The following is a 144,179-nucleotide window of genomic DNA, read 5'->3' on the forward strand; positions in this document are numbered from 1 at the left end:
TTGGGGATCAGACAAATACAACTAACACTGTAATAGAGCTGCAAAAATGTAAGTTGCATAATTTTCAATATGCACAATGTTTTGTAGTTAAGAAGAATGACTAGCCTTTAATTTCTGTACCTTGTACAACATATGTATTATCATATGAGACATTAAAGATTATCATTTTGTTCAGTTAGTTTCTTGTTTTTGTTTTAGGACATTGCTTGCTGAATCAGACTATGAATTCGTAAAGCTTCTGCTTATTATTTCTGTAAGCATGCAATTGTTGCATGATCATGGTTAAATGGTTATTGCTTAATTTTTGCTATTTACTTTATGATTATGATAACATTGAAGATACATTGTAAACTGTATATAAACCCTCCTGTGGGGTTCAAACTTAGGTTGGTGCAAGAACCAAGCTTTCACAGCTTTGCTACTGTATTGCAGTGACCTTATTTAAACTGTCAAATGAAATTTTGATGGTCAAAAAGGGTATAAAACCCAACAGTTATTATACCGTTAACAATTACGGATACCACCGTCAAAAGAACGGTAATGTACTGTTTGTATACTACGGTATACCGTTGGACTAACGGTAAATGTTTGGCAACCCAGCTGCCAGTCATTCTACCGTAAAAATAACGGGAATATTTTTACAGTGCAAACATGCTTTTTTAAGTGAAATGAGAAGTGGAAAAGTTTATTTTTGTGTTCAAAACACTTTTATTTTTCAGGATATCCAACACAAAATATGTTTCCAGGTTCCTACAAAATTTTCACCCACACCCTCCCCTACCCTTATATTAAATTGTCGGTCGCTTCCGGTTTCAGAGAACACGAAATGCAGGCTCAATGACGGGCGACCATGTCACTGACCGATTACATGCCCGTCTTTCTGAGAGGACGCATTGACCCTTCGTCCACTCAATCTCTCCTGCTGAAAGTATGCCAGTCGCCCCCGGCGGGTTGTCAATGGGGTCAGCGCCTCTGCGCGTTGTCCACGTGTGGAGTTCGGCTGTCTGTTCACCCGGTCTTCAGCTGCAAACAATCGGCCGTAACTTCTCGTAATCCCCGATAAGTTGAACCAACTCACGAAACGCGTGTGAGACAATTTGGCGGCGCGCAGAATTTGGGCAAACGTATTTGTGGCGAGGTTTACGCATGTTGTGCACGTGCAGGTCATGACGATGATATTGACAACGCTCCCGTGTTGCTCATAAGACTAAGGTCTGAACATAATCGAGTCTGGGCCAGATAGTCCAGTGATTTACATCATGAGCATCGATCCACGCAATTGGGATCGATGACAAGCATCAACCAAGTCAGCGAGCCTGACCACCCAATCCCGTTAGTCGCCTCTTAAAAGCATAGTCGCTTTTTACAGCCAGCATGGGCTGCTGAAGACTCTCTGAAAGTGGTTTGATAGAAGTTAATTACAAACAAATAAACATGTCAAAGGTAAGTAGAAGCATGGCCAAATCATACATTCCCAGGGTAGAGAATTGGCCAATAATGTCGTAAATTACATGGAGAAAGAATGTAAAATAAATCTCAAGCATTGTCAAAACCTAGCATTGCCACTGGTCAGTCTGCATCAAGGTAAAAGCGCTTCAGAGCAGAAGGTATCGCTCGTGACAAAGGAGTGAATCGCGAAATCGTCCAGTGATCAAATCCCAACTTGACGATAAGGACCAGTGCGGTTCGACAATTTATACACAATTCGTATGTAGTGCGAAAACAACTGCCAACTTTAGACAGTATCTGTGACATGATCAAAACTGATTTGATTTCTAGGGTTCTAGAGAAGCTTATAGTTATGTCTAAGCGATATCCAGCAAGTAATACTACGTTTACAGTATGCTGAAACCCCATAAACAATTAACATGGGATCAATTAAGGAGTGTGTCATTGTGTCAACTATCACCACGTCAAGGTCTCAACCTTCACAATCATTTGATGAATGGCATGACACGATTCATTATTGCTCCCTGGGGTAAATAAAAGTGTTCCATTTTTACAGCAAATAAAATCCCTTAATTGTCAGGTACCTCACATCAGCACGAATTATTATGTGCTATTGAACTCGCCACTAGAACTCCTTGTTAGCCGAGACAGGACACGCATATATCCATCGTTCTACTTGTCGCGGACCACCCGCTACCCCTTTCCTAACAATGGTACGCGCCAGTGGGTTGGCCTCATACATAGTCAGTCATGCGGGGTTAATCGTCAGGTCACAACTCAACTTATCAGCTTATTACCGGTTGTTATACTCACAAGTGACCATTATTGTCATGACATATATAACGGCGAATACTAATATATAAGAGCCATATATATTGTCGTGTTTGCGTAATAGTGATAGGTGAGAAGGGGTCACATACTATGTTCATGCTGCAGGCGACCCAGCTCGCCGTTCCTTTGCGCTTATATACCAGTAAATCAATCTTCTTTATCCAGAAAAAACAGAACGTGCTGATCATAAATTGACAACCATGGGGATGTGCATTTCGTAATAATAATAGTAGCACATGTCATGTAGTGCGTCCAGCCCTTAATTGACTTGTGAGACACTAAAATGTGTTTTTTGTTTAACGACGCACTCAGCAATATTCCAGCTTTATATGGCGGTCTGTAAATAATCGAGTCTTGACCAGACAATTCAGTGATTGACATCATGAGCATCGATCCACGCAATTGGGATACGATATCATGTATCAACCAAGTCGAGAGCCTGACTACCCGATCCCGTTAGTCGCCTCTTTCGACAAGCATGGGTTACTGAAGACCTATCCTAACCCGGATCACGGTTTACTAAAATGTATACACCTGTAGGATGCATTAAAATAGTAATTTAAAACAGTTTTAATGAGAAATACGTTATGACATTGTTTGCAGGTTTTAAAAAAATAAAAAAATAAAAGCTTCTGAAGGGTTGAAAATAAGGATTTTGAAGTTTAACATCAATATAATCAGTGGTGAAAAAAACAGGAACTCGTTATTGGTCATTAAAAAAAATAATATATATATATACCTCTATATTCTCTACTTACATATGGGGGGTATATATTTTAATTTACTGACGAACAACGAGTTCCTGTGAGAAAAAATCCCGAGGGCAAATAAAACTGCAGTGTGCGGCACGTGTTAACCATGCCTGTCTTCCCCTCGTGCGACGGAGTAGTTGTCACGTGCACGGGGGTAATGAGAAGCGTGCACGGTGGGACATTAACCATCCGTACCGCCGGTGCAGCACGCATGTCGGGTTTTTCACGGAAACTATAGGTCAAAAACGCTCGTGGTGCACGTGCGGTGTACAAACACCCGTGTTGTGAATGAAATCGCTGGGTGTCATGGCTGACTGTTCTACGAGCACTCGTACCGTTTGCCCATTTACAACTGACAGTCGTTTCTTTCCTGAACTTAATTTCTTGCTGATATTTTGCCCAAACCATTTTCAGGTATTATCTACAACTGTTGGAGCGTGTATTGATTGTTTGAGTATATGACACTGATTACTTTAGACACCAGTCAAATATTTTAGGCAAGGTTGCAAACATTCGATCTTCAGAGTTTTTGTTCCTTGTTTAACGCCGCACTCAGCAATGTTCCAGCTATTTGACGGCTGTTCGATCTTCTGGGAAGGAAGGTTATTAAATAACGAAGCCCCTGTTTTACTGAAAAAGTACATGTGCCGATATTGTAGGAAAAAAATAATATGTGTTTTCTTCTTGCAGACACGTGTCCTAAGATAACAGTTCGTTTTTTATGTACATAAAAAATAATGATTGAGCACCTGTTAATGTTTGAAAAGGTAATTGAGCTCCTAAACATTACAAAATTATGCTGGTCTCAACCCCCAAATTCCACCCCCTACCCCCGAAACTGTCATGGTTGCTCCCTCATCGTGAAGGCGTGTCACTTTTTAAACAAAATATTCATGGAGTCCCCCACCACAAAACTCACCCCGAAAGCATTTTGCAGGTGAATATATTTGCCCTGACATTCTTCTCATACCTGTTGACATGCAAGCACAATACCTGCGAGATAAACAACAATACGTGATTTTAATCCCTTCCTACCACAGGCCTTCCTTGTCGCCTCCTCTGTGGCCACCGCGCACATTCTTTCAACATACGTGCGTAAAGTGCGTCGTTCCTGGGCAGGGGCCGGTCTCACAAAGCGACAGTAGCACTACGTCTGTCTTAAGTTCCTGTCTCCCAGACCCATGAGATTAAATTTAAAAACGAATTCAACTCAAGTCTAGAATGATAAAGAAAATCTAGATTACCTCAGCTCCCTGGAACTTATCATTGTCTGGGTTCCTTTGAAATTTACGCTTTATATTAATAATAATGATATTTATAATTCGCCAATCCACACCCTAAAGCATGCTCAAAGGGCTGCATTATTACCCTGGTGAATGGATCAGTGTGTACTCGATTTTCATTGTTATCTCCCTTTGGATATTAAACAACCCAAGCTGCGGTCACATTACCATCTCATCCTACCGGGTACCCATTCACTGCTTGGTGAACATACGCACATTTCGAACAAGGTCACTTGCCTAAGGAGACACCACATGTGCTACATGTGCTTCAGTGTGTGGCAGGACCGAAGACGTAGAAACCCGTACGGTCATCCCTCCAAGTACTCCGCGACCAAAGTAGTCTAACTTCACCTGATTTGTGAGTGAGTTGGTTTGGTTTAACGCCGCTTTTAACAGTTTTCCAGTTATATCACGACGTGTCAGCTTAATGTGGGAGGAAAGCCCGAAGTGATGCAGGTCTCAGACGTTTACCACTTCGGTGAAACCCACGAGCACGGGTATGGTGCTGACAAACCTAGAAACATAATCGGGGCGAACCGGGATTCGAACCCACAATCAGAGGTTTCTGGCGAATCGCGGCGCCTTAGACGACTGCCCCCCCCCCCCCCCCTGATTTGTGACCTGTGCGCTGCACACAGGACCATGTGTCACAAACAAAGGTTTGTCTAGGCGTAAGTCCACGTTAATGTACATGGACCCTGCCTCACCCAACCCTGGTCCTGCGTCAGGTGTGTTTGAGGGAGTGAGTGGGGAGCGAGTTGGGCTTTACCTGCATTTCATCAATATTCCAGCAATATCATGAACGGGGGCACCAAACATGGGTTCACACATTCTCGGGTAGGGAAAAGAAACCGGGCCTATGGCGTGAGGAGCGAACGTTTTAACCACCCCTCCTCCCCGGGTGTGTGGGGTGGGGTGTGTGTTCGGTGGGGGGTGGGGGGTGGGGGGGGGATATTTCAAATATTCCTGATTACTGAAACCTTGTATTTGTAATGATAACGATGCTCAGAGCATTTCGGAAAACTCCATCGTCCAGCGTACTACACCCCCGTACTATTATGAATATCATATCACACTGGATAATCGACGCTGCCTGAAAACGTATGTTAGATATCGCGGACGTTGCATGCCTTACAGAAACACCACCCCGTTTGCGATCTATACTACTCATCTTACGAGAGGGATTTTTAATATGCATATCTGATTATCCCTATCAAACGTTGTGTAGTATACAACGCGTACTTATTAATACCAGGAAAACGGAACTAGGAACCAGTGCAAGGACAAGTGGATATTAATGATCTCAATGAGCTTCACTACCCGTGAACATCCGGGGAAGAAAAGGTCTTCAGCAACCCATGCGTGCCATAAAAGGCGACTATGGTTGTCGTAAGAGGCGACTAACGGGATCCCAATTGCGTGGATCGATGCTCATGATGTCAATCACTGGATTGTATGGTTATTTACAGACCGCCGTCATATAGCTGGAATATTGCTGAGTGCGGCGTTAAACAACAAACAAACAAACAAACAAACAGACAATGCGCTTCACATATAGTACCATTATTGTTCATCTTCCCGAGGCAAGAGAGTTCGCTGACTCTAAAAGTCCGGTTTCCATCCTTGCTATGCCGAACTAGGCTGGAACTATTGAGTTTTATTTTGGCTGGACTAACGAGTCTATGCATAGTTCAATCAATATCGTGTAGCGAGGTCGACATCCGGTTCGTCAACTGCCGCGCAGATTTCGGTTGATTGCAGGATTTGTAAAACGTGTACCGCTAACTTGGTCAATAGGAGGGTCATTGAAGGGTCATAACTCGTAAAAGACACTGCATGGTGGTGCTACGATCAAGACCAGAAATTCAAGCCTAGTTCGGCGGGGTGGAAACTGGACTTTTACAGTCAGTTAACTCCCTTGCCTTGGGAAGATGTTACTGTTACGCTACAGTAAGTTGACAATTTGCTTTGATGTGCTGAAAAAGTTTTTTTGTACTATTCTCGTTGCTAAATGGCTGCAGAAATTGCAATTGCAATAAATGTTAGCTCACGCATTCACACATGGAACACACCCTTGAATCCCGCATACCATCCAGTAAGTCTCATTGCTCACCCCTGAATCCCGCATACTGAGCATTGAGAAAAGCATTGAGAAAAATGTGCGTTTGAAAAAGTACAATGTGTAAAGGACACTTCTTACGAACACCATTACTTTTTATTAAAATGTTGAATCTGCGTACCAAATTCAATGATATTTGCGTCCCGCATACCAGACCGATGAATCCCGAATGCCCCCTAAATAGACCCGAAACCCGCGTACCAAGAGAGGGTTTGGCAGCCTCACATGTTGGATTCGAAATTCGAAAGGGCCTTTAGCGTGACGAGCGATAACCACAAGGCTAGCCCACCGCCCGTATATACGGGGTGGTTGGGTAGCCTAGTGGGTAAAGAGTTCGCTCGTCACGCCGAGGATCCGACATGGGTACAATGTGTGAAGCGCATTTCTTGTGTCCCCTGCCGTGATATTGCTGGAATATTGCTAAAAGCGGCATAAAGCCAAAATCCACTCACTCACTATACATATCAGGAGCTGTGGGGTAGCCAGGTGGTTAAAGCGTTCGTTCGTCACGCCGAAGACCCGGGTTCGATTCCTCACATGTGTACCAAGAGTGAAGCCCATTTCTGGTGTCGCGGTGATATTGCTGGAATATTGCTAAAAGCGGCGTCACACCAGACTCACTCACTCACTCACTCACAATACACATCGGCTTTGTCCCCAGTTTTCTAAGGACGCAGTTCTCCCACGGGGCCCGTGCCTTTCCCAGGCATTATAAACATATTACAATTTACAACTGAATACGATATTGCGGATCTCGATGGGGGGTCTTGCTCAGACCTTTAACCTGACCTACGCACGTGGTGACCTTGCCGTCCAGGCATATAAAAAGGGCGTTTAGTCCCCACTCAGTCGAGCGTCACGGGCGTGTACACTGTATGGAGTTTCACAAAGAGACATTCTCCGTGCAGTACAATTCGTTCACATCTAGCACGAATTGATTGATTTTTTAAAGGGGGTTAAATCAGGTAGGGACGTCTACAAAGATCTGTCAAACGAACAGGTGTTGAGTATAGTGAGAATGTAGGCCAAGCATGTCAGACATGGTAGCAGACACACGTGTGCACATAAATGCCAGAACAACTCCTTGAATGAGTCGTGATGTTTGGAATATATACACTAAGTAGTTCGTATCGATATTAGTAGCTGTTGAAGTTGTAGAGGTAGTAGTAGAAGTCGTGGTCGTAGTAGTAGTAGTAGTAGTAGTAGTAGTAGTAGTCGTAATAGTAGTAGTCGTGGTAGTCGTAGTCGTTTTAGTGGTCGTAGTAGTAGTAGTCGTTATAGCAGTGGTAGTCGTGGTCGTAGTAGTAGTAGTGGTATTAGTAGCAGTAGTTGTGGTAGTCGTAGTAGTCGTAGTACTAGTTGTAGTCGTCGTCGTAGTAGTAGTAGTTGCCTTGCTCCAAGATGTTTGAACACACATGCATGTGCTTGACACGAAATTATACTAGTCAGGATCCAAATTAGTTGCTGCGGTAGTTGAGTTAGAAATAGTCGAAATAGTAGAAATAGGCAGATGCAGCAGTAGTAGCAGTAGTAGTAGCAGTAGTAGTAGTAGTAGTAGTAGTAGTTGACCGGGTTAGAATAGGTCTTCAGCAACCCATGTTTCCCGTAACAGGCGACTGTGCTTGTAAGATCGTGTGGTCAGACTCGCTGACTTGGTTGATGCATGTTATCGTATCCCAATTGATCGATGCTCATGATGTCAGTCACTGGATTGTCTGGTCCAATCTCGATTATTTACAGACCGCTGTCATGTAGCTGGAATATTGCTGAATGCGGCGTTAAACAACAAACAAAGAAACAAACAAATCATGTTGCTCATGCTGTCACCCACATGTCTGTCTGATTTCGTCCAGCTGGTGGAACTTGAGTGGGCCCGTGCGGCGTAAAACTAATTATACTCACAGGGGCCGTCAACATATATCAGTTCAATTTCTTCCTACAGACAGAGCCGTTTGTAAAACACTTAACATGTGAGCACGTTCATCAGGTGAGGTTAAATGGGGTTCAACGTCGCGTTCAAGATTATTGCACTTATATAGCGACGTGCATGCACGTGTATGTGAGCTGCTTGCACGAGTCCGGCCTAATGTCGGTTTCACAGTGCTAGCCCACTGAGATGCCATGCAGCAGTTTAACACGGGTACCCCACTCAGACACACTGATGGACTCCCTGCCGACCAGTCCTTGTTTTAGCCCCTTAATGCTGAGAACCAGACAGGGTAACCAGTACCATCTTTTAACGTCTTTTGGTATGACATGGCAAGGGATCGAACCCCCGACCTTCCGCTCTCCGGGCAGACGCTCTATTTACTAAACAAAATTACTGTCGGAAATGCTAGAAAACTGCTTTTTGCCTGTTAAAATCGGATATACTTTTGCACAGACTGTTGTTATTGAAATATCGAATAACTACCGATCGCCCTACCTGTGGTTTGAAGTATTTCAGTCACAAGGAGTCCTGTCGACAAGTTTACAGGAGACAAATTCGAACGTCAACAGGAAGTCCAATGATGGCAGTCTGAAACGGACTATAGAAATATGCGCACGTGACTCCGTTACAATGATAATAATGTAGTCTTCATAAAACATCTACTCCACACACAAAAATCATTTTGAGAAAATTCTAGATGTGCATCTTCTAAAATGCGTTTTTTTGTTAACATTGCTCCGATGCATGGTACATTACACTTGCATAGCCATAACCAAGGTACACGACATGGAATCTGTACTTGGAAATGCATACAAGTTCTTCACACTTTAGAGAGATAGAGGGAAACCATTTATTAATTTTAGATAGGGTGAATTACTGAACCGCCCAAGCTATGGTGTTTTCAGTTCATACCATCAAGTCTACGGTATATGATAAGAAAAAACAAACCAGGTATAGGGGTGGTCTCAAAAACAAAACTGGGGCGTAAAAGGATATAAGACAGCTTTGATTCAGGGTGATTAGGCGTATAGTGTACAAGCTTTATGAGCAGAAGGTAACCCTGACTTGGAGTAGAATTTGGAAGGAATTAAAGATGCAATGAATGTTTCCCGGACTGCACTATTGGTCTCCAAGAGATGGGATTTAGATACACTGCGCGTGGCGATGACCGAGCACTTTTCAGGTGAAAATATTCCATCCTGTCTATGAGGTCACATTATCTCCGGACCATTCACAACTATCAGGGCGTCCAGATAATTTACCTTGATGAATCATTCCACTGACTACATGTGGCTATTGGCAGATGGACAAAAAGCACCCATGGTACCATCAGGTAAAGGTAATCGTGTCATTGTTTTGCACACTGCAACCCATGATATGGGACTTGTTGATGGATGTTTTCGAGGCGAAAAAGAAAACTGGTGATTTTCATAAGGAAATAGGAGGTGATGTGTTCAAAGACTGGTGGGGGGTGGGGGGGGGATATTTCAAATATTCCTGATTACTGAAACCTTGTATTTGTAATGATAACGATGCTCAGAGCATTTCGGAAAACTCCATCGTCCAGCGTACTACACCCCCGTACTATTATGAATATCATATCACACTGGATAATCGACGCTGCCTGAAAACGTATGTTAGATATCGCGGACGTTGCATGCCTTACAGAAACACCACCCCGTTTGCGATCTATACTACTCATCTTACGAGAGGGATTTTTAATATGCATATCTGATTATCCCTATCAAACGTTGTGTAGTATACAACGCGTACTTATTAATACCAGGAAAACGGAACTAGGAACCAGTGCAAGGACAAGTGGATATTAATGATCTCAATGAGCTTCACTACCCGTGAACATCCGGGGAAGAAAAGGTCTTCAGCAACCCATGCGTGCCATAAAAGGCGACTATGGTTGTCGTAAGAGGCGACTAACGGGATCCCAATTGCGTGGATCGATGCTCATGATGTCAATCACTGGATTGTATGGTTATTTACAGACCGCCGTCATATAGCTGGAATATTGCTGAGTGCGGCGTTAAACAACAAACAAACAAACAAACAAACAGACAATGCGCTTCACATATAGTACCATTATTGTTCATCTTCCCGAGGCAAGGGAGTTCGCTGACTCTAAAAGTCCGGTTTCCATCCTTGCTATGCCGAACTAGGCTGGAACTATTGAGTTTTATTTTGGCTGGACTAACGAGTCTATGCATAGTTCAATCAATATCGTGTAGCGAGGTCGACATCCGGTTCGTCAACTGCCGCGCAGATTTCGGTTGATTGCAGGATTTGTAAAACGTGTACCGCTAACTTGGTCAATAGGAGGGTCATTGAAGGGTCATAACTCGTAAAAGACACTGCATGGTGGTGCTACGATCAAGACCAGAAATTCAAGCCTAGTTCGGCGGGGTGGAAACTGGACTTTTACAGTCAGTTAACTCCCTTGCCTTGGGAAGATGTTACTGTTACGCTACAGTAAGTTGACAATTTGCTTTGATGTGCTGAAAAAGTTTTTTTGTACTATTCTCGTTGCTAAATGGCTGCAGAAATTGCAATTGCAATAAATGTTAGCTCACGCATTCACACATGGAACACACCCTTGAATCCCGCATACCATCCAGTAAGTCTCATTGCTCACCCCTGAATCCCGCATACTGAGCATTGAGAAAAGCATTGAGAAAAATGTGCGTTTGAAAAAGTACAATGTGTAAAGGACACTTCTTACGAACACCATTACTTTTTATTAAAATGTTGAATCTGCGTACCAAATTCAATGATATTTGCGTCCCGCATACCAGACCGATGAATCCCGAATGCCCCCTAAATAGACCCGAAACCCGCGTACCAAGAGAGGGTTTGGCAGCCTCACATGTTGGATTCGAAATTCGAAAGGGCCTTTAGCGTGACGAGCGATAACCACAAGGCTAGCCCACCGCCCGTATATACGGGGTGGTTGGGTAGCCTAGTGGGTAAAGAGTTCGCTCGTCACGCCGAGGATCCGACATGGGTACAATGTGTGAAGCGCATTTCTTGTGTCCCCTGCCGTGATATTGCTGGAATATTGCTAAAAGCGGCATAAAGCCAAAATCCACTCACTCACTATACATATCAGGAGCTGTGGGGTAGCCAGGTGGTTAAAGCGTTCGTTCGTCACGCCGAAGACCCGGGTTCGATTCCTCACATGTGTACCAAGAGTGAAGCCCATTTCTGGTGTCGCGGTGATATTGCTGGAATATTGCTAAAAGCGGCGTCACACCAGACTCACTCACTCACTCACTCACAATACACATCGGCTTTGTCCCCAGTTTTCTAAGGACGCAGTTCTCCCACGGGGCCCGTGCCTTTCCCAGGCATTATAAACATATTACAATTTACAACTGAATACGATATTGCGGATCTCGATGGGGGGTCTTGCTCAGACCTTTAACCTGACCTACGCACGTGGTGACCTTGCCGTCCAGGCATATAAAAAGGGCGTTTAGTCCCCACTCAGTCGAGCGTCACGGGCGTGTACACTGTATGGAGTTTCACAAAGAGACATTCTCCGTGCAGTACAATTCGTTCACATCTAGCACGAATTGATTGATTTTTTAAAGGGGGTTAAATCAGGTAGGGACGTCTACAAAGATCTGTCAAACGAACAGGTGTTGAGTATAGTGAGAATGTAGGCCAAGCATGTCAGACATGGTAGCAGACACACGTGTGCACATAAATGCCAGAACAACTCCTTGAATGAGTCGTGATGTTTGGAATATATACACTAAGTAGTTCGTATCGATATTAGTAGCTGTTGAAGTTGTAGAGGTAGTAGTAGAAGTCGTGGTCGTAGTAGTAGTAGTAGTAGTAGTAGTAGTAGTAGTCGTAATAGTAGTAGTCGTGGTAGTCGTAGTCGTTTTAGTGGTCGTAGTAGTAGTAGTCGTTATAGCAGTGGTAGTCGTGGTCGTAGTAGTAGTAGTGGTATTAGTAGCAGTAGTTGTGGTAGTCGTAGTAGTCGTAGTACTAGTTGTAGTCGTCGTCGTAGTAGTAGTAGTTGCCTTGCTCCAAGATGTTTGAACACACATGCATGTGCTTGACACGAAATTATACTAGTCAGGATCCAAATTAGTTGCTGCGGTAGTTGAGTTAGAAATAGTCGAAATAGTAGAAATAGGCAGATGCAGCAGTAGTAGCAGTAGTAGTAGCAGTAGTAGTAGTAGTAGTAGTAGTAGTTGACCGGGTTAGAATAGGTCTTCAGCAACCCATGTTTCCCGTAACAGGCGACTGTGCTTGTAAGATCGTGTGGTCAGACTCGCTGACTTGGTTGATGCATGTTATCGTATCCCAATTGATCGATGCTCATGATGTCAGTCACTGGATTGTCTGGTCCAATCTCGATTATTTACAGACCGCTGTCATGTAGCTGGAATATTGCTGAATGCGGCGTTAAACAACAAACAAAGAAACAAACAAATCATGTTGCTCATGCTGTCACCCACATGTCTGTCTGATTTCGTCCAGCTGGTGGAACTTGAGTGGGCCCGTGCGGCGTAAAACTAATTATACTCACAGGGGCCGTCAACATATATCAGTTCAATTTCTTCCTACAGACAGAGCCGTTTGTAAAACACTTAACATGTGAGCACGTTCATCAGGTGAGGTTAAATGGGGTTCAACGTCGCGTTCAAGATTATTGCACTTATATAGCGACGTGCATGCACGTGTATGTGAGCTGCTTGCACGAGTCCGGCCTAATGTCGGTTTCACAGTGCTAGCCCACTGAGATGCCATGCAGCAGTTTAACACGGGTACCCCACTCAGACACACTGATGGACTCCCTGCCGACCAGTCCTTGTTTTAGCCCCTTAATGCTGAGAACCAGACAGGGTAACCAGTACCATCTTTTAACGTCTTTTGGTATGACATGGCAAGGGATCGAACCCCCGACCTTCCGCTCTCCGGGCAGACGCTCTATTTACTAAACAAAATTACTGTCGGAAATGCTAGAAAACTGCTTTTTGCCTGTTAAAATCGGATATACTTTTGCACAGACTGTTGTTATTGAAATATCGAATAACTACCGATCGCCCTACCTGTGGTTTGAAGTATTTCAGTCACAAGGAGTCCTGTCGACAAGTTTACAGGAGACAAATTCGAACGTCAACAGGAAGTCCAATGATGGCAGTCTGAAACGGACTATAGAAATATGCGCACGTGACTCCGTTACAATGATAATAATGTAGTCTTCATAAAACATCTACTCCACACACAAAAATCATTTTGAGAAAATTCTAGATGTGCATCTTCTAAAATGCGTTTTTTTGTTAACATTGCTCCGATGCATGGTACATTACACTTGCATAGCCATAACCAAGGTACACGACATGGAATCTGTACTTGGAAATGCATACAAGTTCTTCACACTTTAGAGAGATAGAGGGAAACCATTTATTAATTTTAGATAGGGTGAATTACTGAACCGCCCAAGCTATGGTGTTTTCAGTTCATACCATCAAGTCTACGGTATATGATAAGAAAAAACAAACCAGGTATAGGGGTGGTCTCAAAAACAAAACTGGGGCGTAAAAGGATATAAGACAGCTTTGATTCAGGGTGATTAGGCGTATAGTGTACAAGCTTTATGAGCAGAAGGTAACCCTGACTTGGAGTAGAATTTGGAAGGAATTAAAGATGCAATGAATGTTTCCCGGACTGCACTATTGGTCTCCAAGAGATGGGATTTAGATACACTGCGCGTGGCGATGACCGAGCACTTTTCAGGTGAAAATATTCCATCCTGTCTATGAGGTCACATTATCTCCGGACCATTCACAACTATCAGGGCGTCCAGATAATTTACCTTGATGAATCATTCCACTGACTACATGTGGCTATTGGCAGATGGACAAAAAGCACCCATGGTACCATCAGGTAAAGGTAATCGTGTCATTGTTTTGCACACTGCAACCCATGATATGGGACTTGTTGATGGATGTTTTCGAGGCGAAAAAGAAAACTGGTGATTTTCATAAGGAAATAGGAGGTGATGTGTTCAAAGACTGGTGGGGGGTGGGGGGGGGATATTTCAAATATTCCTGATTACTGAAACCTTGTATTTGTAATGATAACGATGCTCAGAGCATTTCGGAAAACTCCATCGTCCAGCGTACTACACCCCCGTACTATTATGAATATCATATCACACTGGATAATCGACGCTGCCTGAAAACGTATGTTAGATATCGCGGACGTTGCATGCCTTACAGAAACACCACCCCGTTTGCGATCTATACTACTCATCTTACGAGAGGGATTTTTAATATGCATATCTGATTATCCCTATCAAACGTTGTGTAGTATACAACGCGTACTTATTAATACCAGGAAAACGGAACTAGGAACCAGTGCAAGGACAAGTGGATATTAATGATCTCAATGAGCTTCACTACCCGTGAACATCCGGGGAAGAAAAGGTCTTCAGCAACCCATGCGTGCCATAAAAGGCGACTATGGTTGTCGTAAGAGGCGACTAACGGGATCCCAATTGCGTGGATCGATGCTCATGATGTCAATCACTGGATTGTATGGTTATTTACAGACCGCCGTCATATAGCTGGAATATTGCTGAGTGCGGCGTTAAACAACAAACAAACAAACAAACAAACAGACAATGCGCTTCACATATAGTACCATTATTGTTCATCTTCCCGAGGCAAGGGAGTTCGCTGACTCTAAAAGTCCGGTTTCCATCCTTGCTATGCCGAACTAGGCTGGAACTATTGAGTTTTATTTTGGCTGGACTAACGAGTCTATGCATAGTTCAATCAATATCGTGTAGCGAGGTCGACATCCGGTTCGTCAACTGCCGCGCAGATTTCGGTTGATTGCAGGATTTGTAAAACGTGTACCGCTAACTTGGTCAATAGGAGGGTCATTGAAGGGTCATAACTCGTAAAAGACACTGCATGGTGGTGCTACGATCAAGACCAGAAATTCAAGCCTAGTTCGGCGGGGTGGAAACTGGACTTTTACAGTCAGTTAACTCCCTTGCCTTGGGAAGATGTTACTGTTACGCTACAGTAAGTTGACAATTTGCTTTGATGTGCTGAAAAAGTTTTTTTGTACTATTCTCGTTGCTAAATGGCTGCAGAAATTGCAATTGCAATAAATGTTAGCTCACGCATTCACACATGGAACACACCCTTGAATCCCGCATACCATCCAGTAAGTCTCATTGCTCACCCCTGAATCCCGCATACTGAGCATTGAGAAAAGCATTGAGAAAAATGTGCGTTTGAAAAAGTACAATGTGTAAAGGACACTTCTTACGAACACCATTACTTTTTATTAAAATGTTGAATCTGCGTACCAAATTCAATGATATTTGCGTCCCGCATACCAGACCGATGAATCCCGAATGCCCCCTAAATAGACCCGAAACCCGCGTACCAAGAGAGGGTTTGGCAGCCTCACATGTTGGATTCGAAATTCGAAAGGGCCTTTAGCGTGACGAGCGATAACCACAAGGCTAGCCCACCGCCCGTATATACGGGGTGGTTGGGTAGCCTAGTGGGTAAAGAGTTCGCTCGTCACGCCGAGGATCCGACATGGGTACAATGTGTGAAGCGCATTTCTTGTGTCCCCTGCCGTGATATTGCTGGAATATTGCTAAAAGCGGCATAAAGCCAAAATCCACTCACTCACTATACATATCAGGAGCTGTGGGGTAGCCAGGTGGTTAAAGCGTTCGTTCGTCACGCCGAAGACCCGGGTTCGATTCCTCACATGTGTACCAAGAGTGAAGCCCATTTCTGGTGTCGCGGTGATATTGCTGGAATATTGCTAAAAGCGGCGTCACACCAGACTCACTCACTCACTCACTCACAATACACATCGGCTTTGTCCCCAGTTTTCTAAGGACGCAGTTCTCCCACGGGGCCCGTGCCTTTCCCAGGCATTATAAACATATTACAATTTACAACTGAATACGATATTGCGGATCTCGATGGGGGGTCTTGCTCAGACCTTTAACCTGACCTACGCACGTGGTGACCTTGCCGTCCAGGCATATAAAAAGGGCGTTTAGTCCCCACTCAGTCGAGCGTCACGGGCGTGTACACTGTATGGAGTTTCACAAAGAGACATTCTCCGTGCAGTACAATTCGTTCACATCTAGCACGAATTGATTGATTTTTTAAAGGGGGTTAAATCAGGTAGGGACGTCTACAAAGATCTGTCAAACGAACAGGTGTTGAGTATAGTGAGAATGTAGGCCAAGCATGTCAGACATGGTAGCAGACACACGTGTGCACATAAATGCCAGAACAACTCCTTGAATGAGTCGTGATGTTTGGAATATATACACTAAGTAGTTCGTATCGATATTAGTAGCTGTTGAAGTTGTAGAGGTAGTAGTAGAAGTCGTGGTCGTAGTAGTAGTAGTAGTAGTAGTAGTAGTAGTAGTCGTAATAGTAGTAGTCGTGGTAGTCGTAGTCGTTTTAGTGGTCGTAGTAGTAGTAGTCGTTATAGCAGTGGTAGTCGTGGTCGTAGTAGTAGTAGTGGTATTAGTAGCAGTAGTTGTGGTAGTCGTAGTAGTCGTAGTACTAGTTGTAGTCGTCGTCGTAGTAGTAGTAGTTGCCTTGCTCCAAGATGTTTGAACACACATGCATGTGCTTGACACGAAATTATACTAGTCAGGATCCAAATTAGTTGCTGCGGTAGTTGAGTTAGAAATAGTCGAAATAGTAGAAATAGGCAGATGCAGCAGTAGTAGCAGTAGTAGTAGCAGTAGTAGTAGTAGTAGTAGTAGTAGTTGACCGGGTTAGAATAGGTCTTCAGCAACCCATGTTTCCCGTAACAGGCGACTGTGCTTGTAAGATCGTGTGGTCAGACTCGCTGACTTGGTTGATGCATGTTATCGTATCCCAATTGATCGATGCTCATGATGTCAGTCACTGGATTGTCTGGTCCAATCTCGATTATTTACAGACCGCTGTCATGTAGCTGGAATATTGCTGAATGCGGCGTTAAACAACAAACAAAGAAACAAACAAATCATGTTGCTCATGCTGTCACCCACATGTCTGTCTGATTTCGTCCAGCTGGTGGAACTTGAGTGGGCCCGTGCGGCGTAAAACTAATTATACTCACAGGGGCCGTCAACATATATCAGTTCAATTTCTTCCTACAGACAGAGCCGTTTGTAAAACACTTAACATGTGAGCACGTTCATCAGGTGAGGTTAAATGGGGTTCAACGTCGCGTTCAAGATTATTGCACTTATATAGCGACGTGCATGCACGTGTATGTGAGCTGCTTGCACGAGTCCGGCCTAATGTCGGTTTCACAGTGCTAGCCCACTGAGATGCCATGCAGCAGTTTAACACGGGTACCCCACTCAGACACACTGATGGACTCCCTGCCGACCAGTCCTTGTTTTAGCCCCTTAATGCTGAGAACCAGACAGGGTAACCAGTACCATCTTTTAACGTCTTTTGGTATGACATGGCAAGGGATCGAACCCCCGACCTTCCGCTCTCCGGGCAGACGCTCTATTTACTAAACAAAATTACTGTCGGAAATGCTAGAAAACTGCTTTTTGCCTGTTAAAATCGGATATACTTTTGCACAGACTGTTGTTATTGAAATATCGAATAACTACCGATCGCCCTACCTGTGGTTTGAAGTATTTCAGTCACAAGGAGTCCTGTCGACAAGTTTACAGGAGACAAATTCGAACGTCAACAGGAAGTCCAATGATGGCAGTCTGAAACGGACTATAGAAATATGCGCACGTGACTCCGTTACAATGATAATAATGTAGTCTTCATAAAACATCTACTCCACACACAAAAATCATTTTGAGAAAATTCTAGATGTGCATCTTCTAAAATGCGTTTTTTTGTTAACATTGCTCCGATGCATGGTACATTACACTTGCATAGCCATAACCAAGGTACACGACATGGAATCTGTACTTGGAAATGCATACAAGTTCTTCACACTTTAGAGAGATAGAGGGAAACCATTTATTAATTTTAGATAGGGTGAATTACTGAACCGCCCAAGCTATGGTGTTTTCAGTTCATACCATCAAGTCTACGGTATATGATAAGAAAAAACAAACCAGGTATAGGGGTGGTCTCAAAAACAAAACTGGGGCGTAAAAGGATATAAGACAGCTTTGATTCAGGGTGATTAGGCGTATAGTGTACAAGCTTTATGAGCAGAAGGTAACCCTGACTTGGAGTAGAATTTGGAAGGAATTAAAGATGCAATGAATGTTTCCCGGACTGCACTATTGGTCTCCAAGAGATGGGATTTAGATACACTGCGCGTGGCGATGACCGAGCACTTTTCAGGTGAAAATATTCCATCCTGTCTATGAGGTCACATTATCTCCGGACCATTCACAACTATCAGGGCGTCCAGATAATTTACCTTGATGAATCATTCCACTGACTACATGTGGCTATTGGCAGATGGACAAAAAGCACCCATGGTACCATCAGGTAAAGGTAATCGTGTCATTGTTTTGCACACTGCAACCCATGATATGGGACTTGTTGATGGATGTTTTCGAGGCGAAAAAGAAAACTGGTGATTTTCATAAGGAAATAGGAGGTGATGTGTTCAAAGACTGGTTGGAACTTCAGCTATTGCCCATTTTAAACAACGCCAGTGTGATTGTCATGGATAACGCCAGTTAATATAACGTCCGGGAATCAGACACTGTCGCCCAAACCATGAGTAGCCTGAAGGCGACCATACAGGAATATATGGCATTGTCGACTACAGACCATATGAAACGAAAGTTCAACTCATGGAGAAAGTTCAGCTGAATAAGAAACCAGTAAAGTACAAGACACATGTGCTGGCGGCACAACACGGTTACGTTGTCTTACGTACGGTAGTCAGACATTGTGAGCTCAACCCTGTTGTGTCTATCTTGCCTAAAGTACAGGGTTCGTGGCAAGACATAACACAACATTCAAAAGTACAGATTCATATATACTCAACAACAAAAGTTCCCGTGGCACCAATATTTTAGTGTATTTTTCAAACAGGTAAAGTTTGGTTTTCAGTATTGTAGTACATGTATGGAATCAAGTCACAAAAACGCAACTGCTACAGAAAAGCATGCATTCCATGCAAAAGTTGACTTTTATGCAAGCCCCATGCATTTCACTACCAAAGAATGGATATAAAAACATGAGGGTTAACGGGATTCCATATGCATTGTTCAGCATCGTTCTGACAACAACCACTCAAAAAAAACAACAAAATTACGCAATTATTCAACATTACGAAATGCCACGCCTGTCCAAAACTGAGCGTCTGCGAGCCATTGGTATGCTTGAAGCAGGGTGGGGTCAACGTGATGTTGCAAGACAATTAACGTCCACAGAAACACCATTTGGTGTTTATGGCAACGTTGGCAACAGACGAATGCAGTCAGAGACCATCCTCGGAGTGGCAGGCCACGCGTAACCAATAATCGACAAGACAACTGGATTCGAACAACACACCTACGAAATCGATTCCAGCCAGCAACAGTGACTGCAAGAAGCATCCCTGGCCTTCGACGAATATCTCAGATGTGCAGGGATTGTCGCCAAAAGACCCGCCAGACGTCCCATTTTGACAGGAAACCACCGTCAAGCACGTCTACAGTGGTGCAGACAGCGTCTACGCTGGACGGCCATGCAGTGGGGACAAGTTCTATTCACTGACGAGTCTCGTTTTTCACCTCAGCCACAGCGATGGACGAATTCGGGTGTCCCGACGTCGAGGTGATCGTTACGTCAATCATTGTGTCAAGGAAGAAGATCGGTTGGGGGTGGCAGCGTTATGGCATGGGGTGGGATTACAGTAAGACAGAGGACCCGTTTGATAGTGGTAGAGGGAAATCTCAATGGACAGCGCTACCGCGACGAGATCATCGGCCCTGTTGTTCTACCGTTTTAGCGTCGTCATGGCCCAGGCATTACCTTTCAACATGACAACGCCCAGCCTCACATTGCTCAACTTGTTCAGGATTCTCTTCAACAAAACAATGTGAATGTCATCCCCTGGCCGGCTCGCTCCCCTGATCTCTCACCAATCGAGCACATGTGGGATGAGATGGATCGGCGCCTTCGACGTCAACCACGTGTTCCACAGACACTCCAGGAACTTCGAAACATGCTCCAGCAGATATGGACAGATATCCCACAGGACTTTGTGCGACGCCTGGTCCATTCCATGAGACGAAGATGTGTTGCTTGCATCGCAACCAGAGGTGGACACACACGCTATTGATTTGTAAATTGACATTTTGGCATGTTCATGTTTTTTTTATAAAATCACGCATTTTCTGAAGTCAGTATGGTAAATTAAACCATTTGAACACTTACAGGAGTCTTTTATCTGTTGCAAACCGAAATTGTTTCAGATTTGGTAAAAAACGTAACCTTGCACTAAATCTTATTCAATGTCACAGGAACTTTTGTTATTCAGTATACGTCATCAGCGGAGATAAATGCTACCTCAAGAAACCATCTGTAGAACAACAAATACTTCTGGATTCCAAAACCGCAACCTTCTAATACTCATCCCGTTTCATAGCTCTTAACTAGTCCATCATGTTTCCAAGCAAATATAATGCAGTACATATCCTAAATTGCTACCTCATCAAAGCATGTCAATTAAGTACAATAACAGCAATATTTTGAGACCACCCCCAACTCGGTGACATTTGCACCTGGGAGAATGCACGGGACTGTGTGAGGTCATCACCTCGGGACAGGTGTTAGGTTATTACCTCAAGTTATAGGCCATTTCATACATGCATGACAACACGAATATATTCTAAGTTTATCATCATTTTACCCGTAAAAGTACATTTTAAGGGTAATCACAGTGTCAGTTGGGACAGGCTAGATGAGGGCGATTCGCGTTATTTTGATATATGCTCTCTTTATAAAATGAAGCTAGAAAAGAAGTTTTCTAGCATTTCCGACAGTACTTTTTTTTTTTAGAGTACTGAAGCAGCCTACCCCACTCAGACTCAGTATACCGACTTTGAACCGACCAGTCCTTGTTAAGTCCCTTATTGCCGAGCGCCCGGGAGGGCAACAACAAGTACAATCTTTTAACGTTTTTTGGTATGACGAGGCTGGGGATCGACCCCCGACCTTCCGCTCTGCGGGCAGACGCTCTATCCACTGGAAACTGAGTAGGTCTCTTTCAGTACAAGAGACTTCAGCTACTGAAGTGGGCAGCTGGGTAGCCTAGTGATTAAAGCATGTGTAGGTCACGGAAGCATCTCATTCACTGAACCCAAGGGGATTCCAGGTAAGAATCTAACAGGTCACCATCAACCTATATTTGCAAAAAGCGACTAACGGAACCAGGTGGTCAGACTTGCTGGCTTGGTTGATGCATGTCATCGTATCCCAGTTGGATCGATGCTCATGACGTCAATCACTGGATTGTCTGGTCCAGGATCGATATTTACAGATCGTCGTCATATACCTGGAATATTGCTGAGTGCGGCGTTAAGCAACAAACAAACAAAATGTTGTGAAACTCGACTGCTTTCATTAAACATGCAGAGTACAATGTTCAGCGTGACCCAACAAACGTACAACAGCAAAATGACAGCAGGCAGTGACATGCCAAGCCGCCTGTCTTCACACAGTAGGCGAGTCCTCGGTGGGAAAATATTTAAGATATCTAATCCTCACGGCGTTTTCACGTTTGAAGTACGGCATTAACCGGGCGTGTAGTGTCTTCAATGCGTGACACCTACTCATATGGGCTACAGGAATGTAATACGCAGCCAGTGAAATGGGTGTGGAATAAACTCGTTATACCACCTTGTTGATAATACGCATTATGAAATTGACATGCTATTGACCCGTATAACACAGGCCGTGATAACTGGTGTATTTTCTTTCTGCTTCGGTTAGCCTTTCTTTCATATACATCATTCTAAACTTCGTAAAGACGAAACTAGCAAAAGTTGAATGGTCAAACTGTGACACCCCTTGGACGGGGCACGGAGGCGCACGTGACCTAAGTTGATTGGTTGTTGACATCATGTGACTTTGCACGAGCGACGCCATATTGCCGAGCTATCAATTGGCAGACGACGGGACAGGTGGTTGGCAAACAAATCTCACGATCACAAGTTAGGCAAGATGAGTCTGAACGGCACGGATACCCACCTGAAACCTCGCCTGTGTCATCTCTTAAAATGGCCCGATTTTAATGGATACGGCTTCAATCTCCATGCGGAGAAAGGTAAAGCCGGACAATATATCGGGAAAGTTGACGACGGATCGCCAGCTCGGGCTGCAGGTTTGAAAGACGGTGACAGGATCGTGGAGGTGAATGGCGTAAATATCGGCAATGAGAATCACCAGCAGGTTGTTAGCCGAGTGAAGGCTGGAGGGGAAGAGACACGCCTGCTTGTGGTGGATAACGAAACAGATCAGCATTATAAAGATGAAAGAAAAGTCGTTCGGGGTGACCTCCCCGAAGTGGTTACCATCCACAGCCCGTCTCACGATACAGGTGAGTGAGCGTTAATGTGTCATCTGTAGTATCTACCTGCCAGGTAATCTAAGTAATTAGGCCCCCAGAAAACGCCCCAGAAAAGAAAGTTGTTCTGATTACGTATTACCTTCAAGATCTATATGGTATTGACTAGAGGGAGTTTGTTTATTTCGATTACGTTTGAACAGCCGCCAGGTATCGATAAGGGATCGCTGTGCGCCGCTGTGTACATTGTTCGTTGTGATATATGGACCAGGGCTAGCCCACTGAACGGGGCTGGCGCTTTGCATTACTTTATGGCTGTCAGATCGACAGAGATTTGACAGGAGCAGAACTTGTTCTAAAACTTGAACGCCAGCACTTTAGTAGATGTCAAAATAACTTTTGCAAATGCCCTATATTATTTGTATGATTTCAATCTACAGTCGTTTTTAGAAATGTTACGGTGAATGAAGGCATACACCCTATATCTGACTGACCGCATGGAATCTGTGCCCCTCCCCCTTTTAGAGACTAAAGGATTTGACCTGTTAGCCGAAGTTGGTGGGCGTTTAGAGCTAGAGTGACAATCGGGGAGCAATGCTGGAATGGTTGCTTTTCTTGTTGGGATACATGTGTGAACACACTCCTATTTCCAAGTACAATTAACTTGGAATTTGTTTATCCCCCAGGGACGAAACATGAAAGGGTTTAAAGTGAACCCACTACGACACCACATGGCCCTCAGTCAGGTTCCAGGTAGACCTGTGGGCTAAAACATTAGCTGTATAGAATATCCTTCATGTGTACTTATGTAAAAAAGGTGTGTTTTCTTGCAACTGAGAAATTAGCACAAGATTTGACGAAGATAGTACAAACGTTTTTATAGGTAATGGAATAGTTGCAGTGTAGTATTCACTTTGTGTGGACTAAGCTCTATAAACAGTACATATCATGTGATTATTCAACAGTGAACAATAAGTGATGGTGTGCATATGTATACATTGTAACTATCATTATGATGAATGTAGCATTTTCTTCTAAAATGCTTAGTTGATAAGCATGATTAACAACATTGCATAATGGGATGCAACACTGCATATTACAATGTTAGGCTATAGCCACTTCTTTTTCTAGACATGGTTGATATTGATAAAAAATAATTCAACATTGTTTCTTTTTATGAACACACTGCTACTCATTACAACACTGTCATAAAGTCTATTAGGTTACAGCTATGTTGATGTTAAAATACTTTCTCATTATCATTTCTTTCCTGTATTTTCCTGATTATTATAAGGAGGTTTTATAGCCTGAACTTACCTTGGACTGAAACAATATTGAATGTATCTCCAGCAGACTGTTGACAGTGAGTAGTAAGCCAGACTGGTGTGTAGTTAATGGTCAATCAGGTGTTAGATTACAACATGTTTGCACTTGCTGAGGGAACATCACACCTCAGCACCCAGATAAACTGCAGTCTTGTCTACATGATCGTATTATTAGCAGCAACAGATATTTATTTCATATCCTGATCCTGCACTTACCTTACTATTAACTAAGCAAACATTTTAATCAGGTCAATCCCCTTGATATAAGAGGATCACTGAGCTTGATGTAACATGCTTTGATTGCATCAAATGACTGATTATTCATAGCCGATTAACTTTGTTTTGTTAATTTCTTACTCCTTGCTGAAGTCAGTGTGGGTAATAGGGGTGTTTTTCATTCATGCATCCCTGTAACAAATACATCTTGGCAGCCAGGGAACTACAGAGTTAAGCGTGAGGTAACAGTGTAAAACTTCACGTTAAAGTACAGTTTTTTGTTTTGCAAGACAATATAAAGACAGTGTTCACACACATTGCTGGTAGATAAAGGCTAGTTTGTAAGATTTTCGTGCAAAAAGTTATAATATAATAGAGTGGTAATCATTTTGTGTTCTTATTAGAATAAGCCATGATGCATTGACCATGTGGTATAAAAATTAATTTTTACTTAAAATGAAAGGAGGGTTGATCTTAAAGTGTTTCTTGTGAGTAAGCAGATATGCAATACTTACCATACTTACTTGATGCAGTAATTCAATACTTACCATACTTACTTGATGCAGTAATTCAATACTTACCATATTTACTTGATGCAGTAATTCAATACTAACCATACTTACTTGATGCAGTAATTCAATACTTACCATATTTACTTGATGCATTTTGGCTGGGTTTCATTTCACTTTTTTTATGAAGAAACAAACTACTATCTTGGTGTCAAGTCGCAATCTTTCTATTGAAATATTTACTACGGCATAAATGTATCTTTAAAGCCCGAGTATGATTACATTGGTTCCTCATTGAAGGGATATGTGGGTCAGTCCTGGCATTCTGTGTGTAGGTCGTTGTGATTGTACATATTTAATTAATGAATATTCAGACACATGAATTAAGTTCCTTAGAGATTATATAGTGAAGTATGTTGTTACATATTACAAAATAAATCCACCCGATCATGTTTAAATTTACATTTGTTATTGGGCTTCCCAGGACTTCTAAACAAGAAGTAAGCATAATTTCTGACTTGCTCATGATAGATAAGATATTTATTGTGTAGTATTCCATCAGGAAATGGTGGCAATAGTCTACAAACTGCAAATATATGAACAGGAAGTACAAAACATGCAGGCACATTCTACATATACATGAGGTATGTTGTAACATGGTTATACCATGGCATGTTTGTTTGTTGTTTAATGCCGCACTCAGCAATATTCCAGCTATATGACGGCAGTCTGTAAATAATCAAGTATGGACCAGACATAACAGTGATTGCCATCATGAGCATCAATCCACGCAATTGGGATACGATGACATGCATCAACCAAGTCAGCGAGCATGACCACCCAATCCCGTTGGTCGCCTGTTATGACAAGCATAGTCACTTTTAACAGCAACCATGGGTTGCTGAAGACCTATTCTTCCCCGGATCTTCACTGGTTACTACAGCATGTCAGCATGGTGCGGGATGAAAGCCGAAATGATGCATGTCTTAGACGTTTACCACTTTACTGAAACCCACGAGCACAGGTATGGTGCTGAGAAACCTAGAAACATAATCGGGCGAACCAGGATACAAACCCACTATCATAGGTTTCTTGCATGCCCAAGGGATGCAACTCTGCACAGCAAATTGTGGTGCCTTAGACGACCGGGCCACCCATGCCCCCACCTCAACAGATGGTTTCTGCTTTCCCTGAATGTTCATTCATGTTTTTTTTATGAAGCAATGCAACAGTTGATAAAAAGCTTGCGTCAAAGTAATTATTTTTTCCAAAAGGGTAAAATAGCAAACACAGGACAGTGGCTGTAAGAATGTACATGGTATTGATGGATTTATTACAGGAGAGAATTACAAAAATATATTTTTGAACAAAGAATTTTAAAAACGTCTGCTCCATACTTTCAATACAAAATTGCTAAATAAATAATCAAGTTTCAACTGCTGGAGTGTTGACATGTAAATGTCGACAGGCTGTCGCATGCAATGTATGGCTCTTAGTATGGAGATTTGTACTGCTGTAAATCAACAATTATCAACACAAGTATATTGTATGTGCCAGAAACAGACACTACCAGATTTATTTTTTCACTGCACATGTTTTTGGACACTCTGTCAAATAAAAACATTAGCTTATCTCCTCCTAATGTCTCACTGTCCTTCTTGTCCAGGTCTTCAGTTTTTTAGCCTGTACGACATGGTAAAGTGAAACCTGGTCAAACGTATTAACTTGATGCGTCATATGAGATGATATCACTTGATGGGGCCTGATCCGCAAATGGCCACAGTCTTAACATGCTTAAGCCTATAGTAAACTAATGAGGTTAGGACAGTTGTAATTCTGTTTTAAACTATAGACTGGAGGTTGTGAAAGTCATTTATTTACTTCATGTATTGGGCACTAGTAGAATCCTTATGCATTAAGGTACTTTGTTCTCTTATTTTTACAATATCAATATAGCCAATACTCATTCGTTTACAGATTTAGATGGTAAGTATGTGTTCATTACAGAATTCAGAAATTACAGACCTGGGGGATAATCTAGTCTTCACTCAAAGTGGGTAATAAAAGCGATAAGCTCTCATTTTGTTGCAGCCGGTGAATAAAAGATAATATTATACTGCTTATGGGCACTGACATGCCTAACCCTGTGCTGAAAGCCACTGATATCACCAGATAAGCTGTATCTCACCAATATTTCCCCCACCATACTGTAAACTGTGATATAAAATGATTTATCCAGTGACACATTGGAGTTTATGACTACCTCACTAACCTGTTGTCTATCTCCCAAAGAGTATATAGCTTATCATGCTACCCAGTATACACAGATAACTGTTGCTGGGGACGCCTGCTGGCTGCAATCTTCAAGGCTACACTGTTCCAATTCCACAGGGTTATGGCTTAATTTTTAAGGCTAGCATTTCATATGGATAATACGAAAATATACTTGCTCGGACCTGTTGGAGGAAAGTGTACGAAGTGAAATTTTCCTTACCATGCTTATAAGCATGATTAAAGTAACTGTTCTAACCTTATCGTTGCTTATGGCTAGATGCCTCTTTAAAGGAGTGTGTATCATTTCTTGTGAATCATTTTCTCAACTTTAGTTTTGGTTGGTTGGCCCAGTACTCAGTGTCATTGGAGGTGCCAGATGATTAGTTAAATGTTTAACACATGCCGTCCACAATATTCCAGCTATGTGACAAGAACCTATAAATAATCCAGTCTGCACCAGACAGCCCAGTGGTTGATATCATGAACAGCATTTCATGCTATCATAGTTCAGTGACGTGCAATCAACCGACTCTGACCACTTGATCCACTGAATAGCCTCTTAGGACAACCATAGGTTGCTGGGAACCAATTCTAACCCCATGGGAATTGAAGCTCCAGAATCTTGGAATCATACCTGATAGTGCATCTACTCTAACATACCTCCATTAAACTAAATGTGTACTACTACTTAGGCAACTAGTGTTAAGTCCCACTCATATTATGACGTCATGGATTGTCAGGTTTTATGGAGTTCATACATCATTACATGTCATATGGTCCTGAGTGAAGAGGGGCGGTGGTGTAGCCTAGTTGTGTGGTGCTCATTCTTCGTGTCCCCTACCATCCAGGCTGTAATATTCCCAAAAGCTTCATAAACTCATTTTGAGCAGCATCATCTTGAAATCTAGGTGTCTAAGTTAATAGCCCAGGAAATGGATGTGGTGGTTAAAATCTGGCTTGTCTTGCCTTTCAGTTGAATCCATTCGTTGATACTAGAGCAGTGAAGGGCATGTGGTATTGGTCGTAAACAACTCGGTGGAATGTGATATAACAGTTATACCATCCCTCAGGACATCTAGTTTGTAATGCGTCATTCTGGTGAAAACAGACATTGTATTATGTTCTAAGATACTATGTGTTTGAAGTCTGATTTTTATTGCTCTCAGGTGATGAATAGGAGTAATTATCATGCTTATTCTAGGTTTGTCCCTTTTTAGGGTCAATTGCCCATGGTCTGAGCAGGAATGTGATATGAGGTATAATTCCCGAGTAGTTACCACCATAATAGTGCAGCTGTAACAGGAAGTTGCGATGTAATCATGAATACTTTTAAGTCTTTTTTTTACATATTCCATGGTAAGCACAGTATTTATTTCCTTTCAAGGGCATTGACTGCGATTGAACATGTTTGACAATAACAGAAAGAAACTGATAAGGAAAGGCAAAGTTGCATGGCAATTATCATGACTACAGCAGAACGGGGAAAGAGAGAAAAAAGGAGAGCCAGAGAGAAAGTTAAAAGATGAGAGCCAGGAAGCTCGAAACTAGTAACTGATACCAGAGATTACTCTTGGGTTTTAGCCCTACACTTCTTAAAAGAATATGAAGTCCAGAAATAGTGATATTGCTGGAATATTGCTAAAAGCGGCGTAAAACCATACTCACTCACTCTCACTCACTCACACTCACTCACTCACTCACTCACTGTTAACCCTGAAGCAGGTAGGGATTTTTGTTGGGTGATATAGCACGGAGAATTGTTTGATATAGGGACAGGAACATGTTCTATATGGATGCTCATACGTCTTAGAACAAAGTGTATTTTGGATACAAATGAGTCGTAATGTACTTGCTAGAGATGTTGAATTTCAGTCCTTTTTACATTTGACTATGAAATGTGTTGTGCTGTATTGATATTAATGTTTTAACTTTTGATATGTTCCCTATAGGACATAGCACATCAATGTTTTCATCAGTTAATTAATTAACATGCACTGTCACCGTGTCACGGTGGACAGTCCTTACTGTGTCCACCAATCAACATGCTTGAGCTTCTGACACAGCCAATACCTACCATCATGTGCTGTCATCATGTCAGCGGCAGGGCATCAATGGTGTGATCTGTGCCTTATCTGTTCGAAATGCTTGAGCCCCTGACAACCATCATCTCTAGGGGTAGCCTAGTGGTTAATGCATTCGCACGTCACACCAAAGACCCTGGTTCGATTCCCCATATGGGTACAATGTGTGAAGTCCATTTCTGTGGTCCCCTGCCGTGATATTGCTGGAATATTGCTAAAAGTGGCATAAAACACTACTCACTAACTCACTCAACTGCTATACTCACTGACTACCAAACTAATGCAATGTATCAGGTTAGATGAGATGTACTATTTGGTATGTGGTTTTGTGTACAGTATTGTGTCAAAAGTCAGATGAAGTTGAGCACTGTTGGTGGCAGAGAGTTGTTGACGTTGGTGACGTCAGCTTGACTCCTTAGAGTTTCTAGGGCTAAGGCCCTGTCCCACACTGAAGCTCATGAACACATGTGGTGTCTCCTTAGGCAAGAGCAGTGAGAGGGTACCCGGTAGGATTAGATAGAAAGGTTTGACCGTTTACCCTCTAAACAGCTTGGTTTGTATACTCCACAGGGAGCTGAGAATGAAATCGAGGGCACACTGACCCATTGACCGGGATAGTAATGGAGTGCCTTGAGCATCCCTTATGGTGTGGATTTGGCTCATTTATGATAAATATGCACAATATTATTACTATGAAGCAGGCATTGAGTCCCTTTACATCTGAGAGTGTGAGTAGGACTAGATTGGCATTGTTTTATCAAGTGTATGATCTGTGGGAGAGACCAACTGTTGGCATGACTTCAGTTGAAGGTGGCCATACTGTGAATGGAGACAAGCACATGGTGTGTGAACTTGGCCACGGAGGGGTGTGTGTGTTTGGGGTTCGTCACATGGTGGATGGAGACGAGTACATGTTGTGTGGACTCTGCCAATGAGTGGTGTATGTGTTTGGGTTTCTTGAACTCCTGATCTCGGAAGAAGAACCTGTTGTACCCTAGCTTCTGCTGTGTTTGGAATAGCTTTTAGGTAAACTTGTCAAGGCACATCGTTGTTGTTGTCCCACACCAGACAGGCTCGGTCAACACTTGTAATCTTCCACGCTCCTAAATCTATGGCTAGCTGTGTTTTGTGGATCTTGTATTTGCTTCCTAATATCTGGAGGTGGGACAAAGGTGATTCACATGGGATGTGGGTAATCTTCTTGGGCTGGTGATGATTGAAGAGGAGGGCTTCTTTCACAGCCGTAGTGGCTTGACGTTGTCCGGGTCTATTGTGTGTATACTTGACATGTGGTGTCACGACTTGACATTGTCCGGGTCTATTGTGTGTATACTTGACATGTGGTGTCATGGCTTGACATTGTCCGGGTCTATTGTGTGTATACTTGACATGTGGTGTCATGGCTTGACGTTGTCCGGGTCTATTGTGTGTATACTAGACATGTGGTGTCATGGCTTGACATTGTCCAGGTCTATTGTGTGTATACTTGACATGTGGTGTCATGACTTGACATTGTCCGGGTCTATTGTGTGTATACTTGACATGTGGTGTCATGGCTTGACGTTGTCCGGGTCTATTGTGTGTGTACTAAACATGTGGTGTCATGACTTGACATTGTCCGGGTCTATTGTGTGTATACTAAACATGTGGTGTCATGACTTGACGTTGTCTGGGTCTATTGTGTGTATACTTGACATTGTCCGGGTCCAAGTGGGTATACTTGACATGTGGTGTCATGGCTTGACGTTGTCCGGGTCTATTGTGTGTATACTTGACATGTGGTGTCATGGCTTGACATTGTCCGGGTCTATTGTGTGTATACTTGACATGTGGTGTCATGACTTGACGTTGTCCGGGTCTATTGTGTGTATACTAGACATGTGGTGTCATGGCTTGACATTGTCCCGGTCTATTGTGTGTATACTTGACATGTGGTGTCATGACTTGACATTGTCCGGGTCTATTGTGTGTGTACTAGACATGTGGTGTCATGACTTGACATTGTCCGGGTCTATTGTGTGTGTACTAAACATGTGGTGTCATGGCTTGACGTTGTCCGGGTCTATTGTGTGTATACTAAACATGTGGTGTCATGACTTGACATTGTCCGGGTCTATTGTGTGTGTACTAGACATGTGGTGTCATGGCTTGACGTTGTCCGGGTCTATTGTGTGTGTACTAAACATGTGGTGTCATGGCTTGACGTTGTCCAGGTCTATTGTGTGTATACTTGACATGTGGTGTCATGACTTGACATAGTCCGGGTCTATTGTGTGTGTACTAAACAGTGGTGTCATGACTTGACGTTGTCCGGGTCTATTGTGTGTATACTAAACATTTGGTGTCATGACTTGACATTGTCCGGGTCTATTGTGTGTGTACTAGACATGTGGTGTCATGGCTTGACGTTGTCCGGGTCTATTGTGTGTATTAGACATGTGGTGTCATGACTTGACGTTGTCCGGGTCTATTGTGTGTACTAGACATGTGGTGTCATGGCTTGACATTGTCCGGGTCTATTGTGTGTATACTTGACATGTGGTGTCATGACTTGACATTGTCCGGGTCTGTTGTGTGTATACTTGACATGTGGTGTCATGACTTGACATTGTCCGGGTCTATTGTGTGTACTAGACATGTGGTGTCATGACTTGACATTGTCCGGGTCTATGTGTATACTAGACATGGAGTGAGCTGGGGTCTGATAATCAGTACCTGGGACTTGCGCATCTGTTGAGGAATGGCTGGCCCAGCTGTCCTACGCACAACAATTAGCTCATCTCCGGAGTTCCAGCTTAGTCCCTTGATCCATTGAACCTGGTCTGTCAGCAGCATACCCCTGTCCTTGTGGGTCATTATGTGTATTTGTCCACGTTTTAGGCTTTTACTTTTGTAAAAATAGTCACACATCACTTCTTAGCTTAGTTTGTCATTAAAGTGTTTAACACCAAATCCTTCTTGGTGCTTGTTGTAGGAGGCAAGAGTGAACTGCGTGGGCCGGCTTGGCGACTTGGTTTATCATGTTTATTGCATGTCATCCTAGGCTAAGGGCGTAGACCATTACGCATAATATCAATCACTGTATTGTCTGGTCCAGACTTGATTATTTACTGACAGCCATCATGTAGCAGGAAGTCTGCTGACTACAGCATTACAAACAAAGGAGTAATTCTTGTACTATCATTTAAGTAATGTGACACTGGTACATTGTAACTTGATCTGCATGTTAATTCAATAGGATAGAGCATAAACAGCATAAGGAAGAGCTTTTAGCAAATCATCTAATTCTACCGGGTGTTACAAGTTTTTATCTTTGAATGATGCTGTTAATAATATATTATTTATACAATAAAAGCTTCTATGTCCTCCAGATAACACACTGTCTATATCACGTTATTCCAAATACCAGCATTATTAGATCATGAGTTACCTCCCTTGCCTCCCAGTCCCAGGGGATTTGAATCCCTGATTTGCTCCGATCGTGATACTTAGTTTGTCAGCACTGTACATGTGCTCAAGTGTTACACTTTTGTGATTGTGGCCTGCAGTGCATTAGCCCCCTCTGTCCATTACTATGTTAACATGTGGTGATATATTTAATACAATAGCAGAAGTACTTTGGTTATGTTTGAGAAATATGATATGAAAAAGAGTAAACATTGTGCCTAGTGAAGGATTTCCAAAGATTTCCACTATCTGTTATGTGTAGGTGTGTTTTTGCAATATTTGATAGGTATTGAGGTGTCTAAGGTTTAGTAATCTTCTTTCAGTAAGAGACAATAGGTGGTGATATTCTAATATCTGTCATTATCTCTGATTATAATTAGTCATAATATTACACTTATTAATTAAAGCTCATTGAGAAGAATTAATCACCAAGAGTTTGGCACTACTACTAACTTCACCGGAGGGTGGTTCTCAATACACATATTCTCCAGCTAGGAGGTGAGGTGAAATTAGGTTTAACGTCACGTCCAAGATTATTGCACTTATATAGCGACGTGTCCAGCTAGGAGATAATATGTTGCAAGAAGGGCCTCGGTGTGCATAGTTGATAAGATGTTGCACGAATGCCGTAGAGGTTTATTAATACATTGATATAAGTCCTCCGTGACTTGTGTATGCTTTACATAAGACAGACGCCCTGATAAATCCACAGAGAGGAGTCAGTCGTCTCCTTGTATGATAAGCTGCATTCCTTTACTGAAATACACACCTGCATAGGTACACCTGTTGAAACTTGATTTGCTGATCTGCACAGTGCAAGGTGTTCAGTGCTGTTAAAATGTTTTAGGCAATATATCTATATAGCCTAGTGGTTAAAGTGTTCGCTCGTCACACCGAAGACCGGAGTTCGATTCCCGACATGCGTACAAGGTGTGAAGACCATTTTCTGGTGTCCCCCGCCTTGATATTGCTGGAATATTGCTAAAAGCGGTGCAAAACCAAACTCACTCACTCACTACAGCAACCTCATGCGAATGGACACCGAAATTGGCATTTGAGGTTTATGGACGCTAGGGTCAGTTTGCTGTCCTACCAAGTTTGAATCAGGTCAAACATCAATTAACTTGTCTGCCATCTCAAGTTTTATGATGTGGGTCAAAGTTGCAACTTATGATTGATTACCCTAGGTACTTGGGGACAATGTCTCAGTTTCTCACCAGGCATACCAGTGAGGATCTGGGGTAGAATAGGTCTTCGGCAACCCATGCTTGCCGTAAGAGGCGACTATGCTTGTCGTAAGAGGCGACTAACGGGATCGGGTCGTCAGGCTCCCTGACTTGGTTGAAGAATTTCATTGGTCCCATTTGCGTGGGTCGATGCTCATGATATCAATCACTGGATTATCTGGTCCAGACTTGATTATTTACAAACTGCCGTCATATAGCTGGATTATTGCTGAGTGCGGCTGTCAACAAACAAAACATCTCACCAGGCACCCACCAACCAGACCATGCCATCAACAGGTGGAACTGTGTTTGGGTAGCCTAGCGGTCGCTTGACACGCTGAAGGACTGGGTTTGATTCCTCAAATGGGTACAGTGCCTGTGGCCTTTTGCTTGTCTCCTGCTGTGATAATGCTGGAGTCAATGTCAGGCCATTCTCACTCAGTCCTAGCATATATTGGATGTGACACTCTCTCACTCACGTTTTTTGCTGTCCTGGAAAGCCTTTGATTACAGTTCTCCGAGAGAAAAGTCGACTAGTGCTGATGTCTGTGCCAGCTGTTACAACTTTATCAAGACGATATTGACCAGAGATACACACAGATTGTCGGGACATTGTCTAGTTCTTGTTTGATTTACTACTGTGAAGTGGGTTACCCTGGCATCACATACACTCAGTCTTTTTGTTGTGAATGTCTTTTTGAAGACTGGTTCAAATTATAGTACACTGATTATGTTGACTTATTTGTTATCAAGAAAGTCCAAAGATTCTTTTCAAAAAGTTTGTTTAAGAATTGTCTTCGCTTATAGAGGTACAAGCCTGACGTATGCTGTGTCTGTACTTAAGTATATAGAGCGTCTGCCTGGAGAGCGGAAGGTCCGGGGTTCAATCCCTGGTGATGTCAAACCAAAAGACGTTGAAAGATGGTACTTGTTGTTACCCTGTCTGGCTCTCAGCATTAATGAGATATTTCAAGGACTGGTTGGCTCGGGAGTCTGTACAGTGTGTCTCAGTGGGCTTGCACTAGAAAATCCGCCTTTGTCTGGACTGATTAAAAAGACCACACACACATACATGCACATCTCGAGATAAATACAGGACATTAATCCCCATTTCACGTCTCCTAAACCTCAAATATTTGGAAGTTGTGTGTTATGCAAGGAACCTGCCTTTATGAGTCAGTCGGTGTTGAAAAGATTATATTATGTTTCTTATTTGCATGAGTAGTGACGCAAGTTGCTTCGTCTGCCTTCATAAATAGTTTACACAATGTTACCCAGGCAATATATCTATATAGCCTTGTGGTTAAAGCGTTCGCTCGTCACGCCGAAGACCCGGGTTCGATTCCCGACATGGGTACAATGTGTGAAGCCCATTTCTGGTGTCCCTCGCCGTGATATTGCTGGAATATTGCTAAAAGCGGCGTAAAACCATACTCACTCACTCTAATACACTGACGACCCATTTTGAAAACACATTGGGTCAAATTGATAAGCGTAAATCTCACTCATTCCTCTGAACACCTGTGAAGATCTTGGTTAGAAGAGGTCTTTAGCCACCCATGCTTGTAGTAAAAGACGTCAATGCTTATCGTAACGAGACAGGCTCGTTGGCTTGGTTGATAGATCGTATCCCAATTGTGTGGATCGATGCACTTATATCATTCACTGGATTGTCTGGTCCAGACTCGATTATTTACAGACTGCCGTCATATAGCTGGAATATTGCTGAGTGCGGTGTTAAACAACAAACCAACCAACCAATCCAATTGCGTTGATCGATGCACTTATAACATTCGCTGGATTGTCTGGTCCAGACTCAATTATTTACAGACCGCCGTCATACAGCTGGAGTGCGGTGTTAAACAAACAAGAAATCATTCCTCGGCCATTGACATTGTAAACCTCACTCATGATCCATCTGACAGCCGTGAAGTCGCATCACTTAAGGTATTGGATATCCCCGACGTTTGATGCATGAAAGGGCCCTCAAGCTATGCTCAGTGTCAACCAGCTCCAGTTCAGTGTCCTTTGGTCCCCTGGCACTTTGTATGTCCTTGTATGGTTGCCAGTTGTATGCACGCAGGGTGGCATCATGATGTGATGGTGATTTGGATGCGGAATATTCTTGTGTGCTTAAGTGTGTCTCTTCTCCCTGTGATGGTGATTTGGATGCGGAATATTCTTGTGTGCTTAAGTGTGTCTCTTCTCCCTGTGATGGTGATTTGGATGTGGAAGATTCTTGTGTGCTTCAGTGTGTCTCTTCTCCCTGTGATGGTGATTTGGATGTGGAAGATTCTTGTGTGCTTCAGTGTGTCTCTTCTCCCTGTGATGGGTGTTTTGCTCCAGTCATTCAGTGTTTTTCCCTTATCAGCTGCTGGCTGTAAATATGCTTACGGATGGGGCAAGTTCACTGTAGTTGCAATAGGATTTTTTGTCCCAGTGTCTTCCAGAGTTTGTCTGTTTTGCTTAATGTAAAGTCAGGACAAAGTTTAGTCTCTCATCAATGATCAAACAATTCACCTGTTCGTTTCATGTTCTGTTATCTTATAATCAATCCTGACCTAGTTGATATTGAGTTGCTCCGAGAGGCGGTCTTGCGTTATTTGTCCTGACAGTAAGCAGCCCAGCATAGTCTCTTATCCCACACTGCTTATACCTGTTGCAGACAGGTATGACTCACTGCTGGCTGCACAATAACTTACCTGTAATCTCCTCACATGACCAGGCTAGGTTGTCGCCTTGTACCTGTCACAGTAAGGAATGATGACCTCGTCACATCTCTGCCCTGCCCCCTCTGTCACACCACCTGGCTGGGATCCTCTTTTCTTTATGGTGCTCAACAGCATCCTGTAACATTCCAGTCCCACTGCCCCAAATTGTCCCACACTCACCCCTACACCCACCCCTACACCCACCCCTATCCTCACCCCTACAATCAAACTCACCTCTACCCTCAAACCACATCCTTAGTAACCCTTGTTCCAACCCTCACCCCTACCCGCACCCCAACAATCACCCTCACCTCTACCCTCACCCCAACAATCACCCTCACCTCTACCCTCAAACCACATCCTTAGTAACCCTTGTTCCAACCCTCATCTCTACCCTCACCCCAACAATCACCCTCACCTCTACCCTCAAACCACATCCTTAGTAACCCTTGTTCCAACCCTCACCTCTACCCTCACCCCAACAATCACCCTCACCTCTACCCTCACCCCAACAATCACCCTCACCTCTACCCTCAAACCACATCCTTAGTAACCCTTGTTCCAACCCTCACCTCTACCCTCACCCCAACAATCACCCTCACCTCTACCCTCACCCCAACAATCACCCTCACCTCTACCCTCAAACCACATCCTTAGTAACCCTTGTTCCAACCCTCACCTCTACCCTCACCCCAACAATCACCCTCACCTCTACCCTCACCCCAACATCACCCTCACCTCTACCCTCACCTCTACCCTCACCCCAACAATCACCCTCACCTCTACCCTCACCCCAACAATTACCCTCACCCCACCCCAACCCTCATCCTACCATCATCCCACCTACACCCTCATCCCAACTCACTCCTGATATTTGTACTTTCAAATATGCCTGCAAAACCAAGATTTACAATTGTCACCTTGACAACCCTGATTTCTGATAGGTCCTTCTTCCTCTTCCCGCACCCCTTTTCCCAACCTTAAACAACATTTAATGATACTCTCTCCTATCCCTCTCCCACCTACACCTTCTCCCAACCCTCTCGGTCTCTTTATCGCAAACCTGACACCACCCCTTATTATAGTGCCCCTTCACCTTGCCCTGCTCCCTGTTGTGTCTCGCCATATGATAAACTGCTTCACAATGCAAGAAGTCTGCTTTCCCATCATTCTTGGCGTTTGTTTTTTTTGTTAAAAAATTGCTTATAGAGGAGTGACAGCATTATCACCCTGTTGAGCCATAGGGTTGTGTTCTCATGTAGACATATAATATATACTCACCGCCAAAAGAATCGCGAACACCATAGACGTTGGTTAATATATGAAGAATTACTCATATTGATATAGAGATATTAGATTGATTTGATGCACAAATGAACGTACTGGTATGTTGTGTGAACCCACGCTCATAAACGCATCACATATGGCGTCATAGATTCACGAGTCGAGATGCACCTTTTGACTTGCGCAGGATTTGCGTGTTAAGTTTGGAAATCAGGTGCAGCATATTGTGCAGAATAAAGACACTCTGTGGTAACACTTGACTAATTGTTAGTTTTGTCATTAAGTGGTACACATTGGAATCATCTCTTCCTAACATACATACTTCTTTATATGTTTCTATGTTTCACATTTTTTTTTGCGGTGAGTATATATGCAAGAACACACTTGCTGTTACAGTTATCAGGGTCTGCCCTTTGCACGTGTCATTTTGTACTCATGGTTTATTTGCCAAATGGAAAGATTTGTGTTTTTTTCTAAGCGGAAAGTTATGTCACATTGTTATAAGTGAAGCTCATTCTTGAAGCCCATCCTCGACAAGGATGGAATGTGTCAGATTAACATTTTGACTCTGAAATGAAAATATATATACATTTTGTTACTTTGTCATTTAATAAGAGAAAGTGTTTCTCGGTGAGTCTGTATGACACTATTGACCACAAAAGTTGCAATAAAATCCGACTCCCTCATTCTCCTGAATTAAAAGAAAACACCTTTGAGACTAACACATTTAGAGGTTGGTAGGTTGACTGTTTTTGTCATCTCTTAGGATCGGTCATGACAGCAACCCTTTCTTGTTACGAGAGGTGACTAACGGGTTCGGGTGGTCAGACTCAGTGACTTGGTTGATTCATGTCATCATATCCCAACTGCGTGGATTGATGCTTGTGATGTCTGTCTCTGGATTGTCTGGTCCACACTCGATTATTTACAGACCAACATTATCAAGCAGGATTATTGCTGAGTGCAGTGTTAAACATTAAACAAACCTACAAAAACAAACATAATCCCTTGTCTATTTGTTAATGTCACTTAACATGATCATCTCGATAGGGAAAACATAGTATCACACAACATCAATTCAGTCATCAATTATTCAGTCAAGTTGAATTTTTGACAAGACAATTTATCTGCCAATCAAACATTTTGACAGCTAAGTTTCACTGGAGGCTATTATCTTGGGTCCTAACCTTACAGCACAATGAGCTAATTCCAATGCCTGGAGCCATGGAGATACTGAATATACATGTCATAGTGGCACACAGTTGTGCTCATTTCTTAACAGATCTTCTCGGAGGGAGCAGCTACTAGACCTACATACTGGCACTATGGGAATCACAGGTTGTTATGATGTTTTATTTATTGGCCATTGATGTTCTTGTAAAAGGGTATGGACTTCAGTGCTAAAGTTTTCTCCTTGAAGAATGCTTCTATACCAAGAAAATCTGTCCCTAATTATGTGCAGTGAATGATTTGTATATACTTTCTTGTACTTAGTTGTAGCCTGTTGTGGCTTCACTGCCTGACTGGTTTGTAGGAAGGTGAGGTTACGAGGGATGTGGTATGTGTCGTATACACCAAGGTAAAATATGTTATGTTTACACAATGGTTTCTGTAGATATTATCAGTACATATTTGTACCTTTTCAAAAAATATTTGAGAACATTGTATCATTGGTAGACATCTGTGTTAACATGTTGCATCAGGTAGTATGTATTACTGTGTATGTCATATGTAGTAATGATCAGACTTCCTGGTAGAGGGAGCAAATAGTATACATTTCCTCTATAATCAACCCAATTCTTGCAGTGGTATTCACTGTGATAACTATACTGACCATTTAGAAACGGGATGAACCACAGACATCCAAGTTAAATGTGGGTCAGACTCTGTAATGCTGTCATGGTTGGACCAGTGTTTTCTAGTTAACCCTGGTGTACATTTGGTGTACATGATACATTGAAACTTGTGTTGAATTTCCTCTTTCTTTTAATTTGTGGTTTTATGTTCCGTCTCATTGAAGATCGTTGTGTTCATAGAGTGTTTAGTTTCAATATAGAATTAGTTTGTCAACCACTTAAGTAGATACGACTCTGCCTTTTGGATTTTGTGGAAAGTGGTATAATTGTTTGCTCATCTATACAGTGCCCAAATCAAACATTTTGTATTTGATTTTCTGAGATTGCTTTCACAATGTTCTCAAAGTGTGTCCTGTAAACATGGAAATCTTTGTATTGTAGTTTTATAATCTTCCTTCTCTGTCACATGTAAGACATGACCCGTGAAGATGAAAATGGGTCTTCAGCAACCCATGCTAGCTGTAAAAGGCAACCATGCTTGTTGATAACAGGATCAGGTGGTCAGTTTCGCTGACTTGGTTGATGCATGCACGAATCAATGCTCATGCTGTCAATCACTGGATTGTCTGGTCCAGACTCGATTATTTACAGATTGTGGTCATATAGCTGGAATATTGCTGAGTGCTGCGTTAAACAACAAAAACATAAACAAAAGTGTGTCCTGTAAACATGATAAACAAGATAGATGATGGAGATCTTTGTATTGTAGTTTTATAATCTCCCTTTCATTCTCAGCGTTTTACCGTGACCTACAAGTCTAGGGTTCCATGGGGCCCCAAATAATTAATGTCAAGGGTTCTTACTGGAAATATGAGGGTCCTGTTAAGTAATGAAATGCTGTAGTTGTGTACTATTAGATTTGATAATTACTTAAATTCCAGGACCTTTAAATTTCTTTTCAACAATTTGGTACAATGAAGATTGTTGTACATCCCTCGGGATGTTTTTTTCCTTTCCATTCTAAACATTTGTGAGTGTTGGACGCATGTCCGTGTCACGTAAACCCTGAACACATTTCATTTCATTTTAATGAAACTTTAACTGGTTCAAACTGTGTCACTTCCTCGTGTAGGACAAAACTCCACGAGGGAGTGATAAGAGTTCATGTGAATATGCCAATGAGATTTTTCAGTTTGTGTGTGTTAATGTTAGAGAATAACCCTTCAGCTATGTTATACAAATGTTATAGCCTATTGTTGCCTTAGGCAGTATATATCTATAAAATGTAGGATTCCTGATTACATGATGCAACATCGGTAAAGCACATGTGACTTAAACAATGGATATCATTATCAATGGATGATAGATATCATGATAAATGGATGAAAGATATGATAAAAGGATGATAGATATCATGATAAATGATTGATATGATAAATGGATGAAAGATATGATAAAAGGATGATAGATATCATGATAAATGATTGATATGATAAATGGATGAAAGATATAATAAATGGATAATAGATATCATGATAAATGATTGATATGATAAATGGATGAAAGATATAATAAATGTATGATAGATATCATGATAAATGATTGATGTGATAAATGGATGAAAGATATGATAAAAGGATGATAGATATCATGATAAATGATTGATATGATAAATGGATGAAAGATATGATAAAAGGATGATAGATATCATGATAAATGATTGATATGATAAATGGATGAAAGATATAATAAATGGATAATAGATATCATGATAAATGATTGATATGATAAATGGATGAAAGATATAATAAATGTATGATAGATATCATGATAAATGATTGATATGATAAATGGATGAAAGATATGATAAAAGGATGATAGATATCATGATAAATGATTGATATGATAAATGGATGATAGATGTCATGATAAATGATTGATATGATAAATGGATGAAAGATATGATAAATGGATGATAGATGTCATGATAAATGATTGATATGATAAATGGATGAAAGATATAATAAATGGATGATAGATATCATGATAAATGATTGATGTGATAAATAGATATCATCTTCAGTTTCACCACTAAAAAAACCTTGACATCACAGTGAGATTTTGTCACGGAGCTTCGTCTGTTGTCCGTCTGTTGATCCATCTGTTAGCATTGAACTTAAACCCATCTTTTCCAAAACTCCTTAACATGCTCTAGATGTCCCTGGTGACACCAAAGTCAAAGAACAAAGACATTTGCACTTTGCTTTGCAATGATGCATAGATAGGATCTGCTTTGCAATAATGCATAGGTTGGATCTGCTTTGCAATGATGCATAGATAGGATCTGCTTTGCAATGATGCATAGATTAGATCTGCTTTGCAATGATGCATAGATTGGATCTGCTTTGCAATGATGCATAGATTGGATCTGCTTTGCAATGATGCATAGATAGGATCTGCTTTGCAATGATGCATAGATTGGATCTGCTTTGAAATGATAGGATCTGCTTAGCAAGCTGAAGCCACATAGTGATTGTAAAAAGTTAATTTGTCACCAATAATTATCCACAACAGTTCCGGGTAATATTTGTATATTGGCTCTATCAGAATAGGGGCACATGATGATAATAACTATGCAGCTCTATTGCATGGTAGAATGAAAGGCCATGCAGGTACGTAAGCCACTGAAGTATGGACTCCTTTATCAGGTTTCTGTTCATGCATTCAGTGGTTGTAACCTGGAAAGAGGCTGCCTCAATGTAATTCAAATTAATCATATTTTGCTCAAGCTTTCATGTCTATGATTTAAAATGCCCATGTACAATGTATGTATTATGATGCTGGAAGGCAGGCTGCTTGATCTGGCATGTCATCTGTTAAAGAAGTAAATTGTCAAGCGATTTATCATGCAAGTCTTGTACCGTATTCAAACCTGTAAGAGTTTTAAGTCCATTAGTTTTAGTTTTGTTATCTGAAGTCTAACTTAGTTCGTGAACTAGTTTGATTTTTATTGTAATGTCCTCCCGTGGGGATTTTGGTTTAAGAGGCGACCAAATGAATTTGGTGGTCAGGCTGTGGCTGTGACTTGATGGCGTGTCATCATACCTCGACGACATGGATCCTTGCTCACAATTTCGATCACTGGATTCTTTGGTCCAGACTTCATTATTTAAAGGTGGCCATCATAGAGCTGGAATAATACTGAGTGCAGCATTAAACAACAAACAAATTTATCATGGTGTCCACATGGTATAAGTATTAGTATAAGCATGGTGTTGCAAATACATGATACAGTACTGGAATAAAACAGCAATGTAGGAGTTGCCATGACCTTGGTTTGGCATGACCCATGAGGTAATGAGAAGCCCGCAATGATGACCCAAAGCCGGACTCGTAGTGCTGATAAACCTTTTCCAAGGGACACCAAATATATAATTTTACATGAACTGTACCCATTAATATAGTCAGTGGTGTGATAAGTCCTGTTATCTTAATAGTTATACTAAGTTTATTATAATGTTCATTACTCTTATTCCATCTCATATCTAAAAGATTTGAAGTTTGACTTTTCACTGCTGTGTTGTAGGGCTGGATTCTCGTATCAGGACCCTTACAATATAGTAATGACCTCCCAAAGGGTAAAACCAAGAAAAGCCAAGGACCCCCTTAAATCTTTAATACATAATTGTATCACATTGTTGCAGAGGATGGTAGCTTATTAGATTAAGTGCGGTATGTGATTTGAGTAATGGATATTTATGTACATGTACATTATCTTGCTATGTCAGGTGTGTCGTAGTCCTGCACCATGACAGTGGAATATATTCATTTTATGAGAAAAAAACCCTGAAAAAGGTATACAAGAGCAAGTCTAGCCAGCTCATTGTCACATAGACATTAAGTCCAATGACAGAATGTGGGTCTCGTTTGACATGACACAAGGAAGTCATTGCCAATTTATGGTTGTCGTTAAACCAGCCATATTAATTGCTTAGGTTCTTGTTAAAAATTAGAGGTGGGAAATGAGTTTGATATGTCCCTGTAAGATTCTTGTGAAACTTTTACAATGGGATTCAGTGGAGAGACTATTATCAATGTTGCCTTCCCAGTACCCCATGCGTGTATACCCTTGGTGATTCCAGGACAGACAAGGTTGCTGGTACCCTGTGCTTGTCTCCCTGTGGGATTCCAGGACAGACAAGGTTGCTGGTACCCTGTGCTTGTCTCCCTGTGGGATTCCAGGACAGACAAGGTTGCTGGTACCCTGTGCTTGTCTCCCTGTGGGATTCCAGGACAGACAAGGTTGCTGGTACCCTGTGCTTGTCTCCCTGTGGGATTCCAGGACAGACAAGGTCGCTGGTATCCAATGCTTGTCTCCCTGTGGGATTCCAGGACAGACAAGGTTGCTGGTACCCTGTGCTTGTCTCCCTGTGGGATTCCAGGACAGACAAGGTTGCTGGTACCCTGTGCTTGTCTCCCTGTGGGATTCCAGGACAGACAAGGTCGCTGGTATCCAATGCTTGTCTCCCTGTGGGATTCCAGGACAGACAAGGTTGCTGGTACCCTGTGCTTGTCTCCCTGTGGGATTCCAGGACAGACAAGGTTGCTGGTACCCTGTGCTTGTCTCCCTGTGGGATTCCAGGACAGACAAGGTTGCTGGTACCCTGTGCTTGTCTCCCTGTGGGATTCCAGGACAGACAAGGTCGCTGGTATCCCATCTTGTCTCCCTATGGGATTCCAGGACAGACAAGGTTGCTGGTACCCTGTGCTTGTCTCCCTGTGTGATTAAAGGACAGACAAGGTTGCTGGTACCCTGTGCTTGTCTCCCTGTGGGATTCCAGGACAGACAAGGTTGCTGGTACCCTGTGCTTGTCTCCCTGTGGGATTCCAGGACAGACAAGGTCGCTGGTATCCCATCTTGTCTCCCTGTGGGATTCCAGGACAGACAAGGTCGCTGGTATCCCATCTTGTCTCCCTGTGGGATTCCAGGACAGACAAGGTCGCTGGTATCCCATCTTGTCTCCCTGTGGGATTCCAGGACAGACAAGGTTGCTGGTATCCAATGCTTGTCTCCCTGTGGGATTCCAGGACAGACAAGGTTGCTGGTACCCTGTGCTTGTCTCCCTGTGGGATTCCAGGACAGACAAGGTTGCTGGTATCCCATGCTTGTCTCCCTGTGGGATTCCAGGACAGACAAGGTCTCTGGTATCCCATGCTTATGGAGCTTCCAGGGGCTGTGCCACTTAAGTCATTACTCCCAGATTATGCTGACATGGCTACCAACTACAATATTGGTTGAAGAGACTTTGATCCCCTACTCACTCACTCACTCATATATGAAGGAACATTCCCTGCCATAATATTCAGAGTGGGACCCATTAAATTCTAATTCAAACCCCCAGCATGTGGAGGCACAAGTCAGGTTTCATGTACATGGCCATTAGGATTCACCCCTCTGGGTAAGGGCAGATCTTTTTGTGTGGCAACACTGCAGCATAACAACTGATATTCATCGGAGTCGCAGGTGTGCATGGGAAATGTTGGTCTTTCTAAAGTTAGGCAAGCTGGTTGGGACTTATGCTGGATAACTGAATAGGGACTGTGGGCAGGATATTGGCTCGTAATGACCTAGTTGGATACAAGCTCTTATATCACTATATGTTTCACTTGAGTTGATTGGCAATTTAGATGCAGTGTGTTTCTTCGGCCAATATGTAGTCTCTCATACACACCCTGCTACCAAAATGTCCCACCTGCTGAAAATATCTCTGTCAAAAGATGAATAATATATCATAGTTTCCAAGTACCATTGTGGATTCCACAGATCATGATACAGATATTAAATTACTGTTTTTTAAATGGATACCCACACTTTCAATTTAGAAGAGTATCTGTGACTATGGTAATCAGGGCGAGGGGATGAAATAGTAATGCATGGTAATGCAGCACAAGCGATGAATGTAGTCTGTGAGTAGGCTTGGCCTAGTTTTGTTTGGATATGGAGGCACAAAAACAAATTAAAGGTTTTGGTAAGCAATTAAAATGCTGGGGAGGTATATATCTATTACAACATACATATGCTGGCAGACAAATGGGTGGGTGCCAAACTAACGAAGAAGAGTTAATCCTGTTTTGTTGTACATACATACCATATTGCTTAAATGCTTTAATGATTCATGCTGAAAATAGCAGTATTTGGGGGTGTTACAAATGTAACATCATTGTTTCTTTATGTTCAGAACCAGAGCAAGACCCCCCATCCTACACTGATGTCCATGATGAAGAGCCTGTCCTGGAAGCCGTTACAAGCACACAGGTTAGTCAAGTTCAGACGTCGATCACTACAAGTACAAGCAGCACCAGCGAGTTCCCTCCCCGGCTCTGCCATATCAAGAAACGGGCCGATTTCAACGGATACGGTTTTAATCTTCATGCGGAAAGAGACAAACCAGGACAGTATATCGGTAAAATCGACGAAGACTCTCCAGCTGAAAGAGCAGATCTTCGCGAGGGCGATAGGATAGTGGCTGTGAATGGAACAAACATTGAGAGCGAAACTCACCAGCGGGTGATTGAGCTGGTGAAGAGCGGAGGTGACGAGACGACGCTGCTGGTGTTGGACAAAGACGCCGATGAGTACTACAAGGGCAGGGGGATTACTGTCTCCACGGATTTGGATGAAGTGAGGAGGATCTCCAGCGTTACAGGTAATATAGACCTTCTCTGGAATCGGTTTGATTTGTTACCCAGGCCATATTTGTGCATGTTTAATTTTTTCACTGAAAGTACATAATATCCAAGACCAACAGCAGCAATTGCTGTGTTAAGTACAATGCTCCCCTGGCCCAACATCAGCAATAGCTGTGATACAGACAATACTCCCTGACCAATCATCGGCAATAGCTGTGTTACCTACAATACTCCCTGTCCCATCATCGGCAATAGCTGTGATATGTACAATACTCCCCTGACTTAACCTCGGCAATTGCTGTGATACGTACAATACTTTCTGACCAATCATCGGCAATAGCTGTGATACCTACAATACTCCCTGTCCCATCATCGGCAATAGCTGTGATATGTACAATAATCCCCTGACTTAACTTCGGCAATTGCTGTGATACGTACAATACTCCCCTAATGACAGCAATGGCTGTGATACGTACAATACTCCCCTGACCCAACCTCGGCAATTGCTGTGATACGTACAATACTCCCCTAATGACAGCAATGGCTGTGATACGTACAATACTCCTTGACCCAACCTTGGCAATTGCTGTGATAGGTACAATACTCCCCTAATGACAGCAATGGCTGTGATATGTATAATACTCCTTGACCCACACCGGCAATTGCTGTGATACGTACAATACTCCTTGACTCACACCGGCAATACCTGTGATACGTATAATACTCCTTGACCCACATCGGCAATTGCTGTGATATGTACAATACTCCTTGACCCACACCGGCAATTGCTGTGATACGTACAACGTTCTTGAACCTGATGACTGATTTTGTAACAGATTATTGTGTTTTGTAGAAATAAGGAAATTTAGGGAAGAACTTCCATGGGGTCATGACAAGGTTGTGATGTAGAAGGTGATTAAGTTAGAGGAAGGTGACAGTGCAGGAAGAGATTTTCTAGTGGCTTAAAGTATCCATGTTGTAATGAATGCTACATTCCTAAACGCATGCTCAAGCATATGCACAAAATGATACTAGGTGCATCCAGGTGTATTTGTATATCCTGTTAACAAGTTCTATGTTGCAATGCACCAGTGACTAGTTTATACTCAACACATAGGGTTTCCTTTGATACTGAAACTGGCAATCCCCTTTTGCGAAATTATGGACCATTACAATGAAACGTTCAGCTCTGTGTGCATTGTGACAGAGGCTCCACACTCCATGCTGCAATATAGACCAACCAGCTAGCATTGCTATGTGGGACGTGCCCTGAAAAGACTGTGTTCTTGTTACTCTTTCCAGGGGCTGTCATCCATTACACTTCTGACTTGAGTGCCACAGTGGGGAATGCCACCCTGCATATTTCAGGCTGTGATCTGATTTAGCCATGCTCTGATTCAGATCTGGTAAACCGATCATGTGTTTAGCCCTGTCACACTGTCATTAGCTGTGCTTGTTTTGATAGAAAATTCAATATCGACATACCTGTGGGAACTGCTCTCAGGGGCTATTGTTGTACATATTGAAGCAATTGTTACTGGCGGGTCGGGAATGATCCTATGTATCACAGCTATTATTACTGTTGGGCTGGGAGATATTTTACGTATCACAGCTATTGTTATTGTAGGGTCAGGTGATATTGTATATATCACAGCAGTGATATCTGTAGGATTAGAGAGTATTGGACGTATCTTGCCAATTGCATCTTTAGGGTCAGGAGATATTGTACATATTGCAGCTATTTCTTCGTATCACAACAATAGCATCTTTGGAGCAAGCGTAGCCTCAGGTTTCTCTTTCTTACTGTTCATAGCTTGATGTATTTGGGCAAGTGCTGCAAAAAATGTATCATTTGCTTACATCAAGCTCGGAGATAATCATGATGATGGCGAGATATTACGTATGGACCAAGATTCTGTGTTCCATAGTATGTATCCAAGATATAACGGTCAGCGCTGACTTGCAGGAGAGGCTGTTTCTGTTGCTGTGGAACCGCCTGTATTCTCCATTCCCCCTCCTCCCACCGAGGACCCTTCAGATGACGAAGAATTTAACGTTGATGATTTCAATGGTAACCTTTGATCCTTCGATCTCAAGCACAGCTGCTGTGTCTAATGCTTCTGCCTCTTGTGTCTCCGCGTGGGGCTACCATTACCGCGGCATTGGTCTGTCACCCAGTGTTTCTTGTCACATTTCACATTGGAAAATTGTACCTCAAATTGTCATTTCACCTAGAAGAAAAATGTCATGTTTGGGGACACTTGCAATATTTGTTAAGTGACCATGACAAAGACTTATTTAGAATCCAGAATTCAATAAGAATGCATGCAACCATTATATCTCAAAATGAGATCCCAGTTCCACAAACATGACAACGGTCCATTAAACTTAGGCCATATTTGAAACATTGTACCTTTTGTAGACGAGGACCACAATAGTTTATACCAAAAGTAAAACCCTTGCGCATTTCAAGAAAATGTTAAAGGAGACTGAAGTCTGTTTGGACACATAGCATTATCATGTAGATTTAAGCTAAATCTAGACCTGGTCCACAAATAGATTGTAGAGATATGACTTTGTAAGTAATATTGAAGTATTATGGCAGTCTGTGACTTTGCCTCTTGTCTGAAGCCTGAGTCTAATAAGTTTCTGATTTGTCTGATGAGCTCGTTTAATAATAGTCCACACATTAACACTGAAATCTGCTCAAAGGAAGGGGAGCCAGGTTCGGGATTGTAGAGTAAACTTGTTTTTGGCACAGACTGTAGTTATTGTAGTTGTAGCACTACAATTGCATCTGTAGAATTGTTTGTGGGATGTTATGAGGGAGACATTTACACTAACGATTTGTCACTGAAAAAATATAGTTTTGATAAAAACAAACAACTGCAATTAAATTGAAAAGGAGCCCCAGTGAGATGGGAGATTGAGATCTGAACCTGGGTAAATCTAGACTTGCTTTATTCAGGACTATAGCATTCAGTATGGGGTGGACAGGAGGGATAACAATGGGGTTGAGGGACTGTGACACTAGGTAGACACTCAGCTCCCTGTGATGTAAGTTCCGTGAGAAACACTGGGTGGCCTGACACAAGGTGCGGAGTGCTTTGCCTCCTCACAGACTCCTAGAGCTGTTCTGTTTCTCGTTGTGTAGATCATTCATGTCCTGTGTCTCGTGTGAGTTGGGTGTTGAACTGACCAGTAACAAACCCATAGTTCCTTTCCAGGTCTGTAGATGCTGTGTCCTAGCATTAGTCGCCACGTATTAATCCCATCTGTTTCAGATAGGACTGCAGAATCCTAAGAATGCTGCATACTAATGTTATATGCTGAACTAAAACATGTAAAAATACACTGAACAAAAATATTGGGGGGATATTTTTGTGAAGTAAAACTTGAGCACAAAATATCCCCTAAAATATTCATGATCTCAAAATATATTTTTTCAGTATATTGAACTATACAAAATGCAGTCAAAATAATAACTTTTTCAGCGAATTAATGTCTTTTATTTAGTTATAAGCTAAACTTTCTCAACAGAGATATTCGTAGTGGCTTGGAGCCAGTGACTGTCATGTCCTAACATGGATGCTTGGGGGCGTGTCTGTCTTCTTCACTTGTTGCTGTGACTTAACAATAGTGTGATAGTGAAACATTTTGATGTGTTGTGGACTCTTGTAGATTGTAGCTTAGAATAGTTTTCCACCTTAACAATGTGTAGATCATTATTCGAAGTAAGTCAGGTCAGTTTGATATTGGTGTAAGTTTACCGAGTTGTCTGAATTGAAAGCAATATTTGAAAAGTTCAGTTTGATAACTTATAACAATTGTAAGATGACCTGAAATGTCAATTTGTAAAGTTTTCAAAACATCTTGATCGTGTTGAGTAGTTAAAATAAAAACAGGTCTCTAAAACAAAATAATAACATGAAGTCAATTAAGTGTTAACAACTAAGCATACAGCATAGCTATGAAATGCATTGCACAAACTCTTCTCATAGACTAGAAATTTGTAGTGTGCTTTTTTTTAGAATTTGCACTCAGATTTTACATGATTTAAGCAATTACAAACACTTATTGACTTAAACATGCAAAATGAAATGAAATTTGTTGATATATCTTTATATTGTTTCTGTCAATATGTGTAAGTAATGGGTAGTCCTTTTGGTAAAAGGGCAAGGGAGTTAGCTTTGTGGTTAAGGTGTTAGCTCATCATGCCAAAACAGGTTTGTTTCCCACATGGGTACAGCGTGTGAAGCCTGTTCCTTGTGTACCTGCCATGATACCACTGACATTAAGAAGCATTGACATAAGCTATTTAGAAGTATTTCAATCAGGCCAAGTGTTCTAGAGGTTCTCAGGTTGGCAGTTGCATTTATTTATTTTATTTGACTTGGGAAACTAATTTACAATCTACCTAATTAAAGTGTCATGTCTTTAGATACATGATTTGTTTAATGCACGACCTACACCTGAACTGATATTGTTGTAGAACGCCTTGTATTTTCATAATGGTAATGCTCTTCAGCAAGCATTCAGTTGCAGGTGTGAACATAATAGAATCATGATGAACTAGTTGGCCACCATTAATTGGAACTAATTGGCCACTTGTATTGGTCGGGGCAGTCGGGTAGCCTAGTGGTTAAAGCGTTCGCTCGCCACTCCGAAGACCCGGGTTCGATTCCTGACATGGGTACAATGTGTGAAGCCCATTTCTGGTGTCCCCCGTCGTGATATTGGAATATTGCTAAAAGCAGCGTAAAACCATACTCACTCACTCACTCACTTGTATTGGTCACTTGTATTGGCCACTTGTATTGGTCACTTGTATTGGCCACTTGTATTGGTCAAGACGCCAGCACAGAGAGGAATGGTCAAGGCCTGTATGATCCTTGCCAATGCACCACTTGCATTCAAATTGTATTCTCAGCTCCCTGAGAAGTATACAACCTTGATGCCGAGCTCTGGAAGGGTTGAGTTAGGCATGTAGGGTGTATTGTGTTGAGTAGTAATATGACAATGTTGTGAGATGACCTGCCACAGGCTCTGATGTCTTGGGCCGGTGAAGTTGGGAGGTTAGACTTGAGAGATTGCCATGGTGGTTGTGATCATTGCTCCGCTGGTGTTTTCAGAGGCAGTGCAGGAACAGGTGGAGGCGACTCAGGCAGCTGAGGTGGAAGCCGAGCTCCCGCCACCCGGTAAATGAGGTTGATGACATCGTCATAAGAGGATGTCAGTGTTGTTGATGGTGCGGGGCATACAGTGTAGGAAGATGAAGCGAATAGCACATACCAATTTGTCATGCATGGCTTTCATGGTTTTGGTGTTAAGTAGGGTATATTTGTCTAATCTTGTCAGACAACATTTTTGTCTGATTCAGTGAACCAGGTGGTTATTTTCATCAATAGCGCCGTTATTGATAGTGCTCAAAAGAAGTTAAGGCACCACCCGATTCTTTCATATTACCATACTTAATGTGTAAGATTTTGAACTGAATGAAACCTGGATAATTTTAGAAAGTTTGTCATGACCTTGACATTCATCTCAAACATAACGAAACTGAAGAAGTTATTGAATGTCATTTGCACAGATTTGATATAGGTCATGTTAAGACATACGTATCTGTCTGTAAATTTGGGTTAGATCTCAGTTCAAACTTCAGACTGTGCCTTTAAATCCGCACAAAAAAGGTTATGTACGTCCCGTCTACTAATTATCTTCATGTGTGCTCATAAATCTGATTGACAATTGGCCATTTCCTCAGAGCCACGGAAGGGAGGAGTTACAATAGCATTTCCTGAGAGTTAATTGTCAATCAAGTGCTAAGAATATCCCATTGTGAATTATGTATTTAAAAAATAGATGTGCTTGTTGTTGGTATGTGTGCTTTAATCTTGTTAACTTGTTAAGCTGATACCAATTTCTCTTCCTACACTGTTTGTAGTTGTGTTTTAACTGTCTCTTCCTACTCAGAGTTTGCTACTAATGAACATCACTTGAACATCACTTGAACATCATACAGGCATCATTTATTCATGGAATGAGCATCATCTTCATTGTCTGATTTGTTTCTGCATCTCCTAACACTGTGCTCTCTTCGACTTGCCAATAACTGAACCTTGTATGGATTTCTTGTCTTTGTTGACTACTTTAACTGGTTAACTGTAGATCAGTTTAAGGGACCAGTCATTTATTATGGGATGTGTAAGTGTATTTCAGAGGTTTTTAATAACTAATAAATGAAGATAATAGCCCTCCCCTAATGCTTGCCTTATATAAGATGACCCTCCCCATGTCCTGGTATATTTTGTCTGACCCTCCCTGAAAAGACAAAATGCAAAGGCACTTTGTTTATAAAAAAAAATGTGTATTACTTTTTTTTACCCTCACCTGAACATGCTGAAGACTGTCATAGTTTTGGTGACCCTCCCCACATTCCCTCTGGCCCACATCCACCTACCCCATAATAATTGACTGGTTCCTAACTCACACTTTTCTCCATCGTTTTGATGAGGATAGTTTCCTAGTTGTCAAGAGTTATCGTTATGATAATTTTGGTAATATATGTTATATTTTGTCATTGATTAGTTTAATTCATTAATTCATTCTTACAAATATAAATGCGATATAATATTGTTTTCAATAATATGAAGAGTAGCGGTAGATTAATAGTTTATGATCATGAATTATGTCATGCTATTTTCCTGGCAGCATGTTCCATATATCTGCCATGCTTTATAGTACTTGTTTGACAACTAACCATCATTACATCTCCATTGACAACTGTGATTTGTGTTAGGTGCCAGTCAAGGCATCAATGGGTGGAAGGCTTAGTAACATCATCAGATAGGCAACACCAACAATGCATGCATCTTCCTTAGATTGGGAATGCCACACTAATATCATACTAAATGAGGTTTGTTCATCACATTACAACTAACATTTACTACTAAGTAAATCACTGACTTTCAGTGAATCAGCTCTTTGTTTTTCAAGGCCATGTGACCCATATTACATACATGTATATCATACAGTTATATCACATTGCACATGCATCATGGCATTTGATAACATTACATCTCCGTTCTAACATTATTTATGTGCATGATGTGTGCAAGAAATCTCTTAAGATATGTTCATTGATAGATGATGAAACTTAAATGATGAAGCTCTAGGATGTTTCCTTGGAAACCAGTTGCTTATATAGGTCACTATCTTATATTTGTGTGTGAAAGTTGGTGCTGCATTGTTTAAGCAAGAATTACACTGTTGGTGCTGCGTTGTTTAGGCAAGAATTGCACCGTTGGTGCTGCTTTGTTTAAGCAAGAATTACACCAATGTCAAGCCAGCTCCTGCTATTTACATATAAATACTGAATGTGTTGGTAAATGAAACTAGGGCTAAGGAAGAATTTTTGTATGAATTAAATATGCAGAGCAGCATTTGAGATATCCTTCTTGATGTGGGGTATAAGTGATAATGCATGTGCCTGTGTTATGAATATTTATGCACCGTGACGATAACATGTTATGTCATACTTTGCTACATGCTTCGTGAATGTACACTTCAACATGTTCAGGGTTCATCCTCTTCTCCATCATCTTCATTCTCATCAATTAATAACTGCTTCAGGTGGACTCCGCTTGTTCATAACAAAACTTAGTGTCTCCCAATTTCTTGGATGCCCCAACTGCTCTTTGTCCTGTAGAAAATGTGAATGGGCGAGGCCCAATATTTACGAGTGAAACCCATGTATATTGTGTGTCGTATACTCGGTGGAACAGGGTATGCTGAAAATAGCACAATTTCATGTTCCTTCTCTATCTGACAAGGAACAAGAAGATAGTAATCTTTAGAGGAGATAAAGTCATATTTTGATAATTAATCATCGAAGATTTTCAAAATGTAAAATAGTAAATATGAATAGATTTGTTATCTTCAATGTTAATGGTAAATTAGTGTTTAAATGTTCAAAATAAAACATTGAATTTTTTTGTAAAATATTTTGGTAAAAAATAAAGTTTTGCTATGATTTCAGTCTGATGTTAGATATGACATTTAATCGGTAGAAGGGTCATAGGGCAATAGATATCCACCATCTGTCGACCTTAGGTCGAGTCCTAGATGAGCACTGCACCTAGTTGTTAGGAGTTGGATAACACTTAGATGTAGAAGGAGGGTTCACAAGTGCTAGCTATCTCCGAGAAGCTTCGATAACTAAACATGTTCAAATAGTACTGATATGTTTCAAATTCAAGTTTATTTCCTCATGAGGACATTATTTGTTGAAACTGAAAGATAATTAAAAATTCATTTATGTATTATTTACATAGCTGTTGTTTCGAAGTCATGTTTACTCAAAAGATGGATGACTATTAAATGTATTTTTTGTAAGAAGGAAAAGATTCAGTTTAATTTGACACAACGTTTTGTATTAATAATGCTGTTGATTGTATTGATCTATCGTAAAGGTAAAGATGAGAAGAAAACGTTTGAAATTTCATGACCATGATTATTTTCTTAGAGGATATCCCTTCCCCACCAGAGGAGTTGGTCACAGCTGATATCGCTGAAAATGACCAGGTGGAAGTTGAACAACAATTCTCAGCTGAAGTGGCTGAGACCGTTGAAGCCGTTGCCGATACTGAAACCTCGGCGGCAGCAACCGAAGAAATTGAACAAACTTCAGAGGAAATTACTGAAACTCCAGCTGAGGTCGTGGAGTCATTGCAAGTCATTGACAGTGAATTAGAGAATGAAGTTGAGGTTGCACAGGCTGCCGAGGTTGAAGTTGAAGCAGCAACCGCCGTACATGCTGAAGTGACCGAGGAAATTACAGAAAACAATGTTACGGAAATAACCGAAAATGGTAAAGTCTGCTTTGGTTTCTACATTTATAAGCTTTGCAGCTTGAAGCATTCACCTGCTCAGCAAAGAACACCTGGTGTAAGGGTCGTTAGTGGACTACAGCCTGTCTAACTTGTGTTGTCCTTCGTGCAGTTTAATATGCATGATTGTACAGATGAGAGAATCTTGTGGAAATCTTACATTGTCTGTCTGTTTACTGTTTAACTAATAATGTGTCAACCATATTGGTAGATTCCAGATAATCGATGTCCCTTCCTTGTGAAGTCTAAATGTGTACCCTACAAAACCCCTTGTTCCTCTTAATACTGGTAAGGTTGATTGGTTGATGGTTTTATGTTGCATGCTCGTGGGGAATTGGAGGGTCGTTGATAAGATGGAGATACAATATGGTTTGTGGTCTAATGATTACTCAACAGTTTTATTGACTGTTGCCAGACATTCTTTCGATTCAGTGTTGATACTTGTACAATGGGAGATGTGATCAATTCATTCACTACAGTGTCTTTTGTAATGGTCCACTTGGTCAAACTTTGGCTTCAAACGATGTGTTGAATGTGCAGCTAGGTAAACCCTCTGGAAGTGGCCAATCGGGCTTGTGAATGGTACCAAGTCATGTACAAAGAATTTATTTTATGGTTCAGTTTGTGTAACACAAGGCTTGTTCCTGGTGAGGCTGTGGGCTTATTGATCTGGAGCAGTGCAATGACAAGCTTCATCCTGCCCATTCTGATCACAGTAGCAATGGTGCTTGTTTGGCACACTGATCACTGAGAACAGGTGCTTGTTTGGCACACTGATCACTGAGAGCAAGTGCTTGTTTGGCACACTGATCACTGAGAGCAGGTGCTTGTTTGGCACACTGATCACTGAGAACAGGTGCTTGTTTGGCACACTGATCACTGAGAGCAGGTGCTTGTTTGGCACACTGATCACTGAGAACAGGTGCTTGTTTGGCACACTGATCACTAAGAGCAGGTGCTTGTTTGGCACACTGATAACTGAGAACAGGTGCTTGTTTGGCACACTGATCACTGAGAGCAGGTGCTTGTTTGGCATACTGATCACTGGGAGCAGGTGCTTGTTTGGCATACTGATCACTGAGAGCAGGTGCTTGTTTGGCATACTGATCACTGAGAACAGGTGCTTGTTTGGCATACTGATCACTAAGAGCAGGTGCTTGTTTGGTACATATATTCCAGAGAGCAGGTGCTTGATATCTTTAAATGCATCTATGTGGGAACAGTATATTTATGCTGATTAGGTATTAAAATGTCATGCTTGTGTCAAAGTACATAGACCTTCATTGATTCTACAGGACTCCAAATTTTTCCAACCATGTCAGATATTTTTTTCATTTTTAAGTATTTTAGGCTATTTTGATATAAATGTATTGGACTTGGTGCCCATTTCCCATTCCCCGAATTCGACGGTGTGGGAGTCCTGTTCTTAGTGTTCCCACATATTGAATAGTGCGGGATGCTGGGTTGAACTGTACTCACTCATTCACTCGACTGCAATGTCAAATGTTTGGTGCTTCAGCTGAATGAGTGGAGCGAATGGAAGAGTATGGTCAATGTCTATAATGTGATGTACAAGGGTTGTTGCCATGAGTGTAAAGCTTTGCATGCTATGCATATTATAGCCAATATACCAAATCAGTTGACTTGATGTCAGTTGTAATATCTGTTCATGAAATATTACTGCGACATGTTGCTGGTCAACTATTGACTTATTATAGAAAGCCAACAATTTTGACATTAGTTGACCTCCCATAGTACGCTGACACACCATGATATGACTGGAGTACTGTTCAAAGCCGTGTTAAACCAAACTCACTATCAAAAGTCACATATTGTGTGAACACTTACAGTCCCCGAAATCCAAGTTTAGGATCAGTGTTAAAAAAGGTTTGAGATGCCTGGTACTTATAAGCTGACTTGCATGGGGACCAGAAGTCCAAGTGCATGTCATGGTGCCTCATTGTGGATCATGGCTGATTGCCTGTCATGGTGCCTCGATGGCGTGGATCATGGCTGACTGCCTGTCATGGTGCCTCATTGTGGATCATGGCTGATTGCCTGTCATGGTGCCTCGATGGCGTGGATCACGGCTGACTGCCTGTCATGGTGCCTCATTGTGGATCATGGCTGATTGCCTGTCATGGTGCCTCGATGGCGTGGATCAAGGCTGATTGCCTGTCATGGTGCCTCGATGGCGTGGATCACGGCTGATTGCCTGTCATTGTCCCTCGATGGCGTGGATCATGGCTGATTGCGTGTCATGGTGTCCCGATGGCGTGGATCACGGCTGATTGCCTATCATGGTCCCTCGATGGCGTGGATCACGGCTGATTGCCTGTCATGGTGCCTCGATGGTGTGGATCACGGCTGATGGCCTGTCATGGTGCCTCGATGGCGTGGATCATGGCTGATTGTCTGTCATGGTGCCTCAATGGCGTGGATCATGGCTGATTGCATCTCATGGTACCTCGATGGCATGGATCACGGCTGATTGCCTGTCATGGTCCCTCGATGGCGTGGATCATGGCTGATTGCATGTCATGGTGCCTTGATGGCGTGGATCATGGCTGACTGCCTGTCATGTTTCCTCGATGGCATGGATCAAGGCTGATTGCCTGTCATGGTCCCTCAATGGCGTGGATCATGGCTGATTGCCTGTCATGGTCCCTCGATGGCGTGGATCATGGCTGATTGCATGTCATGGTGCCTTGATGGCGTGGATCATGGCTGACTGCCTGTCATGTTTCCTCGATGGCATGGATCAAGGCTGATTGCCTGTCATGGTCCCTCAATGGCGTGGATCATGGCTGATTGCCAGTCATGGTCCCTCGATGACGTGGATCACGGCTGATTGCCTATCATGGTGCCTCTATGGCGTGGATCATGGCTGATTGTGTGTCATGGTGCCTCAATGGCGTGGATCACGGCTGATTGCCTGTCATGGTGCCTCGATGGCATGGATCACGGCTGATGGCCTGTCATGGTGCCTCGATGGCGTGGATCACGGCTGATTGTGTGTCATGGTGCCTCAATGGCGTGGATCATGGCTGATTGCATCTCATGGTGCCTTGATGGCGTGGATGACGGCTGATTGCCTGTCATGGTCCCTCGATCTCGTGGATCACGGCTGATTGCCTGTCATGGTGCCTCGATGGCGTGGATCATGGCTGATTGCCTGTCATGGTGCCTCGATAGCGTGGATCATGGTTGATTGTATGTCATGGTGCCTCAATGGCGTGGATCATGGCTGATTGTGTGTCATGGTGCCTCAATGGTGTGGATCATGGCTGATTGTGTGTCATGGTGCCTCAATGGCGTGGATCACGGCTGATTGCATCTCATGGTCCCTCGATGGTGTGGATCATGGCTGATTGCCTGTCATGGTCCCTCGATGGCGTGGATCATGGCTGATTGCCTGTCATGGTCCCTCGATGGCGTGGATCACGGCTGATTGTGTGTCATGGTGCCTCGATGGCGTGGATCACGGCTGATTAGCTGTCATAGTCCCTCCATGGCGTGGATCACGGCTGATTGGCTGTCATGGTGCCTCGATGGCGTGGATCATGGCAGATTGCCTGTCATGTTTCCTCGATGGCGTGGATCACGGCTGATTGTCTGTCATGGTGCCTCGATGGCGTGGATCACGGCTGATTGCCTGTCATGGTGCCTCAATGGCGTGGATCATGGCTGATTGCCTGTCATGGTGCCTTGATGATGGCTCATGCTTTTAGTCACAGGCTTGCCTCGCCCACTTTATTTGCAGGCTGACATGACAGGCGTAGATGGAAGCTTGTTGACTGGCATAAAACAACTTTCACTCACCACAATACAGGCTTGGAGCTGAAAGCTTGTTTACTCAGCTTAATTTTCATTTGTTGGAATTGACAAGCCTTTGCTCCTTTTGTTTGTTGGTAAGTTTCACTTCAAGCATGTCTGCCTGTGTCATATGCTGTATATAACAGACACACACTTGCATTTTCACGCTCATCATATTTATTGTTTTCTTCACATAATGATTGTATACTCCTCTAACATCTCATTTTAATAGTGGTTGTTGCTTTCAATACAATTGTTTCCTTAACACAATGCCATTGTCATATGAAGTTCGGGATTATTTTTTGCAGGTGTATTCATGCTAATGATCTACTGAATGGATTCATAAGAAAAGCATGATTACATATTGAATTAATGTGTTTGTTGAGACAAATGATCAAGTTTTGATATATGTCGCCAAATTAAATTTACCAGTCATTGTCACCAAAGCAGAAACCACGATTATGGGAGGACAGTGCGTTCCCAGCATGCATTTCACCCAGCACAAATCCTGCTTCATGTATTGTAGCATGGATTATTATGTAGAACTTTCTGCAAAGACACATTAGTGGTCATGAGATGTTGTTTTCTTGAAATGTTATTAAATATTTATTTTAGCTCTTTAAGTTTAATAATATGCTGCATGCTCTCCTGGCTTGTGTATATTGTGTACCTATATCGGTGCCCTGGCACCACTGTTCAGAAACACTTAGAGGATGTGTTTAGGATTTGTGTAACGGATGTGATATCAGTTGTGCTGAAATCTTCCAGTATCATCACAAGTTGAGGAAAAAGTTGAGGAACAAGTTGAAGAAAATACTGAGGTTGCCGTGGAAACAGCTGAAGATGGTAAAACACTTGTACTTAGCTCATCACTAATTAATAATGTTTGGCAAGACTCATGGACTAACAATTAACTGCACTGAATAAACCCTTTGGTCTTTGCAGTGTTGCAGAACTAATGTCTATATCTTTAGTTAGGGGCACTGAGGTAGCCTAGTGGTTAAAGTGGTTGCTTCTCACGAATGTGGTTCTGGTTTGATTCCTCACATGGATACAATGTGTGAAGCCCACTTCTGGTGTCCACTGCCGTGATTTGCCCGGAAGGTTGCTTCAAGTTAGAATCATACTCACTCACTCATTCTGTAGACTGAAGTCTTCTCTCGTTATGATACACTGGACAAAGGTAGAACCCTGCCACCATATTTTACTCACCCACTATATAGACTGAAGTCTTCTCTCGTTATGATACACTGGACAAAGGTAGAACCCTGTCACCATATTTTACTCACTCACTTACTCACTCTATAGACTAAAACCTTCTCGTTGTGATACATCTGACAAAGGTAGAACCTTGTCACCATATTTTACTCACTCACTCACTCTATAGACTAAAACCTTCTCGTTGTGATACATCTGACAAAGGTAGAACCTTGTCACCATATTTTACTCACTCACTCACTCTATAGACTAAAACCTTCTCGTTGTGATACATCTGACAAAGGTAGAACCTTACCACCATATCTTACTCACTCATTCATAACAGACTGAAGCTTTTCATCTCTTCCCAACGTCTTGCATATACTCTTGAGTCTTCAGACCATCCTTTTATTGTGCATGTTATATTTATACCTGTTTTATTGTACTTGGTAGTCTGCTAGTTGACTTGTAGAAAATGTATGACGACACCTTTGTTATGTTGGGAAGACATGTTACTAAGCAACCAATTGGGTGGGTACTGAATAGGACCCGGGTACACACAGGACTTCCCGGACCCGTGGTTAGTCACGTGATATATTGTTTAATGACAAAAAGTATCTAAAACTCTGTTTAAACTACAAGTCACTAATGTTCGCTTTTCTTCCTGACTACTATGCCCATTCCTTCTGACTTTTATATGTCTGAATAAAAAAACAACTTAGGCAACTTCAGTGTATACACCAGATCGTTTCATACCTGTATCTAAATACATTTTACCAGAGCTACGGTGAAACTTTTCCCAATTGGACAGTTTGTACCTACCTCTTCATACCTACACCGGGTACCCGGGTAGGGTCGGGTACAAGGGGGGTGGGTACCCGGATAGTAAATTTGGACTCGTCCCACCCCTTCAAAGTAGCGTAAAACCCAACTCCCTCACTCACTCACCCATTCCAATGTTTCCTCCCACAAAAGCTATTTAGCTACAAGACTAGCTCAGGTCCTACCCTGGCTCCCCGTCCGGTAATGAAATAAGTTGATATGTTAGATTAAAAAGGTGTGGTGTGAAATATTACACATTTAATTCGTTGACATATTCCATCATAGAGTATTGTATTGTGGCATGGCTTTAGGGGAGGTGGGGTTCAGGTGAATGAACATGTGATCACCCCTTGGCCCAGTATCAGGCAGTTCATCTCTGCAATTAGACTAGTATGGTGTGTAGGATTAGGGGCACAGGTATTTCCTCCATTCCTTGGCATAGCACAGTGGCTGCCATTTGTCAGCTGGGACCCAGGAATGCTCGAGCCCGACTGTGTAAAATGCTTGTCCAGGCCTGGAGGACATACATGCGTTTGTCATGAGACTATTAAGGCTGTGCAGAGAATCAGAACAATGATTGATATTTAGTTTATTCAAAAAATGTTAGACAAATATCTAGTCTCTGAAATGAGCATATTTTACAAAAAAAACAAAAAAAACAGTTAAATTATCTTAATATGATATAGTAAAATGGAGCCAAGAGACAATTTTCATTTTCAGAAACTGCAATAATCTAGACTTTCTTAAGCTCCAGGTTTTGAACTACTAGTGACAGTTAATGTGTACCTATAAGCATAAAAAGTTGTCTTCCTTGAGGGGTTCGAGGAGCGGGTCCTAAAGTTTTGTTTTATGATGGTGATCATGTATCTCTCCGTGTCTGGGGGCACTTTCATGTTGACTGATGCATGGATAGGGTGGGATGGGTCTCATGATACCTGTCAATCCAGCTAAGCCAACACCCATGGCTCTTATATCATGATTAGATATGGCTAGCTAGTAAATCAAATTAGACATACATTGTTGCCAACTATCCGTGAAGTTATGTGGAGTAATGTCAAGAAATATCATTTAATTTGCAGAATTTTACCCTTTGAATGAAATAATGTTTGTGAAACACTATGATTTATTAATTATTCACATGTGCTTTATTAAATATTCTGAAAACACCTGTTCACTGTCATTGTCTGGTTAATCAACGTTTCTGTTGGTGCCACACTCGCTGACGACGGGCAGCTGTCTGATGTGAACAAGAACATACTTTGGACTGGTGCAGAATAAGATGGCATTTTGATCAATTGATATCATCCAGATAATGCTATGTAAAACATTTATGTTTTATTTATACTTTACATTATATTTGTGGAAAGAAGGGAGAGTTTAGAATGATCTGCTTTGATTGTCTATGTTGTAATCCATTCGCAGGGGAAAGCATTTTTATGAATGGGTATGGAGATTACATTTGTACAATGTCTTGTTTGTTTCTGTGGCATATTGAACTGAAGGCAAGTCCATGTTTGTTGCCTGGGTGGTACATTGTTAGGACGACCAAGTCACTTGAGACAAGCATGATTGTGGTGTATAAACAAGTTATAGCATGACCTGGCACTTGTCATGAACATCCAGTGATATATAGGGTGGGGAATACGTTGTTATCTGCCGTTCTATATTGCACCACATTCCAGCTACTGCGATAAGACTTTTTTTTCTGAACATGACATACAAGTCAGAAATGCATTTGCATTATGTTTATGTAGGCAGTCAATTACCATATTGTCCATGTACATGTTGCCCTACACTAATTATATCAAATAGATTGAATAAATTAGGTCACATTCAGTGCTTGGTGTGTTTGCAATCTGGAACAAGGAGGACACTCTTTTCATCTATAATCTTCAGATGAATTCTATCCAAACATTAATCGCTGAGTGACATCCCCCAAAAATATATGATGGATTGGACAGTTCCCATTAAATATGTTAAGGCTGCCATTTTGTTACATACATAGAATGATATATGAAATATATCACATACCTTTGAATAGCAGGTAATATTACAAATACTGCAATGTAAAAGATCATATAGTGTCATATATTTTGTAGTTCTGAGTATATATTCCAACCATTCTTCTGGTGTATAAATCCTGTTATAAGGTAATAAGGTGTGTGTCCAGTGTTCAATACAGTGTATGTGTTAACTGTGTGCCTCGGGCATGTTTGTTGTTCCAAGCTTGTGGATGAGATAAAACAGGTATTGTTCTCAATCTCGTAATCTTCAGAAATTGCGTCCTATGCATCACTGGATCCAGGTGCTAGGTGATGTTCTAATGAGATTGTATTGTTTGTTTGTTGTATAATGCCCCACTCAGCAGTATTTCAGCTTTTTGACAGCAGTCTAAATAGTTGAGTCTGGACCAAACAATCCAGTGGTTGACATCATGATCATTAATCTGTACATTTGCTGTAGGATGACATGCATCATCAAAGTCAAAGGGCCTGACCACCCGATCCCGTTGGTCACCTCTTACAGCAAGCATGGGTTGCTGGAGACCAATTCTAACCCGGATCTTCACAGATTGGTTCATACATCTGAATGTGATTATTGATCTTTTCTTGTCCTGTCATTGTGGATTGATAAAGGTGGCCTTGCTTCAGATTGTGACATTAAGCTGTTAATCAGCTTGCATTCATAGTTCTCCATGTGTTGTCTCCATGCACCAAAACAACCTTTCAGGGGGTAGTTTGGGACGCACTGGATAGGGTGTTTGATATGGGAGGAGGGGCAGTGGGGTAGCCTAGTGGTTAAAGCGTTTGCTCATCATGCCAAAGACCCGGGTTACCTCATGGGTACAATGTGTGAAGCCCATATCTGTTGTCCCCAGCTGTGATACTGCTGAAATATTGCTAAAACCGGCATAAAACAATACTCGCTCACTCACTCTTAAAGGGGGAAGGTAGAGTAGCTTGCAATGATAGATGGGTTCAAGTCCTACCATGGTACAAATCCTGGAGTCCTTTCTCAGTAAAAGACTTCCACGTAACTTTCATCTACCGCTACATTGTTGTTGACATGTTTAATCTTGCCCCAAATTCCTAAAATGAGAAAAAAAACCTTTCTGGATTGGCTGGGAATATGGAGACAGTACTGAGAGGTGTGTATATGTCTTGTTATTCACCGTGGGACCAGGATGTATATTTTTATATGGCACAGGATTATACTTCTGCTAGGCAATACGACTAGGTCGCTATGAACTGTGATAGGTAGATCTGGATGGTGGATCACATGGTGGATCACATGGTGGATCACATGCAGCAGCTGAATGTTTTGTTTGTTACTTTTGAGAAATGAAAGTGTTTTTATCACCCGAGAAGAAATTGAGCTGGTTGTTGAATCAGTGTTGATTATCAATGTTTTTTGAGAATGTATGTGAGTAATGAGAAAAGAATATCTTGTTAAAAACCTGCACACTATTGAGGAAATTTGGGATTTTGTAAAATGTAGTTAACACGTACTGCAAGTGAAAGGTGAAATATGTCTACCCAAGGTACAAAAAATTGGATGGGTCACCAAACTTCCTTTCACTTCGCTGAATTTGTTCCTTAACTGTGTTTGTTGAACTAGTTCAGAAATAATTTCTCCAGGAAGTATGCTTAGAAAAGTGAAATACCATGTGTAGTAACCATGTTTTAAGATGACATGGCCCATTTAGGCACATTCATACTGCATCCCAGTGGAAGCACGGTGATATTGATTGTACTGTACTGTCATTATAGTAATTATCAACTCTTACAGTACAGTTCCCTACACCTTTTCATTAATTTACAGGACTCTCATTTTTCCTGTAAGGACCCTTGAAATAAATTATTAGGGGTCCTGGATCAGTCATCCATGCACCCTTGCTTTAGGCAAGTCTACAAACATCAGTGCAAGTGTCGATAAACCTGAAAAAATGGTCCCCTTCATACAATGTTATACTCTTATGTAACTGTACCGAGCATATTTTTAATGCTCTTCTGAAGCATCTGCTTTGAATGCTAATGTTTTGATGTTTTTTAAATGTTTCTTTCATCTCCAGTTAATGTCGTAGTTTGTGCGCTCAAAGAGACTCACAGTAGTGATTTCCTGTGGCAAAGAGAATTGATCTGTGCTGTTGCCAGCTTGATGTATGTCCCAGTGTGCTGATGATTTTCAGAAGTAATTTAATTTGTCGTGAAATATAAACAACGGTAACCAGGACATGAAAACTCAACCTTCACATTGTTTGTGCAATCTATTAATAGTGCTGATCAGGTGCTTGTGACAGGACCTGGCGTTTTTACAAGTATCATTGCATTCCTGGTGTGCCTGGCACTTTATCTAGTCATCAACACCGTGGCAGGCTAGCAGACATGTTATTTCCCCCTTTGTCATCTTTATATAGACTTCAGGCACACAATCAACCAGACCCCTAAGCTTCCTCGTCATCCCACTGCTATTTATCTGGAGAGCAAGACACAGAATGTGTAGGTTGGCTGGGAGAAGGAACTCTTGGATTCCCTAACAACATTTATGAGTAGTGTGGCAGATAGTGTCCTCGGATTGGTCTACTTCCTGTTGATAGTCCATCCTCATTGGCTGACCCCGTCAGGGGTGCGAATGGTTGTTTCTTTGAAACAGTTACAATAGTAGATTCTATGCAACAACTGATAAGCATAACAATATAGACAAAAAATACAAGTGTAAACAAACTCGTTTGAACTCGTATCAGTTTAAACGTGATAGGGTATTATGACATGTTTGTGGTACTGTATTCGGACGGTGGGCCTAAATTTGTACCTAAGGATATTGAGGGGATCTTCGTGAATACTCCCACAATTATAAAGTAAATACATTCTTGAGAAGTTTGTCCGTGCGTTTAGAATCACTACCTTGTGGCAATAGGTCAGGACATTCTGCAAGTTGCCAAGACATTATTACCTTCCGTGACATAATGATATTGACACCTGAGTGCCATATGGAATTGTTTAACGTCTAACAATCACAATTCCACCATCAGGATTTTGTAATGTAAAAACTAAACATCGGAATGATGTGAAAAAGTGAGTCATGGCTGCAGCACAATCAGCCCGTGATAGTACGTCATTTTCTCCGATAAGACGCACATTTGTATCTGTCTCTGACCCCATCCCTCTTCACAGCTGTCTCCTGTACGCGATGTGTTGGCGTGTGTTGCATCATCAGTTTCCGTGTAGATCCTCCAACATTGACAGAGGTGCACTTTAGGAATCTTATTGAATTGTGCTACTTGAGGAAATCAAGAGCTTGTCACAGTGTGGTCACAGGAGTCTCATGTCCACAGCCCTATTTAAACCTGGAAGAAAAGCCCCGTGACTTGCCTCATTGCCAGCACACAAATTCAGGGTCTCGGAGATGCATCCAGACAAACGTCACCCTCTCTGATTAAACATCAGTAAACGTGTCCGGGATGGGAATTTCTTTTTGTCCCTGCCAAGTCTAGGATTGGTCGGACTAGGCAGTGTTGCTTTTTGTGATTAATATAAAATGGGGAGGGGATTTTGCAGGTCAGTTAAGTTTTCAACTTCAGGAGGATAGCTTGTCTTGACTTTGTGGTTACTGCCTGGTTGAACATACAATGACGATCACAGGGGAGAGTAAGTATTTAAGTACCTATACATGTACCTGTCCGTCTGGACAGCATTGTTGGCACATACTTGATGTGTTAACAATCAAAATCTTCATGCTTGGTCTATTATCTTCAAACCGTTCAACCTTCTTTCCTGGAATTTGTTCAGATTGACAGATTTACAGTGATTTCATTCATGTAAAACAATAACAGTGTATTAGTGACCGATATGAGAGCTTGTACTTGACGTAAATATGCGATATCCAGCACTAAAATTTGTTAGTGAGGTGGACCGGGATGAAAATCTATTAATTTAGTTATAAATTTGCCAAAATAATGAGCAGTAACAGGCATTTTGTCCATGTTAGTATGTACATACATGAAAGAAATGTGAAGAAACACAGTCATATGAAACAGTTCGCACCTATGTTGATTGTAGTTATGGCAGAGTGAATAAATGCACCCCAACTTGAACCAGCACAATATGCAATCATATTTGCTTAAGGACAAGCATGATCAATGACCGTATCAGTCTTGTAGACTCAGTTTACTGAGTCGGTAGTCATACTACTGATCTGCACGTAGTTTGAAATTATGACAAACAAATTATTTTTCTTTACGGTAATAGATAATGTTTGTGTATATACTAATCAACATTTGGTATTAATATTGATATATGGAAGATGGTTGGGGCCAATAATTTAAAAATATAGTCAATCAAGTTCCATTTGCTGAATTATAGAAAAATCCCCATCAAGAGTTGAGGACTTGCTTCTTGGTGTACTGGGCATGTTTGTATGCTATGCTTATGCCTGATTTAGTCCCATGTGATAATGACATGTATAACTGATTTAGTCTCATGCAATAATGACATGTTATAACTGATTTAGTCCCATGCGATAATGACATGTTATAACTGGTTTAGTCCCATGTGATAAGGACATGTAATAACTGATTTAGTCTCATGCGATAATGACATGTTATAACTGGTTTAGTCCCATGTGATAATGACATGTTATAACTGGTTTAGTCCCATGTGATAAGGACATGTTATAACTGGTTTAGTCCCATGTGATAATGACATGTTATAACTGGTTTAGTCCCATGTGATAAGGACATGTAACATGTGTAATAACTGATGAATTTCTGTGCTCTAGCTGTTCACTGCCACTTTGTTTCAGGAGTCATGTTTATATGTTGTGTATTTGGATTAATGATAACATACTTATGTTTCAGAAATTAGTATGCTAATTGTTATGGTATTTATAACTTTGTTTTCACGTTTCTTTTAGAATATGACAATATTATTATTGTGGTTCAACATTTTCTTCCAAGGAATTAAATCTTGTTTAGATTATTGTGTGTTGACCAATGGCATTTTATCTTACAGCTGCTGCAAGTACTGTGAACGGACAGTCGGCTACATCAACAGTTAGTATGCCAACATTTCTCTCATGAATATCAAGGGTCTAAGAGGCTCCAATTCTGTGCTGAGTTGCATCCCTTGGGTGTGTCAGGATTTGCTCTTTGTGGGATTGTTAGATCTGTCACACTGATTATGGTCCTCTGACTGTTGTGATATTTTAACCTGTCCTTGATGTATTGCCATGGGCTAGAGACAATTGTGATGTATTGATACATCACTCCATCATTCCACCGCTAGGAAACACCCAACCCTGTGATGAAATCACCTACCAGGGTCGTAGCCAGGATTTTAAAACATGGGGGTGGGTGGGGGTCCACTCATTAATAATTCTACTTTAACAACCAAATCAACTTACCATGGTAAGAACCCTCCTTCTGGATCGCCACTGCCTACCTAATGTTGGAGTTTGGGAATTCATCCCACGTCAAGTTGAACCCATTGTGATAAAAAAGAACTACCGGTAATCCTCAATGAAGTGTTAAATCAACTCTTATTTTGACTGTTCCATGTTGTTAGTTTGGTTATGAAAGTTCTATAATTTCTGCTTATCCTAGAGTAAAAGAAATGAAATCTGTTCCTTGATCGCGACATTTGTCTGTTAAAATAATACTGATGTACAATGCAATGCCTTATTACCATATTAATTAAGCCCCTTTATTAGGTATGTGTTGGATTACAGTGTTTCTTTACTTGTTCTCTTTCATCGTCTTTTATTTAATCAACATGGTTGATAAACTTACTTCTTTTACTGACAATTTTGGGGTTAATTTGGGCTGATAATTAGTCCCTTCCAGTGCACTATCTGTGGCAATGTTAACTGCCCTCACCCTCAGACAGACAGACCCTCTGCTGACTGTAGATATTTGCACTTACTGGTTGGTCTCCACAATTGTTGGACAGGCCGGTCATTGCTCCACATGACCAGGGCTCAATTCTGTCAGCCTGTCGGCCTACATGGGCAGGAAGTACAAGCATTGATGTACGTCAGTCAACAGAGATGTCATTGATGATGACATCAGTTTATGCCACATTGCAATATGTTTACTTGTCCAACTATTGTCTTCCTTGATAGTTTGATTGATAAGCTACAAAACTCTTTTTTTCTGTATTGGTTCTTGTGGCAATGTATTTTGATAGAATAGAGATTAGATGTTAATCTTGTTTGGGTAAATGAAACCTTTATGTATGTGTGGTTCTTGAGTGAACAATTCAGTTTTGTAAATGAATGGGTCTGTTATTAAATCATAAACAATTTGTGGAAGGAAGTGAACTTCGTATATTCATTTAGGCAGTCAAATATCATCCCTCTCATTCCTGGTCATAGGGCTTCAGCAATCCATGCTTGCAGTAAAAGGCGACTGCTTTTCTGACTTGGTTGATGCAAGTCATTGTATCCCAATTGAGTGAATCGCTGCTTGGGATATCAATCACTGGATTGTCTGGCAAGGCAACAAGATTGGGTGGTCAGGTTTTGTGAATTTAATGATTGCGTGTCACCATCATACTCCCTCAGGAGCTCCCCTCTGTAGTCTAGTGGACGGAGCGTCTACCTGGGGAGAGGAAGGTCTAGGGTTTGATCCCCGCCACAGCATCCCAATAGATGTTAAAAGTGGTACTTGTTGTTACCCTGCCTTGTAATTGGCATTAACTGTGTTTCATCTAGGATTGGTCAGCTAGGAGTTAGTATACTGTGTTGAGTGGGGGTTTATTTGATTGGGTCTTATACCCTGACAGTGTGGGTCGTTGCTCATAATAGTCACTGGTTTGATTGACAGGCAACTGTTGTATAACTTGCATATTGCCTAGTTTGGCATAAGAAATAAACAAACTGTACTTCATGATTCATCCCTCTGTTCAGGTTGAAGCAGTGTCGACATACAGCCCGCCGGAACCGGAACCAGAACCAGAACCAACCCTTGCTCCTGTCACTCAGCCAGAGCCCACACCAGAGCCCACACCAGAGCCCCCAAAACAAGCAAACGGAACTGGCGATATCTTCGGCCTCAGTGCCAAGGAGATGAAAGAGAGGCTGAAGTCCCGAAGAAGGGTTGACCCACGTACACAAGGTGTCGGTTTCGGGGAGAAGTACAAAGTGTTTGAGCGTCTGTGAACATCTTCTCATCCCCTAATTGTCCAATCAGAACTAGCATAACCAGTTGGAACACCTGTTTCAGTGAAGAGCTGCAAGCAGCTAGCAACATGAGACTTTTCTAATAATGGAGACATGATACAGATTTTGCTCGAATTTTCTTTTTGAATTTGTTGCGAATTTGTGGATATGGTTTGTGAAAATGCCTATTCACTTTTGGGTCACCTTTCCAGCCAGATTCATAATGGACCAAGTTTATTTGACTTTACACCTACACATATATATTATAAATATATATATATCTATACATATATTGGTTACATATTACATTATGTAGAAAGCTTTGTAGATATCCTCAAAGCAAATAAGAGAACTCATGTTTTACTTTTGTTGAAGCTTGAGTGACAAGGATGATTTTATACACTTATGCATTCCATGTTCATTGGCTAGTGTACAGAGACTTTGAAGACTAGGGGTAGTATATCAGAAGCTGCATTGAGAGGAAATAGAATGATTTGACTAATTCTGCTAACTCAGTCCACAGTGTGATAATGTACAGAGTTTTACAGGTGTAGATTGTCGCCCATGTCCACTCTGGGTGGCTCAGACATGTCTTTCTGACTGCTCACTTGTATAATTATTCCAGGAACAATTGTATACACATATATTTTGTTAAGAATAAATTCATTTCAAAAACATTGTCTTGTGCTTTTTTACCATCTTGTGGGCATATTGATGAAGGTTTTGACCACATAGTCCAGTACCTCCCTGGCAAGTTACATTTCTTGTTATACTGAATTGAACAACAAAAGAGTCCTGGAAGAAAATTGGTCTTGGCATACAGACAGATAATATATTCAGTGACAGGCCACTTGATCATAAACTACACTAAAAAAGTTAAAGAACACCTTATGTCTCGTATATCTATAGTTGCTCTTTCATGCCATGAACTACTGTATGGGTTTCTTTAGCGTCTTCTAAGTAGTAGACATTTATATAGCGTGATAGGTCATGCATGCTGGAGTATGGACCAGATTATTACCTGTTTGCATTGCCATTGTGAATTCATCAGAGATGGAGAGAAGAAAAATGGGATTTGTCTTGATATTGGGAACTGGGGTAGCCTAGTGGTTAAAGCCTTTGCTCTTAACACGGTCTACCTGGGTCTATTCCCACCGGGTTATACTTCGTGAAACCCATTGGTGTCTTAAGTTGTGATATTGCTGGAGGATTTTGCTCACATGGTGTTATACTCTTTCTTCCTTGATTAGAAACGTAATGTACTGATATATATATACCAGGGTAGAGGCTGACTGAAGTTGAAATGGCTGACAAGGGATGATGGAATATTATGAAAGAAACTAACTGCATGTGAAACAGGATTTTGTTTGTTTATTGTTTAACGCCACACTCAGCAATATTCCAGCTACATGACGGCGATTGACATCATGAGCATCAATACAATGACACAATGGGATACAATGACACAATGACATGCATCAACCAAGTCAACAACCGTTAGTGGCCTCTTAGGACAAGCATAGTCGCCTTTTATGCCAAGCATGGGTTGCTGAAGACCTATTCTACCCTGGATCTTCACCACCAGGTGATGAGCAGGAATTGTAATGACATAGGTGATCTTGATGAGGAAATGTAACAGCAATTGAAACCATGACCAAGATCGCCCCCAAAGTAGTCCCACAAACATTCGCAGAGGAGACCCACAACAACGGATTAATCGCTACATCAACAAAATGCTCCATCCAGAGGGTCTGGGCAGCACAAGAAATAGTTTAATAAGACTGCAGAGAAATGTTTATGACTTTGAGAGCCCACATTAGGTGTTCTGAGCATGCTGATATATGACAAATGGGCCAGTACCAGGCGTGTGAATTGGTGCATAGCTCACATTATGCAGCTCAGCATACTCCAAGCTGGCGTTGTTCCGCGCCAGTAGCTTTGAGACGAAGCGGTTGCTTAAACCGTAGTACATGTAAATAACGCCCCTACAGGGGTAATGGTCCTGGGTACATGTAAATAGCGCCCCTACAGGGGTAATTGTTCTGGGGTTGATGATTGTAGGGATTGAGGAGTCGAACTTGTCCCCAATAGGCCATTCCTGAAAGGGGGCGTGGAGTTTCTAGACATTGTAATGACATTGTGTGTAATTAACTGCAACATTGGCAGACAATGTAATTTGAAATAACAGACCAAACCAACTGAATAAAGTGTCAATTAACCGAGTCTATAGCCCTCGCCAATAAAAATAGAATCACGAAATATCATGATGATTAATTATGGAGACTGCTGTACTTGTACTAATACTTAAAAAGTGAAAGCAAGCTATCCCCGCGATAAGGAATATAGCTTTAAAGTAATATAGGAAAATAAAGAAAATGCGCTTTTTAAGAAATATCTATTTTGCTAATGTTTCTTTTGTTTAACACCGCACTCAGCAATATTCCAGCTATGTGTCGAGTCTGGGCCAGACAGTCCAGTGATTGTCACCATGAGCATCGATCCACGCAATTGGGAGACGATGACATGCATCAACCAAGTCAGCGAGCCTGACCACCCGATCCCGTTAGTCTCCTCTAAAGACATGCATAGTCGCCTTTTACGGCAAGCATGAGTTGCTGAAGACCTATTCTACCCCGGATCTTCATGGGTCGAATGAAGATTGCTGTACTTATGCTTATTGCTGTGCTAAAACTTACAAGTGAAAGCAAGCCATTCTGGCGATGACTCTATAGTAGGAAAAAAATACAAAGTTAGCTTTTTAAGAAATAATCATTTTTCTAGCGATAAACATCATTGAGTGTTGATGATAATATCACTGATTTTATCTTTGGGTACCCCGGATATAGCGCGCACTCTCTATCTTTCTCCATCGCGCTTACATTTCTTTGAAAGGGACAGCTTCCCCCATGAAATAAAACCCTAGATTCACCTCTGTCTCAAGAAATGATAATTTAGTAGAACGCCGGGGGCGTTAATGACGTGAATTACGGTATATGCTTATCACAGCCGCGACACACCGACTCCATCCATCGATCAATGTGACCATTGGACCGTGACGTAATACTGCGTTTCATTGTCACACGCCCAGTCTACCTGGCAAGGTACAGCAGGAAAACAGTTTATGTTTATCCTCTGGGGATCAGTTACTTTGAGGCTGACTATGACCAATGTAAGTTCGGTAGTCTGATTTATAAGGAGAAATTCGTGTCACAGTATGAATAAATCTTCAATAACGAACGAGTCATAGTCACGCGTTCAAGATCGATCCCACGCATAGTGCCCCTACCCCATTTGATAAGGTTAGTGACCCCAACCCGAAGACATTCCGTGCTGCAGTCGTGTGATGCAATGCAAAATCCTAATTGCCAACTCTTACTTGCTTCTAAGATTCATCTCATGGTCAAAAGAAGAAATACTCTTTTATGATTTATGTAGTTAACGTAATTTCTGTAATGTTTGTATGTATGTATGTATGTATGTATGTATGTATGTATGTATGTATGTGTGTATGGTCTGTGTGTCTGTGTGTATGCGTGCATGTATGTGTGTGTATGTATGTGTGTGTATGCGTTCGACTGAATGCATGTTTGTGCGAGAATCTATGTTGTTGATAGACCTGTATGATTGTTCTCATACAGGTTTTGGTATAATTCATGTTATGGCCGGGTGCTTTTTATAATTCTATGTATGTACATTTTGTATTTTATCATATAATATGCACGTGACACCCCCCCCCCCCCCCCCCCCCCCCCCCCCCCCCTTTGTGAAGAGGGCCGTGGCCGAGTCCTAATCGACACTGATCATACATGGACAACCTGACAGTCGGTATGCTGTGTCTGAGTGGGGTAAACATGGACAACCTGACAGTCGGTATGCTGTGTCTGAGTGTCTGAGTGGGGTATACATGGACAACCTGACAGTCGGTATGCTGTGTCTGAGTGTCTGAGTGGGGTATTCGCGTTACAACTGAGGCGGCACGGTATCTCAGCGGGTCAGCACTATAAAACCGGAATTCGTCCGGACTAGTAAAAGCACACACACACGCGCGCGCACACACACACACACGCCCGCTCATCGCTATACAAATGTATTAACCTAAAACCCCATTTCACCTCAACTCTTCTACCACGTTAAACGATGCTTTCGAATAATTGTACATGTATCCAGTTCTGAGAAAGACTGTTTTTAAGATAAACTGAAACAACCCCCCATTCAAGGCCGTATCTCAAGCACTCAAGCGTTGGGAGGTTTAAGTTTTGAATAGTACCTCGGTCACGTCAAGTGATTGAAATCAAGACGACATTGCTACCGCCGTGTTTCCAATATACGGCATAAAACAAGATACTGGCAGTGTATACTGCATGTTTTAACCAACTAAGGTCGATTGCTAATTAAACTCATGGCTTCCATTTGTCCATTGCTAATCACCAACCAGCATTAATTAACTGTTGGCTTCTCTTGTTAAAGTTCAACCTTTGTTATCTGATTACTCTTGTTGGGGCGGTCGGGTAGCCTAGTGGTTGAAGCGTTCGCTCGTAAAGCCGACGATGTGGGTTCGATTCCCGACATGGGTACAATGTGTGAAGCCCATTTCTGGTGTCCCCCGCCGTGATATTGCGGGAATATTGCTAAAAGCGGCGTAAAACCATACTCACTCACTATTCCTCTTGTTGTACTTAAATGTATATACATATATATATACGCTCTCTGCATCCTAGCATTTATACACCCGATGCAGGAGTAAGCATATACTCCGAAGCTTTGTGTTCCTAATAAAGAAGTTGACATCCAAACATACCCTCTCTTATGTGTATCAGCCTACATGTCATTCAAAGACTTAACTAAGGTCTGATTCTTTTGAATCCGTGAAGATCCGGGGTAGAATAGGTCTTCAGCAACTCATGCTTTTCGTAAAAGGTGACTATGCTTGTCGTAAGAGGCCACTAACGGGATCGGGTGGTCAGGCTCGCTGACTTGGTTGATACATGTCATCGTATCCCAATCGCGTGGATCGATGCTCATGATCTCAGTCACTGGATTGTCTGTTCCAGACTCGATTATTTACAGACCGCCGTCATATAGCTGGAATATTGCTGAGTGCGGCGTTAAACAACACGCAAACAAACAAACAAATCGGATCCCTTTGAATGGTACCTCTGTATTGCCTGTGAAGGAATTGGATCTCCAAGTCTATCACCGCCGTCTTAACACGGACAGCTATATACCTGATATTTCCTACCCTACTTGACCTGGAATTCCTGAAAGTCAAAGAAGTGTTGTGCAAACACGGCATAATCCGCTCAAGTCATACATTACCATATAAGCCAGAGCACACGGCTGTGTCAACATTGATGGACGAATTGATAGGCCGAGCTCAGTGCGTGACGGGTTGATCACAGAGTTATGACCGGGGGCTGAATTACGGACGCGGTAGACAAACACAGACCTACACCTATCATTGGATTAAAGATCGCTTGTGTTCCCCACAACCCAACACATCAGAACAGTGGAGCCGATGTTGCAGTACTCCTGTGCTGAACATGACGTTAACGTACACATTGGCCATGGCGTTAACGTACACATTGAACATGACGTTAACGTACACATTGACCATGGCGTTCACGTACACATTGACCATGGCGTTCACGTACACATTGACCATGGCGTTAACGTACACATTGACCATGGCGTTAACGTACACATTGACCATGACGTTAACGTACACATTGACCATGGCGTTAACGTACACATTCAACATGACGTTAACGTACACATTCAACATGACGTTAACGTACACATTGACCATGGCGTTAACGTACACATTGGCCATGGCGTTGGACATGAAGTGTAGGCTTCTGGGTAATGTGACCGCCTCAGTGGTGTAGTGGATAGAGCGCCTGTTCAGAGAGCGGAAGGTCAATGGTTTGATCCCTGGCCGCGTCATACCAAAATATGTTAAAAGATGAAACTTACCCTTTTTGAAGTTTACAATATTACTATTACTTAGATAACATTCACAATCCAACAGAGGTTTGACTGATAAATAGATTCTTGTCCAGTCAAGCGTTCGCTCGTCACACTAAACGTCCAGGTTCGATTCCCGGGGTTGGTACAATGTACGAAGCCCCTTTCTGGTGTCCCCCACGGTGACATTCCTGAAATATTGCTAAAAGCGGCGTAACATCATACTCACTCAAATAGCAACATTTTAAGTCGGATGTATAAACTATTATTTTTCTAATTCTGAAATTCGAATTAAGTACCACATCGCACGTGCATTGAAGTAAGTACCACATCGCACGTGCATTGAATTAAGTACCACATCGCCAGCACAGACTCTCAAGTACCACATCGCCAGTACAGACTCGCAAGTACCTTATCGCCATTACAGACTCGCAAGTACCTTATCGCGAGTACAGACTCGCAAGTACCTTATCGCGAGTACAGACTCGCAAGTACCACATCGCCAGTACAGACTCGCAAGTACCACATCGCCAGTACAGACTCGCAAGTACCACATCGCCAGTACAGACTCGCAAGTACCACATCGCCAGTACAGACTCGCAAGTACCTTATCGCCAGTACAGACTCGCAAGTACCTTATCGCCAGTACAGACTCGCAAGTACCACATCGCCAGTACAGACTCGCAAGTACCACATCGCCAGTACAGACTCGCAAGTACCTTATCGCCAGTACAGACTCGCAAGTACCTTATCGCCAGTACAGACTCGCAAGTACCTTATCGCCAGTACAGACTCGCAAGTACCACATCGCCAGTACAGACTCGCAAGTACCTTATCGCCAGTACAGACTCGCAAGTACCTTATCGCCAGTACAGACTCGCAAGTACCACATCGCCAGTACAGACTCTCAAGTACCTTATCGCCAGTACAGACTCGCAAGTACCACATCGCCAGTACAGACTCTCAAGTACCACATCGCCAGTACAGACTCGCAAGTACCACATCGCCAGCACAGACTCGCAAGTACCACATCGCCAGTACAGACTCTCAAGTACCACATCGCCAGTACAGACTCGCAAGTACCACATCGCCAGCACAGACTCGCAAGTACCACATCGCCAATACAGACTCTCAAGTACCTTATCGCCAGCACAGACTCGCAAGTACCACATCGCCAGTACAGACTCGCAAGTACCTTATCGCCAGTACAGACTCGCAAGTACCTTATCGCCAGCACAGACTCGCAAGTACCTTATCGCACGTAGATTGAAGTAAGTATAGCGACGTAAATACAAGAAATACGACGTCGCAAGTTCATAAACGCAAGAAAAACAAAGCAAGTACATCACTGTAGCTCCCAAGGTTTAAATACTCAGCGGGAGAATGCGGGACACAATGATATACCCCCAGTACCTCATGTGGGTAATGCTTGTCTCCGGGCGGGAATAGGCCCCCAGTACCTCACGGACATCTCCCTGTAGGTATTCCGGGTCAGAATAGGCCCCAGTAACTCTTGCTTGTGGTTTTGTTTGTTTGTTTGTTGTTTAACGCCACACTCAACAATATTCTAGCTATATGACGGCGGTCTGTAAATAATCGAGTCTGGACCAGACAATCCAGTGATTAATATCATGATCATCGATCCACGCAATTGGGATCGATGACATGCATCAACCAAGTCAGCGAGCCTGACCACCCGATCCCGTTAGTCTCTTGCTTGTGTCCATGTAGGTAATGCTTGTCTCCATGTTAGTATTCCGGGTCAGAATAGACCCAAGTACCTCATGTTTGTCTCCCCATGGAGATTCTGGGGCAGAATAGACCCCAGTACGTCATGCTTGTCTCCCCGTGGATATTCCGGGGCAAAATTGACCCCCAGTACCCCATGCTTGTCTCCCCGTGGAGATTCTGGGGCAGAATAGACCCCAGTACGTCATGCTTGTCTCCCCGTGGATATTCCGGGGCAGAATAGACCCCAGTACGTCATGCTTGTCTTCCCGTGGTGATTCTGGGGCAGAATAGGTCCCCAGATTCCCATAATTTTGTCACACAAAGAAAGAGTTTGCTTACTCAAAACACAATGTTTCATAACGACCAGCATGTTTAGTGAATATTTTTTTGTTATGTAGAACCCGAGGACACACATACACTTGTTGCCATGGCTACAGTACTCATATTGCATCTTTATCAAACAACCTGACCTTAATACATGTCTGTCACCGGGCCGACACAGGCTCCAACTATTTACGTACACCAATTTAGAACCGATAAATATTGGACAGTCACTTCAAAGTTCGTCTATCAAAGGATTTCCCACGATGAAATTAACTAATTCAAACACAATCCCAAGAATGTTCACAATAAAACACAAAAAACAAGAATTAGCATGCTTGAAAACCGGACACCCAACATTAATCTGGGTTGAAGTCTGTAAATTCCCACTGCAAACCTCGCGTTAATTACCCCTGGGCTTATAACGTTGACCCAGCGGCACATATTGTGGAGGTATGTTTATTCGGACTACTAGTCAAATATTGCTATATTGACATTCGCTCTCATTATACAGATTTTCCAGATTTACGTTGAAAGAAGACTTACTGGGCCCTGTTCATTGATATCGCTCCTCTCAACTCTGTGTAATTTCCACATTTCCAACACTTCACATCTAAGTACAAAGGTATTATTATAAAATGCCTAACGATTATGAGTTTCTCGAGTGCCGCAATTAAAAGAATATTTTTTACGCGTTGGTTCCTTTCGAAAGCTGATTATCTGACCACGGTCTCATTAGCGTGTATGGTGTTGAAGTGTGTGTTTTGCATCAATAACACTGTCATACACGATGAGAGACGGATAATATCTGACCATTATGATGGGGCGAGAGAGCCGTTATCTGAACTGATCAGCGTTAGGGTAACAAAGGAGTTGTTGCCATTTCTTTGCGTAAGGTAAATCGCCCGTCCATCAATCGCCAGCGTAACGATCGATTACGTCATAGCCAGGCGCCCGAGGTCATAGCAGCTTCCGGTTGCCTGGGTGTATTAATACAAAAATGCTAAACATGAGTTCTGCCTATTCAATGCGTCAGTACAGATATGAATGGGTCATATTGACACGTTCACTGTCTGGATGACATTTGAAAACAATACGTCACTTTATGGAGATGTTATACATCCTTTCCTCGCAGACAGAATAAATTTGGGATTCTCTAGAGGTCAAATAAAGTCTAGTATGACGCACTTCCGCTTGTGTCGTTTTCAAATGACGTCCATTTTGTCCATTCTACGAATCAAAGTTACATGGCACTGTGTATTTACACGTGACTTTTGTATAAGAAACGATAAATTAAAACCGTTAAAAGTGCGAATACAGATTTTGGGGAAAGGATCTTGCATTTTGTGGTCACCAATTAACATGCAATTACCAAATAGTTCCGAAACAAATGTGCACTTTGTAGCTGTGTTGTTGTAAACAACTTGTGTAAACTAACAGTGAGTTTGATATAATAGGAAAACATTCCCGACTATGTACTCGTGTCATGCCGGGACAAGCCGAATGGCCATTCGTCCCCACTCGCCCCTTTCCGTAACCTGTAAGAAGATCGCTATTCGGCTTGTCCCGGAATAGCACGAGTTGGTCACGAATGGCCTAATGGCAGGCAACGGAAAGAGGCGAGAAGTGACGGATGTGGTCAAAAGTCCATATTTAGTGTAGCCGATCATCTATAAAACTTGCAAATGGATAAATTAACCAACGAATGCTAACCGGTTGTTGGTAGCACGTGTAACCCCCAAGGCATTCAGATAACTACGACACACTCGAAAAACGGAAACATACTTGGACCCATTCGTCAGTACTCGCCCTTTTCCGGCCATGTCCCGGAATGTTTGTTTGTTTGTTTGTTGCTTAACGTCGTATTTAGTAATATTGTCCCTTCCTACCATTCCATGAAGAGTTGACTCTTCTGGCAGAGACAGAAGATGAAACCGACACTTTGTGGATGCTCAGTGAGGTCGACCTTCCCGACGTCTCCATGCAGCGCTGACTGCCCTTCTCTGCAGTGATGATGTTTCTTTCTTTGTTTAATGCCGCACCCAGCAATATTCCAGCTTTATGACGGCGGTCTGTAAATAATCGAGTCTGAACCAGACAATCCAGTGACTGACATCATGAGCATCGATCCACGCATTTGGATACGATGACATGCATCATCAAAGCCTGACCACCCGGTCCCGTTAGTCGCCTCTTACGGCGAGCATTGTCGCCTCTTACGTCAAGCATTGTCGCCTTTTACAGCATGGGTTGCTGAAGACGTGTCCCGGAATGACAGGAGTTGGTGACGAATGATTGTGACCATTCGATTCCCATTTTAGTCTGCTATTGAGACCATCGTGGGGTGCTGGTCGTCTGACGTGTACCCCCCCCCCCCCCCCCCCCCCCCCCCCCCACACACACACACACACACACACACCTCACCCCCCATCAGCGTCTAGGCCAGTAGACGTGAAGTGAGGTGGAATGAGTTTAATGTCTATTGCACTTATATAGCAACTTGTCTGCTTGTACTAGTCGGTACTAATCCCGATTTTATAGTGTTAGGCAATTGAGATACCTTGCCACAGTGTGACATGAATACCCGCCCAGACACAGTATACTGACCGAGCCGACCAGTCCTTGTTTTAATGCTGGGTTTCACTAAAGTGGTGAGCAGCTTCGACATGGAACTGACATTAAGCGGGGTTAAACACAAAACACTTACATGTTCTTGAGTATACCATTTACCGTGGCACGAGTTGCACTGAATACTTTTTTTCATGGAAACTCGTGCATGGTTGCAAACAGTAACATAGGCGTACTTTCTCACTCACTCACTCACTCACTTATTAAAACAAAGTTATGCACCAGTGATTAGAAGGGTAATAAGCTGACCCCTTCAGGAACATTGTAGACCAGCCCGTGTAGGATAACATAAAAGAGAATACGAGAGAGTTGAATATACTTATATACTTATTATATACAATGGCCAAATATAACATATCATGAGTATACCATTTACCGTGACACGAGTTGCACTGAATACTTTTTTCATGGAAACTGGTGCATGGTTGTACTTGCGCTGCGTCATATTTATAATATGTAAAGGTAAGAACGTAAGAACAAACATCATTTTTTCCTTATTGTATGCCGTTAATCTCCATTCACGTCATCAGATCTTCAGACTGAATAGACAAAATACCAGTAAAGATTATGAAATTCGGGAACTGCCGGGCACTTATTTAATCCAATACATACATTTATGAAACAATTTGTAGTTGTAGGTCGACTCGTACACACCTGCTCAGCAGACAAGTCTACCATTTTTATAGCAAGTTCAAAGTCTACCATTTTCATCGTGAGTTCAAAGTCTACCAGAGGGAGTTCTCTGAAATCTCACTGAAGAAAATGATTATTAAGTTTTATTGACAAAGTTCGCAAAAACCTCTAGCAACTCTGAACATTATCTTTTTTAGAAAATGGACAAGAGGCATGTGTAGCCACGTGGCTAGGCGAAATCCATTGGTTCTCTGGGTCGTGCGACGTTGAAGTTCTAAACACGTGCATATAAACAGTATTAATTTGCACAGCATCACACCCAGCTTTGTTTTTGAGTCAAGTCCCCGAGGCCTGCTCACTCGAGTGTTCGAAGCATTCGCTTTAGATCGGCCGTTGACTTAATGTAATAAAACTGACTATTCGGTTACGCCTCCCGGGGACTGGAGAGTGATTAGGGGGAGACAACTGTATCATCCATAAGTTATGACAGATGTACATAGCTTGAGGGGATATTGTTAGGCAGAGCTTGATGTACAGTAGGGAACATGGTTGACAGATGTGTGTTAAGCTCATTAAACAGATGGAATATCACAGATTTGTGAGTCAGTGGTCGATCTAGCACGTATTGCCCACTACAGTAAAGAAGTACCAGGTTGTATTTCCAGCCCAATTATGCCTTGCCTGAAATTTGGGTATGTGTTTATGTGAGTGAGTATCGTTTTCGCCGCTTTGAGAAATATTCCAGCAATATCACGGCGGGGACACCCGAAATGGGCTTCACACATTGTACCCATTTTGGGAATCGAACCTCGGCGTGACGAGCGAACACTTCAACCACTGGGCTACCCTACAACTTGTGTTATGTAATTAGGGTGAACGTTTACTGCAAGCTAGACTGACAGGTACAATCTGATTAGGAAGAGCAGTAAAACGGGGGCGCCCACATTCCTCTACAGTTCGTTTCGTCGATAGTGTTACCAAAACAAGTACGATGGTCGGGTAGCCGAGTGGTTAAGGGGTTCGCGCGTCACGCCGAAGACCCGGGTTCGATTCTCGACATGGGTACAATGTGTGAAGCCCATTTCTGGTGTCCCCCGCTGTGATATTGCTGGAATATTGCTAACATAGGCGTAAAACCATACTTTCTCACTCACTCACTTATTAAAACAAAATTATGCACCAGTGATTAGAAGGGTAATAAGCTGACCCCTTCAAGAACATTGTAGACCAGCCCGTGTAGGATAACATAGAAGAGAATACGAGAGGGTTGACTATACGTATATACTTATTATATACAATGGCCAAATATAACATATCATAGTATACCCCACAAGCAATATTCCTTAACACTTAAGGGGGCACGGATGGCCCAATCATCTACGGCGCCGCAATTCGCTGTTCAGAGTTGCTTCCCTTGAGCGCGCCAAAATTTTGTTATCTTGGGTTCGATTCTCGGTTCGCCCCGATAATGTTTCTAGTTTTGTCAGCACCAGACCCGTGCTCGTGTGTTTCACCAAGGTTGTAAATGTCTTCTATGTCCGATAAAGAGTTTTGTTTAGTAGCAACAGATGAACTATCATCATATCAGTTCAACAGTTGAACCAAGGTTAGTGAAATGTCTTGCAGCATCTAGGAATTCCAAAGTGGACTTCACTCCTCTCTCCAGATGTCTTTGTGTCCTGACACTGGGTAAGTTTGTTCCTTTCATTTTTTCTAAGTTCTGTAGCACTTTACTGAGGAAGCGTTATCCCCAAAATAACATTTGTAACACATCTCCTGGTAATTAATTTACTCGCCAGTGTTTTTCAGAAATCTGTTCACTCAAAGGGAAGAACTTAATTAATCCTTGGCTATGAATTCCTATAAGTGTAAACAAATAATCCTTTCTTTGTTATTAGTAATCCACGTCTTCGGTATGATCCGTGGTTTAATGGGGTTTTTTATACTAAAACAACCGAAAGATACACGAGAGACAACTCGGGAGTGAGTGAGTTGGGTTTAACGCCGCTTTTAAAAGTATTACAGTTATATCGCGGCGTGTCAGCTTCATGTGGGAGGAAAGCCCGAAGTGATGCAGGTCTCAGACGTTTACCACTTTGATAAAACCAACGAGCACGGGTATGGTGCGGACAAACCTAGAAACATAATCGGGGCGAATTGTGATTCGAACCCACAATCATAGGTTTCTGGCATGCCCAAGGGACGCAACTCTGCACAGCGAATCGCGGCGCCTTAGACGACTGGGCCACCCTGACAACCCAGGAGGGCAGGACAGGCTTCTTGTAATTGTTGTTTAAGTCAAAGAGTGCTTCCCCTTACTTAGCGATCTGCTACCCTCAGCAGGATATTTTAAATGTTTGTCTGTATTTCAAGCTTTATTTGGATTAAGGTTGTTCTCAAGTATTGTGGAGCTTGGACCTGTCCATTATAAACTGAGGGATGAGGTTTACTGAGTGTAGTGGAATCTGCCAACATTATCAATTACTGAGTCAAAGTGACTGTTGAGGAAATGAACTGTAGTCGTCAGAAGGCTTCACCGGAAAAAGCTTTTTGAATGTTTGGAGTACAAGGCCGACTTCCTCACTCACTCAAGACAAGCGTTGGTTGGGGCCAATTACAAATCATTGTACCCCTGGACTCGCCACGGGGCTTCGCTCGTCAGATACCAGAACTATTATGTTTGTTTGTTTGTTTGTTGTAAACGCCGCACTCAGCAATATACCAGCCACACGACGGCGGTCTGTAAATAATCGAGTCTGGACCAGACAATCCAGTGATTGACACCATGAGCATCGATATACGCAACTGGGATACGATGACATGTATCAACCAAGTCAGCGAGCCTGACCACCCGATCCCGTTAGTCGCCTCTTACGACAAGCATGGGTTTCTGAAGACACGGCAGCTCGTTTAGTATTCTATATATGTTAATTTACCAACGTTATAGGGCGTTGGCTTTATCAACAACTTGTGCTTTGTGTTTTTTAATATATATTCCAGCAGGTGCGTTGCTGTATTCAAATGTGTCAATCAAAGCTCTGACGTTGACACGCTCAGCTGACCTTCACATGCACCAGACCGTGGATCTGTTTACTGGCTGGGAGCTAACATTAGGTCAAAGCTTGTACGTGTTGAAGGAATGGTGTGTTAATTATAAACTAAAGTCATGCGCCCACAAAATGAATTGACATATATTCTATATTGTGATGATTCATCACATGGCGACAGATGGCCGAGGGAAGTGCGAGATGGTCTCGACTAATCAGCAGCCTTGTTGTAGGACATCGTGTATACCGTCCTCGTAGTTGCTGCGGGCGGTGGAGCCGACTGATGCCTACAGTGTTAGACAAACAAATGTATGCACTAGTGGTTTTCTCAGTGACTATCTTCAACCTTGAAATAAAGTGGTATAGTCCGACTCGGTCTGGTGGTCAACTGCCGACATTAATATCAGTACACTTAAACCGTTAATGATGTTGTTGGATATTTTCTTTTCCCGAGACACTTTAGGACACACTAAGAAGCAGGGATCAAAGGCACTGTCATGTGCACATGTAGAGTACGTCTACACCTTGAAGTATGCGGAGACGGTCATTTGTTGTTAAACAAAGAGTCTTGTCGTCTTGCCCATCATCAATGCGACCCGTGAAGATCCGGGGTAGAACAGGTCGTCAGCAACCCATGCTTGTCGTAACAGGCGACTAACAGGATCGGGTGGTCAGGTTCTCTGACGTGGTTGATGCATGTCATCGTATCCCAACTGCGTATATGGATAATCATGATGTCAATCACCGGATTTACTGACCGCCGCCATATAACTGGGATATTGCTGAATAATACTCTGAGAGTAACTCGGACATTGGTGGTAACCAGGGGAATCCCTGTGCTATATAGTTAGAATTCCGGGCACTCTTCAGTTTTAGAGGCATGATTTTGTATCGCGTGACTGTCACGTGATATCAACACGCAGGCGTGCATCTGTCAACACTTCGTGCGATGGATTCAGCACAAATAATTGCACTGAAGCGCAAACCGAATTGATCATCTGACCAGCGGCGGTATTCATTAACACTTGATCTGACAACAGTGACATGGTTAACCCACCCTAGACACGATCCCCATGCTTGTGACAGCAGTGACATGGTTAACCTACCCTAGACACGATCCCCATGCTTGTGACAACAGTGACATGGTTAACCTACCCTAGACACGATCCCCATGCTTGTGACAACAGTGACATGGTTAACCTACCCTAAACACGATCCCCATGCTTGTGACAACAGTGACATGGTTAACCCTAACCTAGACACGATCCCCATGCTTGTGACAACAGTGACATGGTTAACCTACCCTAGACACGATCCCCATGCTTGTGACAACAGTGACATGGTTAACCTACCCAAGACACGATCCCCATGCTTGTGACAACAGTGACATGGTTAACCTACCCTAGACACGATCCCCATGCTTGTGACAACAGTGACATGGTTAACCTAACCTGGACACGATCCCCATGCTTGTGACAACAGTGACATGGTTAACCTACCCTAGACACGATCCCCATGCTTGTGACAACAGTGACATGGTTAACCTACCCTAGACACGATCCCCATGCTTGTGACAACAGTGACATGGTTAACCTACCCTAGACACGATCCCCATGCTTGTGACAACAGTGACATGGTTAACCTAACCTGGACACGATCCCCATGCTTGTGACAACAGTGACATGGTTAACCTACCCTAGACACGATCCCCATGCTTGTGACAACAGTGACATGGTTAACCTACCCTAGACACGATCCCCATGCTTGTGACAACAGTGACATGGTTAACCTACCCTAGACACGATCCCCATGCTTGTGACAACAGTGACATGGTCACATAGGCATTGGTCACTGTAGACTTTTGTCACTGTAGGCATTGCCACTGTAGGCATTTGTCACTGTAGACATTTGTCACTGTAGGCATTGCCACTGTAGGCATTTGCCACTTTAGACATTTGTCACTGTAGGCATTTGTCACTGTAGACATTTGTCACTGTAGGCATTTGTCACTGTAGACATTTGTCATTGTAAGCATTTGTCACTGTAGACATTGATCACTGTAGACATTTGTCACTGTAGGCATTTGCCACTGTAGACTTTTGTCATTGTAAGCATTTGTCACTGTAGACATTGATCACTGTAGACATTTGTCATTGTAAGCATTTGTCACTGAAGACATTTGTCACTGTAGACATTTGTCACTGTAGGCATTTGCCACTGTAGGCATTTGTCACTGTAGACATTTGTCACTGTAGGCATTGCCACTGTAGGCATTTGCCACTTTAGACATTTGTCACTGTAGGTATTTGTCACTGTAGACATTTGTCATTGTAAGCATTTGTCACTGTAGACATTGATCACTGTAGACATTTGTCACTGTAGGCATTTGTCACTGTAGACATTGATCACTGTAGGCATTCGTCACTGTAGGCATCAGTAGACATCCTAACCCTGTATAATCCGGAATAGATGAAGTTGGCCAAGAGATGAGCAACATTCAGCCACAGAGGTAAGGAGTGGGGGCACAATGTAACACTCACCCAATCCCTTTACAGCTAATGCTTTGATGCTTCTGTCAACATCACATTGTTCAACATTACTTTTGCTTAATCTACATTATTTGTTATATAACGCCGCACTCGTAATATTCTAGCTATATCACGGCGGTGTGTAAATAATGGAGTCTAGACCAGGCATTCCAGTGATAGGCATCATGAGCATCGATCTACGCATTTGGTCAATCCACATTGAGGAATGTAAATGGAAAGACACAACTTTTCAAAAAATCATTTCAATTTTTAAAAAGCTTTTAACTGTTTGTTTTAACACTTATATATTAAATAATTCAAGTGAGTGAGTATGGTTTTACGCCGCTTTCAGCATTATTATCTATGGCATGGAACTGAGTTTGTTCTATGCTGTTTTTGCATTATTCAAGCAATACCACGGCGGGGGACACCAGAAATGGGCTTCACACATTGTACCCAAATAGGGAATCGAACCCGGGTCTTCGGCGTGCCTGGCGAACGCATTAACGTTTTAACGCTTTAACCACTTGGCTACCCCACCGCCCCAATTAATTCAAGAACAGAACAAAGATATGATGCTTGTTTGCCATAAATATACGATGTCTCTATTCTTTTTTTCAAACAGGAAAAGCAAACAAACAACGAAATTTCCCCATATATGTTTGGGGAATCCCCTACCGTTTGAATTGTTGCAACATCTCTTGAAACCGAAACGTGTATAGCGGATGACAGATCATTACTACATTCCATACATAGCATTAACGTGAAGGATGTTTACACAAAGCTTTTCCTTGTTGCGAAACTCTTGTTACCTGTGTTGAGATTAAATATTGATTTTTTTTAAAGAAAACCATAACTATTTCTTACTCGACATTTGTATTTCTACATTCTTCATTTTCTACAGAATGAATCTGAACAATAAGGTCACCCTGACTGATGTATATCGTCACTGTGATGACGTTCATTCGTCACGTGACTTAAAGAGATGTGAAAGAGACGTAAATGGTGCCACTTGAGTTTGAAATGTCTGACAATGATATTAATCATGGCCATTTTGCGGAAGCAGCCATTTCACACGAGCTCTCGTTAAGGCTGACTCATATCAAGCTGTCACACATCATCTTTGTGTTTGTCGTTGCGTGTAGGAACGCGTCTCCTTCAGGGAGTGAGTAAGTTTGGGTTTAAAGCCGCATTGAACAGCATTTCCGTTGTATCGCGGCGGGTCTGCTTAATGTGGGAAGAAACCCCGACATGATGCAGGTCTCAACGGTTACCACTCTGGTGAAACCCATAACAACAAGTATGGTGTTGTTACCAGGGTGTGTGTCGACTGTTGCTGTGTTGTTATAAGGATGTGATGTTAACTGTTGTGGTGTTGTTATAAGGATGTGATGTTAACTGTTGTGGTGTTGGTTATCAGGGTTGTGATGTTAACTGTTGTGATGTTGTTATAAGGATGTGATGTTAACTGTTGTGGTGTTGGTCAACAGAGGTGTGATGTTAACTGTTGTGGTGTTGGTTATCAGGGTTGTGATGTTAACTGTTGTGGTGTTGGTTATCAGGGTGTGATGTTAACTGTTGTGGTGTTGTAATAAGGATGTGATGATAACTGTTGTGGTGTTGGTTATCAGGGTTGTGATGTTAACTGTTGTGGTGTTGGTTATCAGGGTGTGATGTTAACTGTTGTGGTGTTGTAATAAGGATGTGATGATAATTGTTGTGGTGTTGGTTATCAGGGTTGTGATGTTAACTGTTGTGGTGTTGGTTATCAGGGTGTGATGTTAACTGTTGTGGTGTTGTAATAAGGATGTGATGATAACTGTTGTGGTGTTGTTATCAGGGTTGTGATGTTAACTGTTGTGGTGTTGGTTATCAGGGTGTGATGTTAACTGTTGTGGTGTTGTAATAAGGATGTGATGATAACTGTTGTGGTGTTGGTTATCAGGGTTGTGATGTTAACTGTTGTGGTGTTGGTTATCAGGGTGTGATGTTAACTGTTGTGGTGTTGTAATAAGAATGTGACGATAACTGTTGTGGTGTTGGTTATCAGGGTTGTGATGTTAACTGTTGTGATGTTGTTATAAGGATGTGATGTTAACTGTTGTGGTGTTGGTTAACAGAGGTGTGATGTTAACTGTTGTGGTGTTGGTTATCAGGGTTGTGATGTTAACTGTTGTGGTGTTGGTTATCAGGGTGTGATGTTAACTGTTGTGGTGTTGTAATAAGGATGTGATGATAACTGTTGTGGTGTTGGTTATCAGGGTTGTGATGTTAACTGTTATGGTGTTGGTTAACAGAGACGTGATGTTAACTGTTGTGGTGTTGGTTATCAGGGTTGTGATGCTAACGAAAACCCTCCAACTACTCGTTTCGAGAACATCATTCATATTAAATAGTCCGACATTCAGTCACACACGTCGCAGGAAAACTTGCCGAGCAACATCATAAACTGTACAAATGACACATCGTCAGTGATGGATAGTAACATCAGTCTGTCTCGCCCCCACAGGCCCTCCGTAATTCTCTGACCATTGACAAACCCCACCCCCGGGCCATTGTCACCGACAGACTCCGACACCTGGGTGCACACGTGATGACACATCACCACACCGTTATTTTAACAACGCCATAATCAGCCATTGTCAGCCCCCGCACAGACCAGAAAGGTCATGACTCCGTGATGGTCTCTGGTGACGGAGACACGCCCCCTTCGGACGTCCATGACCTATGGTTGTGATTAAGACACCCCAGACTCATGTTTGTCTTATCAAACTGTTTGAAGTCTGGCAGATAAATTAGTGATGTCATTGATGTGCATCGCGTGGTACTCTGAGATCCCTATTTGAAGTTAAGTAATACATCGGCCCTGGGAATGGTTTGTGAGGTGGAGTAAGGTATGCACGCCCACCCCCGGGGATACAGCCAGATACAACAACCAACATCCGTCTAACCCCCGTGACTCACAAGCTATAAGAACTTATTTAGTGTATGTAATTGGAGGTAAATACATATATATCATTTATGATGAATTGAGGTCGGGCCTGGCAAGTCTTTATGTGGGGTGTGTGACTAATGGCTCTTGGGGTATCACAGTCGCTCTACCAATAAACCCTTAACGTCCGATGATTCACATCAACGTGGCAACAATAATAATTGTATTATGATTTTGAGAAAAATATTGACATACACAAATGTCCTATCACAGATTAGGTTAGCTTCCTGGGAAAATGCCGAATACATCTGACGACGAATATAATGCACGATTAAACTAAATAAAACGGTATTTCCCAATGGTTTCTTTTCATATATAAGTACGGGGTGGGTTAGACTGACATTTACACCTAGAAATGAAGTTATCTTATTTAAAAATATATATCTCCAAAATAAAATTAAAAAATCCAAATGGAGCCCAGAACAGTCCTTACTTTCAGGCCTAGAGCTGAGGCAATCGAGACTTTTTTAATGTTTCTCTCGGGTCTGGGATGTGTGGGTGCGGTGTGGTGGGATGGGGTGGCGGTGGGATGGGGTGGCGGTGGGGTGTGACCGGGGCGTGGACTGGGGGAAGGAGGGGAAGCATTGTTTGGGTTAAGTGCATGACTGACAGCAGCGACATTAACAACTACTTCCAACGTTTCCTGGTATTCAAATCCGGATTATTCCTTGATTCCCACCGATCATCTATGCAACAGCTTCTCAATTCTATTCCGCCATAATCGGATTGACGACGAGGAATGCACGAAGGGCTTGAGTGACGTGTACAGTATTGATGATACTTGCCAGAAAACAAACCTCATTCGTGACCAAGTCGTGCCGTTCCGGATTAAGCCTTCTTGTTGCAGATTGAGCCTTGACCTCACATGAGTGAGTGAGTGAGTGAGTGCGTGAGTGAGCGAGCTATCGAGCTGCAGATGACACAAGGAAAAAATACTTCACATCCTTGTGATGGTTTGGGAAAGATCGACCCCTCCCCCACCCCACTCCTGATATATGGGCTCAGGATGACCCCCCACTATGAAATTTCTTCCTGCGGGCAATTCTGAAACAAGGTAGTGCGCACCCTTCATCCGCGTACGTGTACACCTTTCACGACGTATAAAAGATGTTGATAACGCATGCCGCGGTGGAGCAGAGAAGGGGAATTTGTGTGTTTCCAGCTGTGTGTGTTGTGACATATTGCTGTGATGATAGCGACCGGAAGTCCGGCCCACACGCCGACAGCACCTTCGTAACGCCATAGCGACATTACCAGGGAAAATATTCAGACGGGGGGCGGGATGTTATCGGTAAAACACTTTTGCGACAATAGCTCCTTTAGCTCCGAGCTCAAGATTTCCTGGCATCACGATTCTGTAGATGTCGCGAGGGTGAATAGTTAAGGGAGGTAACTCTGACTACAGTGTGACATAACGTCATGAACGTGTTCTTAATGAAACCCGTATGTCGCTTGAGGCAACTTGTATTTGTTTTTATTAAAAACCGAAAGTGAAAGTAAATGATCGAGTGTGGACCAGACACTCCCGTGATTGACATCATGAGCAGCAATCTACGCAATTCGGATACGATGACATGCATCAAGTCACTGAACCTGACCACCCGATCCTCTTAGTCGTCTCTTAAGACAGGTATGGGTTGCTGAACGCCAGTTTCAACCCGGATCTATTGCCAGTGTCTATTAGATAGTAACATGCATTGATAGTGTGGCCAATCAATACAGCATATCTAGTTTCAGTTTGGACAATTGTGAGATTTATACATCGTCACATTTTCCTGAGCAGTTAAGTTATCTTATATCAATTATCTTATGTGGACACCAAAGAGTGACTCACATACACAATCCAAAACCAGGGTCATATTATGAAGTTATTTTTAGCAAGCGGGTGTTTTTTATCCATAAGCCCTATATGGTTGTTAACATACTGCCGTCTACCAGGGAATTCCATTTGATCGTATTCCGGTCACGTACGCGTGTTACTTTAGGTCTTCCAGACTTTGGGTATCTCTCGATGACTACCTTTACGTCTTAACGCGTGCTATTGGCAAGTAGTGAATGGTTCACAGTTGTTACACTTTCCAGATGTGCTGAATGCGTGTTTATTTCACATTGTCCCTGTCACTGACTGAGGTAATCTTTAACAGACACTGCTCATCTACGTTTGGTGCTATTTAAAATGGTTTTTTAAAATCCAAACTACAAATACGTTACTGCATACTCTCTCATCCCCTCTGTGTGTGTCGATAAGGACTCAGCTACGGCCCGCTTCACAAAGCGATCTCAGCGTTAAGACGAACCTAACTCACACAAACTGCATGTGATGAAAATCTCTCTCTCTCTCTCTCTCTCTCTCTCTCTCTCTCTCTCTCTCTCTCTCTCTCTCTCTCGTGACCAACTCGTGTTATTCCGGGACAAGCCGAATTGCGACTCGTGACCCTCTCGTGGCCATTTTTGCGACCGGGTTCCGTCTTAGCGCAAACGGGCACAACTAAAACAATTGTCAGTTCGTTGCGTAATGGTTCACATATATTTCCCCATATATTATATATATTTCAGATGCCCTTTAAAGCACATCGTGACGGGCGGATTTATACAGTATGATTGAACACATTTAACTGTGTCTTGGGTATATTTTTAGATGCAAGACATATGTAAAATCAAAATTTATTTCTGAGGGATTCTTTGACGAAGTATTTGAAATCATACGCGCACTCTGATTGGTTTGTCGTATTTTCGCACATAACATTCATCGATAGGGGGACGAGTCTTCTTGCAGGTTACGGAAAGGGGCGAGTGCTGACGAATGGGGTCTTAGTTGACCGTCTAGACATTATAGTGCAACACGGGTGAGGGACGAACTGTACCTTCATCTAAACGTGTTTAACAAGCTGAACTATTCGTTGTAACAATATCCCTGCTGTTGGCGTGTTATTCCGACACACCTCTTTCGGTCGTAATTGCCTACTCAAATGCTTTGGAACTGAAAAATGACCACGATATCTAAAAAAGATTTTTATAACGACCCATTTCTTTCCGTTAATTGAAGCTATTAGGAAATACCTTCGAACATGCGTTTCAATGTCTACATTGAATCCTCCCTTTCCTTTGTCCTTGGAGTCATTCTGATTGAACTAACACGTCCCCTCATAACGTCACACTGCACTGCCACAATAACATTACATAGACGAGCACCCGCAACTGTATCGATGTACTCGATCCGAAGTCTTCGTCAATGATACTGTGTACACATCTCGGTAGTCACGCTGGTGCGCCATCTTGCATCACGTGATTATAGCAAACATGGCGCCCTGCATGAATAGGTTTTCTAATTCTATCTCTACATGTAGTTTGACATACGTGTTGTAAATTAATAGATTGTCAGAACTGTTGACAGGATGGTCAATACGATACTTGTTTTACAAATTATGACAGGTGGAAACAAAACTTGTTGCAATCAGAGACCATATAATATTATATGGTCTCTGTTGCAATATTCGACGTTGATATACCTTTTTCTAAGCTGAAGTACCAGTAACGGAAATGTACGGAAATATACGGAAAGATACGGAAAGTACCAAAGCTACCATACAAACGTCGTGAAATGTGGTTTAATGTCGCATTCAAAATTATTGCACATATGTAGCGACGTCCATGCACGCGTGTGTGTGTGTGTGTGTGTGTGTGTGTGAGAGCTTATACAAGTCGAACTGATGCCAAGTTTAGTGCTAGCCCACTGAAATACCATACCGCATTTTAACATGAATACCCCCCTCAGACCCCTAGCCGACCAGTCCTTGTTTTAGCCCCTTAATGCAAGGGTAAGAACAAGTACCATCTTTTACCGTCTTTTGGTATGACGCGGCCGGGGATCGAAGCCGACCTTCCTCTCTCCGGGCGGACGTTCTACCACTAGACCACGGAGGCGGACGATGTGAGCTACGAAATTTATAGGGCACATACAAAAGTCAAAATTAGGCTCGTAATGGATTGATACGTGATCTCCTCCGTGTGTCGGGATATATAATCCCTACGGGGCTGAGATCCCTGTGTTTGTGTCATGACATGCGGATTGTCTTACATCCGTATACTTGTCGTTTTATATGACCATTCACCTTACAGTAATGCGTCACTAAGCACCATGTCTAAGATAGAATCGGATACAGTGACGTTTTAAAGAGACAGCTACGTAGCGGATTATCAAACTATCCTTTCTCTCTTCTCCTCTCAACGTTCTTGATCCTGCTTGACTCCATCATAATTTGTGTTGACTTTATTGCACTCGGATCCACTCGGCTAATTCCGCTGTCCACATAATACCGCGAGTGGTGATGGAGTAGTGATGATGTATGAATTCCCCGTAAACCAGATAACATACCAGTGGGTAAGGAAACGGTTGTCTCCCAATCAAGGCCTACAAAAGGCATCAGATTTATTAATGATTTTTTTAAGAAAAGGGACACTTTCTCTCAGTTGTACAATTCAGGCAGAAATACAACCTGAAAATTAATTATCTTAATTATTTAAGTCTGACTCCGTCTACTTAGCAATACTGTCGGAACCCGGGCATTTAGAAGCTGAAGAAACTTAGTTACCTAATTTTACCATTTAATTTATTTCATTCGTTAATTGTCATTTGTTTAGAAAGGTTCTCAATACTTCTATAAAATACGTATGGACAAACAAATTAATAAGAATCAACACTTTCAAAAATGGGAAATCCTGCTTAGAAGTAAAATCTGCGAAGCAGATCGTAAAAATTATATTTTTATACCGTTTAGGTGCACGAAGTCATGCCCATTTCAATGGCTTCAATACCAAATATTACATCATATTCTACCTACAAATTCGCTACTTAATAAAATGGGATACGTGGACAGTGACTTGTGTAGTTGCTCAAATGATAAAGAAACTATTTTACACCTTGTCAATGTCAAAAGGTACGCCCCCTCTGGTCAAATATTGAAAACTGGCTCCTCAATAAGGGAAAATAAAAATTCATATTTCCAAAGGACAGGTTTTATTCGGGTGTTACTTACAAAAGAAAGAAATGAACAGCAAATACCAACCTTCAAGGATATCCAATGGGAGCTTACTCAATACCAGACACTTACAAAATATTTTGCAAATGTAAATTATGATATGGGATATTTTAACAGGTACTTGCCATGATCAAGCTGTCATTTACTCTTCTCTTACAATTACAATTACCATATGTGTAATATGCGCAACTGTAAAATGAAAATGAAAATGAAACATACATAAAAAGTTAAAAAAGAAGAAGGTTATTCTGGGCTGAACAGAAATTAAACAGGCAGGGTAACAACAAGTACTAAATTTTAACGTCTTTTGGCATGACGCGGACAGTATTTAATGAAAAACCACATAAAGTGGTTGTTTATAATACACATTGTGATGACATCTTTGTGTGAGGCTGATCTATTCTATAGCGAGCGAGGGGGTTATACCCAGCGGCCCGGTCCCAGCTTCCTGTCATGCGCTGTAAATAGTTCTCGGAATGTGACCGAGACAGTGCGTTCGATTTGAAAAAAATCCCTGGATGATCCAGGTGAACCCGTGTTGACCAAGGTACAACTCAAGTTAACCTTGCTTGACCAATCTTATCTCATTTTAACTGGGGCGGTGGGGTAGCCAAGTTGTTTAAGCGTTCGCTCTTCACGCCGAAGACCCGGGTTCGATTCCCACATGGGTATAACGTGTCAAGCCCATTTCTGGTGTCCCCCGCCGTGATATTTGCTGGAATATTGCTAAAGGCGGCGTAAAATCACTCATTTTAACTCATTAACATCATATTTCGGTTGATCTAAGTTCCCCATACCTTCTGAACCCCTGGGCTGCGGGACTCTGGTTTGCAGCCTCAAAGTGACGTCATTTTAATGACTATAATTAACTTGGTATTGATAGTGTATGTGTATTCTGATATGCATCAGGGAAATTTAACTTTCGATTGTTGAGATAAACACTCTTGAATTAACAATACAATTTTGACGAGGGTTTTGCATGTGGGTTGATATTATAAGCGATATTTTGAACTTGCTTGTCGTTTTACACGCATTAAATAGAAAAGGCAGTTTGTCAAGCTATGAAAGGTGGTATGACCTCTCCCAGTTGTGTGTTGTAGCACATGGGTGTGTCCACGTCTCCTGGCAACCATCATTTTCATTTTATGCGTTTTATTTCGGATACTGCCCTGTTAAAAGATCCGAAATTAACACTGGTTGAATCTAGTCAGCCGTGGTTGACAAAAATATGGTAACCTGGGTTGAGGCAGGTTCCTCAAATTTTAAAAAGCGAACGCACCTATTGTCTCTAAGCATACGTTTGTTTGTTTGTTTGTTGTTTTACGCCGCACTCAGCAATATTCCAGCTGTATGACGGCGGTCTGTAAATAATCGAGTCTGGACCAGACAATCCAGTGATTGACATCAAGAGCATCGATCCACGCAATTGGAATACGATGACATACATCAAACAAGTCAGCAAGTCTGACCACCCGATCCCGTTAGTCGCCTCTTACGACAAGCATAGTCGCCTTTTACGGCAAGCATGGGTTGCTGGAGACCAATTCTACCCCGGATCTTCACGGGTGAGATCATCTGTACAGGGTGGTCACAACAGACAGGCAGCTGGCCACGAGTTTGTACAGTGTCACTCCGTCCCGGCTCCCGGGTTTGTGTGGAATAATCGCGTATACATTGTTGATACAGAAGCCGGATGAATAAAGATGTATACCAGTGTACTAAAGTCGGTGTTATGTCCATACAACATGACACTGTGCCCTGAAGACGCTAATCCCGGGAAGGTCATAATGTCACGTGACACTGGTTCTGGATTTCGTCAAGGACTGCATACGTGTGCTTTTGTTTGTTGTTTAACGCCGCACTCAGCAATATTCCAGCTGTATGACGGAGGTCTGTAAATAATCGAGTCTGGACAAGACAATCCGGTGATCGATATCATTAGCTACGATGACATACATTTTACATCCACCTGGCTGTCTTTCGACAAGCATGCGTTGCTGAAGATCAATTCTACCCCGAACAAGCTCGGACCAGTCATACGAAGTATTTCGGTGGATTCTGTTGTGAAAAGATTTTACTGACGATACTTTTCTCCAAGTTGATTGGCTACTCTGTGCAAATGTTTTGGTCGAAACTGTACACAACATTACAATATATGTAACAAACTAGCCCGCTTTGCCCATTGCCGCATCAATGGGGACGCTTTGTATATTTTACTCCCGCTTCAGCTTACTGGAATGATCGACCAGAGGACACGCTCATTGATGGCTGTAGTATTCGCTACTTGAAATAGAATAAAGAAATGTCGCGATGATGATGAAGATATACCTACATATGTGCTAATACTTGTAAAGTGAAAACAAACCATTCCGCCCGTAGGAATATTATATACTGCAACGACAGAAATTACAGAGTGCGCTTTTCAAGTAATGTCCAAATTTCTTGCCTTCCCCCTCCTGGCAGACGCTCTACCCACTACACCATTGAGGCGGTCTTGTGAATAAGTATTTCTACCGACTGCCTTTACATTAAACGAAATATATATGTAGTCGTATCAACCGTATCCCTTATATCAAGGTAGTCGCATCAACCGTATCCCTCGTATCAAGGTAGTCGTATCAACCATGTCCCTCGTATCAAGGTAGTCGCATCAACCATGTCCCTCGTATCAAGGTAGTCGTATCAACCGTATCCCTTATATCAAGGTAGTAGTATCAACCATGTCTCTCGTATCAAGGTAGTCGTATCAACCATGTCTCTCGTATCAAGGTAGTCGTATCAACCATGTCCCTCGTATCAAGGTAGTCGTATCAACCGTATCCCTTATATCAAGGTAGTCGTATCAACCGTATCCCTCGTATCAAGGTAGTCGTATCAACCGTATCCCTCGTATCAAGGTAATCTTATTAACCGTATCATTCATATCAAGGTAGTCGTATCAACCGTATCCCTTGTATCAAGGTAGTCGTATCATCTGTATATCTCGTTTCAATGTAGTCGTATCAACCGTATCCCTCGTGTCAAGGTAGTCGTATCAACCGTATCCCTCGTATCAAGGTAGTCGTATCAACCGTATATCTCGTATCAAGGTACATGTAGTCGTATCAACCGTATCCCTCTCGTCAAGGTAATCGTATTCCTCGTATCAAGGTAGTCGTATCAACCGTATCCCTCGTATCAAGGTAGTCGTATCAACCGTATCTCTCGTTTCAAGATAGTCGTATCAACCGTATCTCGCGTTTCAAGGTAGTCGTATCAACCGTATCCCCCGTATCAAGGTAGTCATATCAACCGTTTTCAGTTACATAACATGGGTGCGATATATACACAATACCACCTTTAGTCAAGAATCAGTGTCATGTAATTTACGTTTATAATCCCCACGTAGCCAGTCCAAGTGAAATAGGTCCTCTCGATATCGCTCCCTGACACCGCGGCACATTACAATGCACCTCTGACCTGTATATAGAACAATCACATTTTTTAGGTCAGAACAAATGACGCCGTAAGCCAAGTATGCTATACATGTGTAAGCATAAAACTTTCACAATTGCACATTGTCATTATTGAAACCTATACTAACTATGTAATTATACCTATATAATAACTTTGTAATTATACCTATATAATAACTTTGTAATTATACCTATATAATAACTTGAACATAGGGAGTACTAAGGTGTTAGTCACCGCCATCTTTGTAACCCGCATTCCTCTCCATTGTCTGCAGGTCCATTGTCTGCAGGTCCATTGTCAGCGAGTCTTTATGGAGGCCGAAAACTCCACTGAGTGTCCTCGACTGACAGCCAAGCTGACAATATTCTCAGCGTGAGGCCAGAAATAATTTGTTCTTTCTCATGAAGTATAGTTTTTTGGTATTATATTTATCACGAATATACCTCTTTAGTTATTTAGGCTCCTAGATAAACAACTTTGATGTCAGTTATAGAAAAAAAACCCAACTCTCTGATAATGTTCAACAGCAGTCAAAACTTTAAAAATCTGATGCCACTGGCTGCTCTGACGGAGAAATAACGAGAATCTGTCGTTTCCGGAAGTAGAATCAATGAGCTCCGACCGAGTTGACAGCATTTCCGGTATCAGATTCGAGTGATGTCTTAAGCCATATCATGTTCAATATAAAAAATAACCTCTCTATAATATTGCTTAATGACCTGTTGTTGCGTCAGTCTTACTTGTTCGTTTGTTCAGAATGATCGGAGAATTCCTGGCTCAGAAGCAACTGCAACAACAATAGCGTGACCATCATGGCTAAAACTCATTGTATTCCTTCGGTAAAGGAGATATCGGCATTTGTCAATAGAAATGTCAAAGTCTTTCAGTCCTCGAATTCAATACATGTTTTACAGTGACACCTCGCCAACTGGAATGCATATTAGCTCGATATTACCCACTCACACAACCACCCACCCACTTACCCAAACACTCAATCAAACACCCACCCACTCACTCACTCACTAGCAACTTGCGGGGAGCAAATCCGACAAATACAGGACAACATCAGTGTTCACAAAGAGTGTTTATTTGTGTAACAAGAGGTAGTCGTGTGTACAGGCCGAGGTCAGGTTCAGTGAGCAATCTTTGCTGACGTCATCACTACAACCCATACACCAGCAGCAGACAAAAGCAGCAGAGCCGAGCAGCTCCCATAGGAGCTGACCCAGCAGACGACAGTAGCAGCAGTCTCGAGCAGCTCCCAGAGGAGCCAACCCGGCAGACGACAGTAACAGCAGTCTCGAGCAGCTCCCATAGGGGCTGACCCAGCAGACGACAATAGCAGACGACAGTAGCAGCAGAGCCGAGCAGCTCCCAAAGGAGCTGACCCAGCAGACGACAGTAGCAGCAGAGCCGAGCAGAGGACAGTAGCAGCAGTCTCGAGCAGCTTACGCGAGACACGATGACGGAGAGTGTTCCTACACAGATCCTACAGGTGCTTTACTACAGGTGGAAAGGCCGCTGTAGCCTTGGTGAAGAAGTTAAAGCCGTTGTACACAGACTGCGACCAGCAACAACACCACGTTGACCCACAACGCCATCGACAACGGGGAGGACCCTGTAAAAGCCGAACTCTATTGATATAAACACCCACAGATACCAACAGGTACATCCCTTAACTGAACCCGACATGGCATAGTCACATACTCCTCAAACATGCCTCACAAAATATGTTCTCTAGTTTTCTATAAATAACAGTGTAGTTACATCATTAAAGTACATATTTCCAGAGTTTGGAATTTATTTCGTGAACCCTATCTCGTGGCCGGTAAGTGAGTGAGTAAGTGAGTTGGGTTTAACGCCGTTTTTAACAGTATTCCAGTTATATCGCTGCGTGTCAGCTTAATGTGGGAGGAAAGCCCGAAGTGATGCAGGTCTCAGACGTTTACCACTTCGGTGAAACCCACGAACACGGGTATGGTGCTGACAAACCTAGAAACATAATTGGGGCGATCCGGGATTCGAACCCACAATCATAGGTTTCTGGCGTGCCCAGGGGACGCAACTCTGCACAGCGTATCGCGGCGCCTTAGACGACAGGGCCACCCGTGCCCCCTGGCCGGTAAGAGTGCACGTGGAATAGTAATGACTCAACTCTCTACCGCCTCTCTTTCCTTGACAGTGATGGACAGGTTTGTTTGTTTGTTATTTAACGCCGCACTCAGCAATATTCCAGCTAAATGACGGCGGTCTGTAAATAATCGAGTCTGGACCAGACGATCCAGTGATTGACATCATGAGCATCGATCCACGCAGTTGGGATGCGATGACATTCATCAACCAAGTCAGCGACCCTGACTACCCGATCCCGTTAGTCGCCTCTTACGACAGCATAGTCGTGGAGATTAGGATCAACGATGTAACTTTAAAAATAGCTGCCAATATTGCGGATGTGGCGTTAAGCAATACTTAGTCACTCACTCATTCAATTTATTAGGATGCATCTTACACGAGTTCAAGATTTAGTTGGTTTAACGCTCCTTTCAACAATATTCCAGTTATATCACGGCATGTCAGCTTAATGTTGGAGGAAATCCCGAAATGATGCAGATCTCAGACGTTTACCACTTCGGTGAAACCGACGAGCACGGCAATGGTGCTGACAAACCTAGAAACATAATCGGGGCGAACCGGAAATCGAACCTACGAACATATGTTTCTGGCGTGCCCAAGGGACGCAACTCTTCACAGCGAATTGCGGCGCCTAGATTGCGCCACCCGTGCCCCCACCCGCCATCAAAGGGAACGCACGTGAGTTAACGCTAACACTGTTGTCTGTACGTAGAACACCCGAGCCAGTCATTAAAGGGGGGCCTCACCGCCATATAGAGAGTTTCGAAAACAGGAGGTTAGACGTGGTAATAAGTACGTGATGCACAGACTCAGGGTAATCAGATTGGGCATTATCTTCAATGATAATAAGTTCTTGACATAGTAGATTAACAAATTTTTGGAATGACTTCAATACAACTTGGTATGACAGGCAGGTGCCCCGAGTCTAAATCTCCTTTAAGTATTACAGCAGCAAGCCCCGCCCCTCACCTGAGTGACCTGTGTGGTGTGTAGACGTTTCATGATGGGTGGTCACCCCAGCAGCGTGGGCGGTGGTTGATGTCGCACTCTGAACCGCACCCAGGCAAACACAGGCTGCAATGTATAATGTCGCCGTCACGGATAGCCATCATTGTCACATCATCGTGCTCGGAGAATCGGAGCCTCATTCTGATAGCCTCCACAAAATTTAACCTTACGGGCTTTTATTTAAGTTTGAAATTTAGGTAGTTCAACTAACAGGACAGTGTTTTTTAAATTAATATAAACTGCCTGGAAAAGAAAGAGTACACTGGAACATTGGATTTCACCACAATTAGAACCCTTATCAACATCACTGGTCTGAAAACAGTCGGCGAAACACCAACTTAAGACAAAAAACACTACTATGATATTCGTAACCAATACTTCACCATGGAATAACCATTTCCTGTTTGTTTCATTTTTATCAAACATGGGTTATACTTTCTTTTGCCCGGAAGTTTAGATAAAAATATAAATCATATTTCGTCGCAAGTTGTGCAAAGTTGGAGAATGGTTGACAATGCCTGAGACATGATGGAAAACGATATATTCTTGTACACTAGTACTGTACTGTAACATAAGATATGTGTTTAATAAAAATAAATACACATTCATATTAATTATTTGAGTATTATATACGTCATTGGTAATCTGTATAAACTGTACATACAAAGTTGATAGAATTCAGGTCTCAGGCAGCTTATATACCTGGGACAAAGAAATAAATACCCTTGAAAATTGGATCTGACCACAAAATATCAAACGTTATCAAAATGTCACTTGGCTGAAACACTCTCCGAAACTCAAGGTCCAAAACACAACTGTGATACCCGTATCAAATACATCACCATCGAATAATCATTTCTTATTTGTTTATTTTTTAGGCACCATCAAACACAGGGTATACTCTCTTTTTCGTGGAAATTTAGATAAAAATAACAAACTTGGAGTAAATTAATCCTGTTTTAAGCGACCACTTTCAGCTTCAACGAGTCTCTTTACGCCATAGGTGACTGATAATTATTCGATAATACAGTAAACTACATTTATAACGAACACGCTTATAACGAACTGACCGATATAACGAACTTACTTTTTAGTCCCGGCCATTTGTTGTATATATGCTGTATATATGCTTATAACGAACGATGGTTATTACGAACTAAAATTAGTGGTCCCTTTGAGTTCGTTATAACCGTAGTTGACTGTAGTACAATTATCCGTTATGTATGGCATGAAGAAGCTCGTTAAACGATTAATTTACTCCCGGGTTGTAAATTCGTCAGATATATATTTTCATAAAATGTCTATAATCTTCATATACAGATATTAAAAATATAAAAACCTATCACATTTTCACCAGGTAAAATAAACCAATATATTCAATAAACATGTAGCATTCATTCAAAATCATAACTAATATGTTCGCAGGAATAGTTTGCATAAAAATAAAAACAAATTTAAATAAACAAACTTTGAAGTAATCAAATGAACACGAATGTTAATTAATTTTGTTCTGACAGTATTGAAGTTAAAAAAAGGATTGAGACTCTCACCCAGAAGTCCAACGATGATGATAATCTGCATCTTGTGTGTTGAGGAAGTCGTCAATGTCTGGGTCGGCACACGGAATGACATTTATACTGTAGATATCACCATGGCAACGTCAACACAACACACACACACACAGACCACGGTATATTCAGCATATCTGCTTATAAACAAAATCAGGTGAAAGTCGCCACATACAAAGAGTGATTGTTACAACGGAACCCGTTGATGACTTGGTCGACCTAAAGCCTCGGACGCGAGGTATTTCAGTTCACGTCCCTCAATTTATTTCTGATTCGTGTCACTGAAAGAGATTTGAATTAATTTCGAAAATGATCGGATTTACAAGTTAAGTGAAAAACTGCTTCAGTTTGTAGACTATAGGTCTTACTGGCTAATCTACATTTCTTTTATTAAGTTAGATTAATTGAGACGTCTTATTAAGTTGAATTAACATAGATTGTTGCAGATCACAGTGGAACTAGATAGTCGTGGTGGTTCTGGTCTTATCAGATCTTCATAAATTATTCAGTTACCTGGTTGCCGGGTTGAAGAAGATGTGTAACATGGACGAGTGTATACTCAGTTTGCGATGTCCTCGCTTACCTCTGATCACACAAACGCAGGAATTCTCAATTGACAAACAGATGCAAATCACGACATCATCTCCAGGCAATATGTTTGCACTGGAATCGAATAAATGAATTGTGAAATACAGGTTGATATTCCGGAAGCTCACATCTGCCATGCTAAGAATTAAAATATATTTAATGCCATCTCTCGCGAAAATTCCGCGTTCCCTTGCAATAACTATCGCGTTCCATAGCTATAGTTTAGCGTTCGTTTGCTTTAAAGTCGCGTTCCCATCTTTAATTTTGCGTTCGTTAGCTTTAAATTCGCGTTCCCTAGCTATAGGTTCGCGTTCGTTCCGACCTGAAAAAACCCTTCACCGTTATTCTCCAAATCGTACATATAACATCATGATGTGCTGACACATAGCCATGGCATAACAGCATTAAACCAAAGCACATTTATAACATTCATTGTGTACTGTCGGAATTTCTGCCTCCTGTTTTCGATCCTCCTGCCTCCTGTGAAACAGGTTCCCCAAGAGCAAGTCATAATGTTCTTTCATCGTGTAGTTTCATATTCTAATTCACGAAACACTTGGCTACAAGATAAAAATTAAACTTCAGACATTAGCTTTATCATATCAGTAAAATACTTTTACACTCAGTTAGGTATAAAGAAATAAAATGACTAATTAGAACGCGAGTATGTTATTTCATCTCTGGCACGTGAAAAAAAAGATTTAACTTTACAGTAATCCTTAAAGTAATATGACATTACATTGTACAATGTCATGTTCATGAAATGACAGAGTTAATTCTAAGCACATTTATAACATTAATTGTAGTCGTAATTTCTGCGTGCTGTTTTCGATCATGCATATGGATTATGTCAAAACGAAGTCCAGTAACAGAACAAGGAAACTGCAAGTTTTCACAATCAATCAAGTTTATTTCGTAATTCAGGCCACATGGCCGATAGTACAGTTGTAAGATAAATAACATTTTAGGTCACATGTCTAGAGTGTAACATCTCTGTCGATCTCATTTTAAATAGTTTACATAAATATAAAGCTATCAAGCCTAGTACATTAATGTAACATGATTTAAAAAAGTTTGCAAACGTAATATTGCCTTTATAATATTTCTGTAATGAGACAAAAAAAAGGTATTTCTCAAGTGAATATATTTCTTATATACAAATCACAGGTGACAAGAAAGCTCTATTTACATGTGTCTCAAGATAGAAAACGATAATGCTAGGGTGTAGGATGGATACAAATAGCTTATGTGACTTCATCTGTATCGCAATCTCCTAGTAGCAGAGACAATCTCCTGTAGTAGCAGAGGCAATCTCCTGTAGTAGCAGAGGCAATCTCCTGTAGTAGCAGAGGCATTCTCCTAAAGTAACAGAGACAATCTCTTGTAGTAGCAGAGACAATCTCCTGTAGTAGCAGAGGCAATCTCCTGAAGTAACAGAGACAATCTCTTGTAGTAGCAGAGGTAATCTCCTGTAGTAGCAGAGGCAATCTCCTGTAGTAGCAGAGGCAATCTCCTGTAGTAGTAGAGGCAATCTCTTGTAGTAGCAGAGACAATCTCCTGTAGTAGCAGAGGCAATCTCCTGAAGTAACAGAGACAATCTCTTGTAGTAGCAGAGGCAATCCCCTGTAGTAGCAGAGGCAATCTCCTGTAGTAGCAGAGGCAATCTCCTGAAGTAACAGAGACAATCTCTTGTAGTAGTAGAGACAATCTCCTGTAGTAGCAGAGGCAATCTCCTATAGTAGCAGAGACAATCTCCTGTAGTAGTAGAGACAATCTCTTGTAGTAGTAGAGACAATCTCTTGTAGTAGCAGAGACAATCCCCTGTAGTAGTAGAGACAATCTCTTGTAGTAGTAGAGACAATCTCTTGTAGTAGCAGAGACAATCTCCTGTAGTAGTAGAGACAATCTCCTGTAGTAGCAGAGGCAATCTCCTGAAGTAACAGGGACAATCTCTTGTAGTAGCAGAGGCAATCTCCTGTAGTAGCAGAGGCAATCTCCTGTAGTAGCAGAGGCAATCTCTTGTAGTAGCAGAGGCAATCTCCTGAAGTAGCAGAGACAATCTCCTGTAGTAGTAGAGACAATCTCCTGTAGTAGTAGAGACAATCTCTTGTAGTAGCAGAGACAATCTCCTGTAGTAGTAGAGGCAATCTCCTGTAGTAGCAGAGGCAATCTCCTGAAGTAACAGAGACAATCTCTTGTACACTGTTTACTTCGGAAACGGTACATAAGCCCCCCATTTAACTAACCTGGATTATTTGATCAGATCTGGGAAAATGCTTTATTCAAGCCCCAACGTACAGGATAAGAAATATTCATTGTCATGTGGTCCGATGAGAGAGCACAATGATCACGCCTTGGTGATAAAGGATTGTACTATGTTTACTTGATTATGTTACTTCACATCCCTAAACACACCAGGTATACATGGGTACATGGGTACACGGGAAGAACGAACTGTTATATAATGTGAGAAGGCAAATAGGGGCTTCCGTATGGTGTACTGTCTGGTCGGGCAGTAAACTTTCAGAGACTCTTCAGGGAATCTGAATACAATTACATCAGATGTTCTTATCTTTGATAATTCTACAAAGAATTGATATTTTTATCTTGCAATAACATATTTGATTTTCCTTGATTTGTCACTTTAAAAAACATCTGTAATTTTAATGACATTTATGCGGGTTCTTTTCGGTTTCCTTTTCAATGAAAAGACGTGACACATGTCCCTTCAAGGCCGCATACACCTGTTGGTCTCCTTACCTGTCCGCGTTAGCCCAACTCGGAAGTAGCCCCATTCTTTTAGCTAAGTATACTGTAGAGTTCCGCCAAAGTGAGTGAGGGGGTTGGGTTAAACGCCGCTTTTAACAGTATTACAGTTATATCACGTCGTGTCAGCTTAATTTGGAAGGAAAGCCCGAAGTGATGCAGATCTCAAACGTTTACCACTTCGGTGAAACCCACGAGCACGGGTATGGTGCTGACAAATCTAGAAACTTATTCGGAGCGAACGGGATTCGAACCCACAATCATATGTTTCTGGCGTGCCAAAGGGACGCAACTCTGCAAAGCGAATCGCGGCGCCTTAGACGACTGGGCCACCCGTGCCCCCAGTTCCGCCAAAATATATATGTCCAACATCAACCGATAGTTCTAGGTCTTGTATGAGTTCGAGCAATGTCAAGATATGATAATTAAAGCACGGGTCGTTATTATAGGAGCCGCTCTAGATGACGCTGCAAGGAGATTATTGGAATAGATCATTGCAGGATGTCATACATTGCACGGGAATCCCGGAACAGGGGGCATACATCGGCAACGCCAGAGAATAATCAGTCTCGATTATCTGCCGAAACAAATTTTTATTTGGTAGTAAAAGTAAGTGAATGAGTATGGTTTTACGCTGCCTTTAGCAATAATCCAGCAATATCACGGCGGGGGACACCTGAAATGGGCTTCGCACATTGTACCCATGTCGGGAATCGAACCGGGGACTTCGGCGTGACAGGGGCAGTCGGGTAGCCTAGTGGTTAAAGCGTTCGCTCGTCACACTGAAGACCCGGGTTCGATTCCCGACATGGGTACAATGTGTGAAGCCCATTCCTTGTGTCCCCCGCCGTGATGTTGCTGGAATATTGCTAAAAACGGCGTAAAACCATACTCACTCACTTTAACCGAAGTTTAACGGTGTAAATGATATGAATGGGTCACGGAAATTCAGTGATGTCACCATGGCGTCCTACCGGAAGCACCCGCCATGTATTGAATGTATTACGACGCGCTGTCATTGTGACTGACTTCCTGAGGTAGTTCTTAACAGACCTTTCTCATCTAATGAGGATATTATTTAAATACATATGTTGCAAAAAGTACAAATGTTGTTCATGTAGAGCATGTTGAGCATACATACTGTGGCGTCACCTCTCGGTTTGAAGAACTATTTTATCCCGCGATACAGCTGGTTGTTGTATGGCTGTCAGTGTAAACATGAAGTCACACGTACTAAATATCACTGTGTATAGATCTAGGTATTCATTCTTTGAGGTAAAAACTAGTGATATAAAAATTATTAGAATTGACTTTCACTTTGTGTGAGTTCATTGGAATTCATACTCCGACGTTCATACAGGTTGGCCATTACTCTATGAAGGTTCATACTCCAATGAACCCACACAAAGTGAAAGTCAACGTGTAATTACAGATATAGATATGTACGAAGAACACACAATGAACATGAAAAAACCCATTGGTAATGACTGATAGAGATTATTCAAAGCAGGTTGAACAGGGTAATAGAAAAGTACTCATACAATACTCCAGACACGCTCTGAATATCGCCACACAAGATCCAGCATATTTCAGTCATAACACATGTTCCAAAGTAAAACAACAATAATGTTTTTAACAGGGTTGACATAATCCTACGCAACAGTATTTCAAGAACATATCTGAATTTATCATATAATTGGTAGGTTTCTCGGCAGGATAAAGGATAAAAGCAGTATCGGTTGGGGTTATATACGGATAAAGATGCTACTGTATATGAAATGTCAGGTAGGTACTACTTTCAGTGTTTACAAAGAAAAAAATTACATTTTCGTTGTGGTCATTGTAATTCCTGCATTTTTCTTAGCTGAATTGTTTACGTGTCATTGTATTCTTTTCCCAATGGATGTAACACATTAGGCCACGCCCACCGAAGCGGACTACTTTCACCACTACGGAATGTTGGGGAATCCCAGTTTTTGAAATTACACTTGTGGGCGTGTCAAGTTATGTGCGTAAATTAAACAATCACCTGATTCACGCTACAGTGTGTATTCATACGCATGGAATGTTTGTATAATCGCGTCAATTTTGTCAGTTTTGATTTATATAATTGATTAAACTATTGTAGATAACTCATGTCTTCTTTGTCCAATTTAATTATATGGATTGACACGCCATATTTAAGGATTGACTGTGTATTTTAACGGTTCTTTGAGGTACGAATCGAAAAACCGATTTGCACTCTGTATGGATCCGCGTTTCATCTGTTTTTCGATTTATACCTCAATGAACAGGTAAGTACACAATCAATCCTTAAATATTGCGTCGCCTTTGTCAATTGGCGATCGAGTCAGTATTAACTATCGGGAAGAATTACCATCATCAAAACAACAGTGAACGATACTGATAATCAGTGTGTAACTTGGACGTAGCTGAGAAACTTTTAGAAGTAACTCTGAAGATATATCTGTGCTGGTAAACCTTTGCGGCTTGGGGCCGTTTCTCCAATTTAAAACAGTTGGATGCGGCCGGAATATATCCCAATTGTTGCCTTGACTGCACTTCGTAACGTTTTGACAGGACAGACAGACTCTGAACACACGTGACGTCTCGAGCATAAGGTTAAAGTAGCCTCCCTTTGATAAACGACAGTTCCTCCAGCGGGCAGACCGTGGGATTGCCGCGAAAGGCAAGAAGAAACAATTTGTGTCGGCAGTTTTGCCTTTTATGTTGTTAACTCACAGTGTAAGAAACAGGTTTCAGTTGGAACTATATTGACTTTTGTCAGTCCGACTGACAAATCACTGACCTTCTGGCGTAATATATGTTACTGAAGACCTTCCAGGAAAACTTGCAAGGTTTAGGTACTGTTTGTGAGAGATTGAGGTTCTTCCACGACAGAATTTAAGAGTGACATTATATGATAAAGATGTTATCTCACGTGTGTGTTTTGGGGTGGTTAATATATATCCTGTAGTAGGAATAAACATAATATTAAGCGAGTCTTGGCGAGCTAAACACACAATGTATATTCCTAATACAGGCTGTTTACCATCCCAAAATACACTCGCGTTATAACCTCTATTTATCATCGAAACTGGCTTCCGCAGGAGATATCACTTGAGTGAGATCACGCGATATCTCCTCGGATATATCGCTACAATGAAATTACATCATAACGATTCACCATTGTGACGTCATCGATAAAATAACGTCACATTGAAATGGACTTGAAATGGAATCTCTGCCACTGAAGGTGGTAAGCTGTACCCTTTGCACTCAAGACACGTATTACTATTAACAAACTGAAAAAAAGGTTGGGAGAATGTTTTTGGATGATAATAGAATCTGGTCCTGGTGTAAACCATCAATACCATCACAGAGTACAATCATCACCCGCTGTTCCCATATTCATCCTGATTGCAACAGTGACAGAGAGTGGTATAATAATATATGTTACAGTGACAGAGAGTGGTATAACAATATATGTTACAGTGACAGAGAGTGGTACAATAATATATGCTACAGTGACACACAGTGATATAACAATATATGTTACAGTGACAGAGAGTGGTATAACAATATATGTTACAGTGACAGAGAGTGGTATAATAATATATGTTACAGTGACAGAGAGTGGTATAACAATATATGTTACAGTGACAGAGAGTGGTATAACAATATATGTTACAGTGACAGAGAGTGGTATAACTATATATGTTACAGTGACAGAGAGTGGTATAACAATATATGTTACAGTGACAGAGAGTGGTATAACAATATATGTTACAGTGACAGAGAGTGGTATAACAATATATGTTACAGTGACAGGGAGTGGTATAATAATATATGTTACAGTGACAGAGAGTGGTATAACTATATATGTTACAGTGACAGAGAGTGGTATAATAATATATGTTACAGTGACAGAGAGTGGTATAACAATATATGTTACAGTGACAGAGAGTGGTATAACAATATATGTTACAGTGACAGAGAGTGGTATAACTATATATGCTACAGTGACAGAGAGTGGTATAACAATATATGTTACAGTGACAGAGAGTGGTATAACTATATATGCTACAGTGACAGAGAGTGGTATAACAATATATGCTACAGTGACAGAGAGTGGTATAATAATATATGTTACAGTGACACACAGTGATATAACTATATATGCTAAAGTGACAGAGAGTGGCATAACAATATATGTTACAGTGACACACAGTGATATAACTATATATGCTACCGTGACACTGGGAGTGGATTAACAATATATGTTACAGTGACACACAGTGGTATAACTATATATGTTACAGTGACACACAGTGATATAACTATATATGCTACAGTGGCATACAGTGGTATAACAATATATGTTACAGTGACACAGTGGTATAACTATATATGTTACAGTGACACTGTGAGTGGATTAACAATTTATGTTACAGTGACAAACAGTGGTATAACTATATATGTTACAGTGACACTGAGAGTGGATTAACAATACATGTTACAGTGACACACAGTGGTATAACTATATATGCTACAGTGACACTGAGAGTGGATTAACAATATATGTTACAGTGACACACAGTGGTATAACTATATATGTTACAGTGACACTGAGAGTGGATTAACAATATATGTTACAGTGACACACAGTGGTATAACTATATATGTTACAGTGACACACAGTGGTAAAACTATATATGCTTCAGTGACACAGAGAGTGGATTAACAATATATGTTACAGTGACACAGTGGTATATCTATATATGCTAGTGACAGAGAATGGTATAACAAAACATGTTACAGTGACAGAGAGTGGTATAACTATATATGTTACAGTGACAGAATGTTATAACAATATATGTTACAGTGACACAGAGTGGTATAACTGTATATGCTACAGTGACAAACAGAAAGTGGCCTAATTCTTTATCAGTTTAATTCATGCCATCATTCGTGTAAACAATACCCTTAAGTAGTGTCATGGCCGTCTCCTTCCGTAAAATTCACTCAGAAGGGGATGCTTCCGCCATCTTGGATTCACAGTGTGGCAGCCGCCATTGTACAACCATTGCCTGGCCCCCTGGGGCATAGTTTACATCTGTGACCCGGGATACCTAGTAGGCCATGTTTGATTTACAGGGCATGTGCTTCAAGTTGTCAAATTGTGGATCGGAATCGCTCGTAAAATAACTGAAGTCGGAAGGTCGTACGACCATTTATATTTTGTCAACATGTACCTTAATTATTGTCACCCAGACACCAAGACGCATACAGCTGGGGGATGATAAGTGTTGGAATATATGGATTGGATTTTATCAACATCGCTACAGAGGTTGTACGTAATGTTGATGAATCATATAAAGAAATTATTTTGTTTGTTTGTTTATTGTTTAACGCCGCACCCAGCAATATTCCAGCTATATGACGGCGGTCTGTAAATAATCGTCTCTGTTCCAGACAATCCAGTGAATGACTTCATGAGCATCGATCCACTCATTTGGGATACGATGACATTCATCAACCAAGTCAGCGAGCCTGACCACCCGATACCGTTAGTCGCCTCTTACGACAAGAATGGGTTGCTAATGACCTATTCTAACCCGGATATTCACGGGTTACAAGAAATGAACGACTCGTGGTCGTTGCTTATCGTACAATAAAACACTGCAGGAAGAATAAACCACTTGTGCGCCCCTCATGTTTTATCCTCCCTGCAGTTTTTTATTGTACGACAAACATCTCCCACTCGACGTTTATTTCTTCAATTAAGAATTGACTTTCACTTTGAGTTCATTGGAGTATGAACCTTGATAGAGTGTGGGCCAAAACGTCATTGTGTCGTGCATACACTTATGAACGTCGATTTCGCTGTCATGTGACCGACATCTCGTCCAATGGAAAAGCCGTATAACGTGTAAACTTCAAATTACAACATTATGCTTTCTTGCTTGTTTGTTGTTTATCATCGGACTGAGCAATAGTACAGTTGTATGGCGGGGGACGAAAATAATCGTAGACCCAAGGATTGATTTATGAGGCCGATACGGAGAGTATACAAGGTACAACTCACTGAGCCTGAACAGCCGATGTATGTTGTCCCCTCGTCCGATCAGGACCCCGTTCCACAAAGCGATCTTAGCGCTACGACGGTCTTAAGTCTATGTTAATGCATGCTACTTACGATCACCTTGTTCCTAAGATCTCTAAGGTGATCGTACTTCGTGATACTTTAATTCGTGATATTAAATAGGCTTACGACCGTCGTAGCGCTAAGATCACTTTGTGGACCGGGGTCTTGGGTCCACTGGCACAAAGCGATCTCAGCGCTACGACTATTGTAAGCCGATGTAAAGTATGGGAGTTACGGTCATCTTGGCGCTAAGATCGCTTTGTGCAAGTGGGCCCTGGTTGTTGGGTGTCATTCACACGGGGCGATAACACATAGATGCATCACCTTCTTCTACAGTTCTGCAAAGTTGCTTAGACTAAGACACCAATTTCAGTTAGCTCCCTTGGGGATTGGTCGCATCTCGCTTTGTCTCTCGTAAAAAAATGAAAAATATTGACATCGGAGCCTAGGCCAATCTAATCAAGCACTTTGGGACAGGGGGTCTCTATAGATGTCTGGAGAGCCAGGATCGGATGTTTTGTACCGCCCCGAGGACACAGGCAGATTGAGAAAATCAAACTCTATTCGACGACATCGAGATGGACAGCTGGGACTGACATGGCCTATCGACTACTCTTGTGCACAGAACTTCTTCTCTCAATATATACCTCAGGTACGATCATCGAAGATAAGATGAAGTATACATGTGATATATTGTCATATCCACCACTCAGTATCGTGGATGCGAACTTTTGTCCCACTGATTGTAACACATTGTCTTTGTTTACATATCGAATTCCGGACCGAGTAGGGGTGCGACTGTTTTGTCCGTGTGTATCATCGCTAATACACCTGTCAGGTGATGTTGAATCGAACCCTGGCCCATTTAGTAAGGATCTGGATGATATGAAATCGGCAATTATTCAACAAATCAAGGCATCCGAAGACAAACTATTAAAGGAAATTGGTTCAGTTAAAGAAGAATTACAAATTTACGGTGTGACGTCACAGATTTACGAAATCAAGCGAGTACGAACAAGGGAGAACAAGATATCATTCGGCTTGATGTGGATGCGGTCTGTCAAAAACTAGAAGTATATTATGACGTTGACAAGGTTGATACATATCTAGAGAATCTAGAGAGAAGGGGTCGAAGAACAATGTCATGGAGGCCAATAACATAGATCTGTTTGTTCCAAGAGACATTGAGCGGGCACATAGAACAGGACAACGTAACACGGATAGACCACGCCCTGTGATCGCTAGACTTGTGCACTGGGAGGATAAGATGAAGTCTCTAAGTTTGAGAGATTCCCTTAGGTCAAAGGGATGTGGCATTTCCAGTGACTTAATTTTAAAACAGAGGCAATAATTCAAGAAATGTAGCGGTGAAGACCAATCTAAACATCATTTTTATAAAGGTGGTAACATTGTGTCAGCACCCAAACTGGTTACGGATGCTGCAATCAATGTCTCAGATGGGAGGGGAGGTGGGGTCTCTGACAGAATCAACAATCCACCCAGGAACGAGGGTAGTTCGCGCCCCAATACTAAGGGTGTGGCCGGAGCCCATGCCAAGACTCACAGGATTTAAAAAGTGATGACTCTCCTACAATAAAACTCTTATATTGGAATATATCTGGATTGAAATCTGAATTAGATGTCTGTGACTTGGTTTCATATTTATATTCATTTGACATTGTAGGCCTCACAGAGACGTGGATTCAGATGTTAGACTTCCAGAACAAGTTGGTTGATTATTTATATAATAATAGACCAGGTGATAAGTAAGCAAAAGCAGGGAGACTCTCTGGCGGTATCATAGTTATGGTTAGAAAACAGCTGAAAAAATATATTAAGCGGACTTGGGTGAAAGAAAGTGGTTTTTACATTCTATTAGATAAATTAGTGTTTGGTACTATAACACATGTGCTGTACTGTTGTGCATATATACACCCAGAAGGCTCAACCTATTATGATAAATGTGCTACTTCTAGAAATGGTGTACTGATGTTTCAAGACGAGCTCCTGGATATTTTAAATCAGATCGATGACGTTTCATGTATATTGGGGGGAGATCTTAACTCCAGAACAGGGACAGAACCCGACTTTGTGAAAGACGACATTTTGGATTATCTTGAAGGGCGTGATAACTCGTCTTGGGATTTCTTGATAGACCATTTTGATTTGCCGAGATACTCTTCTGAAACTATTTTGAATAAGTTTGGTAAATGTTTGTTGAACCTATGCTCTGTCTTAAATATTCATATTATGAATGGCCGTTGTGGCAGTGACGATGGTATTGGGGACTATACATTCATTAGTAGTACAGGGGAAAGCGTAAATGACTGTATTATCTCCACCGTACATATGTTTGAACTCTGTAAAACATTCGACATCGACACACGTTACATGTCGCAACATTTCCATTAGCAATGGACCGCCTCCGTGGTCTTGTGGTAGAGCGTCCACCCGGAGAGCGGAAGGTCCGGGGTTCGATCCCCGGCCGCGTCATACCAAAAGACGTTAAAAGATGGTACTTGTTGTTACCCTGTCTGGCGCTTAAGGGGCTAAAACAAGGACTGGTCGGCTCGGAGTCAGTATACTGTGTCTGAGTGGGGTATTCATGTTAAACTGCGGCATGATATCTCAGTGAGCTAGCACTATAAATCGGCATCAGTCCGGACTAGTACAAGCAGCCACACAAACACACACACGTACATGCACGTCGCTATATAAGTGCAATAATCTTGGACGCGACGTTAAACCCCATTTCACCTCACCTCCATTAGCCATGCCTTTACGTACGCTTCACTCAGTCATCGAGGGTTATGATGATATCAATTATGCAAGTACATTTAGATTTAAGTGGAGCATTGATAAAGAAGAAATATTTCTTTGTAATTTAGCTTCAGACAAGTTTGTATCACTGGTTAAAAAAGCAGTTGATGCCGTATTCACAAATATTGATGAAAGTATCGAGATTATTAGAGAGGCACGTGCAGGGAAAAGAAGATTATATTCCTTTAAAAGAAAAAAACAATATTTGGAAGATAACATTAAGTCGCCGAAAGAATTTTGGACAACCCTCCGAAAGCTAAATCCACATTATGAGTTTAAAATAATTTGAAAGTGATAAATGGTATGATTATTTCAAACATATGTTTAGTGGTAATGGTGTTAGGGATGATACCTTCTTTGAATTATCAGACCAGGAAACGTGACAATGACATAACTGCTATAATTCTTGACTCGCCAATCACAAGAGAGGAAATTCAAAAAGCTATCTACGATTTGAAAAACAACAGCAAGAGTTAGACGGCATAGATGGTTTAATTCCAGAGTCTTTTAAACATTCTACTCCCATACCTTAAATTACTGTTTAATATGATTTTAGAAACGTCTTATTTCCCAAAAGATTGGACTATCGGTGTGATTGTTCCACTACATAAATAAGGATCACGTACCGGTACAAACAATTATCGAGGAATTACCCTTCTGAGTGTTTTTAGCAAAATATTTGTTTCTATTATCAATAAAAGGCTCACTTTTTGGTCAGATTCATTGGATAAAATTTCGGAAGAACAAGCAGGTTTTAGACAAGGGTACTCAACCACGGATAATATTTTCGTACTAAATGCGATTATTCACAAATACATGCAGAGAAACGGCTGACAATTTTATGCAATTTTTGTAGATTTAAAAAAAAGCGTTTGATTCTGTAAACAGAAATATAATGTGGTCATTGTTTCTTTCAAATGGTGTGAGTAATAAAATGGGTAAATTATATATATTTATCAAAATGTAAAGTCATGTGTTAAAAACCGGGGAATATACTCTGATGTCTTCACATGTAACATTGGTGTACGCCAAGGCTGTATTCTTAGGCCCTTCCTGTTCTGTTTTTTCATCAATGAACTGGCTGCACAAATTAAGGATAATTGTACGGATGGTATACAGCTGCATCCAGAATCCAGATATTAAGATATTTCTGTTGCTTTTTGCTGATGATATAGTCCTGTACGATAAAAGGTTTACAGAATTTGATAGATCAACTGGAGCTGTACTGTTCTAATTGTAAACTCCAAGTGAACACTTAGAAAACGAAAGTGTTAGTTTTTAAAAAGGGAAATAAACTATCAAGTAGGGAAAAATGTTTCTTCAACTCACAACCGTTACGAATTGTCACTTCTTATAAATATCTGGGGGTAACCTTCACGGGCAGATTATCGTGGAATCACCACACCAGTAATGCAGCAATGCAGGCAAAAAAGATACTAATGGGAATCTTACATAGTTTAAAGAACGTTCACTGATCTTTCATATCAAACCTTTTTTAAAATATTTGATACAAAAATTACTCCAATTCTTTTATATGGAGCTGAGGTCTGGGGGCATACTGAATAGAGAACTATTGAACTGGTCCATCTATATGCTTGTAAACGATTCCTTGACGTAAAAAACTCTACATAGAGTGTTATGAATGTGGACGTGTACCACTTTACATATTTTAACATATTAGAATTCTCAAGTATTGGTTCAAGATTCTTAAAATGCCTATTTATAGATTACCTAGAAAATGTTACAATATGATGTTATTGTATGAAAAATATGGAATCCGCAATTGGGTATATGATGTAAAGTCGTTATTATATGATTGCGGCTATGGGTATGTTTGGCATAATCAATATGTACCAAACAATCCAGATTCATTTTTAGTATCTCTACGCCAAAGACTTAAGGATATATACTTACAAAAATGGGCATCGCATGTTTCAAGTTCACAAAAATGCAATTATTACAAGCTTTTCAAGACAACATTTCCCCAGAATACTGGGTAAAGAAAACTTTAAAAGGTTTAGAATAAGTTTAGCCCAATTTAGATGCAGCTCTCATAGACTTAGGATCGAAGTAGGCAGGCATAGAAACATAGCTAGAGAATTGAGAGAATATGTGAGCAATGTGGTTTAAATGTGATTGAAGATAAGTTTCATTTTCTGTTAGTTTGTCCAAAATACGCCCACCTTAGAAGAAAATATATTGATCTGCCTTGTTATGTACATCCCAATCTACAAACTGATAAAGATACTCTAAAAAATCTATCAATGTTCATTTATCATGCTATGTTAATTAGAATATGACCTGTTAAACGGATCTGTAACCACTCCCGAAAACAGAATTGTACTATGGGCCTGAGGCCTTTCAGTATGGAATAAAACTTACCCTTACAGAATATGACACCAAGAGGAAGTACAGCCGTTTATGACCGGTGGTCTAAAAGTAGAATGGGACAGTTTAATTAAACGTTCATGAAATAAGCATGTCGTGATTAGACGTTAACATCAGAAACAAATTGATTTTTAATTGTAAATCTGTTTAACAAACTACACATAAAAAATACTTTAACATCTAAGCTTAACACATGGGACAATGTCAACCGTTAACTCAAAATTCATCACCCCCGACTTACAATCAAATAGCAGCCAGCAAGGTTTGAAGTTCATACGTCCAGAAACTTCGAGTGTTGGTCTTCTCTCTTCTCAGCTGAAGCTGTACGACGTCACATTGTTTTTAAGAACAATACGATATGACGTCATCCAGCGCTTATGACGTCACAAATTGATTACATAACGTCATCCGACTTTCAGTGGAAGTATCCCTCTACGGCTGACATTTTATACACAGGGACAGGGTCAGAAACCACGCGGACCCCGTATACGTAGAATTCCATCTCATTCCTCACGTGCAGACACACAAGCCCAGGGATAGATGCCACGTGGACCCCGTATACGTGGAAGTCTTTCTCATTCCTCACGTGCAGACACACAAGTCCAGGGTCAGATACCGCGTGGACCCCGTATACGTGGAAGTCTTTCTCATTCTTCACGTGCAGACACACAAGCCCAGGGTCAGATACCGCGTGGACCCCGTATACGTGGAAGTCCCTCTCATTCCTCACGTGCAGACACACAAGTCCAGGGTCAGATACCGCGTGGACCCCGTATACGTGGAAGTCTTTCTCATTCCTCACGTGCAGACACACAAGTCCAGGGTCAGATACCGCGTGGACCCCGTATACGTGGAAGTCCCTTTCATTCTTCACGCTCAGACACACACGTCCAGGGTCAGATACCACGTGGACCCCGTATACGTGGAAGTCCCTTTCATTCTTCACGTGCAGACACACAAGTCCAGGGTCAGATACCACGTGGACCCCGTATACGTGGAAGTCCCTCTCATTCTTCACGTGCAGACACACAAGTCCAGGGTCAGATACCGCGTGGACCCCGTATACGTGGAAGTCTTTCTCATTCCTCACGTGCAGACACACAAGCGCAGGGTCAGATACCGCGTGGGCCCCGTATACGTGGAAGTCTTTCTCATTCCTCACGTGCAGACACACAAGTCCAGGGTCAGATACCGCGTGGACCCCGTAAACGTGGAAGTCCCTCTCATTCTTCACGTGCAGACACACAGGTCCAGGGTCAGATACCACGTGGACCCCGTATACGTGGAAGTCCATCTCATTCTTCACGTGCAGACACTCAAGTCCAGGGTCAGATACCACGTGGACCCCGTATACGTGGAAGTCCCTCTCATTCTTCACATGCAGACACACAAGTCCAGGGTAAGATACCGCGTGGACCCCGTATACGTGGAAGTCTTTCTCATTCCTCACGTGCAGACACACAAGTCCAGGGTCAGATACCGCGTGGACCCCGTATACGTGGAAGTCTTTCTCATTCCTCACGTGCAGACACACAAGCCCAGGGTCAGATACCGCGTGGACCCCGTATACGTGGAAGTCCCTCTCATTCCTCACGTGCAGACACACAAGTCCAGGGTCAGATACCGCGTGGACCCCGTATACGTGGAAGTCTTTCTCATTCCTCACGTGCAGACACACAAGTCCAGGGTCAGATACCGCGTGGACCCCGTATACGTGGAAGTCCCTCTCATTCTTCACGTGCAGACACACAAGCCTAGGGTCAGATACCACGTGGAGCCCGTATACGCGGAAATCCCTCTCATTCCTCACGTGCAGACACACAAGCCCAGGGTCAGATACCGCGTGGACCCCGTATACGTAGAAGTCTTTCTCATTCCTCACGTGCAGACACACAAGTCCAGGGTCAGATACCATGTGGACCCCGTATACGTGGAAGTCTTTCTCATTCCTCACGTGCAGACACACAAGTCCAGGGTCAGATACCGCGTGGACCCCGTATACGTGGAAGTCCCTTTCATTCTTCACGTGCAGACACACAAGTCCAGGGTCAGATACCACGTGGACCCCGTATACGTGGAAGTCCCTTTCATTCTTCACGTGCAGACACACAAGTCCAGGGTCAGATACCACGTGGACCCCGTATACGTGGAAGTCCCTTTCATTCTTCACGTGCAGACACACAAGTCCAGGGTCAGATACCGCGTGGACCCCGTATACGTGGAAGTCTTTCTCATTCCTCACGTGCGGACACACAAGCCCAGGGTCAGATACCAGGTGGACCCCATATACGTAGAAGTCTTTCTCATTCCTCACGTGCAGACACACAAGCCTAGGGTCAGATACCGCGTGGACCCCGTATACGTGGAAGTCTTTCTCATTCCTCACGTGCAGACACACAAGTCCAGGGTCAGATACCGCGTGGACCCCGTATACGTGGAAGTCTTTCTCATTCTTCACGTGCAGACACACAAGTCCAGGGTCAGATACCACGTGGACCCCGTATACGTGGAAGTCCCTTTCATTCTTCACGTGCAGACACACAAGTCCAGGGTCAGATACCATGTGGACCCCGTATACGTGGAAGTCCCTTTCATTCTTCACGTGCAGACACACAAGTCCAGGGTCAGATACCGCGTGGACCCCGTATACGTGGAAGTCTTTCTCATTCCTCACGTGCGGACACACAAGCCCAGGGTCAGATACCAGGTGGACCCCGTATACGTAGAAGTCTTTCTCATTCCTCACGTGCAGACACACAAGCCTAGGGTCAGATACCACGTGGAGCCCGTATACGCGGAAATCCCTCTCATTCCTCACGTGCAGACACACAAGCCCAGGGTCAGATACCGCGTGGACCCCGTATACGTAGAAGTCTTTCTCATTCCTCACGTGCAGACACACAAGTCCAGGGTCAGATACCATGTGGACCCCGTATACGTAGAAGTCGTTCTCATTCCTCACGTGTAGACACACAAGCCTAGGGTCAGATACCGCGTGGACCCCGTATACGTGGAAGTCTCCTTGGTGCATAGGGGTTGGACATAGGGGGTGGACATACATCATATCTGGACCGTAGTCGACGTATACAAAATTTGGTAGCTGGAGTGTAATCAGTTCAAGGTCGGAACGCGTCATGTTAATGGGAGAGACGGTCGCTTCCGATATGCCTGATTTTGACAGACCCGTGAAGATCCGGGGTAGAATTGGTCTTCAGCAACCCATACTTGCCGAAAAAGGTGACTATGCTTGTCGTAAGAGGCGACTAACGGGATCGGGTAGTCAGGCTCGCTGACTTGGTTGATGCATGTAATCGTATCCCAACTGCGTGTGTCGCTGCTCTTGATTTCACTCACTGGATTGTCTGGTCCAGACTCGGTTATTTACAGACCGCCGTCATATAGCTGGAATATTGCTGGATGCGGCGTTAAACAACAAACAAGCAAACAAACAAACAAACCGACAAACATAAATGCAACTGAACCCAAGCTCAGTCTTGGCCTCGATATGGGCGGATTTTATACCGCATTTCTCAGGCTCGTTTCAAGTTGAATGTCCTCTTGTCGCTAAACTGCATCGTAACGGATGTTGGCACGGTTGTGTGTGCTAGCGTATATCTTTACGGAAACCGCCAAAGGCGAGGACCTTAATACTGCAGTTGACTCTCAACATTTAACAAATGGGTCCATCAAACCCCAATCGTGAATAAAATGTCTGATTCATTCTTAAAGGCGGCATGTCAAGAGGATGCACTTCATCATTAAACTATGATTGACTAATGACACTTTTGGTGCAAGATGTCTTTTAACGTGGCATCAAATAAAGGTTTTCCCTTATAATTTCCCCACAGTTTGAGCAATCAAGCACTTCTACCTTCCTGTCATCTGCCAAGTCGTACGAAGAAAATGGCCTATCTCTCATCTCGAAGGTTTGACAACTCGTAACAGCCAAACCCAACATTTCTGACATTTGTGTTGAGATGTACGTTGTTTATTTCGTAAGAATGTCATCTTCGAGAGGCAAGGGAAAAACGCAACGTACGTTTCTCTGGGTCCTGCACGTTATCATCGTAATAGCAGTTGCCATCTATTTGCGAATGCATAATGTTAAAGACAAAAAATATGTAGTTATTAATTTTTACCAAATTTACAATGTTTTTAGTTCTATACACGAACCCTGTTTAAGACAAGTGAATGTTACTGTGAAGAGTTGATCACCAAGGAACTATAAATCTGTAAGGAAGATTGATCGTCGGGTAACTGCAGATATGTGTATTGTCCTAGCGCCTGATGTTTGCTGAAGGCGACTTGAGAAGCCTTCATGCTCGTACAGCAAACACAGATGTGTGTCGCCGTACTGTACTGTTTGTTCCAACCGAATACACCTCGCCTACACCTGATATGGTTATCACCGGGCCGTCCTCATGCCAGGCTCCACAGTGTTGAGTGTTGGTGTTGTTGTATCATGGCGAGCGGGAGTCAAAGCAAAGTTACGTCGTCCGACGTCGACGACGGGGCTGAAAGAGGAAAGTCTTGTGTACCAAAATGGTTTCGGCAAAACTTACTTGTGATTTTGACGTTAATATTTGGAGTGGGTTTGGGATTTCTGGTGGGCTTCACGATTAGACTTGCTGACCCGACGGAAGAGGCGTTGATGTGGCTAGGTGAGTGTCTTTTAAACCATGTCCATCACAACAATTGGCATAGTCTTCACATGGCCTGATAGTGAGTGAGTGAGTGAGTGAGTGAGTGAACGAGCGGGTGGGTGGTTGTGTTTTGGGGTAAGTGAGTGAGTGGATTTTTGAGTGAGTGAGTGAATGAGTGAGTGAGTGAGTGATGGAGTGAATGAGTGAGTGCAACACGCAAGGTTTAGGCAACTGAGGACCTATTCTAAAACAGCAGCGGTTACCGGTGGGATGAAATGGTATGTCAATGCAAAGTCTTCTAGTGCCTAACAGGTAGTTAGGTTGTACCTTCCCCAGGGAGATGAGAACATATTTCAATGTTCACTGACCAGGTAATAATGTAGCTTTATGATCAAGATGGAGGATGTGACCTTTATCCCAAAACGTAGCAGCCATTTTTGTATCCTCTCTTCAAGGGAGATGACTCCAAATGCTCCTTCAACAGGATATAACTAAGCTGTAAACAAGTTTAATCTTGTTCGATGCGGTTTTCAATAATAATTGATCATATCATCAAAGACGTTTAATAAAACTGACAAAACAGGAACAATGAGAAGACATTATACTAGTTCTAGTAAACGGTGAAATGAAAAAAAACCAGTTAAATTTTCACGGCTCCAAACGCCATTAACAGCTCTCACACATTGCCGAGGTGGTTGCCGAGCTCTCCCGAGCCTAACTCGGTTAGGACTCGGGAAGAGACGACATATATACGAGTATTATACGAGTACGCTACGAGTTGGTTACGAGCCCGATAGGAGTCCATTAGGAGTCCTGCCGCCTCCGTGGTCTTGTGGTAGATCGTCCGCCCGGAGAGCGGAAGGTCCGGGGTTCGATCCCCGGCCGCGTCATACCAAAAGACGTAAAAAGATGGTACTTGTTGTTACCCTGTCTGGCGCTCGACATTAAGGGGCTAAAACAAGGACTGGTCGGCTCGGAGTCAGTATACTGTGTCTGAGTGGGGTATTCATGTTAAACTGCGGCTTGGTATCTCAGTGAGCTATCACTATAAATCGGCATCAGTCCGGACTAGTACAAGCAGCCACAGACACACACGTGCATGCACGTCGCTATATAAGTGCAATAATCTTGGACGCGACGTTAAACCGAATTTCACCTCACCTCACCCAATAGGAGTCCAGTAGGAGTCTAATAGGAGTCCATTAAGAGTTGCATACGAGCACGATCTCGATACAAGCTGTACGAGTTTGGTACGACTTTGGTACGAGGTGGCTACGAGCTGCTAAATAATTCTGCGGGAAATACACTCGTATAGCTCGTATTAGACTCGGCAATAAATTTGCAGACGATCCTGATACGAGTTCTGTACGAGCATCACGAGGTCGCCACTAGGGTACTACGAGTAGGACGAGTGTGTTACAAGTTTGTTACGAGTTTCTTAGGAATTGGCTGGCGGCCCGACTGTTTTGAGCAGTTCCAAAACTCTCGAAGATCAGTACGAGGTATCCCGAGTTACCCCGAGTTTAGTACGACCTCGCTACGAGCTCAATACGAGTACGCCCGAGTCAGCTCGGGTCAATACTCGGGACGCAACTCGGCAAAGTGTGAGAGCCCCTTTACTGAGAAAATATATCATCTTTAATTTCCCAATTTAACCCTATCCTTTTGTCTCGTGTCTATAAAACATAAAGGAATATACCTTTCGTCATACATAAATAATCCTTCAGACCAGTGAAGTCAGCGAAGTATGTTCGTCAAACACTGATTGCACGAGGCAACGACGCTAACGTCTCCATCACCCGGGGACGTATTCGTCGTCACGCTCGGGCCAGGTAACGTTCGGTCGTAAACACGGACTTGGGGTTGACATCATTTCATGGGCTGTGAGAGTCCGATGGGTTCATTTGGTAAATATGAAAGGTTTCATTATAAATGGAGTAAAAAATGGTTTGATTCTATATTATTTAAATTTTAATTCGTAACTCCATTGTGTCGTGCCCTTCAAACCATACAGCTAAATACGAAGATAAGGTAGCGAATGGGTCTAGGGTAGTTATCCACATAGAATGGAGATATAACACACCCACCAACCTCCCCTCGTACAACTGCTTCGGGGGATGCGACTTATGGAGCAGCAGAATTCGTAGATGGTGGCGGGTTCTTAGAATAGTCCGTTAAAAGTTCTAGGCATAAACTATTGGACATTATGAAGCAGTATTACGCATATGCCACTTGAGCATTCACATGAACAATGTCTAACTTAATCACTTAAAGATATATATGCAATAAAGGTTCACATGTCACTTTCGCTCTTCAAATACAAGTTCCATGTGTATTACTGCAGCTAGGGCTACAGGTATTAAGTAGTTTTATAAAAATATCTTTCATAAAGAGATCAACAACACTCAAAATAAGTTAAGAAAAGAATATTTTATTACATATTCAGGCACTGGTATTAGATTTGCGACTGCGTACAGCGAGTACACGACTGCCCTCATCGGCGTAAAACTTGTTTATTTTGCATCGACGAAAACAAGAAAGAAAGGTATTCTTCGAATACAAAAAGTGTAAACATTAACCCATCGCAAACATTGCTTTCACAGATCCGTCGTACTCAAACACAAGTGTAGACATATGTACATACAGTGTCACAGGATACATGAATAATACATGACGGTGTCTCTTCAACAGTGTCAGGTGACGACACTATGTATGTATGTATGTGTGTATGTTTTTATGCTGGTCTCGGTGGGATCAAGTCGTGTATGACACATCTAAAATATCAGCTCTCATACATGGCGTTTGTCATGCCTACTCCGAGTGGCGCAGACCGTTGTAGGGACAGCGAATTACACAGGGCATGTTTTTCAACAAACTCACACAAAACCTTCTTGCCACACATACCTTAGATTAAATATACGATTTCATTGTACGCTGCATTGATGTAGTTGCGTGGAATGTCGACCTATAAGATAATAAAAACACTACTACTACTACTACTACTACTACTACTACTACTACTACTACTACTACTACATTACACCAGCTGACGTAAAACCTCCTTGACAAGACACCAGCTGACATAAAACCTCCTTGACAAGACACCAGCTGACATAAAACCTCCTTGACGTGACACCAGCTGACGTAAAACTTCCTTCACAAGACACCAGCTGACGTAAAACCTCCTCGAAAAGACACCAGCTGACGTAAAACTTCCTTGACATGACACCAGCTGACGTAAAACCTTCTTGGCGTGACACCAGCTGACGTAACACCTTCTTGACATTACACCAGCTGACGTAAAACCTCCTTGACAAGACACCAGCTGACGAAACACCTTCTTGACATTTCACCAGCTGACGTAAAACCTCCTTGACATGACACCAGCTGACATAAAACCTCCTTGACGTGACACCAGCTGACGTAAAACGTCCTTCACAAGACACCAGCTGACGTAAAACCTCCTCGACAAGACACCAGCTGACGTAACACCTTCTTGACATTACACCAGCTGACGTAAAACTTCCTTGACATTACACCAGCCGACGTAAAACTTCCTTGACATGACACCAGCTGACGTAAAACTTCCTTGACATGACACCAGCTGACGTAAAACCTTCTTGATGTGACACCAGCTGACGTAAAACCTCCTTGACAAGACACCAGCTGACGTAAAACCTCCTTGACATGACACCAGTTGACATAAAACCTTCTTGACGTGACATCAGCTGACGTAAAACCTCCTTGACATGACACCAGCTGACGTAAAACCTTCTTGATATTACACCAGCTGACGTAAAACCTCCTTGACGTGACAGCAACTGACGTAAAACCTCCTTAACATGACACCAGTTGACATAAAACCTTCTTGACGTGACATCAGCTGACGTAACGCCTTCTTGACGTTACACCAGCTGACGTAATACCTTCTTGACAAGACACCAGCTGACGTAACACCTTCTTGACAAGACACCAGCTGACGTAAAACAGTCGTCTTTGCACCGCTTTGGAAGTTCACCAGTTGATTGTACATCTCAATGACATAAATTTACTATGAATTTGCGACCGGTCGAACGTCAACTATCGAGGTCAAACTGTATTTTTGAAGCACCGGGCTTTAAACGTTGACATTTAGTTACCAAGTTGACACAGTGACATTTAGAGCAACACGTCCTGACATACGGGCATACTGCACTAACTAAAACTGGTGGCGATCCGCGGTCGTCTTGAACACCATGTCCAGATGTCCGTCCACTCTTCTCGGAGCACTCACTGCTGCAGGGATTGTGGGAGGCTACTGTGTCGGCTTCGTGTGTTACTACGCCGGGGCGGGAGAACACACGGTGATGTGGCTAGGTGAGAAGTGTAATGTAGTTCGGTTTAAACGTTCTTGTTTGCAACCCCTCTTGGGTGATAGTTGGGGTATAACCCAGGTTCGTTAATAACGTTCTATTCACCTCTCATGGGTGATAGTTAGGTCATAGTAAAAGCGACCAACGTTTTCCATAGAAATCTGTGATGGAAGCAGAGTCCATTGTACGATTCCGACTGTGAGCATGTGTCCATTAATCACTATCAATTATAATTCATCTCCCTCCCCCCTCACCGGGGTATTAGATTGTTATTATCCAAGGCTGGTTATTCGCGTCATAATCACTTCATGGGTTGTTGTCGGGTCGAAATCGACTATTCGCTACATCCAACTACGCTGTCGAAAATATTAGATCTGAATTTTTAAGAATTTCGATGTAATGTAGACACTCACATTGTCATCATATCTGATGACGCAGCAATAACTGTTTACTTCCTTCCTCCAGGGCTTCCGGGGGAGCTGTACATGCGCATGCTGAAAGCCACCATCCTCCCGCTCATCGTCAGCAGCGTCATCGCAGGTGAGATCCCGAGGTGGTTCTTTGGAATCAGACACGCTGCAAGTAGTAACAGAAATCTAACGAATACCAGATATCTATCAGCCATGTTTGTTTTAATGCTACCAATATAGAACCACATTTTAATAACATAGTCGACCTGTCATCGGATAATAATAATCATCAGCGTAATGGGAAGGAGATTGACTATGTCTAGATTATATTGGGCGTGAAAGGCTCGCTACCTGTGAAAATTATATAAATGGATCACTGACAATAAATGATGACACCAGGTGTTCGCGAAACGGTTAGACATGTTCTGCCCTACCGTCTGTTTGTGGCGTCAGTAAAGAGTTTTTAGAATGTTTTCCATGATCAGTTTCCTTTGTAAAACAGTTCACTGCAACTTCATCTACTTTCTAGGAGAGCCTTTACTAAATGTAGGTCAACCTTGATTGAAGTTCACGCATGTTGATTGTGAGAAGTCATTAACGTCATATTTGTAACGCCCACAAGGTGACAACACAAGAGAGCTGAGATGTTTTATGATAGGACACAAAATAATGCCACCCATAAAATAATGTGCTATTTTTTTAGAACAAAGACAAATTAAAAGATGCTAATAGTTCTCAGTCAAGGGAAATTATTATATTTGTTAGGAAACATCATAAAAATACCTAAAACAATCATACATAAAAGCGATAACTCTCTCTCTCTCTCTCTCTCTCTCTCTCTCTCTCTCTCTCTCTCTCTCTCTCTCTCTCTCTCTCTCTCTCTCTCTGTGTATGTCTAGGGTTTTAAATATCATAACAACCCAAGGGGAAGTGTTTTATCTAACTTATGAACCGAAAAAGAAACTTAAAACGACATTTATCAATATTTATATGTTTCGAACATACTTTCCATGAACCTTAGGAAACGGGCGTAAAATATCTGTTGCTGGCGTACGGATCTTTAAAAGGACATTCTAAAAAGCAGTGCGGCCTATCAACACCTCTGTTACAGTGGTACACTCACTGGGTTACAGATATGAAGGTTGCGAGTTCGATCCTCGGGAATATAAAGAAAACATTTGTCATTTGATTTTACTTTTCATTACATGTTACAATCTGAACGGAAGTTATATTAATAAAATACCCAGGACATTATATAAAATCCCTGGGATATTATAACACATTATATAGCAAATATGACTTGAATATCCTATAAAATCCCGGGGATATTACAACGTCCCTGTTTATGAGATTTAACCCGACTGGAGAACAATAGGATGACGTCACTGGGGGTTTATTAGAGCAGTTAGACATATCTTCGTAGAATACTTTTGAAATTATATTTATGTCACGATACAAACCCCCAAAGCATTTGAATATAATATTTTTTAAATCAAATGGGAAACAACTTTGTTTCACAAACATATCTTAATGGCACAGTCCTATGGTTTACTTATTATATACTGCTGAATGTATGTCAGGGAACTAACTGGTCGACCTCTGTTACTAAATGAACAAGCAGTTGCAAATATATACGTACATTCATCTATTTATGTATGATATGAATATAAGCGAAACAACTATTGTCAAACAGTCATAACACATGTTTTCGCGAAAAGGTGACCGTATCCTGACCTTGCATTGACACCAAACAATCCCCCATCTTAATGTACAATGTCTGTATACTGCTCGAAGCGGCGTTAAATGACTCTCAACAAGCAGGGACGGTTAAAGAGTGCCCATCTTTATACAAAACCGAAAGCGTCTTGATGCATTGCACCGTATTGTCCCGTCACCTCACAGGGTCAAAAGAACTGCCCAAGCCATCATGTTTCTAGCCACTTTAATATAAAACGTCAACGTCAGAGAAGAGTCTCGATTATCTACCGAAACAGATTCCTCTGGGCTTAACAGGCAAGATATACATGGAACTTATTTATATATGAAACTTATATGAAATCATTGATGAGACCAGGTATTCGCCAAAAGCGCGAACAGTTGTTTTCAGGTGAACAATTGCCTTGCCTTTGCATGTGTTTGTGACAGGTGCCACCGGCGGGGCAGGATACGCTCACCTTTTCGCCAACACCTGGTACCATCTCTATTTGATAGTTCATAAACAGTGATATTGAATATAGAAAGGGTTTTGTAGCTTTATTGATACAAATTCTGGCTTTCAGAATTAAGGATATTTAAGATTATGTTAATGATGAAGAGCCTACAACAAATTCTTTCTTTTCCCGTTTTTCCATTTACGTCAATTATTTGTTTTATATCTGGTTCACATGTAATAATGAAATTGGACCATTCTGTATGGTCTCGGCTTGCAGGCACCGCCTCCCTGGATCCACGATCCAATGGAAGGATCAGCGTCCTGTGTCTTGGCTACATCATCGTCACTAATGCCATCGGTGCCGCCATTGCCGTCATCGTCAGTCTCATCATCAAACCAGGTCAGAATCTTCTCGGACATTGGTCAAGAACTTTATATCTATAGTTCACCAGGACGAAGGTCCAGAGAGCATATTAAAGGCGCATTGTCCATCATCTGTTGGTTTAGGTTTGAAACTTAAACTTGTTGGCCCTAAACAAAAACTGAAAACTTAAATCTATTTTTGATAAGTATTAATACAATCTGTCACATTGCCCTGCCTGCACTTGCAGTAGAAGTAATTCGAAGTTAACATTTTGGTTTTTAGTTTCAACAAAATCAGTAAACGCGCTATCACTGGATTGTCTGGTCCAGCTTTGATTAAAACAGCAGGAACCCGTGAAGATCCGGGCTAGAATTGGTCTTGTCGTAAGAGGCCACTGACGGGATCGGGTTGTCGGGCTCGCTGACTTGGTCGATGCATGTCCTCAATCACTAGATTGTCTGATCTGGTCTCAATTATTTACATAACGCCGTAGCTGGGATATTGCTGGGATATTGCTGGGATATTGCTGAGTGCGGCGTTAAACAATAAACAAACAAGCAAACAAAATCAGACAGCTGGTATCTCCTATTATTTGTGTCCCATTCATAAACACTTAGATTAGGAATTAAAACTTTTAAGACTTTTAAGAGCATCCAAAAAACCACCTTAACCAAATGTGGTAATATACATGTGTAAGAAAATACATTGAACACCTATTGTCCCCCACGCTGCATGGTCAACAAACAGCCAACCTCCCCCTACTTGGTGGTTAAATACGACATGTTTCTCCACATATAACATTCAGACCAGTTGGAATATACCTTTGGTTCAAGACGGCAACAATGTCATGGCGCTACTGTGCTGATACTACGTGGAGAGTAGTGACCGTTTCCATCTATGTTTTCCAAGTATACCTTCCTCCCCTCTTCCCCCACTTCGTACAGCCGTCATCATTTGTAATCGTCCGTGGCTTTACTTGGAAACAAAATTAAAGTCAGCCATGAGAATCCAAACCAAATTGAATTTTATTCACGGAAATGTTGAGATTATGTGATGGTCCCATAGTTATGCCACAAACTAAAATTTACCAATCTATCAAATGTCCCGAACCAAGGCCAACACATCTTCCCGGGGGAAGGGAGTAAACAGACTATAAATATCCAGTGGAAACTGGACTTTTAGTCAGTGAACCCCAGTGGTTTCCACTGGACATTTATAGTCAGGTAACGGCGTCAAACTGTGATCTAATCTCGAATACAGTGGCAATTATACCTGATCCGCGGAGTTTCGTCGTACCACATGCACACCTCCATTGTCCTAACACCTGCACACCTCTATTGTCCTAACACCTGCACACCTCTATTGACCTAACACCTGCACACCTCTATTGACCTAACACCTGCACACCTCTATTGTCCTAACACTGCACACCTCCATTGTCCTAACACCTGCACACCTCTATTGTCCTAACACCTGCACACCTCTATTGTCCTAACATCTGCACACCTCTATTGTCCTAACACCTGCACACCTCTATTGTCCTAACACATGCACACCTCTATTGTCCTAACACATGCACACCTCCATTGTCCTAACACCTGCACACCTCTATTGTCCTAACACCTGCATACCTCTATTGTCCTAACACCTGCACACCTCTATTGTCCTAACACCTCCATTGTCCTAACACCTGCACACCTCCACTGTCCTAACACCTGCACACCTCTATTGTCCTAACACCTGCACACCTCTATTGTCCTAACACCTGCACACCTCTATTGTCCTAACACCTGCACACCTCTATTGTCATAACACCTGCACACCTCTATTGTCATAACACCCACACACCTCTATTGTCCTAACACCTGCACACCTCCATTGTCCTAACACCTGCACACCTCTATTGTCCTAACACATGCACACCTCTATTGTCCTAACACATGCACACCTCCATTGTCCCAGGAAGTAACCAGGAGATAGCTGCTGACATGTCCAAGCCTGATACGAAGAATCTCCAGACTGAGGACATCTTTGCTGACCTGATAAGGTATCTGGCACTCAATACTATACTAGGCACCAAATGAAACTGCATTTGAATGTTTGAGTATGGTTTTACGCTGCTTTTAGAAATATTCCAGCAATATCACGGCAAGGGACACCAGAAATGGGCTCTACACATTGTACCCATGTCGGGAATCGAACCAGGGTTTTCAGCCTGACGAGCGAACACTTTTACCAGTAGGCTACCCGTCTATCCCACGTGGCATATGAGCCGAGTACAGTTTAGATTGTTTTGTATAAGACGGTAGCCTTATTGGAAACTCCGCCAATACCGTGTGAAAAACATGAGTGTCTTTTCTTATTACAGTTTAAATAATATTCGAGCACTTAAAGCAAGGGCACAATAATTACCTGTTGAAATATTCTATTCTTCTTTGACATTCTGGTTGAAAGATAAGGACAAAATGAGCATCATGCTTTGAACTTAGAAAACTTCTTGTCGGAACTGGATTTTATTAGGCAAAATCCAGTTTCCATAAAAGTAAAGCTATTTCCACTCGTAGGTTTTGTTATATATTTGTGTTGACTTTATGCAAAAGTGTCGTGTCCCATGTAAAATTAACATTGGGGTATTTGAATTTCCTACAAAGTCTATAAGTTGCGTCTCTCAAATAGTTACACCTTACATTAAACTACTAGTATCCTCACTTTAATGTCAACAGATGTGAAACATGGCAAACATTTGTGAATCAACACATGCCCACTTAATTATGGGTTTGTGATATGCATGAAACGAGTTGATACAGGCGACGTGTGAGAGATGTCAAATTCTAATGAAAACGTGATGAAGTCTGTATACATTTGACTGAGGGTTATGTGTTATACTGAAACTAAACACTTCTGTTGATGCCCACAATGTCTTTCACTTTGTAACTGTTTCAGTTTGAATGCTAACGCTCTGATCAACATACTTTCAAGGATCTGATATATTTTCGAATTACATTAATAAAGACCCTTCTTGGCTCACTAGATTTGTATTAAATCAAGAAGAGAACAAACTTTCAGAAATATTTATAAATGTTTTCAGAGGTGTCAATATGAGAATGAATTCTTCATGCCCTTTAAAACTGAACATTTTATGCAAATATCTTCTAAATTAAAGTACTTATTTTCATTTCAACCTAAACTATAGTTTATATTGTATTGCAATCATTAATACAATATAGTAGAAAACAATGCCATCAAATCGACATCAGACAATATTGCCACACGATTGTTATCATGTCTGACGTCTTTGCGTTTGCAGAAATTTGTTCCCGGACAATTTAGTAGCAGCTGCCTTCCAACAATCACAGACCAAGTACCACCTGGTGTCAGAGCGAGTCATCACCGTTAACATTTCCGGTGGCATCATAAATGAAACCGAGGCTGTCTATAGTCAGAGCCTTGGCGTGTCTTCGGGGACGAACATCCTAGGTAGGTTTCAACACTTTTACTTATGGAGTTTAGCGACTATGCTTGTTGTAAAAAGTGACTAACGGGGTCGGGTGGTCAAGGCTCGGTGACTTGGTTGATGCATGTCATCGTATCCCAATTGCGTGGATCGATGCTCATGATGTCAATCACTGGATTGTCTGGTCAAGACTCGATGATTTACAGACCGCTGTCATATAGCTGGAATATTGCGGCGTTGAACAACAAACAAACGCACAAACGTATGGAGTTTCTATTAAGAGTAACCGATACTGCTAGGATGGATACACCAAGGCGTTGTTGTAGGGCATTTAAACTGTAAATAGCACACGTCACAAATCAGGTGACAACAAGCGACCCGGCGGCGTAGAGATGCTGGATGGATTGATAACCTTGTAAAACTAGGTTGTATACTCCCCAGGGAGTTCAAACACACATTCATCCGGAGAAGGCATGTGCTTTCAGCATTTCGTCTGCATAGGAGCTTCCGCTCTAAAAGTGGACTGTCATTATTTTCATTTGTATGGTCTGTACGCTAATGCTGTTAGCGTGTAGCTGTTTCTCAACATAGCCGCCGTTTTTGGCCAATAACAGTGAAACCTGGTAACATTGATGTCCTGGGATAATTGCAAATATATCGAATTATCCGTAGTTCGAGACAAGCGGTGTCGGAGTTTTACTGCTGGAACTGGAATCAACGGTTGAAGATCACGAATTGAACTCGGGGACAGATCCTGTTCTTGGGAGTAAGTTGGATGTATGAGTAGTATGGAAACAAAGTCTTTATTATACATACATAACGTGTCCCTTCATGTCACAACACTACTTGTCACGATCCTGTTCTTCTTCAGGTCTTATATTAGCCTGTACAGTTATGGGCATGGCCGCTTCCAAGTGCGAGGACATTGGGAAGCCTTTTCTCAAATTCTTCCAATCGACCTGTGACGTCATGATAAAGGTCCTTCGCTGGATAGTTTGGTGAGAAATGTCAATCAGTTCAAAATATAATACTTAACATAAAACCAAATTACAGAAATCGACTCCTGTAGATGCTATTGTTTGAAAGCATAAAGTCAAATGGGTAAGTCTAGTGGCTCGTCACCCTAACACCCGGGTTCGATTCCCGGTGTGGATACAATGTTTGAAGTCCATTTCTGGTGTCCCTCGCTGGGATATTGCAGGAATATTGCTTAAAGCGGCGTAAGACCATACTCACTCACTCATGCAGTCAAATAAGCAATTGTATGCTAAACTTCGGCAAGTAATTCTCTTCAATATGTTTCCAGTCCATGTTAATTTATCATCTCACAAAACCATATCTGACAAACAGCGACAAAACATTCGCAATCATAAGAAATCTGTGCCACAAGCAGACTCTATAGTACGTTCTCTACCACGTCATAAGCATGTGTTTATGAATCATTATCATATGGTGATGACACAGGTGACAATGGCCTCCTCGTGAGTCTATCACCCTCTCGAACTCTTCGAAGAAAGAGCATGCTCGATTGTACCTCACAAATTATGACCAAAGTCCGAATAGTCCATGAGCCAGAGAAAATTTGACTACCAAACAGAGGGACAAATTACCAATGTGATTTTCAGCTAGCTTGATGTCTCAACTGTATAATTTCATGTGATGGACATTTCAGATGCCCAGCTAAATACGATTTTGGCGGCCATTTGCCAAGATGGCGGCCATTTTTTCACTTTTTCTACAGATTTCAGAAATAAGCTTATAACACAGAATTTATTAATTTCAGACAACTTTTATTTACTGATAATGTTTCAGCACTACATTGCACACATTCTGTTATGCTTTTTGTATATCATTGAGTTAGAAGCTCCTAGGGCCCGTTCCACAAAGCGATCTTAGCGCTAAGATGATCGTAACTCCCATACTTTATCGTAGCACTAAGATCGCTTTGTGGAACAGGCCCCTGGAATGTTGCTCGACATAAAGGGAAAATTAACCAGTGGAAAGTTGATGTCATCACTTCTGTCACACAGTGTTGTGGAGAGGTTTTTGCCACTCTGAACCTACAGGCATAGATATAAATATGACGAGACGGTCTCACTGGTCTCTGTATTTCTAGTTCAGGTGGGTAAATCAGTGGAAGGGTATTGGCAATTTGTTCATTATTGAACGGAAAATCAGATCATGGCCAAATTCCAGTGTTCCGATTTTGCCATTCCGATCAGAAGTCCTGATTCATACATGTATGCATAAGAAACAGATCAGCATGGGAAGTGCACACATGCGGCACGTGGGACTGCTTACTCCTTGCCCCAAATATGCCAAAGATGTTATCCATGAGGTTGGTTGGTTGGTTGGTTGTTTAACGCCGCACTCAGCAATATTCCAGCTACATGACGGCGGTCTGTAAATGATCGAGTCTGGACCAGACAATCCAGTTATTAATATCATGAGCATCGATCCACGCAATTGGGATTGATGACATGCATCAACCAAGTCAGCGAGCCTGACTACCCGATCCCGTTAGTCGCCTTTTACGACAAGCATAGTCACCTTTTACAGCAAGTATGGGTTGCTGCAGACCTATTCTACCCTGAATCTTCACGAGGAAGCCCACCATTTCACATATTGTTTTCTTTGTAAACTTGAGATGGCATTTGCTTTAATCTTTGACAATTGTCATGAGTGATGAGTGAATAAAAAACATACGTCACATCGGCAAAATTTCAACCATATTGTGACGAGACAATAGTATACATTAATTACAACTATATTTAGAGTGTATGAAATCCTGTCATCGTAGGATAGTACAATATTGAAACTTTGAAAGTAAAACCGAGTTGTTCCCCCCAGTCGTGAAGGTCATATGTCGAGTGGCACTGACTCCACACAGTCAGATATACAGTTGATCTCTTCTTCAACCAATAAGGTATGTATAAACATCTGGCCAGACATAGAAAATTTCCAGTATTCCCACGTAACATGTTTTCGTGCCTCAACTCTTTTCGAGCCCTTAAACAATACGTAACCATGCGCTAAATGACGTAATCAAGGTAGACGCTCACTGAAGAATCAAACTTTTCACCACTTGTCGCTGAAGTTATGTTACGAATTATACCACAAGAGGTTAGACATTCAATAAGTTATAAAAATATACCTCAAAACTAACTTTTTCACAAATGCACATTATAATCAAACTTGATCTGATGATAATTTTGAATCAGATCAGTCGTATACACCGATGGCGTATCAGCAGCTGTTAGTAAACTTCCTGTCTATAATGTCATGTGACTGATCATGTTGTGCATATATTTTTAACGTGACTGTCATGGAGGGGCTCGAAATTAGGTGACAATAACGAGATGGCGCCAGATTGACTTGTCTTGCTTGGCGAGGTGTTATCACGATAAATCTATCCCATTGTAAACAGAAATATATGTTTTCAAAGGTAAGACTTAATTTTAGTGTATGGCGATTAGACACATAATGAGAAGTACTTCTTGGGGCTCGAAAACACAGTACGCGAGATGGTATCTCAACAGGTACACCCCCATTGGCGTGGCGAGTCTGATTGCAAGCTCCGTGGCCAAGGCTAAAGACATCGACACGGCTTTCACGAGTCTGGGGATGTTCGTGCTGACAGTCACTGTCGGGATGGCGATCCACCAGATGATTCTGCTACCTCTCGCCTACTTTGCTCTTACCAGGAAGAACCCGCTGGCGTTTTTATTCAGTGCCTCTCGTGTTTGGATGACAGCGTTCGGCCCACCAAGCACGTAAGTTAATGTTCGTTTTTGTTGTTGTTTACGCCGCACTCAGCAATATTCCAGCTATATGACGGCGGTCTGTAAATAATTGAGTCTTGACCAGGCAACCCAGTGATTGATCAACCAAGACAGCGAGCCTGACCATACGATCCCGTTAGTCGCCTCAAACGAAAAGCATAGTCACCTCTTACGTACGGAAAGCTTGGGTTGCTGAAGACCTATTCTACCCCAGATCTTTACGGGTCCGTAAGTTAATGAGTTGAATCATCATGATTTAGGTTTTAACGCCACACTGAACGTTATTTCAATGAGGGTGCGAGCCCCAGTGGCGCAGTTTGTATCTGTTGTTTGAACCCACGACCAGCGGATCCTGCCAACTAAGGGAGGTAATAACGGTGTGAAACAACAGTCAACCACACCATGACCCAATTTAGAAATAGTATTGGCCAGTAATATGCTTTCATGTCAACATTCCACCATAAGGTATGAGAGATTGAACTGAACTCGAAGCTTGATACATTGTCTTCTCAAAATGTAATAAACCAAAGAGTCTAAATATAGACCATTTTTTACACCCTCTTCGTCTTTTTATGTGCAGTCGCATCTATAAAACTGTTTCCACAAACCGAATGAATTCCATGACATCGTATATCTTAAGGTATGCTGTACAGAGTAACACAGTTTTATTGATCTGTTATACGCCAGCGCTGTATCTATCCCGGAACAGCTGCGTTGTCTGGAAGAAAAGAATCACATCAGTCCCAAGGTGACCCGCTTCGTGGTGCCGTTCGCCGCCACTCTCAACAGGGACGGCAGCTGCCTCTTCATCACCGTCACGGCGATGTACATTGGCCAGCTGGAGGGACACACGGACGCGGGGAAGATTGTCATGATAGCGTGAGTGTCCAGCAAAAGACTTCGAGCACAATTGATGCCATTAATAACAATAGCGTGGTTTGATTAAAGTGGAGGCTCTTCCTGATAGAATTGTATTGTGCACTTTTGCACACATTTATTTGTCTGATGATCCTCCTGTGAAGCATGTCTAGGCTCATGATGAAAACAAGGCATTCCACAGATTTCTTAAACGAGCCAAGTATGTGGGACATAATATCAATATCAATGTTGATGGTTCTGTACTGCTAGACGGTAATGGGTTGAACGATGCTATCATTTCATCATTTCTAAAATAGAAAGAAACGAACCTGTAATATGCTTCAAGTAAGTAAATTTTTAGCAATGTTATTTTTCAGTATACTAGCGACCGTGGGGTCCCTCGCCATTCCCTCAGTCCCCAGCGCTAGCATCGTCACACTACTGATCCTGTTATCATCACTCAACATCCGGGCAGTTAACATCGGTCTCATTTTAGCGGTAGAATGGTACACGTAAGTATATAATTATATTTCAATTGTTGATTCATGTACTAGTATTTAAAGTCACATTACACTTCCACCAACAGATGCTGCACCGTGATAAGGTGGTCTAGTGGAGAGTGTGTTCGCCTAGCTTACTGAAACCATGACAAAGAAGTCATGCAATACCTTTGGCCACCATTCCGGCATCATGCAATCAAACTTATCGATTGTGTTTTCTGTTGAATTAGCACTGCCTTCGATTTGTTCATGGACTTAAAGTGTGTAAAAACAACTCAAGCTCCAATTCACTCTAAAACTCAAACTTTAATCTTTATCAACCTTTTGAAAAGAACCATTGGGTGGGGGTGGGTGACATGGATACCATAATTCATGCACATTGGTCGAGTCCGTGATGAACAAACGCCCTCAGCTCGATACTACCCCATAACGCGTCTATGTGGAAACTTACATCTAACGTCACTACTTCAGGGACCGCATCAGGACGACCAGCAACTCCATGAGCTGTCTTCTCTGTGCCGTCTTCACCTACAGATTCTCGGCGAAGTTGCTGTCAACGCAGGGGCCGCCAGGTGGCGATGACGCTGTCTCTGAAGTGACAGTGACCATGAATAATGAGAAAGAACGTTCTTTGAACACTAAGCTATAAATACTCACTACCACATGTATTTGCGGCACCGGCTGCTCCAACCACCCGGAATTGGGGAATACCCTTCTTAAAATATACTCATTCATTGAGTGATATTTACTCGGGATCATCCAGTTTATTGTTACAGTTAATTTTTTTTTTTTTATAAATCTTTTTATTATTATTCCATTTCATGTATATTATTAAAAGTGTAGGTATTAACATGTGTATATATGACAGTATTAACACAAGTTATAATTTTCATAGGTGAGAACAGGCAGATTGTGTAGGATATTATATTATATTATATCATTACGGTTCTTCTCAAACTGAGAGGGAGATTATAAATAATTGTTTACAAGAAATAGATGATTACTTATTAACAGGTAATATGTTTCAACTGCTTCATTAGATTATGAGATGTAAGTTTTGCCATTTCTGAGCATAATGGTTATTTTGATTTTTTTTTTAGCAATATACCTTTCCAAACAAATTGTGTCCTTCAGTAGTGAAAGAAATTGTTCGAAAGATAAATCTTGTTGTTTTATGTTTGATATGTAGATGAATCTTTTTTGCTAGTATAATAATATGATTTGTTACATGGTTTTGAGTGGAAATTCCAAAAATGATATTAAGTTTCGAAAGGATGAAATTTGTTTGCAGGTTGTTATTTAGGAAGTTTTCAACTTTAACCAAAATTGTTGAACAGATTTGCAATCCAAATATACATGAGACATATCTTCGGAAGCAGTTTTACAGAAAGTACAAATATCTTCATCGACAAGTATCATCTTGAGTAATTCTTTCTTAGTGTAAATTATTCTGTTTATAAATCGATATTGAAAATCTAAGAGTTTACAATCACGAGTGCATTTTCTATAATATAAAAGTATATCTTTCCAATCCAAACCTTGAGGAAAAACCGTATTCAAGTGTTCTAATGATTTCGGTACAGTATCATTCCTAATAAGTTCATCATAAAAAGCCCTTGATTTTATAACGTTATTAAAAAAATGTTTATATATATTGTTCAGTTGAACTACATTTACGTCAAGGGTTTTGTCTCTGATTTGAAATCTCCAACTCTTTGGAATATTGTTCAGTAATTTTTGAAAGTCTAAAAAAGTTCCCTTGATCTTATATTTTTGTTTGAAATTTTCAAAACTGAGAAAACCGTTGTTGTCGCAAAGGTCTCTAACACTCTGGACACCTTGATTAAACCAATTTTTTACAATATAAGATGATTTAAATAAATGATTCAGCCAGAGTGGTTGATTCAAAATGTGGTCTAAATCATATTCATACAAACTCATTGTTTGGTAAAATATCTTCCAAGCAGACAATAAATCTCTCCAATAAGGGTTATCATGTTTAGACAAACAGTCTACAGCATTAGAACCAAGTTTGAAAAGATGTTTTAGAGGAAAGATTGTTGTAGAATCTTCATGCTTTTTTATATACTTTTGTAATGAAGATAGTTATCATCCTTAGACCTCCATCTTCATAATTTCTACTAATAGTTGATCTCTTAATTTTTGTCATTTTTGTTATTCCAAAGCAATCTAAAAATTATTGTGTTTATGTCGGGAATAAATGCTTTAGGTGGATTAGGTAAAGCAGAGAAGATGTGTACCAGAGTTGATATAGCAGGAGTTTTGATAACCGTACTTTTTCCAATAAGAGTTAAGGTTCTTCTACGCCAATTAGCTGGTAGTCTATTAATATGTTCTAATCTTTTTCTAGTATTGATTACCCAAAGGTCGTTCAATGAAGCATTTAAAGTTATCCCTAAAATTTCAAAATCTCCCTTATACCAATCAAGTTTAAAGTCATGTGCTAAAACTAGATTACTTTCAGACAATGATCCTATCCAAATTGCTTTTGTATTTTCTACATTTATTTTAAGTCCTGACATTTGATAGAATTTGTTGAGAGTATCCATTGATGTATTAAGGCTTTTTCCAGATCCATCTAGAAATAATTGAGCATCGTCCGCATGCTGACCTAGTTTATTTTCCTTATCGTTAAGGGTTATACCTTTTATATCTGGATTTGTTCTTATCATAATACCTAGAATTTCTACAGCGATAATAAATAAATAGGGTGAAATTGGGTCTCCTTGTCTACATCCCCTTTCAAGCCTAACAAATGATGATAGATGTCCATTTTGAATAACAGATGCAGGTGTATTAGAAGTAAAAATACCTACCCATTTAATGATATTCGGCCCAAAACCAAATTTTGTCATTACTTGTATTATAAAAGGTTTAGAAATTGTATCAAAAGCCTTTTAAAAAATTAATTAATAAGAGTAAGCCAGGTTTGTTAAGTTTTTTTAGTTTCAAAGATAATATCATAGAGTTCCTAGTGTTTTCACTTATACATCTTGTTACAGTTGAATTGGTTCCATGTTCAGATGAAAGTTAGGAATATTCTTGAACTATTTGTAAACCACTATTTCGACAATGGCCAATGCTCGACTAAGTTCTCTGGACCAGCATATTGTGATTCATGAGTTTTGTAAATGGGAAACTCGAAAGGATCTAAGGGATATGCCCTAAAGGTGAACCTTGATATCCACTGAAGAATGTACCCATGTGTACCAAAATATATAACAGGGTTTACATTCCTTTTGTAATACCTGATATATTTCGGGGCGTGGGTGGCCCAGTCATCTAAGACGCTGTGCAGAGTTGCGTCCCTTGGGCTAGCAAGAACCCTATGATTGTGGGTTCGAATCCCGGTTCGCCCAGATTATGTTTCTAGGTTTTGTCAGCACCATACCCGTGCTCGTGGGTTTCACCGAAGTGGTAAACGTCTGAAACCTGCATCACTTCGGGCTTTCCTCCCACATTAAGCTGACACGCCGCGATATAACTGGAATACTGTGAAAAGCAGCGTTAAACCCAACTCACTCACTGCAATATATTTCAACAAGATTCACGCGTCATTTTCTAGTGCGACACCGACATCAATGCATTTTGCTGGTGATCAGTCTCCACATTCTGATGAAGGGAAAACGTAATGCTGAACGTGACACAGGAGTATTCGTATTATTACCTGAGTATGTCAAGTGCAACTATGTAGATCCAGTATTTTGTTCATGTGGAATAAGAGCCATTACTACTGTTCATGAATTTTCTCAACGATTTTACATTTGTGTCTCTTAGCCTTCGTGTTCAAAGTGTTATTTCATCTCTGAATAAAACCGTAGGTTTACACGATGTTAATACAGTCCAGTTTATTTATGTCCATTGAGTGAGTGATTGAGTGAGTGAGTGAGGGGTTGAAGTGGAGGTATTTGCAACTGTGGGGAACCCGAGACTACCATCATTGGGCGAATGTAGGATTCGAGTGAGTGAGTATGGTTTTATGCCACTTTTAGCAATATTCCAGCAATATCACGGCGGAGGACACCAGAAATGGGCTTCACACATTATACCCATGTGGGAATCGAGCCCGGGTCTTCGGTGTGACGAGCGAACGCTTTAACCACTAGGTTACCCAACCGCCCCTGTAGGATTCGAACCTAAGACCATCAAACCTTTTGATGAATAAGGATTCTAATCTTCTTGCGGTGCCTTAGACATCTGGGCCATCCGTTCTGACGCTTCTCAACATGGGCTGTGACACCAGTGATACACAGTGCGCCGTGGTCGGACCTCTGGAACAGGAACCAACAATAAGAAGCCACACTGTAACTACCCCTACTCATTGTACAGATACCCGTGAAGATCCGGGGTAGAATAGGTCTTCAGCAACCCATGCTTGCCGTAAAAGGCGACTATGCTTGTCGTAAAAGGCGACTAACGGGATCGGATGGTTAGGCTCGCTGACTTGGTTGATACATGTCATCGATCCCAATTGCGTGGATCGATGCTCATGATGTCAATCATTGGATTGTCTGGTCCAGACTCGATATATTAAAGACCGCCGTCATATAGCTGGAATATTGCTGAGTGCGGCGTTAAACAACAAACAAACAAAAAACATTTTACAGATACACAATGAAGTCTGGAAGTATATTGTATAAAAAGAAGGACATGTCAATTCAACTTTGTCGAACTTTTCAATCTGAAGTCCTACTACATCTGATGTTTGTTGCTAAGACGTGAAGTGGACCTTACATACGTCCATTGGATTGCTGAATTGCATATAGTGATTAAATAATCTTTCGAGAGGAATATATCTCTATTTAATGCTACTTACGTCTTTGTATAAGATGTGGTGTATTTATAGGACAAGACGGTGCTAGTTACGTCTTTGTATAAGTTGTGGTGTATTTATAGGACAAGACTTTGCTAGTTATTTTCTAGTATGTATTTTCTTCCTATGCCTTTGATTAAAACTACTTTTGTAATTGTATTTTTAAATACATAATCTTCTACAGATATATACACAATTTCTACATTCTCTCCCTAAGAAATGGGGATATTGGAAAATACAAAGAGGTATCGAGTGATGGCATTGGATAGTTAAGAAAAAGGAATAACAAGGTGTAACATAAAAATCAACAGAGCACGTTGGTGGTGCATTGTATCGGAGCAAAGAAGGACGACAGTGAAGTATGAACGTTTGGATCATGCCGTCCACAATTAGTAAAATAATCGTGTATACGGCATGGCATGGTCTCAGTCAATCTCCCATTGACATTTTTGAGGGAGTCTTGTCCACTCGTCTTGCAGCGACTGGCTCAGTTCGGCTGACGTCGGCGTACATGCGCCTCCCAGTCATGTCCAAGACGTGTTCTATAGGAGGACAGGACTGGCCATTGCATTTTGGTGATGTTTTGCTATTGGAGGTAGTCAGTTACGATGTGTGCAGGGTGGACAAACGTTGTCGTCTTGAAATACACAACGTGGACCAGCATGGTGCGGAAAGGGCACAACCATTGGCGTCAGTATGTCTCAGTAGTACTGTCCGCTGTCCCGTCCATGGACTATATGCAGTGGTATTTCTGGCAGTCAT

At 41.9% G+C, this 144,179-nt stretch overlaps 3 protein-coding genes and 1 long non-coding RNA gene across 8 annotated transcripts; 3 read left to right on the forward strand and 1 right to left on the reverse strand.

The window, feature by feature from the left end:
* The first annotated feature begins 22,419 nt into the window (after positions 1–22,419).
* LOC124143178 (Na(+)/H(+) exchange regulatory cofactor NHE-RF2-like) lies at positions 22,420–70,985 on the forward strand. Of its 5 annotated transcripts, none has more exons than XM_046512038.2 (8): positions 22,422–22,905; positions 45,981–46,448; positions 48,398–48,502; positions 51,564–51,629; positions 54,956–55,300; positions 59,904–59,981; positions 68,165–68,205; positions 70,059–70,985. In XM_046512038.2, the coding sequence occupies exons 1-8, from the start codon at positions 22,530–22,532 to the stop codon at positions 70,308–70,310; spliced, it is 1,731 nt and encodes a 576-aa protein (XP_046367994.1). In that variant the 5' UTR covers positions 22,422–22,529; the 3' UTR covers positions 70,311–70,985. The 5 variants fall into 5 exon arrangements, with proteins under 5 accessions (XP_046367995.1, XP_046367994.1, XP_046367996.1 ...); XM_046512042.2 differs by lacking the exon at positions 22,422–22,905 and adding an exon at positions 39,256–39,283; XM_046512039.2 differs by lacking the exon at positions 59,904–59,981 and having other exon boundaries at positions 22,420–22,905.
* Positions 70,986–76,138: 5,153 nt separating this feature from the next.
* On the forward strand, positions 76,139–77,549 carry LOC124143214. Its single transcript, XM_048386559.1, has 2 exons — positions 76,139–76,157; positions 76,669–77,549. The coding sequence occupies exons 1-2, from the start codon at positions 76,139–76,141 to the stop codon at positions 77,547–77,549; spliced, it is 900 nt and encodes a 299-aa protein (XP_048242516.1).
* A 22,171-nt stretch (positions 77,550–99,720) lies between these two features.
* LOC124143228 lies at positions 99,721–103,483 on the reverse strand. The gene is made up of 3 exons (XR_006862266.2): positions 103,341–103,483; positions 101,752–101,856; positions 99,721–100,267 (listed from the first exon to the last, which is right to left on the reverse strand). It is a non-coding gene; the product is annotated as an uncharacterized LOC124143228 (long non-coding RNA).
* Positions 103,484–122,468: 18,985 nt separating this feature from the next.
* On the forward strand, positions 122,469–139,487 carry LOC124143179 (excitatory amino acid transporter-like). Its single transcript, XM_046512043.2, has 10 exons — positions 122,469–122,729; positions 127,529–127,603; positions 129,903–130,025; positions 131,952–132,036; positions 133,297–133,466; positions 134,315–134,441; positions 136,983–137,216; positions 137,913–138,104; positions 138,461–138,595; positions 139,055–139,487. The coding sequence occupies exons 1-10, from the start codon at positions 122,531–122,533 to the stop codon at positions 139,230–139,232; spliced, it is 1,518 nt and encodes a 505-aa protein (XP_046367999.2). The 5' UTR covers positions 122,469–122,530; the 3' UTR covers positions 139,233–139,487.
* Positions 139,488–144,179: the final 4,692 nt, after the last annotated feature.

Source organism: Haliotis rufescens, unplaced genomic scaffold (genome assembly GCF_023055435.1).
Source record: "Haliotis rufescens isolate VD_foot unplaced genomic scaffold, xgHalRufe1.0.p SCAF_6, whole genome shotgun sequence".
Lineage (NCBI taxonomy): Eukaryota > Metazoa > Mollusca > Gastropoda > Lepetellida > Haliotidae > Haliotis > Haliotis rufescens.

Excerpts from the sequence above, each read along its gene's own strand:
- LOC124143178 (XM_046512038.2), top strand. The coding sequence starts at position 22,530 with ATGAGTCTGAACGGCACGGATACCCACCTGAAACCTCGCCTGTGTCAT. Across the intron at positions 46,449-48,397 it reads GAGGATCTCCAGCGTTACAG|GAGAGGCTGTTTCTGTTGCT; the intron begins GTAATATAGACC and ends GCTGACTTGCAG. Across the intron at positions 59,982-68,164 it reads CGTGGAAACAGCTGAAGATG|CTGCTGCAAGTACTGTGAAC; the intron begins GTAAAACACTTG and ends TTTATCTTACAG.
- LOC124143179 (XM_046512043.2), top strand. The coding sequence starts at position 122,531 with ATGGCGAGCGGGAGTCAAAGCAAAGTTACGTCGTCCGACGTCGACGAC. Across the intron at positions 133,467-134,314 it reads TTCGGGGACGAACATCCTAG|GTCTTATATTAGCCTGTACA; the intron begins GTAGGTTTCAAC and ends GTTCTTCTTCAG. Across the intron at positions 137,217-137,912 it reads GCGTTCGGCCCACCAAGCAC|CGCTGTATCTATCCCGGAAC; the intron begins GTAAGTTAATGT and ends GTTATACGCCAG.